This window comes from Camelus dromedarius, chromosome 10 (assembly GCF_036321535.1).
Source record: "Camelus dromedarius isolate mCamDro1 chromosome 10, mCamDro1.pat, whole genome shotgun sequence".
NCBI classification, from domain to species: domain Eukaryota; kingdom Metazoa; phylum Chordata; class Mammalia; order Artiodactyla; family Camelidae; genus Camelus; species Camelus dromedarius.
In genome coordinates, this window is record NC_087445.1 from 76,703,115 (window position 1) to 76,833,552 (window position 130,438).

Sequence of the window (130,438 nt, forward strand, 5' to 3'; positions counted from 1 at the left end):
GTTTTGTTGGTTTTTTTTTTTTTTTTTTTTTTTTTAACAAATTGAAGGTTTGTGGTGACCCTGCATCAAGCAAGTCGGCTGGTGCCATTTTTCTGACATCATTTCCTCACTTTGTGTCTCTGAGTCATATTTTGGTAATTCTCACAATATTAAAAATTTTCGTTATTATTGTATCTGTAATGACAACCTGTGATCTGGGATCTTTGACCTCACTACCACGACGCGCTGAAGGCTCAGATGGTGGTTAGGATTTTTGAGCAGTAACGTATTTTTTAATGAAGGTATGTGTATTTTTAAAGACATAATGCTACTGCACACTTAGCAGACTACAGTGTAGTGTAAACGTAACTTTCATATGGACTGGGAAGCCAAAAAATTCATGAGACTCTCTTCATTGTCGTATTCGCTTTATTGTGGCGGTCTGGATCCAAACCCACAATCTCCATCAAGTACGCCGCGTGAATGCCCACTTGCTCATTGCTGGTTTACAGGAAAGCCACCGGCTTTTGTTCATTTCCCTTGCCTCCTGCAGCCTTGCTACAGTCACTTGTTAGTTCCAGTTTTTTGTCAACTCTTTTGGATGTTCTACATAGACAATCACGTCATTTGCAAAGACAATTTGATTTCTTCCTTCCAATCTGCACATAGTTTACTGCTTTTTCTTGTCGGCTTGCATGTGTTACAACTTCTAGTACGGTATTTAAACACAGTGATGAGAAGGGACATTCTTGCCTTGTTCCTGATCTTAGCAGGAGAACTTCAAGTTTCTATTAAGTATGATGTTGAGACAGGATGGAAGGGGACAGGGCACAGCCACTTGAGGAATAACATCATTTAACACTAAAATGGTGGAGGACTCACCTCCCAGTTGGCCTTAGGATTAAGAGGTTTGACTCCTGGTGGACCTTGAGCTTCATCATATGCTCATTGTAACAGCGGGATCAAGTAACACGCCCGCAGGCGCGTGACAGTTCCAAGGCTAACCGCAGAAGGCCGAAGAATGGGCGGTGGCCCAAGTCCTGGGAATCCCAGCCCCTTCCCCAGGGCAGTTGGAATCATCCCACCCATAGGCGTGTGAAGCTACTGAGCCCATAAAAACTGGCAACGCCACGCCTGGCAGCCCTTTCCGCTCCCTCTTCGGAGACGGCCCACGTTCTGTCTATGGAGTGTGTGCCTACTTCTACTTTAACCTGAGCACCTGATTCCCACACCTCTTTCCTGGCCTTTCTCTTGCCTCACACTCTATGCAGCGTGTGTCTCTCTAAATAAACCTCCCTTTACTCAACGGTGGCTCGCACTTGAATTCTTTCCTGCACGAAGCCAAGGACCCACACCTGGCGGGGCGCGTCCCAGGGGCTCAGCCGGGACCTGCGACACTGTGCTCCTTACGCCCCACGTCTGTTTTCCTGCATCAACATTATCTGTAGGTTTTAGGTAAACATTCTTTATCTGGTTGAGGAAGTTTTCCTCTATTCCTAGTTAAGAGAAATCCAGTGATCAATCTGGTTTCAAACTACTGGTTTTATTTATTAAAAGGTACTTTTGTTAAGCAACACAACATGACCTGTCATGACATGGGAAACCTAAAGAGCCGAGCGGCAGAGTAGGGTCCTCAGGGCTGAAATGGGGATAATTGGGTGCCCTTGGCTGGCTCAGGTACCTTGAATATCCAACCTCACCAAGGTCCACTTGGAGAAACCAGCCCCTCCTCCCCTGACTGATACGGCTATTTGTCCTTGATTGAAGACCCTTATCTGAGCAAGTACCTCCCAGGGACAAGCCAGTCTCCTGTCTCACCCTGCCTCTGCAGCGGTGAGTCAGGTCTCAGCAGGTCCCAGGTGGCCGACTACAAAGTCAAAGTCAGAAGGTTTGACTGAATGAACAAATATTTACTGTTCTATATTTTTGAAAAAAAGTCAGGGAAATACGTGGGAACTGATTCTAGACATGCTTGGCCAGGAAGGAGGGGTGCACAGACAGAGCTCCACGGGAAGTCCAGACTCAGTGGGCTCGCTGGGGGACTGAGAATTCACTTTGTTGCTCAACCAAACCCAGGAACCCACAGTGGCCCACATGAAGGTAAGTGAGTCTTCCAGAAATCCCTTGGAACAACAGATGTAAGAAACCTCAGGAGAGAGGTAAGCTTGTTACCTGCGCATCCACCCCACAGGTGGTCCGGGGAGGGCGAGGAAGCCCCATCCTCTGCCAGGCTGCTGAGGACAGCACCGCAGCAGCGCACAGACACCGTGGGAGAGCGCTGCGGCGGCTCCCCTCTGCAGGCTGCACGGGGGGGGGGGGGGGGCACTGGAGTCAGCCGTAGAACCACGCCCCGGCCCAGCGCAGATGCCGAGGCCCGAGGGCGGCAGCGCACACACCGTGACCTCTCACTTCCACGGGCCGTGTATGCAAGGTTCCCGCAATGGTCAGGCTAGCGCAGTGAGCTGAGGGCCTGGGGTCACAGCTCTCTGTCCTCTCTCTCTGCCCCTCTGCCCCTCCACACCAGCTCTGGTGAACAGAGGCTTCTGTTCGGAGCCTCTTGCTGAATCTCTAACCCTGTATTAGTTTAAGTCCTGGAGCCCCTGAATAGGGCCTCTTCCCAGCCTCACCCAGAGGGGCCAGTGGCAAGGCCTACCCTGGCCTTGCAGGACTGTTGGAACCCCCGTTCCTGACCATGCGTCCTGGTTAGGGCTACTTCCGTCCAACTCACTGGACACCAGGAGGTGGACTGTCCGACCTGGACACTCCTGCCATTTGGTTCTGAAGACCTGCCCGACAGTAGGTGACTGGAAGTGCTCTCCGAGGTCTCTGAATCACGTTATCTGCACCTGAGGTGCACAACACCCAGGGGCTGTGAACCGGCCCCTAGACGCATTCTGTGATGTTCCTAACCTTTTCTCCCCTGTCATCTATATTCTGGTGTCCACTATCGCTCCAGACGTGAGATGCCTCCGTTGCCATTGAAACCCATCACATGCTCCATCCTTGCTTCTGCACAGCATCAGCCCCCAGCCCTAGGCCAGGGAGGGGTGTGAGTGGCCAAGCCCCGGGAGGCTGCGAAGGGGAGGATGGGGCATTTTACCCTTGGAGTTGGTTAGGCTCGAGCTCCCACCACGGCTGACCAGATGCAGGTGTCTCCGTATTTCCCCAGCATTTCTTCCCTGTATCGCCTACTGCCCACTGCTGCTTCTAGAAATGGGGTGTTCCTGCTGCCACCTGCCACAGAAGTGCACCATCTGCTCTCCCCACACATCAGCTCCAAGAAGCGGGGGGGCGGGGCACAGCAGCACTCCAAGCTGGAGGGGCGAGCCTCCCCGCCTCCCGTCTTCAGGGGAGCAGCTAGTGATACCCACCCACCAGGCTTGAGATGTTCCTGCCATTTCCACAGGGGCTTATACCCTCCCAGCTCTCCTGACTGTAACGTGCGGAAAATAATTTGGGTGGAGCTACTGGACACAGAGGGAGTGGGACAACGAGCCCTGGCATAAGGGTCCAGGTCAAGCAAGATGGCAGAAAACTGTGCGGCACATAGGAATTCCTCAGATACACCTCCAAGAATAAACACACCTAAGCACACCTTTAAGGCTGTAAAGTTGCTTTTTGCACTGCCTTGACCGTCACCCACAAATACCAATCGTCTTTCAGTCCTAAGGATGCCCCACCAGGGCTTATACTGGGGACTACACACCCACTGGGGGCTACACTTGGACTCACAGGTAATTTAGAAGGGAAGGAGCAATTTAGAAGAGAAGAGTCCTCATCTTCCAAACATTAAACTTTAACAAGCACCTCAAGGTTTTAAGTTGTCCCTTGGCTAGCTAACAGTCTTCGTGTGAGGCCGATTTTCTGACATCTGAGACGCGCCTCACGGCCCAGCGCGTGGTCACGGACCACTACACCAGGTGTGCTCGAAGTACAGTCGTCTTCTCATACGCTGTTCAGTGTGCGACCATCAGAGCAGCTTGTGCCCTTTGTGTCCATCTGACTTCGTCCGCTTGGTCTATCAATTCCTCAGACCTGGCAGACGCCCCCGCTTGTGTGTGTGAACAGGTTTCTCCCTGCGGCTGTGCTCCTGCTGCAGAGCTGTTCAGCCTTCCAGGTGACCGGGGCCCCTCTTCACTTTGTGGTCATGTTCTTTCTCTTTAGTGATTTTTTTACATTAATGTCGACTTCATCTAATACTACAGCCACACCAGCTTTCTTCTGGTTACCAACTGTTTCTTAACTGGAGTTCAGTCAAAAGAATTATTAATAGTTTCACTTAAATACAATCCACATACCATAAAATTAATCCGAATTTTGTCGATGGGCACTCATTCTAGCTGTCTGGGGGCTTGGACCCGTCTCCCCCCCTTACTCTGGCTCCTCCATCCACCTTGCTTGGTTCCAGGTTTTCCTCTTTCCCTCTCTCCTGCTGCCTCCCAGAGTGGTATCACCCATCCCACTCACTCCATTTTCCTTCCTCCTAGGTTAGTAACACCGTTTCCATCTTCTAGTGGTTATTTTAGGACTTGAAATGTTTGTGTTTCATTTAAACTCTCATTTTTACTCCTTTTACAAACTTGGCATCATTCGTATCCAGGCCCCAGTTACCTGACCCCGTCAATTACACCTGCAGCTCCGGTTACAGGGGCCGATTTTCGTCCCTTCCAAGGGAGTTCTGGACTGACTCCGCAGTCACAAGGGCCACTGAGTTCCTGCTCCTCTGAGCACGGGAGAGGAGGAGGAGGGGGCCAATGAAGAGCCCCACGCCCCCGACGCCCACTCCCTCCTCACTGCGCCCTGCCCCGCACCGGCAACTTCCAGGGAGCACTCTGGCCTCACAAGAGACTGGAGCCCGGACCTGGCCACCCCTTCCCCGGGCCCGAAGTCTCTTTCGCCAGCCCGCCTGAACCCTCCCGCCAAGTGGGCGAGGGGCGCGCGGCCAGGGTCCACTTGCCGCCAGGGGCCCGCGCCTGCTCGGGTCGGGGTGGGGGTCGGACGGCCAGGCCACGGCCCTCACGCCAGGCCGGCCCGCTCCAGGTCCTGGGGCAGGATCCGGCCCTTCTTGCGGGCCTTCTCCAGGCGCCGCTCCGCCTTGGCCGCCTTCTTCCTGCGCAGGTTCTGCCGCCGCCGGTCCTGCCGCTGCTGCATCTGCTCCACCACGTGCGCCGTCCGCTTCTCCCACGTGCGCCTGCGCCGCGCGCGCCGCCGCTCCTTGCGCCGCAGGGCGTCCTGCAGCCGCTGCTCGTCGTCGCGGATGCGCACGCCCTCCGCCTTGTACAGCAGGTTGGTCCACCGCATCCTGGCCTCGAGCTCCCGCGCCCTGCCCGCGTCCTGCTCCCGCAGCTCCTCCAGCCGGGCCCGCCGCGCCCGCAGGCGCTCCAGCAGCTGCCGGTAGTTCCTGCCCGTCAGCGGCGTCAGGTTCCCCTTCAGCTTCCGCCTCTTCTCCTTGCGGCGTCCCGCCTGGCCGGCGGGCTCCGCCCCGCACACCTCCACCTGCGGGAGAGGGCAAGGCCGGCTGAGCGCGCCGCCCCGCAGGCCGGCGGGGACGCGCGCAGCCGCGGCCGCCGGGCGCCCGCCGCACCTTGCTGAAGAGCAGCCCCGGCGGCGCCTGCGCCGCCGCCTCCTCGCGGGGCGCCTCCGCGGCCTCCGCCGCCGCCGCCGCCGCCGCCGCCGGGGCCGTGGCCGCGGCCGCCTTCTCCTTCGCTCTTAGCTCCTTGCGCTTCCTCTTCTTCCGGTCCCGCTCCTGCTTCCTCCGTCGTCGTTTCTCCAAAGCGGCGGGAGACAGCTCCTCGGCGCCGCCCTGGGGGGAAAGCGGGCGCTGGCTCCTAAGGTTCTCCCAACCTCGGGCCCCCCGTCTGGCAGGACAAGCGTTCCACTCGAAGATGCCCGAGCACCCAAAACGCACCCGAAAGACACAAGGGGACCCCGCGAGAACCGCCTGCGGTTTCCAGGCACCTGCCCCACACCAGGGCAGGTCACAAACACGGGGCCACTAAACCTTCCCAATGACCCAAGAAGGGACGTGTCCTCGGTCATTTCCGAGAGAAGAGCAGGGGGCTGGGCCAAGGCCACCATCCAGATCTTGGCAGTGGGTCGGAACACCCCAGCGTCGGTGCAGACCAGGGCACTGTCCTGAGCTCAGCCAGGCAGACAGGAGGGCCCTGGACCTCTGCAGGACAGCAGGGCCCAGAGCCGGGGTCACCTCTCAGGAACTGGCCCTCGGGCCTGTCCCAGGACAAGGCAGAAAGAAGCTGGAGACTGTCCCCACACAGCAAGAGGCCTGGGGCAGGTCCCCGGGGAAGGGGGTGGGGTAGTGAGGCCATTCAGCAGAAAGCGCTGAAGTAGATTCAGGTGCCCGAGCCTCCCATGGCTGTCACCTGGGGCAGGTCACCTCGCCTCAGGCCCTCACCTACCTCTTAGGGCCATCGTGACATTTAGATGAAAAACCTGTAGGAAGGGCCGCCCGGTGTGGGTGTCTCAGCGGAGGCAGCTTCCCCAGGGAAGAAGCTGAGCCTCCCTCCAAGGCCATGGACAGCAGAGCCAGCTGAATACGGGTGGCCCTGGGGACCCAGAGCCCCAAGGTGATGAGAACCACACCTGATGTCTCACAGAAAGGAGCTGTGGCGGTCCTGGCAGGACCCGCTGGAGGGGCAGGAACAGGGCTGAGGCCCTCCTGTCAGCCCCACATTCCACTGAAATGCCCACCAGGCCCACGAAGGGTGGCGGGGCTGGGAGCCGACCTCAGAGGGAGCCCAGCGTCTCCTCCTGCAGGCAGCACTCAGGGAGGTCTCCCCACCCACCTGGCCCCGGGCCTCCTGTATCTTCTCACGCAGGCGCTGCCGCAGAACGTCCAAGGCGAATAAAGACTCAGGCTCTTTGGCCGGGCCATCTGCAAAGGAGGGGTCGGGAGACTGAAAGGACCCCCCCTCCCGGACCTTTCTGTGCCCTCCCCTGGGGCCCAGCTTCAAAACAGCAGTCTCCGTGCACGGACAACCTCCCCCCCCCCCCAGTGGCCACTCATGGATCTGCAGGACATTTCCAGTAATTCTACTCCACCTCTTCAACCTGGATTGACATCCCCAGGACATCCTCATGTGGTATGAAAAAACTCTTCCCACAGTGCAGGCCAAACCCATCTCCCATTCCTCCCAACTTCTGCAGCCGCCCACCCCGCCCCCTTGCCCCCCAAAGCAGCTCTCAGGACACCACTTCTGAGACCTGAGAGCAGTCAAGCCAAGCTACTCCAGGTGCTCTGTGGGACACGGGCCTGCCCCTCTTCATCCCAGTTACTATGTGGCTTGGCACTACTGTGCACTTGTGGAATCCCGTCCACCCACAGAGCCCCTGTGATGTATCCTCTGAAAACCGGTCCTTCGGGAAGTCTCATGCTGTCTCAGTGTGCCTGAGGGTGCTGTCATGGCCAGAGAGGAAGGGCCACGTTTGCTTCGATCCTAGATCCCAGTCGGCCCTGCCCAACCCTCACCGGCAGGGGCCCCGGGGGAGCTGGGGGCCTCTTCTTCCTCCAGGGCTGCCGCAGGCTTTCTGGCCTGAGGCTTCTCTGCAGGGGCGTGAACCTTGGGCTCTGCAGCCTTCTCATCCCGCTCCCGGGATTTCTTCTGGGCTTTCTTCCTCTTCTTCTTTGGGGGCCCACCAGCTTCTGAGACTCGAGCTTTGCCAGCTGAAACACAAAATGAGAAAGGGCTGCCATCCCAATATCTGTGACCCATTCAATAGGTAGGAAGGTGTTTCAAAGGCTTTGGTGCTAGAAGGATGCCAAAGCCAATCAGGATGGAGGATATGGAGACCCTTATCCACTGGGCTCAGAACCACAAACTTCCTAGAGGGCAGACTGGCCACACTTATCGAACCCTGAAAACATCCACATGCTGACCCAGCAGTCTGCTTGTTGAGAATTCATTCTGGATATGCACAAAGATTTGGCCTCAGGGATGCTCATCATAACGTTGTTTAAGTGAAAAACTAGGAAAACCTAAATTTCTTAAACCCTAAATCTACAGGGACAATTATGGCACTGCCACACAACAAACTATAATGTAGCCATCAAAAATAATGACACAGGCTTTCATTTTAATAGGTGGAGAAAATGTTTACAATCTAAAAGGAAAAAATGAATGCACAAAGTAGGAAGCAAATTGTTTCAGGAAGTGAGAAATACTCAAAAAAAAAAAAAAAAAAAAAAAAAAGACCAGAAAGACACAGATCTAACTTATAACTGAGTGGTGAGAAAATTCACTTAATTTCTGTAACGACTATATTTTCCTTATATAAAGAGAAAAAGTTGTTTTTGTTCTCTGGTGGTTCCGTGCCAGGCCCTGCTGCTCTCTCCCTCGTGTGGACCCAGGCAGTACTTTACAATCCCCAGCTCCCTGCAGGCCAGTTTTTGTCTGTTTCATCTGTTTTGTGTATCTGCTTCCTGAGGGTGGCCTTGTCACCCCTGCCATGTAGACCCCCACTGGCAGGAGCCATCTTCTTCTTTCTCTCCATACAGCACCAGGCCCATAGTAATGCGCTGAAATTTTTTTTCATCATCGCTCATCACCTCCATCCATTGTGGAGAGCTGGCCAAGCCTGTTCACGATGCCTAACAGCAGAACACCCATTCCGCAGGGCCACCCCTCCAAGCTTCCTGCCCGGGGGGCGCACATCTGAATCCCTCGCCCCCCCCAACCCAGACTGATGCCCCCAAAGAGCAAGGGAAATGAAGCTGCCTTTAAGCATCCCTTACAATCTTTCCTTCTAGTATTTCACAGGCTTGTCTCACGCATCTACGTGTCTACTCCACCTGAAGGCTACTCGGGTGCGGTGTGGGGTAGACACCGACTCCCGCCGCTGGGGGTGGAGGGGCGCCCCCTTCCGAAGCCCTCCAAGTCCCGGCCCCTGGCTGAGCTTTACCCGACTTGCGCTTCTGCGAATCGGGGCTGGGCTGGGAGCAGATCTTCCTGGCCAGGCTCTGCAAGTACGCATCCTTCGCGAGCAGAGAAGCCATGGCCGAAGCCTCGGGGGTCGGGCGGGGCTCTCTCGGGGTCCTACTCCGGGGGAGGAGGGTCGGGGCGTGGCGTCCGATGCCCGCACCAACCGCCCCTCGACACGCACACCAGCCCCAACTTGCGCGATTCTCACCCACCCGACTGAGCTCACCGGAAACTACCGAATGCCGAGCCGCCGGCGCGCGGCGCCCGATTAGCCAGGCCTGGCTCCACCGGAAGAGGCGCGCGGGGCGGGGCGCAAAGCATTGTGGGCCGCGGGTAGGGGCTGGGCGCGGCCCCGACGCAGCGCCTGGTGCGCAGTAGGCGTTCAGTACCCAAAAAGGCGACAGGAACAGGCTGGCAGGAATTCAGTCCTCGGGGGCTCAGACCCCAGGTGGAAGCTGACGAGCCCGCGTTCGTTCGGAAAGGACTGCGCGCCTCGGGTTCTAAGCCCTGGGATACAAGCGGTGAAGAAAGCCCACGTGTCTGCACCGTTTCAGTGGAAACTGCTGATAAGCCGGGCGAGTGTAGGTGTGGCGGATCGTGGCTTGCCATCTCCATACACTGGGCGATGATCTCCCTCATGGGAAGGAGATAAGCACGCCGGTGACAGGGCGCAGGGGTGAAGTCCAGGCTCCTCTGGCGAACCCCCCCCCCCCTCTTCTCGGTGAGCCTGGCACCAGGCATTGGGCCTGGCATTCTTTCTGGGCTGAGTCCTGATTTCTGCCACTTCACTTCCCAGCTCCGTGACCATGGGCATCACACTTCAGCCCCTTCCAAGCCTGTGGCCGCCCTTCCCTGAGATGCCAGTAACAGCAGCACCGGCTGAGGGTGCAACCAGAGGTACAGGCGCCCGGGCCACGTGGAGTGCAGTAATGGCGGCAGCTTTTCATGGATCCACCAGACATTAAGGCCCTTCTACGTCCTAAACACTACTTTCTAGGCAATGGGAATGCAGCCATGACCCCAAACTAACAGCCCCCACTTGCCCAGAGTCCCCGAGGGGAGGAGGCTGACTTGGGGCCCAAGGTTGTCCAGGCAGAGGCCATGGGCTGTTTTCTGACAGCCACTGGGAGACCAAAGGTGGTCCAAGAATGACAGGGGCAAACAAGAAAAGGAACTAACCAACGCAAAAGGGTGGAGCTGGTTTTATTTAACAGTCTCATTACAAAAATAACCAGAATGTGTGCAGCAGCAAAATCAGGAAGGATCCTGCCTGACTTCTGTAAGAGCAGGTGGTCCCGCTTACCCATAGCCCTGCAGGGGCAGTCAGCGCAGGAAGCTTCCAGGCGAGGTAGCAGGCAGAGCTCTGTGTAGGAGGCCTGGTCTTGGCTAGTTTTGTCTGCTCTGAGCACTACCTCCCCTCACCCTGGTAAACAGCTCAGGTCGGGCCTCCCAACACTAGGCATCCTTCCTGCCCCACTGTTAGGTGCCCAACAGGACAAACTGTCCTGGAAACTTCCCTCTACCCAGCCAGCCAGAAGACAGCAAATAAGAGGTGATGACTGAAGGAAGGATGGGCCAGCAGCCCAGAATGGCTGGGGGAACACTCCTAGGTGGGCTGTCCCTGGGCTGACAGGGCCATAGTGGCTCCCCCAGGGGGAATGAAGGCTGAAGGGAGTTGAGGCTGTGGGGGCCCAGAGGGGGGCACTGGATTTCATTCCGAAGGTCCAGGGGCCCAGGGAGAGGAGCCCTGGGAGGCTCAGGTGTGCTCTGTGGGGCCGGGGCCGCCGGTGTGGGAGTGGGCAGGGGCTGCTGCCTGCAGGGGGCCGGCACTGGGCTCCGGGGATGCCAGCAGAGGGGCTGAGAGGCCATCAGCAGGGTCTGTGTCGAGGTCCAGCCTCCAGTAAGCTTCGCATAGAGGCAGATCATTAGCTTCGCAAAGACTTGAGCTTTTCCACCACCAGAAACCCAGGGAGAGACAGGAGCAGGCAGGATGGAAGCCAGGGGAAGGAAAGCGAGATAGAAGCAGAGTTAAGAAACAGACCACACCCCGGACCGCCCTCTCCTCTGTACTGGCCCCTCCAACAAGCAGGCCTGGCTGAGGGGCAGGCACGTGTGGGCTGCCCCTGCTTCAGGGTCCCCCAGGGATTCCTAAAAGGAGTCTACTGGGACCAGCCACCAGCAGGCTGTGTGATCTCGGCAGGTCCCTTCCACTAACCAACCCGTGTCCTTTCTGCCACATGGCCTTCCTAGCCCCCGCTGTCACTTCCTATCCTGGCTCCAGCTGCCTTCCTCCTCCAGCCTGGCCACATACTCTGTTCACAGCTGCAGGAACCAGTGTCCAGAGCTTGCTAGAGTCCTTCCCTGATCCTAATGCTTCGCAAGCCCCCTGAGGGTACAGACCCTGTCTTCCTTCTGGGTCTGCCCCTGGCTGGGCCTCAGCCTAAACTGGGCAGCAATTAGAAGCGGAGGCCCTGGCATTCTGTCTCGCACCACTGACCAGCTGTGCGACCTCAAACAGGCCCCTTGAACTCAGTCTCCCATCTCTAGTACAGGCACAGCCAGGCCGGCCTCTCGGGGCTGCGAGAAGACTTGGGATGTAGATGCAGGTGAAGAGCATGGCTCTGGAAGGTGGTCAAGAGGGTGCACAGAGCACGGTCCTGTCCCTGCAGTCGTCTTGCTGGCTGTCTCCCGAATCCTGCCCTGCCCCTCGCTTCCTCCCGCGTTCCTGCCCTCAGTGTTTAGTCTCCGAAACCATCCTGAACACAGAGCAGTGTCCCAAGGAGAGTGGAGGGTGAGAGGAAGAAAAAGAGCAAATCGAGAGCAGAAAGCAGAGCAGAGAGTGTGGAGATGGGTGTGTGGGCAACGGGGAAGCACCTGGAGTGCTGGCGGCTCGGGGGGCTGGGGCACACGCAACCCGTGTTGGGGGATAAGCCAGGGGAGGTGAAGACACAGCCCGCTGGTCCTGACGCAGCTGAGCCCCAGCCACTGACATACATTTACAGATGAGGGACGAACTCAGCCTCCGGAGGTACCAGGAATAGTGGGAGGGGCTCCCAGGCCAGACCAGAAACCATCCAGGTGAACCAGAGACTGATAGACCAGGAGCCAGGATGTGGGAGGCCCAGCTCTCAGGACCCCAGGGTTTCACTGTGGGCCTGGCCCTTGGGGCAGCAGAGGGACAAACACAGGGACATAAGGGATTCTGGGATTCTGCAAAACCAAGCGGGGCTGTGAGCAATGTCCCAGCAAAGTTTGAGTCCCCGTGAGACCCGCTCTGGACCCTCTCTGAAGGCCTGGTGTGTAGGCAGTGCTCGCTGCGTGTCTGCTGAGCCGATGGGATCAGGGACGAGACGTGGCCCCACCCTCCAGAAAGGTCTAAACCGCTCTAGCTGGGCAGTGAGACTCTCCCTTCCCACAGAGGCTAGGATGGGCAGGGACCCTGAAGGGCGCACTGAGTCCAGTGCAGGGAAGCCAAGCCTCAGACCAAAGGTGTGCTGGCTCTGGGTGTCTGCGGCCCCAGCATGGCCTCCACAGGACAGAGAGGAGCACTGAAAATCCATGACAGAAAAAAAAAAATTGTGCAGCGAGGGCGAGAGGGAGCATGGACTTTGTGTCTGCTGAGACCTCCCAGTTTCCAGCCTCAGTTTCCCCATACATAAGTTACACTTGGACTCTGATTTTTCAGGACCCCTCCAGCCTCAGGTTTCAGGATTCTAAGTGGTCACGTGAGGACCAGGGAGACGGGTCTTGCCCACTGCCAGATACCTGGGGCCCAGCACGGGCCTGGCATGTCGGCTGGCTCCAGTCTGAACAAGGTTGAGTTGAAAGGGAACTCAGGTGTCCAAGGACCCCAGGCCTGGCTGTCAAGGCCATCCTCTGGGTTCTTTCTTCCTCCTTCCTGGACGTGGGCCTGGGAGGCCAAAAGAGCTAGCCCAGCCTTGGCCAGAATGTTTAAATACTGATGAGACAGCTAAGAGGAGCAGACAGGCCCAGAAAGAGGCAGCCATCACCCCAGGCAGAAAGGCTGGCTCGGCCCTCCCAACCTTCGAGGTTCTGCAATTTTCATCCTGATGCCCAGGCCCCGGTAGATGGTGTAAATTGTCTGTCAATCAGATGCTCTGACCGTGAGGTCTGCTCTGAAACCCAGGCACAGGGCTCTGCTGCCAAGACGGGGAAGGATTTGAAAAACAAGACCTTCGGGCTGCCAGGTGGGGCTGGGCCACCCCAGCTGGCCAGGCCCAGGTCCGCAGGTCCACTCAGCTCGGGGTCCAGCCCTATTTGTACCTGGACGAGTAATACTCCTCCTCCAGCTCGTAGAGGTCGATGGAGACCTCATCTCGCAGGGCGACAAGCTTCCGGTCACATTCCTCCTGCAGCGCTCGCAGCTGCTGGTTGCGCTGGTCAATGGCCTCGTTCACCGATGGGAAGTCGTTGAGGATGAGGAACTGCTTGAGGTCAGACACCAGCTTCATCAGGGACTCGCCAGCTCGGACCTGGGGTGGGAACGGGGGCAGGTAGGATGAGGGAGTGTCCGCAGCCGGCCTCCGTGAGCCTGACGCTGGCTGAGCGATGGCCTCAGTCCCCTCACCTGCAGAGTGGGACTGCGGCACTGATCTCCACAGGGCCGCCGTGAGACGTGGGGGAACTAGAGGGTCAGCTGCAGGAGGCAGCGTCCCTGGCAACCCCCGCAGCCCAAGGAAAAGCTTCCAAGGCGGCGCCATCCCTTCCCGGGTCCCTCACCTCCCCTCCCCTGGCCTCTGCTTGTGCCCCTGCTGGGATGATCTCCAGTCACACGTGTTATTCAAGTACAGGTTCTGCTTCTCAAAGCCTGAAACCCCAGATAAAACTGGGATCCCATTTAACCACCTGCCCTGCCTCAGGGACAGCACTCTTGCCAGCTGGGGGGCTTCCTTTAGGACCCTGTCCTTTGCATTTTCACCTGTGGGCCCGGAGCTATGGACATACGTGGCTGCTGTGCTTGTTCTGGGACATCAAGGGATGCATATTCTGATCAAAGGACCCGACTGCACATCCTGTTCCATCAGGCAGTTCACTTCCCGCACTGACAGAATCGTCCTCTTTCTCACCACCGCCCAGCCGTGGTTGGACACGACCGGACGTGGCCCATTATCTGCCAGCCCCTCTCACGGCTGCCGTGGACAGCCCTCCTCCTCCCCACCCAGGAAACCCCAGTGGGGACCACAAGGGTCCTGGAGCCCGGGCTGTGCCCTCCACCTGGTGACTCACGATGTTGGCGGCTCGCACGTGCATCTCGTAGTTGTCCTGCTCGCCCTGGGTGGCCCTCGACACCTGTGTCTCGTCCTCAATCTGGAGGGCAAACAAAAAGAAACAAGAATCAGCAGGTGCCCTGGCCCACCAGTGCCTGTAAGGCCCCGGCGGCAGCAGCGCGCCCGCCCTCGCCACACCCTCTGGCCTGTCTTGCCCTCCGCATCAGGCCCTGCTGACCCGGCCTCAGACAGTGGTCACCTTAACCCCTCTGGTTCTGTTCTCAGGAGACACAGGCACCTTCATCAGGACCAGCGGAGGCCTAAGGATGCTGGCTGCTGTCCCAGGTGCAGGAGGTCTCAGTCACATTCTTTTTGGGGCGTGGAGCCCTGTTCGTGACGGGCTGTGTCACTAGCTCGGGTGCTCAGTGAGCTGCTGGCCAGACGAATAAAAGGACAATGTGTTTTTTTTTTTTTAAGTGACCATTTACCGAGCACCTCCTGGTTGCCAGGTACTGTGTTATGCCCTGGACCGTCATTATCTTAGGAAACTCTCATGGAAGCCTGGATCACTGTCCAGGGGGACAAACCTGATGCTGGGACAGACCGAAGAGTGCACTCAAGGTGTCTCAGATGGTGAACAGAGGAGCCAGGACTGCCTGTCGTCCTCTTTCTAACCACTGTCCGAGGTCCAGGCTATGAACTGCTCCAACCCACACACCAGGCCAGGGTTTCCACGGTGGCTTGGCCAGAGTAGGGGCAGGGATCACGGCCCCCTTCGTGGTTAGGAGCCAGACTTCCTGGGTTCAAATCTCAGCCGTGCCAGTTATTAGCAGAATGACTTTGGGCAAGCTGCTAGATCTTCTGAGCCTCAGCCCCTCCTCTGGAAGTGGAGGGGAGAGCGGTGGTGCCTTCTGAGCCTCCTCCCCCCTCTGGAAGTGGAGGGAGAGTGGTGGTGCCTTCTGAGCCTCAGTCCCCTCCTCTGGCAGTGGAGGGGGAGCAGTGGTGCCCCGGGAAGGTTAAACAGCACCGGGCACAAGGGGCCTCACAGCTCGGCCTGACAACAAAGTGAGCACTAAATAAATGCCAGCTTTCATCAACACTAGTAATGCTCAGACAAGCCTTTAAGGTCTGCAGCCGTCATGCAGAGACCACCCAACTCGGGACAGCTGCAGCATCAGTGGGCTTGCCGGGACCAAAACCAGACGCTGGTCACTCTGCCCCCCTGGGGGGGGCCTTCCCCAGTTCCTCTACCTGTCCGTGTTCACTCGCAATAGTTCCCACAGTAACCGCTTTACACAGATGAACTCATCTGGTCATCACAAGGACCCTATGATGCAGGGGAAACTGAGGCACTGAGAAACCAAGTCCTTACTCAAACCCTTCTGGCTAGTAAGTGGTGCTGGATGTCGGATCCTGACAATTGGACTAGAGTCCCCTACAACTGCCTTACCAGGACCGTAATTCACTGGCTTGTTTATTTATCTATTGACTTGTTATTGTCAATCCCCTAGCCACCCTCCCCGTGGGGACAAGGGCCTTGTGTGTGGGTTCACTGCTGTATCCCCACCATCTCGCAGGGAGCACGCATGTTTAGTGGATGCTGCTGAAAGCAGACACCCCGGCTCCGCTTACCACTGTCCACAACCTCCAGACCCTGCCACTTCCCTTGGTCTCAGAAGGGGCAGGAGACCGGTGGCCTCGCCCACCTTGGCGGTCTTGATGATTTCGGTGAAGTTGTCCATGATGGACTTGACGTCGTCCTTGAGCCGCTTGTTGTAAGACTGCAGCAGCGTCTCCTTGCTCTGCGGCAGGGCTCTCTGCTGGGCCATGGCCGGGCCTCGGGCAGGGCAGCGTGCACCTGGGACCCAGAGTCTGATGTGAGCATCCCAGCCACCCACCCTCCATGCCCCCGCCCCAGCAGGACGTACAGATCTCCAGAGATCCCCCTTCTGCCAAACTCATTCACCCAGCCCTTCGCACACAGGTGCCCTGCTGGGTCTCCTCCGGCTCTCTCCCTGGGACCCCAGACAACACCTTGCCCCGCTCTGGCGCAGTCTTCTCAGAGGCCGGGCCCACGCACGTCCGCGAGAGGCCTTAGGCGCTCCACCTGCCCCTGCCAGCCGCCTCCCCGCCACCACCCCCACCCTCCCCTCACCTACCCTACCCCTTCCGAACGCACTTTGCCTTCACTCCCCCTCCGCCTCCGGCGTCTCCAAGCCGGGACCCCCGAAGGCCGCCCCACGAGGCCTCTGGGCTCCTCCGCTCCGGGGTTTCTGCTGGGACCACCCTCCCACCTCGCGCCAGGCGCCTCCCGGCTGCGCGCTCTGGGCAGGGTGATCCCCGGCCCGGGCCATGGAGCACGAACCAGAGCCCGAGCTCGAGGTTGTAAAGCCACTTTGGGGTAAATCACACGGGAAGGACGCCAACCCCGCCTCGCAGCCCCAACGCCCACACCTGGTGCGCAGAGCAGGGGCCCGGCGGGCACCTGGCCGGGGCGGGGACGAGCGCGCGCCCCTCCCGGAAAGTCCCGGCTCCCGGGCGCCTCTCCGCGCAGGCTGCCTGCAGCTCCGACCCCCTCGCCTCGCTCTAGGCACCGCCCCCGACCGCGGAGTAGGAGAAAGGAGTCCTGCCGCTTTAAATCCGAAATCCCGCGCAGGCGCCAGTTCTCGCGATCTCGGAGAGCGCATACATATTACCCACAATTCCCTTTTCTTTCTCTCTCCGCCCGCCGTTCAAGATGGTGAGTGAGCGATTAGTCGGCTGTGTTGGCTCTGGGTCTGGGCTTTATCCGCCGCCATCCTCCTCGGGGCGCGGCCACGCCGGGGTCCCTCCACCACCCGGTGGGAGAGGAGTCCCGCGGGGCCTAGTGTGGAGTCATCGGGGCAGGATAGACCCCACGGCGGCCAGGCCGGGGTTGGGGAGGAGGATCCGGGGAGCGCAGCGCCGCAATGCAGGGCTTGGAGCGGACGGGGCCGAGGCGCTTCTGCGCGCGGTGGCCGCCTTAGGGGCCTTGGGCGAAGGGTGCTGAGTTCGCTCTGCTGTTGAGAGCCTGCTCTACTCCGGGCTCTTACGGGGTCGCGTCTGTCGCGGGGAGGGGCGCGGGCTGGCGGGGCCTTCGGTGCTCGTGCAGATGATGTGAGAGAATATTTGCTATCTGAATGGCGGTGCGGACGTCCCCAACCACCAAGATCGCTGATGCACGAGCGGGGTCGATCCTGAGCCCGGAGCCAGACTGCCTCTCCGGGCGGCCCGGTCGGGGCCCACCGACCCCCTCGTCTTCGGAGCCATCCCGGGGCCCGCCCTCCAGGGAGACGAGCCGAGGAGGCGGTGGCTTAGCTTGGCTTTCGTTCTGTTCAGCCGAAGGGAAAGAAGGCGAAGGGGAAGAAGGTGGCCCCCGCCCCCGCTGTCGTGAAGAAGCAGGAGGCCAAGAAGGTGGTAAACCCCCTGTTTGAGAAAAGGCCCAAGAATTTTGGCATTGGTGAGTGAGCAACGGGAAATGTTGAAAACAGATTTTTAGACGTTTTCCCCGGTGAGAAATAGTAGTTTACTGGATAGAAAAACACATCATGTTTACTGGGTTTTATTGGGTTGGGACTTGGGGCTGCCTGGACTGGGACTCCCGGATTTTGCCGCTTTCTAGCTATAAGCTGGGCTCAGTTCTCAAGGGGGAGGCGACGATGGTGTGTGTCCTTCACGGCCTCCCTGTGAGCATCTGACATGGGTCAGCGTGGAGTCCAGACACTGGCCTTTTGGGGTTCCCCTTGGTCACCAGAAAACCTGCTGCTGGAGCAGAAGCAGTTTGATTACAGTGGGGACATGAAGCTTTGGTTCTTTGCTGAATGAGGAGGGGTGCCGCCAGTTCCCCCCCACCCCGTGATCCGGGTGTTTGTGTGCAGATGATGTAAGAATCTGCCTGAAAGATGGTGATGACGTAGTAAACCACCAAGATCGCTGATGCACCTACACCCTCCTGAGTGGGCCTAGATGTGGACTTGACAAAGAATTTGAGCCTCATTCACGGTGGTGCTTTTTAATTCTCAGGACAGGACATCCAGCCCAAAAGGGACCTCACTCGTTTTGTCAAATGGCCCCGCTACATCCGGCTGCAGCGGCAAAGGGCTATCCTCTATAAGCGGCTCAAAGTGCCTCCCGCGATCAACCAGTTCACTCAGGCCCTGGACCGCCAGACAGGTGAGGTTCCGGCATAAAGCCCACACCGGGAAGGGGTTTCTCAGGCTGGTGCATGGTTGCCACCTTTCCTTGGACGGTGCCAGATCTAAGGCCTTTGAAGGGTAGTGGGTTTTCAGTCGGTTGGCTTACTCAAATTTAGGATTCCTTGTGTAGTTTCTGAAACGACACAGTAAAGAGGTTCCATATGTGACGTGACATGTCTTGAACTGTGGTTGTATTCATTTAGGACAGTGACTTAGTGTTTGTTACACTAAGTGACCCAGAGTACAGCTTACGCTACAAGCCTGAACTGACGATCTTTTCTCAGCTACTCAGCTGCTAAAGCTGGCCCACAAGTACAGACCAGAGACGAAACAAGAGAAGAAACAGAGGTTGCTGGCCCGAGCTGAGAAGAAAGCTGCTGGCAAAGGGGATGTCCCCACCAAGAGGCCACCCGTCCTTCGAGCAGGTGAGCGGCCCCCGTGCTGAAGAGGGTGAATGGTGGGGCGGGCTGCTGGCAGTGGTGCGTGGATTTCTTCACCTGAAATCGCTGTGAAGAGTGAAACCGAGCTTTTTAACCCTGAGTCCATAGCTGGGCCCACAGTAGAACTGCTCTTGTGGACAGCAGCTCCCACCCTTCTGATGCAAACGGGTTGTGTGTTCTAGGGGTTAATACTGTCACCACCTTGGTGGAGAACAAGAAGGCTCAGCTGGTGGTGATCGCACATGACGTGGACCCCATTGAGGTACGTCTGATTCATTCTTCAGCGTTGACGGATGAGCTTAGATTGGTTGGGCCTTTGTCAGTACTCAGAATATAGCTTAAAGCCGCAGTGAGCCTGCTCGGTTAAGAGGTCGTGGTGGGCTGGCAGGGGCTGTCTGCTTTTCATCTGAGGACAGTACTGACAGGGGATCCAATTCGTGGCTCTTGCAATGATGTGAATTTTTCACTGAATTAACTTTGAAGTGCAAGTACATGAGCTTTTTAACCCTGAGCAATTGCTGCCGCATTAGCTTTTAAGTTAGTGCTTTTGGTTGGAATACACTCAAGCTGACGATGCTGTCTTCCAGCTGGTTGTCTTCCTGCCTGCCCTGTGTCGGAAGATGGGGGTTCCGTACTGCATCATCAAGGGGAAGGCCAGGCTGGGGCGCCTGGTCCACAGGAAGACCTGCACCACCGTTGCCTTCACGCAGGTGAACTCGTAAGTGTGTAGTGTAGCCCCAGGCTCCCAAGGATCACTAGGGGGCACCACCACCACCACCCGGCATTCACTTAATTCTTCAGGATCTTTCCTCAAAGACTAAACTTGAAAGAATACCTTCTTTGAGCCTTTGCCAGTGATGGTTATGAATTTCTTCACCTGAATAAACCATGTAGTCATGTTGTATCTGAGGTAAAAGGCTTGTATGTGGAGCTAAAAGTGGAGTCATTTCTGCTTTCTGGAAGCCTGAGAGGCCAGTGACCCACATTTCCCCCTCTGCCTTGTCAGGGAAGACAAAGGAGCCCTGGCCAAGCTGGTGGAAGCCATCAGGACCAATTACAACGACAGATACGACGAGGTAAGGAGCAGATTCATGCAAAACGCTGCTCTGGGAAGTCCACCTCTAGTCAGCTGGCTGGCTCTTGGCTCTTCCTGAGCAGTTGTATTTGTCGCTCAACTTGAAACAACTAAATAGAACTACATGAAGCCATGCACTCTGAAAGCCTCAGGAAATGACATGCCAGGCTGACTGCCTCTCCTTTCTTATTACAGATCCGCCGTCACTGGGGAGGCAACGTCCTGGGTCCAAAATCAGTGGCTCGCATTGCCAAGCTGGAAAAGGCAAAGGCCAAAGAACTGGCCACCAAACTGGGCTAGGTGTACCCTACCAAGTTTTCTGTACATAAAAGGAATAAAAATTCTTCAGCCAGTGTTTGGCATTTTGAGTCTTATTACCAGTAAATAATGTTTGGGATGGTGGCAAGTGTATTTTCAAATCCAGGGCCCTTAGCCCTCATAGCAGGCAGCACTTGTGTCAGACTTAACTGTAAATTGCTTTGCAGTTATTCCAAAGGTGAACTAGTACTTGAATATGAATATTCTGAACCAAGCCGGGATCTTACGATTGCCCAGTAACTGGCTCGTCTGGGTAGAAGGGAAGGTATTACACATAGCAGAGGTACTTATTTATTGATACCAGTGGTACATGATCAACATAAAACCAGATCTCTTGGGATAGCTTCCTAATTGTTCAGGAACAGGACTCCCAACAGCTGATCACATCACACACCCGGAGTCCGACGTACGAATTTCTGAAACCACAGGTACGATGTAGCTGCACAGAGTCCATACCTTGGTTAGAAAAAAGTGGACACCGTCAGAGCAGGGAGTGGGGTGGGGGGAGCAGGGAGTGGCTGGGGACTGGGGCTCACCAGGTGAGGATGTACTGCAGGTGCTCATTTCTCAGAGTGACTCTGGTTTGCCCTCCGATAGGTCCCCCAGGGACTGTGCTCTCTGTCGAGAGATCGGGCTCAGTGTCCTCACCATTCCTTGTACCACCAGCTTCTTGGCACTTAACTACCAGCTGTTTTCTTGGAACCGTCCATAACCCTCTCCCAGAGCTATCTTGCCATCAAGTACCCCCACCCCGGCGTTACCCTCAGCACCTGCCAAGCGGGGTCAAGCATTTCCCACTCAGCATGCACACTAGAATACACGGACACAAGTACTGGGAGATGCTCAGGGTACTTGCAGAAGCTACTTGACTGGGGCGGGCTGGTCAGCACGTACTGAAGTCTGCGTCGATGAAAATGGGCTCCGCGCCCGTGAGCCTGGCCATGGCTGCCAGGTCCCGGTAGTGCCAGTGGTTCCTCTCGGGGTCGTTCTCCGGGACGAAGGGCTTCCTGCTTTCCGTCAGCCTCACCGTCCCAACCAGGTCCACTTCTCCCTCAACCTACAAAGGAAGGTGCCAGACTGCCCTTCAGGGCCCTGGGTGGAGGCTGGACGGCTCCCCCAGCGGCAGAGCGCCTTACCTGGCCTTTCTGCCGGGTATCAGGACTGACTTTCTTCCTGGGCACAAAGCCTCTGTTTACCAGGATGGTGATTCTAGAGTAAGGAAAGCAGTCACAGATAGGGGAGGGGTTTTGAACAAGTGACCACTAGTGGTCACTCTGGTACCTCCAGGGACAACAGTGTGAGGAAAGGGTTTAAAAGCTGGTTGAGCTGGCTGTGGGAGTGCCCCCAACCCATGAGCACCATCGGAAAGTTCTTCCTCTTGAGGCCGTGTCTCCATTGGTGAGGGGACCCCCCACCTTTTCGTTTTACTAGCCCCTTGAAGTTAACACTCTCCCAGGCCCCACCACCAATCTGCTTTCTTTGTGCTCCACCCACTGCAGCGTGCAAACAGTGACCAGCACCTCCTTGCTGCCTCTCCTGTGAGCCGACGACCAGGGCCCTGGGGTTTCGTGTATGTGTCAGCATTTGGGAAGCCGCTCCAGTTACTGATCTTGCAGTCACCCCCCACACCGCCATTCCTTATTCCTTTCCCTGGAATACTCTTCCCATCTCTTCATTCACTTTTTGGCCAAAAAGCCCCCTGGGAAGCCTTCCCTGACTTGACTCCCGCCATGCGGACCTGGGGGCACCTTCCTCTTGAGTCCCTCTTGCTGGCCGCTCCACGCAGCACCATGATCGTTAACCCTGGCGGCCACGAGACAGTCTCTCCAGAGAGGCCTGTTTGATTCACCTGCCTGCCTTCCCCTTCAGAGCTCAACATGCAGGAGCTGTTCGGTAACAAGTTAAAATAAGTGGCCTAATTTCACAATTACAAATTTCAAACTCTTCAAGGAATGGGACTTATCTGGGTATCTTGGATTCCCCAGGGCTGGGGTGAGAAGGCAGATGAGTGTGCCCCGCTGGTGTCTGCCAGGCCCAGTCGGGCCCCTGCACCCCACTCACCCCAGGTCAGTGCAGTAGAAGGGAGTGATAACGTAGGCACCACTCTCGGCCGACGAAGAGAGCCGGCCGGCCTCGCGGGCCTCCCGGGCAGGGTCCACCATGGTCCGCGGCATCATGTAGAGCTCCTTGGAGTGGTCAAAGTGCCCCCTGACCTTCACCGGCCTGTACTCCAGGTTTTTCAGTTCCACCGGGCTACACGGGAGAAGCGGAGCTGAGGCTGAGCAAGGTTTGGCAGCAAGAAAAACCCTCTCGAGGGTCCACGAGCCATGAAGCCTGCTGCAGCCTGCGAAGTGACGTAGGTGCCACAGAGGCATAGTGGGGACTGTCCTGCCGGGAGGCATGCACCACCCTCTAAAGGAGAAAGCTGACCTCTCTGTTGCCCTGTGGGAATGTGGAGCTGTGCTGCCAAACAGCCCAAGTTTTGAAGAAAAGCTTACAGACGTGGACTCTGAACTGAATGAAATATGGGGGCCCAAACCGCCATCTGCAAGCCGAGTACGACCCATTTGTTTGCTGCCTTGAATGGAAAGCTTTGTGACTATAGCCGTCCCTGCAGAACAGTGCTTTTATTTTTTTTTTTAATATTTGTTTGGGGGGGAGGGTAACTAGGTTTACTTATTTAATAGAGATACTGGGGATTGAACCCGGGACCTAATGTGTGCACTCTCTGCTACTGAGCTCTCCCCTTACCCTCCCCCCAGGACAGTGCTTTTAAATAAGGGGAGAGGGCAGCAGGGTCACTCTGGGCACATTCTCAAAGGACCACTCTCATGTCAAGACATGTGTCTGCCCTCACCCAGCAGCTAAAATTACTGCTGCAGAAGACCATCAGCCCTGTGAGGGATGCCTTAGTGGGCCTGGGCCTGGGCCAAAGCTGAAGCCCAGGTTCAAAGATTTTTCTATAAATGTCAGGCAGCTTCCCCGAGGGCAGTAGGGGGTCAGCAGGAAGCCCAGCAGGACCACTGATTTTGAGGGCTCCCAGCAGGGTCAGGAAGGCCAGCAAAAGCCAGGCCCCACTGCTGACCTCGAGTGAGCCCAGCCCCGGGTGGGCAGCCACACACACTCACTCTGCGGGCAGCGGGATGGGCTCAGCCAGGACTCTTGATTCGAGCTCTGCGATCAGCTTTAGCTTCCATTTCCGGCGCTGGACCTACGGAAACAGCGTGAGCCCGGGTGAGTGGCAGCAGAGTCAAGGGCTCAGAGCCAAGAGCGCAAGAGGTCAGTCTTTACCTGCCATGTCCCCAGACCAAAGGCAGTCACAGGAATGAGAAGCAGAAACCACTGGAGAAAGGAGTCGTCTTCTGTTTTTGTGGCAGTTGCTTCGGCTGAAGAACTGCCAGACCTGCTGGGCCTCCAGGCCAAGCCTAGGAGATTTCACCACACTGGCATGGGGTCAGAAGTCCCGGAACAAGGAACTGGAACAGTCAATTCCTCAAAACTGCCACTACTGCTCGAGAGAACGTTGTATAGGAGTGCACAGGCCACAAAGTGCAGCCAGGAGTCAACCAGCAGCACCTGTGCCCAGCCCAGCTCTAAACCCAGTGCCTGAGCAAGGCACCCACTCTGTGGATGTGCACTGACTGCATGAGATCTAGGGCTTAGTCCTGGCTCTGCCACCAACCGCGACCTTGGGGTAATCCATGTAACCACGTCACGCCTTTTGTACAAGAAGGCGCTGAGACATCTGCTAACGCGCTACGACGCACAGGTATGGCTCCGTGTTACGAAGAGACAGAACGGGATACACGCAGGATAGTGGTTTACAGAGCTCTCAGGACAACTCTTCTATTTCATGGCTCATAAGTTTAAAGTGGGACAAATGTACACAGAAAGTACCTTACAGTTTTCAGAGGGTGATTCACACCGAGAGGCTCATGGGCCTTGCGGATGGCAAAAAAAAAAAAAAAAAAGCAGGCCTGGAGCAGGCTTACAAAATACCTTCACGTATGCACGGCGCTCTACACACAAATGCCCTTTGCGGTACCTTACAAGCTACATGCAAACTGGGTGACTAGTTACGCCTTCCTTAAGGATCCCAGGCGGTTTCCGTCGGGTTGGCCCCGCATCAGCCCTAGGAGGCGTACGTAGGGCAATTACTGCACGTCTCCGGCCGAGCGCGTCGCCCCGCGGTGCGGGAGGAGCCAGCCCGCAACCGGGACAGGATTTAGAGGCTCAGGCCGCAGTTCCAGAGCTGATCGCAAGGCCCCCGGCCCCTCCGGCAAGTGGAGGGCACGGGCCGGGCGGCTTTCCCCAGATGCCCGAGGCACACCTGCACGAGTCCTCACCTGGGCGCGCGGCGATCCCAAGGACGCTCCTCCGGACGGCGCGGGCCGGGGCCTGCGGAGACGCGAGGGGCTGGCTGAGCTCGTCCGGTAGGGGCGCGCGCCCCCCCTGCCCACCCGACCCCGCACCCGGCCGCCCCGCCCCGGCCGGCTCACCCGCCCCAGCCCAGCCGCGCGCAGCACCAGCCACCGCGCCACCGCCGCCATCGCCCCGCCCGCCGGCGCGCGCGCTTCCGGGGCCCGGAGGCATCTGCTTCCGGAGCGCGCCCAGCCCCGCCCCCAGCCCACGTGGTTCGAGCGGCGCTCGGCTTCCAGCCCCCCGCGCGCCGAGCCATGAGCGAGCCGCCGCCCGACGTGCGCGCCTTCCTGCGCGAGCACCCGAGCCTGCGACTGGAGCCCGGCGCCCGCAAGGTGGGCTGGGGCGCGGGGCCCTCCGACCGCCGCCGGGCCCCCCGGCCGTCCCCGGGACCCCCTGACCGCCCCGCCCTCCCGCCCGCAGGTGAGGTGCGCTCTGACGGGCCACGAGCTGCCCTGCCGCCTGTCCGAGCTCCAGGTCTACACCCGCGGCAAGAAGTACCGGCGGCTGGTCCGCGCCTCCCCCGCCTTCGACTACGCCGAGTTCGAGCCGCACGTAGTGCCCAGCACGAAGAACCCGTACGTGATCGGGCCGGGGCGGGGTGGGACCGGCACTGCCGGGAGGCCCAGGTTGGGACAGTTCCTAGTGCTGAGTCTGGGCGATGCTGGGTAGACTCCGAAGCCCGACTCCTCCCGTGAGTTAGGAGACCTGAGATCCAGGTGGGAGTCCTGGAGCTGTGAGTCACCTGGGATTCCAGGTGAGGCTGGTCCCCGGTGCATGTTTGCCTTTTTGTAGACGTGAGGTCTGTCACTTGGGCCTGCCTGCTTCATAGAAGGTCGGAGCGCTTGTGCTTTGTCACCTGAGATTCTGAACGCGGTCATTTTCATACCTTTAGTTTAAAGGAGAGCTTAGATTTAGCCGAGAGCGGACAGTTGACGATAGTGAAAACGAGGAGGGGGAAGGCAGATGCTCCCAGTGTCCAGCCCTTGCCAGGCTGTCTTCCACGTGCCTTCTCTCTTGCTGGTGCCATCTGGTGAGGCCCGCAAGGCTTGTTTTCCAGGTAGGTGTTGAGAGACCGTCGTCAGTCTACAGGAGCGGTCCTGCGCCCCCCTGCAGACTGCAGTTGCTTAGGGGCTTTTAAGAATCCTGATGCCCAAGCCACATGGTAGACTTCCCCACCAGACACCCGGGGGTGATTCCAAGATGCAGCCCCAGTGGAGAACCACTGGTCTGGATGGTTGCTTGTGAACTGTCCCCTTAGGCACCAGCTGTTCTGCAAGCTCACCCTGCGGCACATCAACAAGTCGCCGGAGCACGTGCTAAGGCACACCCAGGGCCGGAGGTACCAGAGGGCTCTGCAGAAATGTAAGTAGCCCCCGGGGCCACAGCCTGACTGAGTCCCAGGTATCTGGGTGCCCTCCCCCACAAGCAGTGCCCCTAGAGGGCAGAAGTGGCAGCTCCATCGCCCTTTGGTGGTACTGGTGGATGCACTGGGCCCAGTCCCAGCACAGTGAAGAGGGTCGATGGTAGGGACGGTGCAAAGCTGGAAGCAGACTCGGAAGTAATGCAGGTAGTGTTCAGTGCTGTGCAGGCAGCGGGGTCGAGGGTTGCCAGGTGGGCCTGCCTTCCACAGGAGGCCTGAGAAGGGCTGTCTGAGGGTTTCTCTTTAGACTGAGACTTGAGTAGGGGGAAGGGTGCTCCAGGTGGAGGAAAGGGTCTGTGTGGAGTCTGGGGTAGAAGAACGCTTGGCTGCGGGAGGTTCTGGAGGACAGCCTTGTGCCACCAGGCAAGGTGGGGTTAGAAAGGCAGCTGGGGACCAGACCACAGGGGGCCTTGGCCACCATGCAGCGGGGATGCACGGAAAGGGTTAAGGAGGGACTGGCCTGATCAGTGCGTCTCAGCATCACCTGCTGCTCTGAGAGGGGAGGGCGGGAAGGAGTGGAAGAGGGGACCCCGGTTGCTGTGCAGTCACCCCGGTGAAGACGACGATGGCTGGGGCTGCCGGGTGTCGGCAGGGAAGAGGGAAAGATGTGGGCCGTTTTTAACAGTTTTGCGGATAAACCCAGCAGACCCGGGAGTGAGGGAGAGAAGGGAATTGTGATCCCTGAATTCCTGGCTTGAGAACTGGGTGGTGGTGGCCTCGTGAATCTAGGAGACTGGAGTCTGAACAATGGCTTGTGAGGAGAATTTAAAGTTCCTTTGAGCGTCTTAAGTTGGGAGTGTATCAGGGAGGGGGCTGTGGGACATGTGGACTGGCCCTCAGACGATGCAGGTCGCTGACACAGACATGGCATTTGCATCTGTGGAGCCAGGTGATGGGGCCCGGCCAGGCCCAAGCACAGAAGAGGAGGGCAGAAAAGTGACTGTGATTTGATGGGTGACGTGGCGGGGACAGAGCCAGGCTGGAGCTGGGGAAGAAGGCCTGGATGGGGGGAGCGGGAGCGGGTGGCTTCGGAAGGTGAGGAAGAGCAGTCCCAAGGCTTTGAAGGCTTTATTTCCTGGGGCAGAAATGAGGGCGAGAGCGGGCGCGGCTGGGGGGGCGGGGGTAGGACCCGTGCTTCCTGGGCGCCTTGCTTTCCTTAGCTGTGCTCAGCTGCTCCGTGAGGACAGGAAGGAGCCGGGGCAGGGGTGGCCTGGGCCGGGTTCCCCAGAGGGAGAGTTGTTACAACGCTGGACTCTGGCGCTGAGACGGGACGAGGAGGCGGTGAGGCTGTGCTGGCAGCAGTCTGGTGGAGTCAGCGCAGCGGCGAGGGCAGCTGGCCTGTGTGCAGGTTCTGGTGGTGACGGGGGCTGCCGCGGAGCCGTGCAGTGGGTGGAAGAGGTGCGGCTAGGGGCAGGGCCCTGGAGGTGGGCAGGAGTGGGCAGTGGCATCAGAGGCCAGGGCCCAGCAGAGCCTGTACACCTCATGAGTGACAATGGCAGGAGCTGGGGGGATGGTGAGCCCTCCCCCAAGGGAGCCGCCCCGGACCGGCCTGGTCTGTGCTGATGGAGGGTGAGCTCCAGCAGCCTGGCCTCCCTGAGCCCTCGATGCTGAAGAAGCCTCATCCCAGCCCCTCTGCGCTGAGATGAGGGTCAGCAAGGGCCAAGCACCAAATTCCACTGAGCCCCACCAGCCGGGGAGGGGTCCCGGCCACTGTGCCTGCTCAGCGCCCTCCCAGCGGCTGCTGCCTGGAGCTTGGCTGGAGCCCGAGGGACAGATGCTCGAGGCCCACTAGGCCTCCACCACCTTCTTGGCCCTAGCCCACAACCCCTCTCCTGGTAGGAGCCCAGCCAATGGCACTCGCCTGCCACTGCCAAGTTTTGCCGAGTTGGGTGGGCCCTGGCAGAGCTTGGCCCTGTGCCTGGAGGACGGTGGGGAGATGTGGAGAGAGCCAGGAAGCATGTGGTCTATCCCCAGATGAGGAGTGTCAGAAGCAGGGTGTGGAATACGTGCCAGCCTGCCTCCTGCACAAGAGGAGGAGGAAGGAGGACCAGCTGGATGGGGATGGGCCATCTCGCCCTAGAGAAGCCTTCTGGGAACCCACATCCAGCGATGATGGCGCAGCCCCAAGTGACAGTGATGACAGCATGACAGACCTGTACCCACGTAAGCTGGACCATGTCCGCTCCCCACTCCCTGTGTGTCCTCTGGTCCTGGGCCCTGGCCGGCGGCTCTCCCCTTGGCCCCCTGCACGGGGTGAACTTAAACAGCTTATCGCTCTGTTCTTCCCAGCTGAGCTGTTCACCAAAAAGGACCTGGCAGGGACTGAGCACAGGAACAGCACCGATGACTTTCTGACAGATGACGAGGATGAGAAGCCAAGGCGCCTGAGAGAGAAGGGCCCTGGAGACAGAGCAGAGGGGGAAGTGGACTGGGAACTGGTCCTCAAGCGCGGGAAGGTGGGTCCACCTCCAGGGCCGCCAACGTGGCAGCCCCTTCCTCTCGCGATGGTTCAACTAATTTAGAGAAATGGAAAGAACCTTTTTAACAAATGGAATCTCAAACTAACAACACAAGAGCTAAGTGCAGAGGCTGCTCCCTGGCCTGCAGCTGCAGAAGCGGGCTCCATGGAGCAGGGGCGAGACCACCGGGCTGAGGCACCCTAAGTGCACCCCAGGAACCTAGAGGAAGGGCCTCAAAGGCCACCCTTTACCCTGAGGCTGGAATGAGCACCTCTTCCCCTTTGGCAGACAAGCAGCACTGGGCTGGGGGAGGCTGCGGTCTTTGTCGTGCCACCTGGGAATTCTAAGCGCTGCCTTCACCTGCTGCGGGGTGTCCTGGAAGCCAGCCGCGGGTGGAAGGTTGACCCAGGCATTTCCACTAAAGCTCTTCCTCTCTGCGGGGCAGGGGGTGCGGCGCTGGGCTGCCAGCACCCCTGCATCAGATCGGAACCCTCCACTGATCAGAGTTCTGTTTGTGCCACAGAAGCAGTCCGGCTCAGTGAAAAAGAAGTTCAGGAGTCGTCACCGCAAACCTAAGAGCATCAGCTCTTTCAAACAGTCGGGTTAATAAACGGCTGCTGGAGAAAATATATCCGCGAGCCTTCGGAGAGTCCTCCAGGCGTCTCCCGTCTTTCTCAAGCCGCCTACCACGCATCCTCAGAAGTGCGGGGCTGTCCCCAGATCTGCTGCCCCCGAAAGCAGGGCTGGGGGTCTGTCCCACGGATGTCAGGGTCTCACCCCCATCCCCAGGAAGCGGCAGGGACCCCGAGGGAAGAGTTCTGTCTGCACGTGGTCTTCGGTGAAGCTTAGAGGGGACACCTGGCTCACTGCGGCCCCAAGGAGAGCCCTGGCCAGGCTCCAACTGGCTGGACAACACCAGAGGTCACACTGCATACAACAAATGCCATTATTTATTTTGATGTGTCTCCAAGAATCAAAATGTTTTCAAACACAACTAAGATATAAAATACAGCATAAAATAAGGTTTATACCTATTCCCCACATAAAGCAGAAAACTTGTTCAGAAGTTGTTTTTCCAAAACCAACTGGTCGATCGTTTTCTTCTTCTCCTTGTGTGGCATCTACCCCCATCTGGAGCACTAGGCCACTGTCACTTGGCCACCAGGGGTCAATCTCAGTTATACAAACCGAACAGGTCTTCTAAGCACAGGGCTGAGGACCCATCCCCTGCCAAGAGCCATGCCACGCATGGAGCGCCTGTGACCTGGCAGAGTGTACCACTCACTGGGACTGTCGTGTGTCGTGACGGGGAAGCAGGTGTGGACCCAGGGACCTCCCAGCCCAGGTGGAAACCGAGTCAGAAACCCCCCTTCATGCAGGAGCATCCCAGTGAGTGAGGAGAAAAGCCCGCCCGTCCTTATGAATACTCCGGGAGTAGGGAAGTGGGCCATGGGGGGTTAGGCGCATCTTGGGATGACCTCTGCTGTGGCTGGGACATGGGGGTGGGGGGCTGAAAAGGTGGCCGTCACTCCCCTTGGGTTAGCGGGTCCAGGCTGCAGAGGGACCAGGGGAGCTCCTAAGAGCACTGACGGCCAGGGCTGGCCCCACAACGCGCCGCAAAGCTGACCGGGGTCCTGGGGTCGGGGTGTGCTCCGCACCTCACCCTGGCTCTGGTCTGGGAGGTAAGCGTGGAGCCTGGCTCAGGACTGGCTCCAGCAGCCCTGGGGGGTGGCCCTCAGGCTTGCACCCCCAGCTGACGAGACCAGAGAAGAGACTGGCCCCAGGGCCAGGCTTCTGAGGGGCCTCCAAGCAGAGCCAGCCTCACCTCGTCAGTCTGACCCCCGGAATGCCCCAGGGAAGGGCCGCTGGAGGCACAGGGATGTTCCAACTCAGCTCGAGGGGGACAAGCGAACAACAGCGACAGGCGCTCACGCCCCCCCAAGAAGAGAAACACAGTATAAGGCAATGTTAGAAAACTTTAAATACAGGATCAAGATCCAATCGGTAAGGCATCACAAATCGTAAAAACTAACTTGGGCTGCGTTCAGCAGAGCGAGTAGGCAATCCGAGCAAGCAGCGGCCTCGTGAGAGCAGGAGGTGGTGGCTGCGCGGCAGGAGGGGCCCCTCAGCCCCTCCGCCCCGGGCAGGCCGGGCGGTGCGCGGCCCCGGCTGCAGCCGCGACTCTGGGACAGGTCAGCGTGAGGTAACTGGTCTGAGAGCCCGCTCTGGCCGGCCCCGGCCCCCTAGCTGGGCAGACGAGCTGCCGGGCCGGGCAGCGGGGCCCTGTGGGCTCCGGGTGGCTTCCCCGAGGACCACCGTCCCCACCGTGAGCCGCCCCCGGGGATCACCCCAGAGCTGCTGCAGTCTGAGCCGATGTTCTGACTAGCGCCTTTCACCAGCAACGGCGGCCGCAGCTGCCCCTTAATACTGCCTTATCCTTTGGGTTTGGGGCTTTTCTGAACGGTTTTTGCTGTCCCTATCACGTACCGCAGCGCAGGGCGGCAACGCGGAGGCCGCGGGTGCGGTTTTAACCCGGTGCTGATGTTGGGCTGGGCCGTCCCAGATCATTTAGTAGTTTTAGCTAAAAACGTAAACTTTTAAAGAAAAAATAAGAGGGAGACTGCTTTGAATGATACACAGATGTATCTGCTCACAGTACAGCTTGAAGGTCCCCCGCCCCCAAAAAGAAACAAAAATAGGACTGAGAGGCCACAGCCAACCAAGCTGCTTGCCCCGAGAAGCCGAGGCCCCGCCGGGGGAGGGGGCGCTGCCCGCGGGCCGGGGCTCCGAGTGGTCAGGGACCAGCTGTGGGGCCAGAGCCGGGCTGGCCATCAGTTATCAGGTGTCTGTGAATAAAGTTCTCAAAACATCTGTGCCTTTACCAAGGGAGGGAAGGGGAGAGGATACATAAATGCTGGCGGTTAGGTCGAATCCACCCGAACCATCCTTGGCAGCCACGGTCCTCGCAGACGGGGGCTGTCACCACTCCTTCTTCTTCTCGTCCATGGACACGCCCCCAGGACCCAGGGCCACCACCAGCAGCAAGCCTCCGATCACCGACATGGTCTGGAAGAAGTCGTACTTCAGGAAGTCGTGCATGGGCTTGTAGACGGGAATGGTCCAGAAGGCGTTGAAGTACACGTTGATGGCGAACAGCCAGACCACAAGCGTCAAGGCGGCCAGCTTGGTTTTAAAACCGATGGCCACTAAGATCATCAGAGCTGTGCCCACGATGTTCTGGAGAATCTGCACAGGTTGAAAGGTGAGAAATGAACATAAACGTGAGGAAGATGAGACGTTACCTCGTTTTATAAAACTCCACTGACGTCTCTGTGCCAGGATGGGGGAACTCAGGAGCGGCTGAGAGACGTTATTACCAGAGGGGGATAAAAATAGCGCCTACTGAGTGAGGGACGGCAGATACAGCAACGCTCTGAGTGGAGACGGGCCTGAGCAAAAGCAAAAGGTCTCCACTTAACAGGTGAGCCTGTTACCAGGACCCACTCAAGTCCAGCTGTAACCACGCTGCCCAGTGCTTCTCGGAACTGACCTCGCCCCTCCCTCCGCGGGGGGCCCCTCCTGGGGACCTCGCCAGCCAGTCACTATAAAGACCTGCTCGATAAGCCCCGGGGAGACGAGGACCGAGCCTTCAACTCTGCAGCCCCAACACCTGGCATGCAAGAAGTACACGGCAGCGAGGAGGGGAAGAAAAACACGAGTCTGTGTAAGGAACCTTCGTCAACGGGCTGGAGGGCCAGCGCACTGGGCACCGGGGCCCATCGGTGAGGTCAGGGAGAGTCGGGACTTTATCTGTTGGAAAGGCAGCTTCTGGGCACACGAGAGCTTGACGGTGAGTGTCCTGTTGCCTTTATTAGGGTTGTTCCAGGGGCCCCGCAGGGAAGAGCGGGGGACAGCTGCCCTTCTGGAAGGACGGGGACCAGACCCTGTGAGCCAGCAGCAACACTCACCGAGAAGAAGCTGGCGTCAAAGTGGAGGAGGGTCATGAACATCAAGACGAGCAGGACCCTGCCCCCGAGCTGCATGTACTGGCGGGGGGAGCTCTCGCGCATGGTGGGGACGCCCGCAAACATGCTCTTCCCTTCAGAACGGGACTCCGCCAGGAGCAGCAGCAAGCCTCCTCCCAGGGCCAGGTTCCTGAGGAACAGAAACGCCACGCTCGTCGCTAAGGCTCACCAGGCCCTGCGGGTGCCCGTCGGACCCGATCGGGAGACCCCGGCAGGAGCACGGACTCCACTCCAGTTACACCCACAGACAGGCAGGAACGCCTCTCGTGAAAGGTGAGCCGCTCAGCAGGGACGGGCAACCAGAACATCCTCAGGCCTGGGCCCGATCTGGGCTCTCCTGACCGGCTGCGTCCCGGTGGGCAAGTGTGTCTCCCTCGGGCCCTCCTCCCCACCTCATGAGATATTGGGTCGAGAGGGACGACTTGTTTCTCACTCGTGTTCTGGGGGCTCTGGGTAGGGGAGGAAAAGGCTTCACCAACTATGACTCTTAAGAAGAACAGTTTAGACCCAAAGAAATTTCTTCCAGCCAACAGTTACTGCATGGGGATGTGAGGGCAGCACACGAGGCTCACCACCCAGAGCGCACCTACCTCATCAAAAACTTCAGGTCCCAGAGGATGCTGTAGGCGACGGTCTGAGGGGAACAGAGAGGGGAGACCTGAGTCTCAGCCGTTTTCAAACAGATCTGTGTTTCTACAGAATTAACAGCAGCAGACAATTCTGATCTAAGTGAGGATGTGAACACAAGCCACAAAACCCTCTCAGAACACCAGCAGCTTCAGGCTCAGCAGCGTGGCTCAGGCTTCCCAGGGCGTGCTGGCGGCCCCAGCCCTGCCTGACAGGCACCTGCTTCCTCAGGGCCGGGCCCAGTGGTTCTGGAGACCAGGCGGCACTGAGATGCCCATCTGGAGTAAACGTGTGTTAAACATTTCATCTGGGTAGCTAAGTGTTCTTCTTTATGAAGTAAAATGATAAGACAGCGTCCTAGCTTCGTGATTTGTCCCCTTGTCACAGAAAACCCAGGAAAGTGGCAAAAGGAGGATCCCCAGAGCTCGGCCCCTTCCCGGGCGCTCGGCCCCTTCCCGGGCGCTCGGCCCTCTGGCTCTCCTGAGCTTATATGGGGGAAAATCTAGCAGTTTCTCAGAAGAGAAAAGGAGGTCCAGGGAGACTCAGAGGGGCTGAAAGGGGAGTGGCCCGAGCCCCCCCCCCCACCCAGTGCTCTACGCAGAGCAGGAAGGGCGAGACACGGCCGTGCCGTCTACCTGCAGCGCTATGATTCCGAAGAGCCCGAAGCAGGCGTACTGCACGAAGTTCCTGCTCAGCACCAGGATGCAGCCCGCTGGAAGGAGAGGGGGCGTCAGGGGCTGAGGCCACTGCCCGGTCCTCTGGTGCAGCGTGGCCCAACTGCCTACCCGAGCTCAAGGCAACTTCTGGGAGGATTCAGGGCAGGCACAACCCTCACACAGGCCTTTGCTTATCAAAACCAATGGTCTGGAAAGTGGCTCCCCTGCTACAGGGGGCGTCTGTGCATCGGCAGCTCTGCTCGGACAGCTTCCAGGATAGGCTGGGAAGCACAAGTCCCTCAGCTTGGCTTTTGACCGCCCTGGCTCCTCGCTGGCCCATCCAGGTCGCAGGTCTCCAGCACCGCCTGCTCCGGGCCCTTAAACTCGTGCTTCTGCAGAAGCGTCAAAGCAACGAGGCCAGGACTGACACGGAGCACCCACCAAATGCTGGCAGGACCAACTCCCGGACCGGGCCTGCCGCCCTGGAGAGGAGGGGGCGAGCGGGGCGCAGACGACCGCCCAGGAGACCCTCGCGTTCCCCGGCCCCCACGCTGCGGAGCTACTCACTCAGCTGCCCGAGCAGGTTGAGGAGCACGAAGGAGGAGGCCAGCAGGTAGCCACAGCTCCAGGTGCTGTCGATGTAGTCACGCTGCTCGCTCCACTGGAACCACATGCGGATGCCGTCCTCCAGGAAGGTGCTGATCAGGCAGAGGCGCGCCACGTGCGGCAGGTACTGCTTGGTGACGCGCAGGAACTGCGGGGCCGCACACACACAAGGGTGAGAGGCCGCGGGAGGGACACCAGACCCCGGCGAGGCGCTCCCAGCACTGCCCTGCGGGTCTGGACGTGGGCTGACCTGAGCCTCTGTCCCAGAGATGACGGAGCCGGAAGGCAACGCCATGGGCCCTTCCCTGACCTCTGTCATCAGCAGACGGGTGTAGGTGACAACTACAGCTGTCACACGTGGAACTGCCACAGGACACGGCTTCTCTCAGTCAAGGGCATAGGCAAATGAGAACCGCTGAACGACAGGCTGGACGGGCCCTCAGGGCTGACCCGGTCCAGCGCCTTTGCACCAAGGCCCGACGGCACCTGCAGCAGCTCAGCCTCTGCAGGGGGCGTCCCGCCCTGAAGGCCCCTGCCCAACGGCGCCATGAGCAGCCCTGCTCCGACTGTGACACCAAAAATCCCCCAGACATGGCCACGTGTCTCCCAGGGGAAAAAACTGCCCCTGCACCCTTAAGCACAATCTCTCATTTTACAGAGCTACACTGACCAGATGTTGCCGTGCTGAGGCTTGGCCTGGCCTACTGGTCACCCACGGCTGAGCCCTTGACCTCCCAGCCACCCCAGCACCACCCAGAGCCCCTCCAGACAGAAGGGGTTCCACTTAGGTGACAGCGGGCTCCAGGCCTAGAGGCCACATGGCATCACGGTCGACCACACGATGAGCTCCTAAGCGTCGCTCATCCAAAGTCTCCGGCCCGACAGCCCCCAAGGCAGAGGTCGCAGCCAGACCCAGGCTGAGTGCTCAGCACAACAAGGAAATGTGAAGTGGGGGTGGCTGAGGCTCCAAAGCGCTGGGTTCTTTGAAGAGCCTGTGTGGCCCAAAGCAAATCAAACACCAGGGACGGCTTCAACAGCGATGACGTTCATGTGTGTAAAATCACCCAAATGTCGCAGTGACGTTCATGTGTGTAAAATCGCCCAAATGTCAGAGACAGCAGGCCGCCTGCCATTTACGACGGATGATTAGGAAACAGACGCGCCAGTCATGACCAAGGCACCACGTCACCCAGGTGAACCACACGTACTTTCTCTTACCAAGCGTTCGGAGCTGACGGACAAAGGGAAAGAAATCCTATGACACATGATAACACAGCAGGAACTCAGCAGAAAGATCAGGGACCCACCCACATGAGTGACATGTCAGGAGCCAGAGTCTAAAGGGCATCGGTGAGTCTGACCCTTTAGAGGGACAGCCAAGCGAATGTCACAGCCCCCCAAGGCTGATTAAACCTGTTGTTGGAATAAATGAAGGTGTACATAAGAGCATGTCTTAATTTTCAGCGTTTTGAAAGGCTGCTTGAAGTCCTAGAAAGTGCTAAAGCTGTGGAATGCAGTTAACGAGACTCTGGGTGTTTAGAGCCACCGTTAGCCGGTCAGCTCTGGCCAGATCAGCACAGAGAAGCCTCCCCTCCCCCTGCGATCTGGGCCACAGCAGCCTGGCCGGCCTGGAGGAGGGGAGGAGAGAGATGTTACAAGGCAGGTGTCCCTTCTCTTCAACTCCTGGAGCCCGAGCCCCAGGCTGTCAATTCTGCTATCTGTCCGTCCCTTGACCCCCATGGATGCAGTGCCAGAGTCACAGTGAGACAGACACCCAGACAGTGAACCACGCAGGACCGGGGGAGGAAGTACAGGCTGAGACTGAAGCCCCGGGTTCTGATCCTGGCTCTGACACCCACCAGCCAGTGCACCGCGTACTGGGGACAGGCCGAGCTCCTCTGGGGGCAGGGGTCTCTGCTATCCTACAAAGTGGGGACAGCTGGATTAACGGTTGCAAAGATTCTTTCCAACTTTAATAGTAGAGAAGGAAAGGAGAAAGAACCTTTTTTTTTTTTTTTTAAAGAGGCCCCAATACCCCTATATGAAGCCTGGGGTCCCCGCAGAGAAGAATCTCAGGACAGACGTACTGGGCGCAAGCACAGCAGGTCAGGAGGTGTGGGGCCAGCAGGCGCCACACACGCTCCCATTTCTGCCTCATGGCCTGAATGCTTTTGAAATGCCCAGCAACAGTGCGGTCACCCACTCCCTCAGGAGACAAAGGGCACCTTCGCGGCTCCGATGCCATGGCCCTCGTGCCAAGGCCCAGCAACGACACAGGCCTCAGCTCAGTATCGAAACCGGGGAGCATCAGCGGCGAGGCCGGCAGAACCCCACGGATGGGCGGGGGCCTGACTCGCCTCCGCCGTACCCGCGCCTCCTGGGCGGCACAGGCACTTGCCCCCGCACCGCAGCCCCCACGACCCAGGCGGCGTTTAAAGCCTCCGGGACGTGTCTGCCCTCTTAATTTGAGTGTCTGGGCCAAGAGGATTAAAGAGCGGCGGAGAGATTGTTCCCTTTGGGCAGGTAATTCACTCCTCCCTTCGAGTGCAGACACGCCGAGGAGACGGGCATCTCTCTACTTTGGGAAAAAAAAGCAAAACTTCAGGTATGTGTGCTCTGAACCAAGCACGTACATGCTTTCCAAAGTCACGTGTGGTCTAGGTTCAGGGCTGACCGTTTTGTAAGTCAGGCCAACCTAGAGCCTCTCTTAAACCAGCCACCCTCTAATGAGCACCTGTTTGGACGGAAAGAAAAAAACCAGGTTTGATAACATGAGACCAGACCCAATTTTCATCTTACTCCCTATGTGCGTTTTGGTCTCAGTGGTTCAGAGCTGGCCACTCGACCCACAATATGCTGCTTTATACAGTGTCCCAAAGCCTGTGTCCCCTCAGCACAGCAGAAAGCCCCTGAGGCCGGCACCAGCAGCACCTGAGCGCTGAGAGCAGTCAGCTGGCCGGTGCTCGTGCTGAGCCGGCATCTGGAGGCCGGGTGCCGCCTGCTGACCGTGCCCACCGGGTCACCCATGGCCGTGCTCTCAGGAGAGGACGATGACAGGAGGGCGGGGGGCAGACACTGAGCAGGCAGAGCCTGCAGGAGGAGGGATGACCGTCTGTCACCCGGTGGGCAGTGGTGGGGGGAGGCCTTTCCCAGGAATCTCTAAAGCCCTCACAAGCAAGCATGGTGTACAGTTCACAAGCAGCTGAGTGACTTAAATACAGAGAGCTGAGGTCTGCTTCCAGGGAGTTACTATTTTAGAAGATAGAAGGGGATTTAAGAAAAGGAGCTACACCTGATCCAAGACATGACTCTGGGAACACAGTGACCACGTCACACAGCCACCTGCAGCTTCCACAAAACACTGGGAAACCTGCCTTCTCTTGGTATTCAGGACAAAAGGGACTGAGGAGAGCAGTCTGCAGTTCTTGGCTAATGAGAATTTTGAGGCAAAAGAAGGTGGGTTGGACTTCCTTGGCCCTGAGGACTGCACATCTCAGAGGGCGAGAACTTGTGGCTGGGTGACCTCCTCACATCAGGTGAGTCAGGGCTGCTACAGAGCTCCGTGACTCACATGCAAGCGCCACCAGACCCCCGATCCCCCAGTGCTGCGGAGGTTTACACAGCACCTCAAGGTCCAGGAAGAGATGTCAACTGGCTCTAAGCTGGCAGATAGCCTGGCCTTCTTTCCTAAAATTCCACGGGCGACAAAAAGCCTTCCACAGGGGAGCAGCGCAGGCTGCACGTGACCTTCTGGGAGAAGCCGCGCAACCCACAGCCCCCCGCGTCTCCTCCCCCCCAAGAAGCGGTGGGGCGGCCCTCCTTAACTTCCCGTGCAAGGCCAGCAAGAGGGAAGGGTGAGCCAGCCAGCTCCTCTGCCCTCTCCCCACTCCTTTCTGGCATAAGGCAGGAAGCCCTTTGAGAGGAGATGGTAACAGAGCAAAGGAACAAGAGGAAAACATTTGCAACCCACTCACCACCATCACTGGAACCCTACCCACAGCGACGGTCATCCACGTGCTGTTCATCCAGAGCCCTGAGACTTGGGGCTACAGATGCCAGTTCGGTGTCCTGTCAGGGCCATCCAAGCTACCAGAGGGCAGGGGGAGCTCCTGGGGGCAAGACTGCCTCTGTCCTGCCAAGACAGGTAACAATATCAAAGGCCACACTGGAGAGCAAGGCCCCATGCAGCTTATGTGTCACCTTGGTGACCAGCATCAGGCAGAAGCCACGAAGCGCTAATACTCCTGTTTACTGGTGCCAGCGTGCCAGGAAGTTACCTTCCGCAGACCGGCACGAGCACCAGCTGCAGGGCTCGGACGCGGTCTTGGACTGCTGAGTTCACGAGTCCCTGGCCCCTTCCCAGCAGGTCTCAGATGGCTTCTGAAGGCGAGCTCCCACAGAGAGCACGCTCAGCAGTTTCTCCGGTCGGAGGACACTGTCCCTGGCTGCCCAGGGCAAGGAGCTTGATACCAAAGATGCAACTCGGGCGGAGCTGCCAGCGGCAAGAAAGCAGACCAGTCACCCCGGGCTCGCGCCTCTGCAGACCTGAAGGGAAGGTCGCAGGGAGGCCGAGCTGCGCGCGGGTTCACTTCAGCCCACCACATGCCATACGAGACCGCGCAGACCTCCCTCTCTGCATGTGAGGATGGAAACACTGTGGCCAAGCTCACACGATCCGGGGATGACACAGGAGTTTGCTCGGAGGACCTGGCCCAGTGCAGAAGGTGGGGATTACTGGCTGGCCTGCTCACGGCAGCCCAGGCTTTCTGGCCAAATCCTGTCACTTCACTTTTGCTTTGGTTTTCTGAAGACAAGGTTAGAAGATAGATATGTCACATTATACGATCAGTGACTTTGATGACACTTCCCCAGTCCCTTCAGAGTAGATCATTTTCATTTTAGCCTGGACTGAACTCTCAGCACCTTTATTATTGGCAGCTTTTTAAAAAAAAAAATCTAATTTTTATTTTTGTTTTGGGTTTTTTGGGGGGGTAATTAGGTTAGGTTGATTTAATTATTATTATTATTCTTATTTACCAGAGGTACTGGGGATCAAACCCACGGCCTCGTGCACAGTAAGCTTGCGCTCTACCACTGAGCTATACCCGCCCCCCACTGGCAGCTTTAATACCACGTGGATAAATGGTAAAAACAAGAGCGCCACCCCAGCGTGGCCAGGTTCTGTCCATCGGAGCATCACTGCTCTGCACCCCGTCTGTCCACATCCTTCTCTCACACCAGGCCCACCGGCAGAGGAGGCTCCTACCCTCGGCTGTGAAGAGCATGTGGGGCCCAGCCCTCCTGAGTTGCCCACAAAGGGGCAAGGTGTCTGCGGACGTGTGCAACCACCAAGGTGGGCTGTGCTGAAAAACCGACAGCAGGGGCCCTCACTGCCCGACAGACACAGCCTTGGTCCACTTTGTGGTTTTCGGTTTTTAGGTAGCATGCCCTCCTACGATGATGCTGCTTGGTGCTCTCCCCTTCAGCTGTCCCAGGAGAGGGACACCAGGCCTTAGAAGCATGTTGTGTGTGCCACTAGCCTTGAGGTCGGAGACTGGGTACGTCCCGGGGCTGTGGCCCCAGGCTGGTCCAGGAGCCTCAGCAGGCCTGGCCTCCCTTCTCGCAGTAACCTGATGGATGCAGGCCAACCCTGTGTGCCCCAAGGGCCTTTCCAGTTCCAAGATTCTGCTTCTTTCATTTAAAACAAACAAAATGCATGGAGAAAAAGGAAGAAAGGATTACGTAAAAAAAGAGCCTGATTTTTTTTTCAGTAGGAGAGTTTATCATTTGATAGTTGGCAGCAGCCTGATTGGCGACATTTTATCTAGATTTGGTTATGAAAGTCACTTGCAAAACCAGGGTTTTCCGGGCTCAAGAGTGACTGTACATAGCTGTCATGGCTCCTGTGGCCAAGAGGAGCCATCTTCTTTGGCAGTTACTACTTGGGGAAATAAAATTGGGTCACCAAAATTATGTCAATGAAAACTGACCAACAAAGCCTATTCGGTCCTTCGCAAGGGATACAATTTTACTCTCTCTCTCCCTTTTGGATTTTTTGCGAGGAATACAATTTTCAGGCTGTGTCTGTAAACACAAAATCTTGATCTCAGGAAAAACTATTTCTTCCAGCTGATGTGCTTTTTTTTTTTTTTTTTTTTTTTTTTATACCAGCAAACGGGTTTTAAAATATCAGCTCACAGGAAAGTGGTGCATGGAGAACCCAATGAGGCCACACTAGAGAGACATCTCCCCGCCAGGGGGGCAACAGAAATCTTGTTCACAATAACGGATCAGAAAACGCCCACTTTCTACTTTTTTAAAATCACGAACACACATGTACACACACACCTTCCAATAAGAGCAGCCTCAGAGTCTGATTAATCAAATCACCCACATAAAAATTAAACATTTAACCTCACTACTTTTAACTCTGGCAAAGCCACAAACGTGTAAGTGAGCCTGAGAAAGAATGGTAGCTGGGCCAGATGCAGGGATAAGGCTGTTAATCTGTATAAATAACGGGATACTTTTAGAAGTAAAAAGCACACAACTCAATAATCACCACCACATTGTTTTGGTCAAGCTTAACCAAAAGGGAGGGTGGAAGCTCTGTCCTCTCCGTTTCCAGGATCTGGTTCTGTCCACCCAGTTTCTGAACACCTTTAACAATGACTCAACCGCCTGTTTCACGGGCTCCCCTGTTGCTTAGATGCCACCTGCACACTCTTCGAAGGGGGAAAACGGGAGGCTAGGCCTCCCCTCCTCCTAGGTGTGTGCACGGATAGATAGATACCCATTCATTTCAGTCCCAGGGCAGAGTCCGAACAGGGAGGGAAAATGCAGCGAGGTCAAAGGGACCCCACGAATCCAACACATCTGGGAAAGAGAAGAGACAAAGTGCTGTGGCTTTCGGCAGTGGGGGTGCATACCAGGGAATCCCCTTTCCTCTGGGAGGACCCCCAGGCCTCCAGTCTGACCAACCCCTGGTCAGGATCAGCTCCCCACCCCGCCCCCTAACAGTGTCCAGTAAAAGGAAAAGCGTGCAGCGACCACCCAACAGTGCAGAATGGAGAGGATGCTCCCCAAGCATCCCCAGGCCTCGGGCTGCCTCCTCAGGAGGCGAAGGCAGCCACTCACACCCCTCCTCTCCTGGGATGGCCCCGGAGGGCTGGGGAAGATGGACCCACCGAGCTGGGTGCCGAGGCACGGGCCCGGGAACACATCCGGAGCCCCTGGTGGGGAGGCGGCGCAAGGGCAGGCAGGGCCCGGAGGCCGGTTTTGGGGGTGTCCCAGGCCAGGACGGGCGACGAGCCCAGGAGGGAGTGCCCTGGCTGGGGGAGGGGGCGCGATCCCTCCGGCGGGTCGGGAGGCGTGAGGGCACGGCCCAGGCCTCGGGCGGCCCTGCGGGCCGGGGCCGGCTCCGGGGGCGGCCGGGGGCTCGGGCCGGGCCCGGGAAGCGCAGGCGGGCCGGGCGGGGGCCAGGGGATCCAGGAGAGGGGGCCGAGGGGGCCGGGGGTGGGGGGCCGGGCGGGAGGCCCGGGGGAGGGGCCCGCCGAGCCCGCAGGCCGCACCTGGTCGGCGAAGTCCTCGGCCGTGCCCATCAGGTCGTTCTGGCCCATGGCGGCGGCGGGAGGCTCGGCTCGCTCTCTCGCTCGCTCCCTCGGCGCCCGCGCCCGCTGCGGCCTCCACAGGAAGTGCCCGGCGGCCGGCCTCGCTCGGCGTCCGCGGCTCCAGCGGCTGCCACGTAGGCCAAGCCTTAAAGGGGCCGCGCCGCGGGGCCCGCCCCGGCCGCGCCTTAAAGGGGCCGCGCGCCGCCCGCCGCGCTCAGGCCCCGCCCCCACGCTCGAGGCTCCGCCCGCCGCGCTCCGGCCCGGCGGTCCCTGTGAGGTGCCCGGCCCTGGGGCCCGCCTGCGACAGGGACGCGAGGGCGCCCCAGCGGACACCGTTCGGGCAGGGTGGGTCCCCAGGCGAGGCAAGCGCCCGGGGCTGAGGGGCGCCCCGGGTGGGGGATGGGCGCACACCGGACGCGGTCCCGACTGAGCATGCTCAGTCGCGGGTCCGACTGCGGCGCGGGCTAGCGGTGCCCCCAGCGCCCCGCGGAGGGAGAGGGAGGCCGAAGTCTCCCCTCAAGACGCACTATGGAGAAGTACCAGGTGCCGAGTTGTCCCCTGGCGGGGAGGCGGGCGCGAGTCCAGGGCTCGGACCTCCTGCCGCCCCCGGCCCCCGCGGGTTTAACGGCCATAGCGGCCATGCCGACCCCCGGGAGCCGGAGACCTGTGTTGCGGCCAGCGTCTGCCTCGAGCTCACAGGGTGCCCTCGGGTACCTCCGGGAGATGACCTCCTGGGTGCCCTTTGCCTCTCCCGGCTTTGGTTTCCCGCTTCTCCAGTGATGGGTGAAGTTAAGGCCTCTCCAGTCTGAAAATCCCGGGGTGGAAGACAACCCCATGCTCTTCACCCATGGGTCTATGTGCGTATGGACGCCCGCCAACGTCCGGAATTCATAATCAGGAGCCCCCAGACTCCCGAAACACCCTGTCAGTGGTCCCCAGTTGGCGGACTTAGGCCTTTTCCAGAGCCTGTGAAAATGTTTCGGACCTGAAAATTTCACAAAATGAAAGGAAATCTGCAAAATAAAATGAATGAATGTTTAACTAAATGCTTGGAGACATAATATGTCAACTTTATAAAATGTTAGATTCAGTCCTCTTAAAAAATGAATTAATTTGAAACTAATTTGTGAGTTAGGTTCTAACTTTGTGAGCATTCCCTGTGTGTGGGAGGAGACGTCAGGGAGTCTGCCAGTGGTCAAGCAGATGAGTTTCTGGTGGCCAGAGAATTTTAAAAGCAGAGCTACTTTTTCGGGGGGTTGGGGGAGACTTGATCTGATATGTGTGCATTTTACACTTTAATTTGCCACCTGAGAGTATGTGCACGCTTCCACGAGCACATGCTGCCCAGGACGTCATTGGTTATTCCCTGAGCAGGATTCAGGCTGCCCACAGGGGTCAGATCACAGAAACCTAAACCATTTCTGGACTCTGAGAGTCCCTAGACTCGAGGTTCCAGCCCCCACACCCCCTCCTCTGCATCCTCAGATGAAGGTAATCCTCAAGTACCCTTGGCCTCCTTGCGCAGAGTCCAGTCGTGGCAGCCATCTCTCTGCAGGTTTGGCTGGATGCGCGGGCTCTGGAGTCAGACCCTGGGGTTCCAGTCCAGTCCAGGCCATCTCAGTTGCTCCTGCTGTAGCCTCAGACACGGACCTAGCTCCTCGTGCCTCAGTATCCTCTGTGTAAGCATGGAGACAGCAGTAGTGCTGCCTGCAAGGCTGGCTGTAGAGGGCTTGGCACGTGCCAGGCACACACGTGGCTGTGACGATGATTATATCAGTTATGCACCAGTTTCTTTCTTGTTTGGATGCCCAGCTTGGAGGTGGATACTGGAAATTGGGATCAAGCGGGCTGGAGGGAGTGAAAACACCCTCTGCCCCAGAGGTGTTGGCTCCCAGATGCCCACTGGTCCTCACCACAGACTGGAGAAGGGGCATGGGGTGGTGGAAAGCTCCAGAATCGTCCTCAAAGAGATGGGCTCGGGTTCTGCCTTCACAGGGCTCCCCAGCCTTCCGGGCTGTTTCCTTTGTCTGCAAAACGAAGCACAGACGCTTGCTCTGCCAGCACACCGGGGAAGTGAGGAGGACCAGAAGAGATATTGGAGGTAGGCATGCTTTAGAAAGTGGAAAGATGTGTACATTTCCCGAAAGCTTCTCTCTCTCTCGCCGGTAGATTTTAGACTGGCTGAAACCTGGGGCCTTGGGGGTCAACCTGGTGGTGGAGGAGACAGAAACCAAAGTAAAGCACGTGATAAAGCAGGTAAGAGGCCCTGCTGATGGCACCCCACTGGGGCTGGTTCCCCAAACATATATGTATCATCCCCATGTTGGAGAAGGGCTTCCGACGCGACAGCCGGATTCCTCTCTGCCAGCAGTGGGGGTGGCGTGAGACTCCTCAGGCTTCCCCGAACACTTGACTCTCGCCTTGATGGAGGGAGAAGGCAGGCTTGTTTTCACTCCCACAACAACCATGGCCATTTATTCAGCACTGGGCCCGCTGTCATCATCATCTCATTTAGTCTTCTACCAGCTCAGCAAGCAGGAGCCATGACCCAGCTTTATAGCCAAAAACAGGGAGGCTGGCGGTGGGGGCAGGGACTTGCCCAGGGTTGCACAGATTTAAGGGCAGGACCAACCCTGGGCCCTTCTTCCACCTCCTCACCAGCGCTGGGGCAGCAGGATGGAGTGCAGACCTGTGGGGGGGCAGCCCTTGGCATGTGTGGTCCATATGAATGGAGGGTCTAGGGGAGGGCTGCCTTGAAAGAGGCCTGGCACCTCTCGTGGTCCACGGCGATGGCCAGGGTACAACGGGATGGGGCTGACTACGCAGGTGGGAGAGCCTTGCTGGTGGCCGCTGCTGGAGTCCTTCAGCTCAGCCAGGCCCCTCAGTTCAGCAGCCTCATCCCCGAGGCAGCCAGGCCTGTAGTCCCTACCGGCCTCCTGCTCCGCTGTCGGCCAGCTATGGGGTCGCCCCGTTATCTCAAGGGCCAGCGGGGCAGGACCGCCTGCTGCCTTTGCAATCAAGGGGCTTTTTAAAAAGTCAGTCCATCTTTCTAAACAGAACAGGGGTGAGGTGCAAGAAGGCAGTTGTATGTCCTTTCAGGGTTTGGTAAGCATTTCTAAACTTCTTGGTTTTCACACGAATGCTGTCAAGCTGGGTAATGTGCTTTTCCTCGCTCAGGGTGTTGCAGATGCCACTCATGCGGCTGACATACCCTCCTCCTCTTGCAGCCCTGGTGGCCGCAGGGGCCCCCCCGACCCATGCCCATCCCCTCCTGTGAGATAAGCCCTTAGCTTGTTCTGGATTTTTCACACCATATGAGCAACTCTGTTAAACAACCTTATGGTTAATTTTTTTGAAGATCCATGATTTACTTGGGATAAATTCCTAGGGATGGGATTTCTAGGTCAAAAGAGGTGATCATTTTAAGGCTTTCAGTATGTTTTGGCCAAAATGACTTAAGCACGAGCCCGTAGAACAGAAGGAAGGGATGCACCGTGCCATTGCGTCTGAGGGCTTTACATGGATCTGGGACTCACCCACTAACTGCATTTTTCAACTTCAATCACCTCAGTTACAAATTCTTCATTTGTAAGTTTCCTGAGCAAAAGTTCTGGGTAAGGATCTGGTTGGATGTGGTGATACCGTGTACCCACAGCCTTTGCCACCAAGTGTGTTGCAAAGCTCGGTGCTGCTCTGACCACCACGTTCTCTCTTCCTTTTCACGTGTTTCCCACCACCCATACTCAGTGACTGGGCAATCGTACCAGTTCGGATGAGGAATGCAGTGGTGAGGCTGACACCTGGCCAGCCAGAGCAGGGCTGTGTGACTCTGCGGATGATGTATTGTTTTCTTCTCTGCTTTCAGGATGGTCTGAGAATCAATCCTCTAATGATTCCTTTGAACTTATGTGATGCTATCCTAAACTTATCCTTGCAACAGGAGCAAACATGTCCTCGTTGCTCAAAGCACTTTTTTTTTTTTTTGGTGGGAGGAGGTAATAAGGTTTGTTTATTACTTATTTATTCTTAGAGGAGGCACTGGGGATTGAACCCAAGCCCTCATGCATGCTAAGCATGTGCTCTACCACTTGAGCTATACCTTCCCCCCTCAAAAGTATTTTTGGATCCCTCCATTAGGAACATCTCCAGGCCCCATCTGGTGCCATAGGATAGGGCATGAATGATAGGAACCTGGCACCTCTGGTAAATAATGATGGTGATGATGGTGGTGATGGTGATGATGGTGGTGGTGATGGTGATAATGGTGGTGGTGATGGTCGTGGTGATGTTCATGATGATGGTGATGGTGGTGGTGATGCTGGTGGTGGTGATGCTGGTGGTGGTGATGGTAGTGATGGTGATGCTGCTGCTGCTGATGGTGGTGATGGTAGTGATGGTGATGATGGTGGTGATGGTGATGGTGGTGGTGATGGTGATGGTGGTGGTGACAATGATGACGCTGGTGGTGATGATGACAGGGGTGGTCTACTGACAGGGGTGTTTACTGAGCTAGTGCTCTTGTGTCCCTGCAGGTGGAGTGCATTGATGAGCATCAGGCCAATGAGGCCCTGGAGGAGGTAACTCTCTGGGTGGTTCCCTCTCTAGAGGACATGATGCAGGACACGCAGAGACCATTCTGTACCCGCCTGCAGAGTGATGGGTGGAAGCCTGGTGGAGGCATGGAGGGTCAGGACCGGTTCTTGCGCTGTGCTGTGAAGTCAGAAGCCCCCAGGTCATGAAGGGAGTCTGTGCCCCAAACACTCATGTCTAAATCCAGGTGCTGACAACAGAATATATGCTGTCAGAGAAGGTACCCTTTGAATGTTGGCGAGGTCTCCCTGGGCTAATCTGCCAATAACCATCTTTTAAAGGATTTTTTTCCCTTCAATTATAGCAGTGTGCATTACAATAGAAAATTAGGGAAATAGAGAATTGTTTAACAAAGAAACTGTAAGCTCTTCGCCTTCCTTAAATCCCCCAGTCAGAACCGACAGCAGCATCCTCATTTAGAGCAGTAGCAAGACCAACTCTATGCACTCTGATTTGCTAGGCGACGGCTCTGAGTCATTTTTTCTTTGATTTTCTTGGATTTCACATGAAGTTAAATGTCTCCCTTCCTATCAAATGGTGCCTGGTGCATCTTTTTTCTGGAATCACCAGTTTTTGAGCTTTGCCAGCAAACAGCTATTGGGTCTGCAGCATGTCTGATGGCTGGTGATGGACCCCAGCCACATTCATGAGAGAAAGAATATGCAGGGCCGTCCCGGAGCCCCCATGCCCGTCCACGCCAGATGAACTCCTCGTACACCCCACCTGCCATCACAGGCAGTTGTCCATCTGGCTCTTGGTTGTGAAAGTAGCCATTTCTGCTGCCTAATTGTGCTTGTTCTCAAAGCAGTTGGAGCTGAGGGTGGGGGCACGGGGACCTCAAGTGCACACACCCAGGAGGCCAGGCAGCCTGAGCGCATCAGTATCCCCCCTCCCTCTGGCCACGCCGCCTTCCCCAGCCAACCCTGACGGTGCTCATTTCCTGTGTGCCAGGCACTCTGCCTGCATCCGCTCACCCGGGCCTCACGACGCCCCTCTGAAGCAGATACCAACCACGGTTACCGCCATTTTCAGATGAGACTCAGAGAGGTTGAGGAGCCTCTCTTCAGTCACACAGCATAGCCAGCACACACTGCAGGCAGGATCTACATTGGGCCGTCCGGCTCCTAACCTCCAGGCCGCCCACCCTCCCTGAGCCCGCGCCCTGGCCCAGCTCAGAGCTGGGTGCTGGTGTTTTTGTTGGGATGTGTGACTGCAGAGCCCTAGCTGAGAGTTTCCCAAACATCTCCCTCCACTTCCTTCCTCTGCTCTCGTCCCGCAGCTCATGCCGCTGCTGCAGCTTCAGCACGCCCACGTCTCCGTGTACCAGGAGCTGTTTGTCATGTGGAACAGTGAGGTGGGTCAGAGCCGGCTCCTGCGGGCTGAGCGGGCACCAGGGGCACGGAGCACCCCCACACCACTGTAACCCCTCGAGGGCCGATGGCGGTAACTAAGTGTGGCTTCGCGCCAGCTGAGTGGGATTCAGTCCGGGCCTGGTGGCCCCCAGCCCCGCGCCCCGGGCCGTCAGTATCTGGCTTCTCGTCTTCCGTTTCGCTTGGTTTTACTGGGGGAGGTAACTAGGCTTCGTTATTTTGTTGATGGAGGCGCTGGGGGTTGAACCCAGCACGTGCACGCTAAGCACACGCTCTACCACTGAGCTGGGCCTCCCTCTCCCCTGACTTCTCAGATTTACAAGGAGCCTGAGGCTTTCAGATTACTCCACATGGGACTGCGGTGAGGCTGGGGGAGCAAGACCAAGCTGGGCGGTGGCGCGGTGACTGGAGAAGGGGGGCCAGGGGTGACACCGGAGTCTGATCTCCACGTTAGTGTCCCCAGCTGGGGCTGACAACCGAGAGGCTGAGGAAAGCAGGAGGCTCCCCCCACAACATCCCCTCCCCTTCAGCTGGGCCCTGAGGAAAGCCTGAGAGAGGAACCCTCACCACGTGTACCCCCAGGTATTTTCTGAGCGCCCTGTGCGCTCTCAAGGGGGATGCAGAGAAGCCAAGAGCCCAGGTCTGGGTCTGAGTCAAAGCCCCAGACGCAGTCTGCTGGGTCTGCGGGGAGCCCATTGGGCACCGGCCCCTCACAGGGAGGACTGGATCTCAGATGGACCCTCAGGGATGAGCAGTCCTCTCCGTGAAGGGGGCCAGGGCTCCAGGCGCGGCGGTCTGCGTGTGCAGTGGCTGGAGGCCTGACCAGCTTCAGGAAAAGTCCAAGTGGCTTTAGTTTAGATGGGGGTGGAGGTGGCTGTAGGAGGGAGAGGAGGCCAAGGTATGAGCAGAGCATCCTTGCCCCGCCCCCCCCCGCCCCAGACAGTGCGCCCACCATGGGCAGTGCCCCCACCAGCGGGCAGTTCTCCCCTCCATAAGCAGTGCTCCCCCCAGAACAGTGCCCCCTGCCCCCACGGGCAGGCTCCCATAGCTTCTGAGGGGGGTGGCCCAGCAGAGGGAGACCTGGAGCAGTGATGGCACAGAACCGTGGCACCTGGCTGAGGGGTGGGTGCCCCCCAGATCTCCTCCCTGTTCCTCTGCCTGGTGATGGAGCACCACGAGGGAAGCTTCCAGACGGTCATTGAGAAGAAGAGGGCGACCAAGACAGTCATTGACTCTAGGGTAAGACAGACTCTCTGAGACACCAGGCCTGGGGACCACCTGGACCTTCTGATGTCACAGACCCCACCGTGGGGGGCAGGGGGCAGAGGGACAGCAGGTGCCACTGGAGTCCGGTCCTTTTTTCCTGATGTTTCTGGGCGGAGTTGTTGGCATACTGTGCAGCACACAGATCTCAGGTGTACAGCTCAGTGTGGTCTGCGTGGGCATCACTCCTGTCCCCTCCCTGGATGAGGTCAGAGCGTTCCTGGAATGCAGACACTCCCAGTCAGTCCCCAGGTTTGACTTCTGCCTCCAGAGGTCCTTCTGCCCGTCCCTAAGTCCTCATAGATGGGCTCATGCAGCGTGCCGTTGGCTTGTGTCTGGCTTCCCGCGTTCATGCAGATGCTTTGGGATTTACCTGCACTGAGTGTGTCAGGGAAGTGACCCTCTCCATGGCCAGGTGCCACCTGGTCCTGGGGCCACACTGCCGTCGGTGTATCCTGTCCAGCACCGTAAGCATCTGGGTGCTTTCCGGTTTGGGGCTGTTAGAAGCAGGGTGGCCGTGAACACTGCTGGGTGTGTTTTGGTGGACGTGAACGTTCATTCTCTGGGTGAGTCCCTCGCATGGAGTCGTGGGGTCGCGGAGTGGGTGGGCGTGTGTCTTTAGCAGACATCCCGGTTCTCTGGGGGGTCTGACTCGGGATTGATCCATCGTGAGCTGTGAGCCTTCCAGCCCTGCATTCCGGCCCGCACCTCACTGTGTCAGTCTTTTTAACTTTAATTAAAAATCGCATTTTCCTTTCAGTTACTCTGAGTAGTCACGCTGAACACTTTTTGGCCGTTTGGATAGCTTCTCTGTGCCTGTTCAGGCCTCTTGTCCATTTAAACATTGGGCTTGTCTGTCCTTTCCCGTTGATGCGTAGGAGTTCTTTATGTATTCTAGGTCCGGTATCCAGGTGTCTTCTCCCAGTCTGTGGCTTGCAAATTCACTTTCTTTTTTGGGGAGGTGGGAGATTAGGTTTGTTTATTTATTTTTAATTTTTTTTTAATGGTGGTACTGGGGATTGAACTCAGGACCTCAAGCATGCTAAGCACACGCTCTACCACTGAGCTATTACCCTCCCCCACTACCAGTTCACTTTCTCAGTGATGTTTTTTGATGAACAGAAGTTCTTAATTGTGATGAAGTCCAGTTCATCGATGTTTCTTCTGTGCTTGGTGCCTTCTGAGCTGGGGAGGAGCTGTTCCTGCCCCAGATCATGATGATAATTTCTTTCTTCTGCTGTCCTCTGAGCTGGACGCACTTTGCTTTCACATTTAGGTGTACGACACACACCGAATGAATTTTGCCGGGACACGCCTCTGTTCGGTGGGCCTCTGGGCACTGTCTCTCTGCTGGGGGTTTCTGGGGTCGAGCGGCTCCTCTCCCAACATGGGCCTCAGAGGCAGGCTCTGGAGTGGGGTTCAAACTTTCTGTTCACAGTAGCACAAAATATTCTCAGCAACTCAGTAAGGGAGGCAGAACTACCCCAGTCAGGGGCTGGGCGTAGGGTGGGGGGTCAGTGGAAGGTGGTGTGGGAGGAAACCCAGGGTCCTGTCGGCCCAGTGCCTCTCTGACACCCCAGGATGGAATCCAGGCTTCCTAGGAACACAGTTTGAAAATCACTGCCCTGGAAACCAGGTAGATCTTGTTTCTGATACAAAATGCTTCCAGAATGTTCTCTCGCAGGGCTCTTCTCATTCTACTGAAATGGAGAGGCAAGCCCCAAGCAGGCGCTGAAGACTTCAGCATCTCTGACACCCACAAGGGGCGGGGCGGGGGCGGGGCGAGGGCGGGGCGAGGGCGGGGCTGGGGCCCCGGGGCCCCGGGTCTCCTTCTGGAGACCGGAGTGCAGGCCTGGAAGCCAGGGCGCTGCCTGGCTGCCAGGGTCGTTCTGTCCGGAGAGCCTGGAAGCAGCCTGTAGCCGCACCTCTTGCACTGGCTCTGCGCTGTTGGCCACTCGCTTCAGCCCATCTCAAGACTCAGGCGAGGACATGCCGCCATCACCGACCTGCCTGAAACAGCAGCAGGGAGCCCCACTCCCATCCTGGCACCTCTCTCCTCCCCCCAGTGGCTGCAGAACATGCTGGGCCAGGTGTTGGACGCGCTGGAATACCTGCACCAGCTGGACATCATCCACAGGTGACCAGGTGGCCGGGCTGCCTCAGGAGAAAAGGCACCTCCAGTGGCGGCGCTGGGGCAGGCTCGAAGGAGAGAGGTGCTGCGGTCAGCGCAGCCGGGACAAGGGCGGGCCCCTTTCCAGAGCACCTCCCAGGCTTGAAGACAATGTTGCCCCCTCCACGACGCTCTCAGTGCACAGACAGGGCGGGCCGGCTCTGAAGGGCAAGGGAAGCAGCAGGTAACAGCAGCGGAGGAGGAGGTCAGGCTGCTGGCCACGCCCAGGCTGAGCTTTGGACCCGCCAGCACCACAGCTTCACGCTCTGGAACCACAGTCTGAAGGATCAGTGTATTTAAAGGAGGGAAAGCCGAGTGAACCAAACGCAGGCAGGAAGCACTCATGATTCCGCGTTCATGTCATTAGTCCTCATGAAACGGTCGACAGCCGGTCCCCAGGCTCGCGGCTGAGACCTGGAGGGAGGCGGACAGGGTGTTAGCAGAGGGACCCCAGGAGGAGCCAGGCTTTCCCTACTTGCTTTTCCTGTTTGAAATAACTGAGACTATTTATGCTTATAGGAAATGACATTGTAAAAGTGAGCTGAAAGGGCGTTTACTGAGCGGAGGGGAAGGGTGGGCTGCCGCGGTGGCACTGGGTGTGGCAGGAGCGTCAGGGTTACAGACATGGCGCTGCAGGGCGGTGGGTGCGAAGCTGTGACTCTCCGTTTCAGGAACCTCAAGCCCTCCAACATCGCCCTGGTCAGCAGCGACCACTGCAGGCTGCAGGACCTGAGCTCCAACACGCTGATGGCTGACCGCGCCAAGTGGAACATCCGTGCAGAGGAAGGTGGCTGGCGTGCTTCCGGCCGGGGGACCGTGCCGCTGGGGAGCAGGGTGGGGGGGCTGTCCACCCAAGGGGGCTGCTCCTGGATTCCAAGGGCAGTGGCCGCTCTACGTGCTGGAACAGGCAGCGTCAAACCTGCACTTGCTCACAGGACCTGCCCCCACCCCGGGTTACGTGGGCTCCAGAGAGACCCCTTGGCTGCTTGTAACTGAGCAGGAGGATGACCATGGGGGTGCATGCAGGGTCCAAAAGACACTCAGAAAATGTGAACCTTTATGGAGGGAGAAGACAGGCCTCGGAAGGAAGGAAACTGACATACATGGACAGAGGGCTGTTGGATGCCAGGCACTGGCCAGGGCTGGATCACTTCCTGAGTCTCCAAATAACCCAGGAGAAGGTGAAGGTGGGAAGTCAGGGGAGAGAAGTTCTCCTTCCTTTGAAAAGACAACAGGGCCAAGGGAGCTGGGCTTCAAGTCTATAACAGCTATCAGGGAGGGAGAGAGCAAGCCTCCAGTGGAGAACTCCAGAGTCCTGGGCTGGCAGGTACACGGCACACTGTCCTTGTGCAGAGGATGGATGGATGGGTGCTTGGGTGGATGGGTCGATGAGTGGGTAGGTGGGTGGGTGGATGGATGGGTGGATAGATGGACATGCAGATAGAGGGACAGGCCAATAGGTGGGTGAATGGATGGGTGGATTGGTGGGTCAGTGGGTAAATGGATGGATACATGGATGGTTGGGTGGGTCAGTGGGTAGGTGGGTAGACAGATGGACAGGCGGATGGCTGGCTGGCTGGGTCGGTGTGGGTGGGCAGGTGGGCGGGCAGGTGAGTGGATGGGTGGATCTACTGAAGGTGTAGACGGTGGGGGTCCTTGGAGTCCACCCCTTTGCTCCTTGTTTGGGAAATGGAGGTACAGCGAGGGATGGCTGTCGGAGGCCCGTCAGGGACTGACTGAGCTGGTCTGAGGACCCTGCTCTTTTGGCTCCCAGTCTGGGGGTCCAGATTTAGAAACTAGGGCAGGGCAACCAGAACTTTGCCTTAAGCCCCCAGCATTTAGAGGGGCAAGATGTTTAAAGAGGGTACAGATTTTAGCCTTCTTGGCATGTGGCTCTTCTGACTAATTCTGCAGCCACCATGGGACCGGGACGTGCATACAGCCGGCCTGGTGGGCTCCTGCCGAGATGGGCAGCCTCACTGGCTGAAGATCAAGGGCCAGGATCTTCCTGACCAGGGGCCTCTTCCTTTCCCCCCTCCCCTGAAAAGGGCTCATTTTCCAAGCTGCTTGCTTCCCCAGAGAACCCTGGACTCATGCATCCCCCATCTGTTCCTGCCAACAGACCCCTTTCAGAAGTCCTGGATGGCCCCCGAAACCCTCAGCTTCTCCTTCAGCCAGAAGTCTGATGTCTGGTCCCTGGGCTGCATCATCCTCGACATGGCCAGCTGCTCCTTCGTGGATGTGAGCAGCCTCTGTCTGCCTCTCCCTGCCACACACGAGCCCCACTCCCCACAGCCCCAGGGAGCTAGGCTCTGCCCACCTCGGCCCTGCTGGGCCCTGGCGTGGTGGTGGTGATGCTGATGATGATAATATTCAGATCCGCCCACACACCTCCCCCTGACGGCAGCCCTCCAGGGGACTTCACTGCCCGCTTATGGACGAGAACACCCGAGTTCAGGCGCACTACCCGCCCACGGTGGGACTCAGGTCATGCTCTGTCCCTGTTTGAGTTAAGGATGCATCCAGCCGCAGGTAATGGGAAATCTGACTAACACAGCCCTGAATACATAGAGGCTGTTGTCACCCACTGGTGCAGGCTAGTGCCTTGGTGCCTTCTGGATTCCTGCACTGCCCTGGTGGGGAGCTCTCGGCGCCGTGGAGGCCCCTGCATGGGGGACACCACCTGGGGCTGCAGATCCTGACATACAGAAGGGAAGGCAGAGAAGGAGGTGGCCAGGCCTCCGCCAGCGCCGCCAGGCCCACGAGCAGGAGTCTCCCTGGCCCCCAGGCCCACATGCGAGCACCGAGGCCCCAGCAAGGACAGCCCCCGGTGGAGTGGGCCCCACTTCCCACTCTCACCCAGACCCCCAGGCTCTTACCAGCTGGGTCTGGATCAGAGAGGGGTGAGGCGCACAACCTTCTTGGTGTGTCTGTAGAGGGAAGGTCGTCCTGCACTCCCTCCGCCCGGCGAGATGGCCACTCGCTTCTCTCCAAACCACCATTTCTACTTCACAGGAGAACCCTGGGGCTCAGGTGGCCTCTGCACGTTTCTGACGGCGGAAGCTATGTCACCTCCCCTCCAGTCCCCACAGGCTCCCCTCTGCCTGGGTCAGGCCGTCTTCGTTTGGTTGAGCTGGTGCACAAGCCAGCCTCTCTCTCCTCCCAGGCGACGGAAGCCATGCTTCTGAGGAAGTCGACGCGGAGTTCCCCCGATGGCCTGAGGGGTGTCCTGAGGACCATGGAGGAGAGGAAGGTCCCCGATGCGAAAATCTTCAATTCCCTTTTGCCTCTGATGCTTCAGACCAACCCCTCGGAGCGAATAACCATCAGGTGAGCGCAGGCTCTGGGGCCTCACTCCGCTACTCTTACCTTTCAGCGTCTTTCCATTTCAATCTGTACGTGGCCACTGGGGGTTTTAACGCCACAAAGCGCTCATCACACGTGCCCTGTCCACCCAAGGACAGTGCCTCCTGCGTCCGATAGGGAAGCCGGCCCCAGGACCAGGAAAACGTTTTAATTCTAACATACTTTAAAGTTAGAAGAACAAAATGAATCCACCCTGGGCTATGGTCGCCTTTATACCAGCACAGCTGGGAATTCTGATTTTCTGGTCTATTTCATGGAGGAAGGGCCCACGCAGGCGGAAGTGGCAGGGCCCAGCACCGTCCTCCCCGGGCCCTCCTTGGGGGGGATTGCCGGCACGGCCGCTGGACACACTGCTGACACCGGGAGAAGTGCTCCCCGACGGGTTCCCCAAGAAGGTGCATCTGGCGGCGAGGGCAGAGGTGAGGTGGCGGGCTCTCTGCTCCTCCCCAGGGACGTGATTCGCATCACCTTCGTGAGCCACAACTTCCGGTCCTCCAGCACCGCCCTGGCACTGCACGGGCCCATGGTGCCCTTGCCCATCATTGACACGCTGTTAGAGACCAACGTTGCCAGCATCTTAGGTGACGTGGGCACCTGGGGGCGGGGGTGCCAGAGGCGCCCAGGGTCCCGTGGGTGGCTCCTCACGCACCTATGGCAGAGTTCACCTCCATGGCCGGGCCACACCGCTCCCCTCTCTGTTCCTGCCACACAGTCCTCCATGTGGCTGAATGGCCACCCACTGCCACGCCCACCACAGACGCCCTGCTTTTACTCCACACCCTGGCACACAGTGGCCCCGGGGCCCGCAGTGTCTTCCCCGCTCAGCAGCGCTGCCTGTGTGGTTGCCGGGTGCCCAGGAGGGTGCTGCCCACAGGGCGGGAGGGGCGACCCCGGACCAGCAGGCCCGTCCCTCCTGAAGGTGAAGTGGCTCTGGGGCTCCACGTGCAGCATGACACGTGCAGGCCTGAGACCCCAGGCAGGCACAGTGCTGACTCCTCACCTCCCCAGAGGTGCACGTGACAGTCCCACCACGTGTCCCCGGCTGGGGGGCTACACCTGCAGTCTTGGGTAAACAAGGGATTGCGGTCATCTTCAAGTTCAGGGTTGGCCCCACCCTCCCGTCCCTCTGTGTCACTGGTGTGTGGGGGCTTCTCACTCTCTCCCGCACCAGTGGCTCCCTCCCACCCTCCCCTGCCACCTCTGCCCCTCTTTCTGGGGAAGGGGCACCACGAGGCCCTAGCTGCTCAGTCTCCCTGTCCCACGGTCACGGGCTGTGGAGACAGATGGCTGGGTCCAGTCGAAGCTCATCCCCCACGAGCTGAGTGGCCTGGAGCGAGTCACCGACTCTCCCAGAGTGAGGCTGGAGCGGCAGCACACCCCTGCGGGCTCTGAGGCCGACCCCAGTTTGACTTTGGACAGGTGGCTCGGCCCGGAAATGGGGGTGATAAGAGCACTTCCTCAGGCCCGATCACTCGGATCCGTGTGGCCATGCACGTTGGCAGCCAGGCCCGTGTGGTGCCCGCCCAGGGGCCCCCAGAAGGGGCCCTGAGCTGGCTGAGGCTTGGGCAGGTGCGCCGGCAGGCGCCCCCCCATGCTGCTATGTTCCTGCAGAGGTCATGCAGAGCTTCTCCAGCCGGCCCGAAGTCCAGCACAGGGCCATGAAGAGGCTCCTGAAGATGCCCGAAAATCAGCTAGGTGGGGGCCCCACCCTCGCCTTCCTTCTCGGAGGGCCCTGGCCCCGCACTCCTGCTCTCCTGGCCAGTGCTCTGTCACTCCTGAGGCCCATGTATATTCCCACAGGGGCCCATGGTTTTGCCACCTGCTTGGAACAGGCAGCCTGGAACTCCTCCTGGGCCGCCTGTCCCCAAGCAGGGGTGTGGGCGACGGGGTGGCCTCCTTTCACGCGCTCTTCGTGGATGCTTAGTGAGACACGCCGCCCTTTCCGCCCTCCCTCTTGATGGGTGTGAGAGCATCTCTTTCCCCAGTGCCCTCCCATCAGTGAGAGTATCTTTAATTTTGGCAAAACATGGTTTCATAAAATCTCTGCACTCAACCTGCCTCACCAGCCTGAATATTACATCCATTCACTCATCCATCCATCCTTCCACAAAGGTCGCCCCGGTGGCTGGGGCAGCAGGGACTACAGAGGCCCAGTGCAGCTCCCTGGTGAGGCAGCAGAGACCTCACGTTGGCCTTTCTCTTCCTCCCCTCCTTCCCGGTGACCCCTTCTGGGGCTGGGCTGTGGCCAGGACAGAGTCCATGGGAGGGAGAGTCTGCCTTCCTGGGGAAAGTGACGGGGGCTGCTGGGCCCCTTCCCGAGGGTGGCCTTGGCTGCCACCCCAGAGCCACACCTGCCTCGGAGCCTCGCTGGGAGACGGGTGGGCGTGGTTTGGCTTCCCTGGGGCCAGCACGTTTGTCCTTGTCATTCTCACCTCGAGGACACAGGCTGAGAGGCGGAGCAGCCGCGGGGAAGGGGCAGCGCTGGGACTGGGCCCTCGGCTGCCCGCCCCTGCCTCTCCCCCCCGCCCAGTGCCCAGCACAGGCCCGGCCCGGAGGAGAGTCGGGGCCCTGCAGATGTCCTCTCTCGGGGCAGCAACAGCGGAGGGCCCTGGAGCCAGGCAGGCTGGGCTCAAGGCGAGGGCTTTCGCCTCCCTGCCTTCCCTCGTCTGTAAAACCAGAGCACAGACAGGAGGCTCTCCCTCGTGGCGCCACTGGAACGAGATCCCCACAGCAGACGCGTGACAAGGGCTCAGCACACGCTGGCCGATCACGTCCCTGGGGTGCACGCGTGATGCCCCGTGGGCACCCAGCACAGTCTGGTTCCCTGGTTTGGTCCCTGCACCCACTCTGCACCCCGTTCCTGTGCCAAGTCTCACGTGGCCGCCTGGCCCCCCAGGTCTGCCGTGGCCAATGGAGCTGGTGGAGATGCTGGTCGGCATCATGAAGCAGCACGAGAGGGTCCCTGACGTCCAGCTGTGTGCCTGCTCCCTGCTGCTGCGCACCCTGGGCCACGGTGGGTGCTGGGCCAGCCAGGGAGACCCTCCTGGGCACAGCTGGATTCCCCCCTCCCCTCCGACTGTTGCCTTAGTATCTGACCCTCTGAACAGTTTGCCCTGCGCTGTCCACCCAACCCCACCCCAGGGCACAAACGGGAGTCTAGAGACTTGCGCGCTGCCCACGGCCTGTCTTGGCCTGCTCTGTGGCCCCGGACAAGCTCCCCTCTCCACCCCTCTGGCTGGTTTCCAGGCATGAAATGAGAAGCCGGACACATGGGGTCCTGCGGAGTGACCCCCCAGGCGGGCGTGAGCTTGTTGCCGCAGAGGGAGAGGCTGGGGGTGAGAGCCTGAGGAACCGGGCACCCCCCGGAGACTTTGGGCCATTCAAAAGGGTTGAGCTATGTTTGAGTTTTAAAATGGAATTATTTCATCTCCCTTCCAACTTTAATATTTAGGCCTCATTTCCACTTTATGCATTCCACTGCACGTGATAAACGTCTACTCTGGCATGTTGCAGGGCCTACTGGCCGCGCGGGCGAGCAGGTCCCCAGCCCTTTGGTCCCTCAGTCAGTCACTCAGTAAGCACTCACAGGGACCTGCTCTGCGCCCTGACCTCCACTTCCTCCATGCAGAGTGGGGCGCTGCCCTCATCCAGCGAGGGCTCAGGGCCCAGGGTTAACCCTGGCCTCTCCGTCTGCCCAAGCAGCGCTGGCGCAGGACCCAGCAGCCGTGGTGCCGAGCGACAGCGCCATCACCCCTGTCCTGCTGAGCGTCATGCGGAGCCACCCTGAGAAGCAGGAGCTCCTGGTCCTGGTCTACGGCCTGCTCGCCATTGTCGCCAGCCAGGGTGGGTCTGCATGCTCCCGGGGCGTGCTGGGGTACACGGGGGCCGGGGTGGCTCAGTGGCCTCGTGGTCTGTTCCCAGCCTCCACCTTCCCGGTCACTCGTTCCCTCCACAAATGTGCGAGGGCACCGGCAAGGTGCCAGGCCCCACCGCAGGCCTCACGACGTGTTTCGGGTTCAAACCCCCGTCGCCCCTCCCGCCCCGCTTGGCTGTTTCACAGGGCCGCCGGTAGGCGGGGGACGGGGCACGGAGTGGGGTGGGGTCGCGACCAACGGCTTTACACACGTTTGCACCCTCCAGCCGCTAATGGGGGGGGGCAGCATCTTCTCCAAAGGGCCCTGGCCTGGAGCCCCCCAGCCCCCACTCCACTAGCTGGATGATCTACTGTACTTCGCTGACCTCACACCGGGCAGTGAGAAGGGCTGCTGTCAACAGCCATGTTGGGACAACAGGTGTAAATGAGGGCATCTGGCAAGCTGGGTGTCAGGTCATCCCGCCGGGAAGGGCACAGTCGTGGTCCCATCCTGGAGGCTCAGGCCTGCTGTGTGGCCCTAGGGGGCAGGGCCAGGCCCCCTGGAAGGAAAACCGCAGAGACCAGTCCCAGCCCAGTAACGAGGGGGAGACACTGGAACGGCGGCCCTGAGGACGGGCTGTGCTCTTTTGTTTCTGGGCCCCGTGCTGGCATGAGGCCGGCCCCGAGTAGGCACCCGGTAACATGGGCCACGTGGGGCGGCGGTGCTGGGGACAGTGGGGGGGGGGGGAGGCAGCTCCCTGGGAGGGCTTCTCCGTGGTCCTCACTCCAGGCCCCCCGCCCCGACCCAGAGCCAGCCACGGATGAGCTGCAGAAGGCTGGGCTGTTTGAGCACATCCTGGAGCACCTGGACACCTTCTCCAGGAACCGGGACATCTGCATCAACGGCCTGAGCCTGCTCTGGGCCCTGCTGGTGGATGGTGAGAGGGACCTGGGGCTGGCACCGCCCCCGCTGCTCCCCCGTCACCTGAGACCCTTCAAGGGCCTCTGAGTCCTGGCCCTTGAACACTTCAGGACAGACCGTGGCCCGTGAAGGGCTCTTCTGAGAGCAGGGAAGCAGAGAGGAAGGAGCGGGGAGAGGGGATACGAAAAGCTGCACCAGCAGAGGCAGGATGTGCTGCCCTGGGAGGTGGGGGGTGGGAGGCTCGCCCCCCCGGCGCTTTATGCCCTGCTCAGGGAACCCTCCAGCTCCCAGACACCACGGGATTTCCCAGGCAGTCTCTCATTTCAGAAGTTGGCCTTAGCACTGGGCATCCTGTCATGATTTGTAAAAAAATTTTTTTGGGAGGGGAAGTAATGAGGTTTGTTTATTTACCTATTTTTAATGGAGGTGCTGGGGATTGAACCCAGGACCTCATACATGCTTAGCACGCGCTCTACCACTGAGCTATACCCTCCCCCATCCTGACTTCTGATTCAGAAAAGGGGGGCCCCCAGGCTATACTGCTCCCTCTCCAGGCCCCACGTGGCCCTGAAGCACCTGGGTGGTCATTTCCCCCGAAGAAAAGAGGGCTCCCACCTGACATGCAAGACTCCCCAAGACTCCCCTGGGGGGTGGCAGGTGACCCCACCCTCTGAAGACCTGCTAGCAGCCTGGAAATCGCACCCCTCTTCCCATCTCTGAGGACATCTGCCCTCTCCCCACCAACAGCTTCTGCTGGGGGGCCAAGCGCACAGCAGGCACTCCTGCTCGCACCAAGCGTAGGTGTCCCCTCTCCCTCCTGTCCTACTCCAGCTGTCGTCGTGGACAAGGCCCCCTTGGAGAAAGCCCCGGGCCTCATTGCCGAGGTGATGGCCACCTACCCCGCGGACGTGGAGATGGCCGAAGCCGGCTGTGCAGTCCTGTGGCTGCTGTCCTTGCTGGGTGAGCAGCCCGGGGCCCCAGGGCTGGCGGGGTGGACCCTGGACCCACGAGACGAGGCCCGCACCGGCCCCTCCGCAGGTTGCATAGAGGAGCACCAGTTTGAAGAGGTGGTGGTGCTGTTCCTGCAAAGCATCCGGCTGTGCCAGGACCGAGTCCTGCTGGTGAACAACGCCTACCGCGGGCTGGCCAGCCTCGCCGAGGTGTCCGGTGAGCCTGCGGCCGGGGTGACCTGCCTCTAGGAGGTGGGGGAGGTGGGGCGCATTCAACCCGCAATGTCTGCCAGCTGCCCGCAGCCCAAAAACAGAAGCAAAAGATCAAAGAAGGAAAATGCATCTACAGTCCCATCACTCAGAAGCTGCCGTGGAGACTTTCCACACACACATCACACTTTGTCCCGAGCTACACTGCCTGCCTTCCCTGCCCTCGAACACAGCGTCCCACACGTTCCCCTCCAGGTGCCCGGGGCAGTCTGTGAGCTCCCACCTCCGCAACACCAACTCTGGCTGGTACTCAGCCTCCGGGCCCGACTCATGCACAGCAACCCCTCAGACACTTGGGCCTGGAGCCTGGCTGGGCTGCCAGCTCCAAGGGGGGCAGTTCCCACTCCTCTGAGGTCTGGTCCCCACTCGGTACACAGGCTGGACCAGCCTGTTTCTTCCTTGGCCTCAAGCAGGGAGAGGGGTGCTCTTCCCTCTCGGATGGAGACAACCGGGGTTCCAGGCCTACACCTTCCTCCTCAACCCCGCTAGGATCCTGGTGGGAGGGGGGAGGTGAGGCCCTAAGGGGAAAAAGGACGTGGCTCAGGTCTCAAGGAGCAGGGTGGTCAGAACCCCAGAGCCCGAGTCTGGGTGAGACCCTTGGCGTTGTGGCTGCCAGCTGTGCCCTGGGCTCCAGGAGGACCTGGTGAAGACCCACATGGCATCTCACGTCACTGCTCACAGACCCCAGCCCCTCAGGAGCCAGGCTGGCCCCGCACTGACAGGCCTCCTTACACTGGGGGGCCCTCCCTATGAGCCCACTCCCCCTCTGGCTGCCTGGGTGGAGGGGCGGGTGTACGTTCCCACCGGAGGACAGGCAGGTGCGGAGTGGGGAGTTGCCTGACCTCAGCAGTGCCCAGGCTGCAGGACTCCGGGGCGTCCTCCGCCAGCTGAGGCTCTTGCTGCCCTGGGCTCTCGGGGCTCTCAACCCACCAACTTAGTACCGCTGTCAGCCCATCTCCTGGAGGACCAAGGCGGGGGCCGCGCAGGGAATGAACCCCGTCCCCCGCCAGAGCTGGCGGCCCTGCAGGTGGTGATGCCGGAGGAGGACAGCAGCGGCCTCACCCTGCTCCAGGAGACGTACCAGCTCCACAGGGATGACCCGGAGGTGGTGGAGAGCATCTGCGTGCTGCTGGCCCAGCTCGCCTCCTATGGTGAGGACCCCCTTGCCTTGTCACCCCCTCCCGGAGGCTGGGGTCAAAGAGGCGCCCTGCTCGCCAGTTTAACTGACAGCAGAAGGAAAGGAACCCTCTGTGCTGGCGCCGGTGATACCCGGTTCTCGGGTCCCCACAGACCCCTCAGGGGTCTGGGGGCCAGGGGCCAAGCTTAGTCCTGCTGGCCGCCTCAGAACTGCCCCGCTGGGGACCCGGGAGAGTGTCAGGCTGGCCCCAGGACCCTCTGCTCTGCCCGCAGACGACATCCTGCCGGAGCTGTTGTCCAGCGGCATCGAGCCGCTGGTCGAGGAGATCCACGGGCGCTTCACCTCCAGCCTGGTGAGTGCCGGTGGGCCCTGCGGCCAGGGGCCCAGAACCGGAGGTCTGCGGGCAGATGACTGGGAGTGCTGCTTGTACGGTTCTAAGTGGCTCAGCCGGTCTGTTGCCCCCCGTCCACGACTGGGCCCAAGTCAACCCTGAAGGGGCAGCAGTGAGACCTCTTCCAAGAAAAGTGGGCCAAGTGACAGGAGCAGCCGCTCGTGGACCCCAAGGCTGAGCGGGGAAACCACCAACCGCCCTCCCCTTCCAGGAGCTGGTTTCTGACGCAGGGCGTGTGCTCCACAGACTGGAGGCTTCGCGGCGCTGCTCCGAGGGCGGGCAGTAGGTGCCTCCCGGGCCCCCCTCCCCTTCCCCGGCCTGTTCCTCTGTGAGCTGCCGGACTGGGCATCTCCTCAGGGGGTACGTGGGGTAGGGGCAGGAAGAACCGCCACCCAGGACCAGCACGTGCACTTCACCCTTTGTGACAGGGGGCCTGGGCCATTCCCAGGGTGGGGCTGCCCAGCTGGGACAGGTGGCAGTAGCCAGACACAGAGCCTCCACCAGCTCCAGCTCCAATAAAACCTGCCTTTATGTCACACAATGTCCTTAGGGGTCTGGAGTTTTTGTACAGCCAGCAGGTGGCTCAGTGTGGCCCGGGGTGTCACGCCCTCCACGCAGTGCCCTGACGTTGGTTCTCAGAGACTCTCACCCCTGGGCCGGGGAACAGCCGCAGGCCGTCCATGGTCAGCAGGTGTGTCTCAGACGAGGGAGGTGCCTGCCTCTGGGTGTCACTGCTGTCTCCGCGCGGGACACCCTGAGCTCACCTCACCAGCTGTGGGCTCGGACCTGGAGTTCAAGCCTGGCTGGGGTGTAGGGAGCAGGTGAGAAAGGACCCCCTCACCTTCACAGAGACTCCCCCAGTCCACGGGTGACCACAGAAATTCCTCCATGAGGCTGCAGCTGGCTGCCCACAGCCCCTGGGTCCAGGCTGGAGTCCGCAGAGTTCTTCCCATCGCCCAAGGGGGTCTCGGGGGACCACACGGAAGACCCGGCGGACAACTGGGTGCTTTCAGCCCCCGGCACCTGGTGCGTCCCAGGGGATGGTCGGTGTGGCACAGCCCCTACTCCCGCGACGAGTGTACGGCGACGAGTCTTAGGTCACAAAACCAGAGAAGTCCTGCTCAGCAGCACATGTGCGTGTGTGCCCCTCCGCCATGATTCTGAAACCTCTCGGGGGGACTCGGTCACAGCTGTTGCGGGCCGTCCAGGGCTGGGCTGGGGGCCGGGGGCCGGCTGTCCTGGGCTACGCTCTCCCACTCCTTCCTCACCGAGACATACAGCCTCATCGCTGCCTGTGCGTCCTGAACCTGGGGGACACGGAGGGTCATCGTGACTGTTCCACCGGGGACAGGCACAGACACACAGGGCGGGTGAAGGAGAAAAGTGATGTAGCCTCACCGTACTTCTGCACCCCCAGCACCCCCACTCATGGAAGGAAGGAACCCAAAGGAAGGGACAAACGTGCCGCCCAGAAAGGCGCGCTGGACCCCATGGAACGAGGACCAGATGGGAGGCGTGGCGGGCTCAGGGCCCGGCGCTGGGCGCAAAGAGCCCAGGGGGCTGAGGCCGCGGGGTGGTGGGGCTCCGCGGGCCGCCAGCCTATCCCGCAGTCCTAGAGAGCCTTCAGCCCAGACCCAGGACTTCTTCGATGGCAGTGCACTCGCGGGTTTCTCACGGTGAGTGTGAATCAGCTAAACGCAACCACTTAGAGCTTAATCAGCGCCGTGCGGCCCGTGGCGCCACGCCATTTCTCACAGCCGGCAGCCTCCTAAAAGGCGCCTGAGCCCCGAGGTGTGTGCGTCGGGTGACAGACACCTGCCTCTGAGGCTGGGCAAGGCCCCCACTCCCGGGGACTGTCAGGCGGGACACACTCACCGAACAGTGCTCCGCCTGCTGCACCTGGATCCCCAGAATCTTCTCTGCAAGCAGCTTCAGAGATGGCCGTCCACTCTGTCAGGGGAGAGGGCAGCACACAGTGGCCCTGGGGCGGGTGGGGGGGGGCTGCACCGGGCAGGGGGTTCGCCTGCTGACCCCCAACCCCAGCGACCTTCAGTGTGCCTTCCAGTGGAAGTGCCAGTGGCCCCGGGGGCTGGTGACACCCAGGTCAGCCAGTGGAGGGGACCAGGAAGGACCCTGCACCTCAGCCTTCCAGGGGCAGCTCTGCCGCTGGAACAGGCCACATGGCGGCTTCTTCCCCGCAGTCGGGGCTCTTGTCACAGGTCAGAGGGGACTCACCGGCCCTCAGGGACATGAACTTTGAGATTGGCATGCAGCAGAACTCTCCTTTTTAAGATGCCTTTCAGTTTTAAAGGTTAAAAGGAAAAACCAAACCAAGCCAAAACCCCCTTAACAAGCCAGCCAGCCTCCAGGGACCAGAACCGAGGACCGTGCGCACCGCGACACCTCCCCGCTGCACAGGGCTGCGCTGACTCCAAGCACCTTCACTTGGCTCCTGAAAGGCTTGTACTTCTGAGTGTCCCGGATCTTCTTCTTTGGGTGACCCAGGAACAGCGCCTGGAGGGAGAAAACACGACGGGGGCCTCACCGTTCACCTGCTGTGAGGGAACCCCCCAATTCCAGCAACGACACACGTTCCCGCACAGATGAAATGAGGTGCTGACGACAGCCTGAACGTCTGGGAGAAAACCACCCAGGGGAGGAGGCCCTCGAACCACGAACCACGGGGCTGAAACAGCCTTGAGGCCGGGAAGCTGGAGCCGAGGAACCAGCAGCCAACTTGTCTGTTTTCAGTTGGTGTCACACACACAGTGAGGCGAGAACAGAGCCGGTTTCAGCAGCTCAGCACACGGCCGCGGGACAGGCCTCGGGGGAGGTCTGAGTCCATCCAAGTTACCAGGGACGGAGAGGGCGCGAGGAGGGAGCGGGGCACCGGGCCCCTGGGGTGAGAATCACCCCAACAAAGTGTGCTTCTGTGAGCAGAGGACTCGTTAGTTTTTAACGGTTAAAAACTTACTTTTAAAAGGCACGTAAGACCAACACTTCCCAGTCCCTGAGACGTGGGAGGATTCCAGGGTCCCAGAGGACGTGGAAAAGCTCCAGGTCCAGGGAGGACAGGCTCCCACCCTGCCTGCCCTGAGCTTCCCACCCGAACCGGAGGGTCAGCTTTGCCCACAGCAGGACCCTGCAGGGCAGAGGCTGAGGCCGCTCCCTCTGGGCCTCGGGAAGGGGGCCTTCTGAGCTTGCCTGCTGCCCTCTGAGCTGGCCGTGGTGGGCCAGCCTGTGAGGTGGGGGCTGCCTGGTGGCTTCGAGGGAATGGTCACCAGGGAAGCTCTGCCCTGAGAGGAGCTGCAGCCTGTCCAGCGGGTGTGCGGGTGGTGTGCGGGGAGTCGGTCCACCAAGCTGACACGTGGGCATGTCACTCAGTGCACGAACCAAGCATGACTGCCTTAGACGCTGTGCTCCACAGAAGGCCAGCGCGGCCGAGGTGCACGCAGGGCCCAAGCAGCTGGTGTCAGCAGCCGGTACCTTCAGATCATTGTGCAGCGCGTGTCCGACCAGAATCCGGCCCTTCAGCAAGCCTGCCACTTCCTTCTGGACAACTTCAAATTCTTCTCCTGGAATCAAAACAAGGAAGTAATTTTTATCAACACGTAAGTCACTGTTTCTGAGAGGGAGAGGCCACCACCCTAGGTCAGGACTCAGAGGGCCGGCAGTTAGAGATTCTGGGCAGGGAGGCCAGTGATGCCAAAGCCCAGGGGCTGTCTCAGCTGCCCCCCTCTTCCCCAGGGAGAAGGGAGGGGCGCACACCCACTGTCACCTGGCGGAGTGACCCTGACTGCTGAATCTAATTAGAAACCAGGGCCTGTGTTTGATGTCCTTGCAACTGGACATAAAAACAAAGGGCGGGGGTCCCCTCACCACAGATGGTGAGAAGCCCCACTCCAGACCCCGGGCTCCGGAGGAGGCCTGCCTGCTTTCTCCGAGCAGACCCTCTGGGGGGCCCCCCTTCCCCTCCTCCCAAAGGGAGGGGCTGCGGGAACCGAGCTTGTGCCCTGTGATTCTGTCCGCTCTAAGCCAAGAAAGACTGGCAGAGCCTGGGCTGGAGATGCGCATGGGCCCTGGGGCCGTGAGTGGGAGAAGCTGAGAGGTGCAGAGAGCAGAGACCACACGGCCTGAGAAAGCAGGGCAGTGGCCACAAGCGCCTGCGTCCAGGACCTCCCCCGAACTCTTCGGGACTTCGCTCCCGCCAGCACAGCCAGTCCCTTGGCAAACCCGACAGACTCAGCCTCTGAGGTGTGTCCAGAGCTGGGCCACAACTTGTCACCTTTAACGGTCACCTCCAGCTCACACTCATCTGCCCCATCCCCAGTCCTGCAAAGAACCTGCAGGGACCTGGGCCGGACCTCGCCTCTCACTGCCCACGGGCCCCCCAGAGTCCTCACGAAGGTCCGTCAGACCCCACAGTCTGCGCACCTCCCCGGCCACACCCTCCACTGGCCTCCTGCCCTCACTCTCTCCATCCTGCCGCCAAGTCACAGAGTGCCTCAGAACAGCGTCCTGGTCTGGAGGCTGGCAGCCAGGAGGCAGCAAGGAAGACCCGAGAGCTTGGCCCCCACCGCACCCCCGCTAGCCAGCTAGGAAGCACCCGCAGAAGGGAACAGGTGGAGGAACACGAGCGTGCCACTGCCACTCCCGCCTCCGAGCACCACCCACCCTGCGCGAGGTCCTCGGGCCGGATCCCGCTGACCGCCGTCCTGTAGTCAGTCACCAGCTGGGTCGGCTTCACGAACTTGTCATAAACACACTTCCCATACTGGTTCACCAGGGACACGCGGGCGGCGATGCTCTCGTCCCCCTGGGGGCCCACACCCACCATCTCACAGTCCAGGGCTAAGGCTTTGGTCAGGCTGAAGGGAACCAAGGCTCCGACTTAATGCATGCGGCGGGGGGGACCAGGGAACAGGCACCGCCGCCCCCCACAGTGACAGGCCCTGTGCCGACATGGGTCTCAGCAGGACACTGAGAGGTGCCCGCCCAACCCACCGGAGGGGAGGGACGGCTCCTTCCCGGAAAACCCCCGCTCTCTGAGGCCGAGTGCGCCCCGCGTACCCACTGAAGGCCCGCTCCTTCACCAGCGTGGTGCTGCTCTTGCTCTGACCCAGCTGCTTCCTCGCTATGTCGGCTGCCTCGGGGCCGATGGCCGCTTCAATATCCTCCGGGTCCACATCATCAAACCAGATGTCTTCCCTGAAAGGCAGAGCGAGCAGGCTGGGCGCGCCGGCGGTGGCCACGGCTCCTGCAGTCAGGCCCCAGGTGCCGGCCCACCTCTGTGACCATCTCAGCACCTTCCCCCATCACGCTTCTTTTTAATTAAAAAACACACTCACTATCCAAAATTCAGAGCTACAGAGCAACACACAACACAAAACAGAAATAGAGACCCCCACCCAGGTGTAACGGCTTCTGGTGTTTCCTTTCTAATTACAACACAAATTCTATTGTAATCAAACATTTACGAGACTCAAACACGACTGTCCAGCATGGACACAGACCCCCCCACCCCACTTGGTGCCACGCCCTGCAGACACGGATGCCCGGGCAGGAGCGCACACTTCTGCCTGCTGAGTATGTCTTTTGGACTCAGCTTCCACGTCATCTCCTTAGAGATGGCTCCCTGAACAGACACGCTCCCCTGGCCCTACGCTCCCACAGACTTCTCCCTCGCTGGATTTATCCCGACCACACTGAGCGAATTGCTGAAATAATCTCAGTGTCTCGTCCATCTCCTCTGCTTGGCTGCCCCCCAGGAGGGAGCGACCCATCAGGGCCACTCTATTTCCAGACAATGGGCCTGGCACATGACACAGGGCAGGCACTGAAACCCCTGTCTCCTAAAACCTGTGCCCACTGTGACCTCAACACCCAGGCAACAGGCAGCCAGCCAGCCCAACTTACGCCTCCAGCTGAGCCATTCGGGGGAACCACTGACCTCTGGTCCCCACCCCCACCCCCATGTGAGTGACCATCCCAGTGTTTGCTGAGTAACCAGCAGGCACAGGTCAGCCCGCTGCACCTCACAGGCCCACCACACAGGACAATGCAGAGGCTCAGGGCACGTAGGAGCTTGCCCCCAACCACCCAGTGAGCAAGACACAGGAATCGGTTTCAGATCAGAGTCTTTCTGGCTTTGGCTGTCACCTCCCTCTTGGCAAGGATGACTGCGGCAGACTGCAGCCCAGGCTGGAGGAGGCCGTGGGCACTTACTCGGTGGGTGGGGCTGGGGCTGAGGTGGCGGTCGCCTCCTTAGCTTTCCGCTTCTTATGCTTGATGTCTCCTCGCTTCAGAGAAATGTTCCCATTGGTCCTCTTCTTGGCTGCTTTCTCACTGTGCCGTGACTGCCCGCTGTGCTGTGTGTGAAGTGCAGGCATCTTCCTGTCCGGTGGTGATCCTGGGGGAACAGAGCCCCCTGTGGCCTCCTGGTCTGTGTCTTCTGTCCCCATCTCAGCCCTCTTTGCTTTATCTGGGATCGACTTCCTGTTCTGCTGGACACTTCGGGGCTGCTTTTTGGAATCCATCTGAGAGAGACCAAGAGGATCTTTCCGGGTCTGTGATTTTTGCTTCAGCAGCTAATGGAACCCAAGATAAGATACGTGACACGTTTTCACTTGGAAATCACGCACAAGAAACTGAAAACACGTCTATGTACGTGCGTAAAAGCAACCTGTTCTCACATTTATCGTTATTTTACAGGTAACTCCCAGCTTTGGCCAAAAAGCTGGGGCACGGAAATCACTTCCTTTCTCAGATTTCATGGTTTGCTACTGCCATGAGGGTCTCAGGAAGAGAGGGGTGTGTCCAGTGACAGGTGGCTGAAGGGCTGGCAGCCACACCCCTGCTCTTCCGCACGGAGGGCTGAGGCCTTCCAGCCCCATCTCCTCTGGTGTGCGAGTCCTCAACCTGGCTGCTCTCTACATGGTTAAGACCCTGCCACACACGTGGCTGAGATGATGAGGTGGCTTTCCACTTTCCTGTTCCCATAACATTTAAAGAACAGAAGTATTGCCTTTCTTGTATGAACGAGAGAAAACTCAAGGTTTTTGTCACAGTAAACATCCCTCTGCTCCACTTAATTTTGCTTTATTTTCTTGAAAGAGACAGACTTACAGTTTAAGAAATCAGAGGACCCTGGGGGTGCCCTAGAGAAATTCACTCATCCGGGAGAAATATTTGGACTCCTGCCCTAAGATGCTGGGCCTGGTTAAGAAATTCAAAAGCTCTTCTCTGTTCTCTCTCACTTCCTCCGAGGCTCCGTAACGGACTCCAGAAACTTGCAGAAGACACTCTGAAGGTCGGTGGTAGCAAAGAGCACAAACTGAGGCCCAACCATGGGAACCTGTCCCCCAGCCCACTCACTAGCTGTGTGGTCACACGGTTCCTCAAACTCCCTGCTTCAATCTCCTCATCTGAAAAACAGCAGCTAACTCCAAGGAGGCGCAGAGAATTTGTGAGTGAAGTACGTGTAACAGCATCTAGCAGACGGTAACCCATACATGAGTTCTGACCACTGATGTCAAGAAAGGCAGTAGGTATAACTCTGCATTGACAGCAGGGATCTTGGCGTCTGACTCCTGGTTCCGCCGACCTGGCTGCAACCCTGGATAATTAACCTTTCTGGGCCCATTTCCTCTTTTGTAAAATGTAGATGATAAAGGACTCTGTCTCACAGTGTTGGTATTGAGCTAAATAAGAACACACATGGCTCATCCCGCCGTGTCTGCAGCATCTGGGCGCAGGAGTTATCAACCATCATCTGTTAAAGACCCAGAGCACTGAAAGAATCCTCGACATCAACTTCCTGCCACTTACTCGCCCACGAGCTCGCTGCCTCCCCCAGAGGCCACTTCTCCTGTGAACGGCGCTGTCCGCACAGTCTCCACTCCAATCCGCCTCCACAGCGCCCTTCTGGGGCCCCGCAAGCCCTGCTCCCTCTTCCACTGCGGTGACCGGGGAAAGAGCGGCGCGGTCCGCGGGCCCCCTCGCTCTTACCTCCTGCAGCGCCTTCCAGTTTTGGGAAAAGTCTTCTGGTGCCTTTGGAGGCCGCACCGCGACGCCTCCGGCGTCGTTTCCCGGCTTCTCGCCTACTTCTCGCGCTTTGTTCTTCCAGAATCTTTTCTTCTTCATCTTCTTCCGAGTCGGCTTTCTGACGAGCCCCGGCCCAGGCGCGGGGTCGACCGCGGCGCGCTTGGGGGTCAGCGGCGTCGTCTTCGCCATCCCGGCCTCGTCCCTGGTCCCTGCGCCCGTTCACGGCGCCTCGCCGCGGCCCCGGAGCCGGGCTCTGCCCGCCGAGCACAGGCCCCGGCCAGCCCCCGACTCGCCCGCTGGGGGGGTACACCCGCGCTCGGGACCCCGGAAGCGACCCCGCGAGCGCCTCGGCACGTGCGCCCCGATCCCCGGAAGTGCTCTTCTTTCCCCGACCGGCTGGAAACCTCGCCTTCGCCTCTGGTTCCGGACGAGCGGAAGGTGGGCGGAGCTCTTCGCCCCCAGAGGAAAGGGGCGGCCGGCCACCTCGACGAGCGGCCTCCGCGGTCGGCGACCTAGGGTCGGACTAGGGGGATCCCGGGATCTCGCCGAGAGCGGAGATGGGGCCGAGACGCGAGCGCCGGAAGGGCACGGGGGGCCGCCGTCGCTGTAGCACCGCGGCCGTGCCGCCGGAGCGCGGAGCGCAGGGCGCGGGCGGCCGCAAGGGGGCGCTGGGCCGCCGGGCCGGGCGCGATCGGCGCGGCCCGGAGGGCGCGCTGGTCCCGGGCGCCCCGGCCCAGCCTCCCCGGCTCTGGGGGCCCCTCTTCCCCACGCAGCGGGGAACGGAGGCCCAGGGGCGCGAAGGAGGAACCAGGGTGCACAGAGCTATCGGGCTGCAAAGGCGCTTCAACGACATCCAGTAACAGCAGGAGAGGACTGTGACAGCGCCGTGCAGTGTTTCATTTTGCGGCAACAGCAATGAACGGCTGGCCCGCGGGCTTGGCCCTGCCGGTACCCTGATAAACACCACCCGCGAGGCGCCCGCTCCAGCCTCCATGAGTGCGTGGGGCTTTCAGGGAAATACAGGTCATAATCTGGATAGCAGTAACTACTACGAAGATGATAAAATGAGACGCCGTGGTGGACACTGAGGAGGCGCAAGGCTGCCAAACAAAATGCGGGACGCCCAGAGAAACGGGACTTTCAGATAAAGAGTAATTTTTGCTATAAGTATGTCCCATATAGTAGTTGCAATGTTTGGGTTATACTTAAACACCAAAGGGAAAAATTTATCCATTGTTTATTGCAAAATTCAAATTTCACTGCTGTCCCGATTTTTGTTTCTTAAATGCGTCCCACCAGGTACACTTAGATGATACCATGAGGGAGGTGACATTTGAAGTGAAACTTGAATGTGAACCACAGGCAGACGGAATAGCAAAGCAGTGGGTGTGTTTGAGGGACAGAAAGCCGGCTGGTAGGGGTCAAGGTCTGTGAGCACCGAGGGGAGGGCAGGAGATGCAGGAAGTGGGCCGGGCCGGGCCGGGTCGGACTGGGGCTGGACCGGGGCTGGACCATGGATGACAGGGCCTCAGAGGCTCAAGACTTTTTTTTTTTTAATGTTTTAATTATTTTATTTTATTTTTTTTATTGAACTACCATGAGTTAACGCTGTGTCACTCTCTGGTGTACGGCACAATGTCCCAGTTGTGCATATACATACATATGTTCATTTTCATATTCTTTTTCATTAAAGGTTGTTACAAGATATTGAACACAGTTCCCTGTGCTATACAGCAGTTGCTATACTTTTTAAAAAATGTATTTTTATGTATAGTGGCTAACATTTGTAAATCTCAAACTCCCAAATTTATTCCTTCCCACTCCCTTTCCCCAGTAACCATAAGATTGTTTACTATGTCTGCAAGTTTGTTTCTGTTTTGTAGATGAGTTCATAGTGTCCTTTTTCAGGACATTTTATTCTAAGGAGAAAGGGGGAGCTATCGATTGTTTTGAGGCTGGGGAGTTATGAGATGGGATGGGAACGGGGAGTGAGAGAGCGAGCAGGGAGTTAGGGGCTCAGTCCAGATGCCCAGGCCAGCGACGAGGCCGCCAGGATGCAGGCAGTGTGCCAGTTGGGGTCTCTGGGAAGCAGCCACAGAGACAGAGTTAGGAATGCGCAACATTAATCGGGGCAGGATAAAGGGGACGTGCAGGCTGAGCTGGGACTCAGACCACAGACTGAGGCCTGACAGGAAAGTAGACCAGCGCAGTTGGATGGGTAGGTGTGTCCTTCCTGGTAGCAGAGGGTGAGAGGGGGGCGGGGCAGGCAGGAGACCAGGGGTGATCCTCTGTCAGCCATCAGCTAAGTTGGAGGAGGCGTCCTGGAGATGGGAGGGAGTGTCGGTAGTGCTTCGGAGAGTCCAGAGAGTGTGCCGGAGAACCTTCCAGAAAGTGGAGTGGACTGCATGTTGAGTGTAGCCTGGGGCCACCAGCCTGACTCTGTGGCTGGCCATCGGCTGCAGGCACAGACCAGGCAGTAGCTGAGGGAGGGAACGAGGACAGGAGAGCGGGTACAGGTCATGGTAGGCAGAGCTGTCTGCAGAGAGCAGGTATGCAGGTGCCTCAGACAAGGGGAGCCGCGGAGGACGCAGGACTGAATCCATCCCCCCAGCCACGCTCCCAGGTGCAGGGCCGGTCAGGCCCGGCCCAGCCAGCAAGGGCGGAGCCGGCAGGCAGCCCAGCCCCCCACCCCCACCCCCGGCCCCTGCCCTGGGAAGAAGCTCCTAAGAGTAAACAAGGCCTAATCCTCCAACCCAGCGGGGTCTGTCTCATTCCACACTGCCCAGACTTCAGTCGCCACGGCTCTTCCTCCCTGGGCCGACAGGAGGGCCGGCAGGCTTTCCCGAGGATGAGGACGCGTGAGCTTCGCCTCCTGGGGAGATGTGCGCAGGGAATTCTCACTTCTGTGCTCTTCCTCCTGGGCTGCTGGGGCCTCTCCGATTTCCAGCAGGTGGGTGGTCCTGGAGGAGCGGTGGTGCCGGGGGAGCCTGAGCACTGGGAATTAGTCACAGCTCTACTGGGTGCCGAGGGCAGATCCCCTAGAGAGGGGGCAGAGTGGGAGGAATCTGAACTTGAGGTTCAGGGGACGAAGTGTGCTCCCTGGAGAAGGAGTTGGCCTCTCAGTACCGTCTGTCCGGCTGGTGAAGGGCACACGCTGTCCACACCAGGGTGAGTGGCTCTCATCCGCCTCTCCATCCTGCGGCCCCTTCTCTCTCCCTCTCCCCTCTATGCCTGCTCCGTGCCTAGCCCCCTCCCACCTCCCTCCCCTCATTCATCCTCTCTGTTCCACAGCAATTTCTTCAGGCTTTGGAGCCAGAGGAAGTGATGGCTTACTTTGGCCCTGCCGCTACCTCCGAAGGTACTAGTCCTGGAGTCTTCGTAGCTTGGGGAGTTTCTCAGGGCCTGCGGGGGTGCCGTTGAGTCAGGGGTCTCGGCTTTGTGGTGGCTGGGCTGGGAGGCGGTCGGAGCCCCTGCAGTCACCCCTGTTAATTAACTCCACTACTTCCTGCCAAGTCGATAAAAACGGGTCTGCGTGTTCTGGGCCGAGCGCGGGTTCTGACCCTGGGGTTCTGCTCGGCGTCTGGAGATGGCCGCTAATTAGCTGGCCCTTCCATGCCTGGGCCCCCGGGGCTGACTGACTGGCAGCAGCTCTTGTGGTCTCTGGCCGTGGACATAAACATGTATCCCTTCTGCAAGGAGCAACACGCACACTGGGTCAAGCTCCAGCCACAGCCTTTCCGCACTCGTTGCTCGTGGGCTGTGTCCGTGGACTTCTCGGGGTGCTGGCCCCCTTTCCAAGTAGGGCTGTTGGTGACTTTGATCCAAAAGCTGGTGGGCACCAGGGGCAGAGTGGGCTAGTGGTCAGGGTGGGGCAAATTAGCGATGTCCAGTTGTGACTGACTTCTCTGTGGCCTGGGTCGGAGGGCCGGGGCGGGGGGCGATTAACTGCGGTGTGGGGGCCGGGAGCTTGAGTGTCTCATACTGCAGCTCCCTGGAGGGTCAGGAGACCACAGCCTGGGGCCCCCATGGCCGCCGGGGGGCTGCACTGGGGTGAGGAGACGGTGGACCAGGGCGGTGGGGCCGGTCCCGGGCTCCTGCTTTCCACTGAGGCCATGCTTGCACCGCTTCCCCTGCCGGGGCTTAGGGCTTCACTCATGAGACACGTGTTCCAAGGCTGGCCTGGCCCCGCAGCATCGAGCTGCCCCTTGCCTGAGCTGGAGGAGCGGGATGTGAACCTGGGCTCCTGGGCTCCTGGGCTCCAGGGCTCCAGGCCAGCGCGCCTCCCCACTGATTCTCTCCAAAGGGAAGAACTCTGGGCCCCTCCCCAGAGCATGAGGGCCCGGACGGCTGACAGGTGAGTGAGGGGTCTCCTGTCTCCCGCAGTGCCCCAGTTTGACGTGGCCCCGCTCACCTGTGTCTGTGAAGAAGAGGATGGGGACAGGCAGGGAGGAGCACCCTGCGGGCCCCCACGCTGCTCCCTGCCAGCCCTGGGACAGCTCTTCTCCTTCTCCTTCCGGCCCCGGATGGGCCTCCTCGCTGCCTCCTTCACCAGCGAGCGTGTGGTGAACGCCTCCCTCCGGCTGCTCAGGGGCCCCCCCCACCCCTGCTTCACGGGAGGCCGCACCTTGCTGCCCTTGGGCGCAGCAGCCAGGCTCACCTACTGCTCGGGCCGTGTGGTGAGTGGGCGCCCTGGCTGGCATCGGGGAGAGGTTGTGGCTGGTGGGACCCCGTGGTGCAAACATGCCCCCCCAGCCCCCACCGCACAGCCACACGAGAGAGCAGCACCACGTAATTCTTAGCCTGCCGTCGGACCCCTCGGGGGCCTGTTCCAGGGAGGCTCAGAAAAGCCAGCTGAGTCTCCCCAGGCCCCTAGCTAGCAGGTGGCCGAGCTGGGTACAAGGACCTTGGCCCATCACTCCGCCGGACCTCAGCGTCGGCACCAAGAGATGGTGAAGACAGCACCCGCCTCATGGGTAGCTGTGAGGACTGGTGTCACACATTGTCACAGGGGGTCACTCAGTGAGCCAGAGCCATTTATGTCATTACACACCCCCCCCACCCTGAGCCCTGGGTCAAGACAGATGCCATTCAGGGTCCATCTGCTGTTCTTTAGCACAGGCCTAGCCAGTCCCTCAAGACCCCTCCTTTCCTGCACCTGTGGGGCCTGCCGGGGTCTTCACCAGGCCCTGCAGACGGGGGCCTGGAGGCTGTGTGCATGATGGGAAGTGGGAATGTGGCAGTGGGGGCTGGCAGCAGGTGACAGGCAGTGAGCACCGCCCAAGAGGGCTTGGGTCCCACACCGTCCCCCACAGATGGGCTCCTCGACCCTGGACTTGGAGAGGGCTCAGGGCCAGTCCATGCCCGGTGCTGGGATGGCCTAGAGAGGCCCCCCTGCAGCGGGTGGGGCGGGGGCTGTGTGCACCAGGCTGCTCTCTCCTTTCCAGGAGGGTGACATCGTGGTGGGTGGAGACAGGCTCTACATCCAGCCATTGAAGAGGCAGCACCGGGAGCTGGTGCCACCCTGGGGCGGTGCTCAGCCCCACCTGATCCACAGGTCCAACCCCACGGTGCACCCGGCCCTTGTGGTTCCAGGTACAGCTCCTGGGAGAGGGAAGGCGGAGCTGCTGGCAGGGACAGCCTCAAGGGGCCCAGGGGCACCAGCTCTCCTGATGCCTGGGGGCTGCGCAAAACGCCCCCCAACTCCACAAGCCACCTTCTTTAGCATGCAGGGGAGTGCCGGCTCGCGGGGCCACCAGCCGTGCCCCAGACTGTCTGTGTGGTGGACAGGTAGACCTCCCACCTCTGAACAGCCCGTCACAGTTTACAGAGCACTTCACAGATGTGCGCCCTGGAGCCTCGGGGCCTAGGTCAGCGTTACTGACAGTTCCAGTGCTGCAGATGGGAGCCCTGAGGCCCAGAGATGGGGAGTGGCCGCTGCAGGCCCACACGACGCCTCCAGGGCACAGCTCTGCCGCCCCCCGGGCCCGAGCATGCACTTCCCTAGCTGCGTCCAGGTGCCTGCAGGGGGGTGTCCTGGGCTTTTCTTGCCATCTTGGGATGACCCTGTTCTCCAGTGTGTGCCCAGGTGGGGCTCTGGGGTGATCAGAAGGACATGAGGGCACACGCCAGCTCCCCCCGGGCCTTGCACTGCCCTAAAATGCCCAGTCAGCAGTGGGATCTCGGCCCATGCAGTGAAATGAAGTGTCTTCACCTAGAAGACCGTCCTCCCAACACCCAGCCGCCTCTCTCCCGTGAGCTGGCCGGGCAGTCAGCTCTGACAGTCACAACATCAGTGACATGCGAGAGCCTGGGGCCCTCATCCCCTGAGAGAATTTACTCCTGAGTGGTCGGGAGGCCAGGATGTCCTAGATCAGCTCGTGGGTGGCTGAGGGGGCAAGTCCGTGGGCGCCGAGAGGCCAGCTCCGGGGGGCGGGCGGAGCTGCTGCCTGTCTCCGGGGTGCCGGGAGGCAGGTGCTGTCCGAGAGGAGGCGGAGGGGCGGGCCCACGACTCCCTCCTCCTTACGGGAAGCGGCCCACACGGGGCTCCCAACACTGTGTGTCCGAGCCCAGGGCTCGGTGAGGTGGGCCAGCCCTGCGTGTGGCCAGGAGAGGCCTGGCGGTGGGGGCTGTGGGGTCGGGAGGGCAGCTGACCGGGTGGCCTTGGCCACGTTCCGCCTGCTTGCTAGGACCCTCGCTCTCAGCCCTGCCTCCTTCCTCACCAGGCCACCCTCTGGCCCCTCGCCTCTGGAGACGGGCTGCCCAGAGTGTCCTGTACCTGGAGCTGCTGGTGGCCGTGGGCCCTGACGTCCACGCAGTTCACGGGGAGGACACAGAGCGCTACGTCCTCACCAACCTCAACATGGTGGGTGCCCGCATGGGGAGCAGGCTCGTGGGCGGTGCTGACCCAGGGAGCGGACACAGCGTCGCACGCCTGGCGCTGCACGAAACATCAGTGGGCCAGCTTACTGGGTGGGCTGAACTCGGTATAAACCTGAGGCCGGGGTCGTGTTTGGGGCTCAGGGCCCTGGAGCAGGGAGAGGTGAAGCCTGCTCTTACCTCCCCTGCCCCCCTGGGGAGCACACCCCACAACCCCTTCACCCGGGGACACTCAAGCCTGGCCTCTCCCCCAGTGTCCCTTCGATCCATGGGCATCTTGGCAGGTACAGCCCTGGCAGCCAGTGGGGCTGCCGCTCCTAGGTGGTCCCGACTTCTGGACAAGCTGCCTCAAGTCCAGGGTAAACCCGCTTCAGTTTCCACCTGCAAACCGTGCAGATGGAAAATGCTCCCACTGAGACTTTTGTTTTCCCCACATTTGGCGCAGTTTTATTCACAGACTCCAGACACCCAAGGCTGGGCCTGGCACAGAGGGTGTGGGTTTTTTTTTTTTAATTTCTTTTCTTTAATTCTGTTTTTTATTGAAGTGTAGTTGATTTACAATGTTAGTTTCAGGTGTACAGCAAAGTGACTCAGTTATATATACACGTATATATTTTTTCAGATTCTTAAAGTTTTAAAAATTTATTATTATTTTTATTTTGGAGGGGAGAGGTGATTAGATTTATTTATTTACTTCCTTAATGGAGGTGCTGGGGATTGAACCCAGGACCTTGTGCCTGCTAAGTACATGCTCTACCACTGAGCTGTACGCTCCCCCCTCTAGTTTTCCAGATTCTTTTACATTATATGTTATTACAAGGAATTGAGTGTAGTTCCCCGTGCTGTACAGTAGGTCCTTTCCCTCTAAGTCATTTGAAAGCTATTATTTTCAAGTTCTGGGGGTCACCCCCACCTCTAATATGCTGAAATTCGGTAATCAAACCATGCTCCCTCTGGTCATTTGACGTTTTCTGGGGACTGAGGACGGCCAGGTGGTAGGTTGCAGGCTGTCTCCTGCCCAGATGGTGCTGGTCTCGGTAACGGGTGGTGTCGTGACTGGATGCCCGCCTGGCGCCAGCTGCATTGTCCCTAGGTCTCCCGACACCCATGGAAGGCTTTCTCTCCATCTTACTGATGAGACACCTGGGATCCTGAGGTCAGTTAGCAGTACCCTGAGCTCATAGGTAGGGAGCTGGGAGCCTGCGTTCAGATGCAGGTCGGCTGAGGCTGGTGGTGGCCCACCCACATTTGTCACCTGTCCTGCCTGCCCTTCCACAGGGGTCAGAGCTGCTGAGGGACCCATCCCTGGGGGCTCAGTTCCAAGTGCACCTGGTGAAGATGGTCATACTGACGCAGCCGGAGGTAGGCACTGAGCTGGATGCTCACTGGAAAACCTGTTTCTGCCTTCTTTAACCTCTGCCTGCGGACGCCCATAGAACAGTAGGGGTGACAGCAGGGCTGCCCACAAGCCAGACCTGGACCGGAATTCCAGCTCTGCTGAGCCTCAGTCTCCTCATCTGTATCATGGGACAGTAACAGGGTTGTTGTGAGGACTGAGATGCCAACACTGGGCAGCAGCAGCCTGGCTGGTGCGGGTCTCCTAAACCTGCGCTCTATTACTGGCTCCCCAGGATGCTCCGAATATTACAGCCAACATCACCGCATCACTACTGAGCGTCTGTGAGTGGAGCAGGACCATCAACCCCGAGGATGACACGGATCCCAGTCATGCTGACCTGGTCCTCTACATCACCAGGTAGCCAAGCTCCCCGATGGCGTGCCAGCCTACCTGGGCGCTGCTCCAACGCTCTGCAAAGGTGGCCCGGCAGCGGGCTGGCACTTCAGCACCACCCAGCTGTCTGTTCTCTCTTCCTGAGGTTTGACCTGGAATTGCCTGATGGTAACCGACAGGTTCGGGGGGTCACCCAGCTGGGGGGCGCCTGCTCCTCTTCCTGGAACTGCCTGATCACTGAGGATACTGGCTTCGACCTGGGGGTCACCATTGCCCATGAGATTGGGCACAGGTAAGAGGCCCCACCCACTGTCCCCAAGCTCTGGCCAAAGACCTGACCTGGGCCCCCAGGAGGGGTGGTCATGCTGGCAGTGGGCCCCCTGGGAGCCTGCTGGAAGGAGCCTGTACTCTTGACTCCAGTGAACTAGGGAAGGTGGGGGGCAAGGGCTGGGAAATCTGGTATGTCTTCCTTACCAAATGATTAAAAGAAAAAAAACTTTTTTCAGAAAAAAATAAGAAAAATACACTAAGTAGCTAGAAAAATTTTTTTTTGTAGGAAATTCAGGTAAACAAAAAGCAGGCTGTAAAACATTATCTCAGATCCCACCACTTAGAGATAATATCCATCTTTTCTTTACACAGAAATACAGAGCTTTTTATTTGGAAAATTGGGATTGGGCTACACATGGGTTAGTTGCCTTTTTATGTGACAATATATCCCAAACATTTCTCCCAGGTCTTTTACAATATATATTAATTTTTTGTATGTGCCATCATTTACTCAAGTGTCCCCTATTGTTAGGTCTTTAAGTTGTTTCCAGACTTTTCCTGGTATGAACAGAATACATTCTGTGGGCAAACTTTGTCCCTATCCGTTATTTAACTAGAGTGGTGGGTTTCTTTTGTTGCGTAAAAATGTGTTACAGCTCAGTTGCGACAGCAACCTGGATCCGGGAGAGAGACCAAGTAGCACTTGGAGAGTTAGAGAACTCAAGTTTATTACATCGGTGGGCCCAGAAAAGTTAACACTCCAACCTCTGGACCCCATCTGCAGGTTTACATCGGCTTTTATAAGCTGCAAGTTTACACTTTGCAACATTATATGCAAATGAGGTGTAACAAAAGTTGACTAATTAGGAACAAGCTTTGTAGAAATGGACCAATCAGGAGTGAGAGAAGTAACCAATCAGAAGTGAGCTCAGGGAACCAATAGAACTTTAGGGGTAAGTAAGCCGTTTCAGAGGCAAAAAGTGAGATAGAACCTCTGGGCCGGTAAGCCGGATGGTGCTGGCAGGAGAGTAGTGGCCTTGCCTGGGGGTTCCGCTGGTCTTTTTATGGGGCTTCCCGCCTCATTTTCCTTTTTGATTTTTAGTCTTTTCATTATGAGTGTAATACCAGCTTGCTGTGAAAATTCAAATAGCCCAGAGACTCATAAAGTCAAAAGTGAGTGTCTAACTCCCTTGCCCACCAGCCCTCACTCCCACCCCCAGGCCTTTCCGCCCCTCTAGGAGTGCTGGGGAGTTCCCGCCCCGCCTGCAGGGACAAGGCTGGGGGGCTGCTATCCCCACGGAAGCCCACTTCTACATTCACCCCTTCCCATCGGCTTCATTTCTCCACCACGGCTACCCATCACAGTTCCCCCATCTAACTTGTTTGGAGAGAGAGAAAAAAAAAAAGTGTTTGAAGACAATAAGCAGAAACATTGGCCCGAAGTCCCCATCCTTTCTAACGGCAATACACATTCAGTGGGTGGATTTTCATACTGGGCCACCCCAGGGTCAAGAAAGCCCAAATCCCCATGCATGAGTTTGGCTGGCACATTTTTGAAGTCTATAGATAACGTATTAGTCAAAAGGAGCGAGAGCCGTCTGGCCTGCCCGGCCCAGCCCTCCCACGGGCGGGAAACAGGCGCGGCTCCGCCGCCAGGTTACTGGTGGCCGGGCTGGGGGCGGGGGGGGCGACCTGGGTCCGCACACTCCCGCGCTGCGGCCCGACCGGCGGCCAGGCCCTGCGCGAGGGGACCCTGCCACCGCCTCCCTCAGCGCCGCGCCCCCGCAGCTTCGGCCTGGAGCACGACGGCGCGCCCGGCAGCGGCTGCGGGCCCAGCGGCCACGTGATGGCGTCCGACGGCGCGGCGCCCGCCCCCGGGGGCCTGGCGTGGTCCCCCTGCAGCCGCCGGCAGCTGCTGCGCCTGGTCAGGTAGCCGCACCCCTCGCCCCACGCCTCCCTACGCCCGACGCCTCCCTACGCCCCCATCTCATCTCCACTTCGCGCGCACCCCTACTTCCCACCCCTGCATTCCACTCTTCCATCTGCCCCGTCGCCACGCAACCCTGTGACCGCTCCCATCGCGTCCCCGCGCCCACCTTTACATGGGCTCGGCCCCGACCCCCCAGCCCCACCATTACCTCCCTGCATCTACCTCTTCATTCTCCCCGCATCGCTCCCTCCCTCCTGCCCATTCCGCCCCCGCGCCACTTGCCTAATTCTTCCCATCCCATCCCATCCCATCCCATCCCATCCCAGTTCTCCCCTGTCCACTCCCATCCCTCTTCAGACCCATTTCATCACTCTCCCCCACCCCCTGCGTTCACCTCTCTACCTGACCCCCTCCCCTAGGCTTGAGCCCGGTCTTAGCCTAGGATCAGCTCAGTGGGGCGCAAGGGCTGAGAACTCCCTTCCCCGCCCACCCAAGCCGCCCCTCCAATCACCCTCACGTCCCGCGCCAACTCCTCCACCCCGACGCCACTGGTGTCCATTCCGGGCCTGAGACGCGTCCTTGTCGCAGCGCAGGACGGGCGCGCTGCATGTGGGACCCGCCGGGTTCGCAGTCCGGACCCGCGGGGCGCCCTCCAGAGGTGCACCCCGGCCTCTACCACGATGCGGACGAGCAGTGCCGCATAGCCTTTGGCCCTATGGCGGTCGCCTGCACCTTCACCAGGGAGCACCTTGTGAGTCCCCCCGTGGATGGTGCGCACTGCCACTCCCCATCTGCACCAGAGACTCCCTCACGCCCCCACCGCCACGCTCATGCCCCGCTGTGTACTGTGAGCGCCCACTAGGCCAGGTTGTCAGGTGCCTCTCAAAATTCTCAATTTTTGAACAAGGTCTCCTACATTTCCCTTTTGACTTGGTGCCACAAATTATGTAGAGCCGGCCCTGGTACCATCCCTGAGCCCACGGACCTTGCTCCTAAATAGGCAGTGACCAAGTGCTTCCAACCCAATGGGAGCTGGAGGGCTTCCTGGAAGAAGTGGCCTCGGAGCTGAGCCCTACAGCAGGAGTGTGAGCTGGGGGGGGGGCACCCCAGACACAGACTCCCAGGGCTTCACAGAACTTTGAGGCAGTTTTGCCTTGGTGCGCTCCTGCCTGCATGCAACATACTGGGAATTGTATCTCAGTATTTTTATGAAATAGATACTTTCCTGTGTGTTGTTATAAATACGCATACATTACTATTATATATTAGAACATTTTCTTTGATCTAAAAGATCGTTTTTTTCTTCTGATTTTAAAAGAAATGAAAACATTTTTGTGGGCCCTGGCCACTGTCCCTGTTCCTGTTGGAAAGTGAGCCACGACCACCCTCCCCAGGCCCTGTGCCCACCGAGCTGTGTGCCGGCAGTGTCACTGTGTCCTGCGGTCTGGGAGGGACAGTTAAGGCTGGACACTCACCCAGCAGGCCCTGGTGACCCCTGAACTGGCCATCTCTCCCCCTCTTAGGACATGTGCCAGGCTCTCTCTTGCCACACAGACCCCCTGGACCAGAGCAGCTGTAGCCGCCTCCTCATTCCGCTCCTGGATGGGACAGAGTGTGGTGTGGGGAAGGTCAGCGGGAGTGAAGGAGCGTGTGACCGTGTGTGTGTGCGTGTGTGTGTGCATGTGTGTGCACGCTCACACAGACCTGCAGCCTGGCAGCCTTCATCCTGGGGGAGAAACAGGAGGACCTTGGTGAGCCAGGGCAGGGGGCCAGGAGAGCTGCAGCAAGGAGCCCCGCGTGCGCCTGGCGCCTCGCCCCGCCCTCTACAGGACGCTGGGTGTTCTAGTTCACAAGACCAACAGTAACAGTCCAAAGGCTTGCTCCTGACTCTGCAGGGGGAGGGAGGTGGGGGGGATCCCAGGCCCCACTCTTGACCTCCTCGCTGTTCCAAGAGAGAGCAGATGTTCCTGGAACTCTCCCAGACGCGGTGTCTCATTTCCCCTCCAGGCCTGGAGGTGGGGCCTGTGCTGTCGCCCACCTCACAGAGAAGGCGCAGTTCCTCCCCCAACCCCCCGACCCCCTGGTCAGACTCCCTCTTGTGGCCTGTGGGCTGGTGGTCGGCCTTCTTCTGTTTAGCATGGGCTCCCAAGCAGGGTTGGGGGCACATATGTGTATGTGGTCTTGGGGGTGCCCCAGGTGTGGGCTGTCTGTGGACGTGAGGCGACTTGAGTGTGGGGTGCCCTGGCTGTGGGGTGGCCTGGGTGCAGGACACGGTGTGTCCTTCTCTTGCAGTGGTGCTCCAAGGGTCACTGCCGCTCCCTGGCGGAGCTGGCCCCCATCGGGGCAGTGCACGGGCACTGGTCTAGCTGGGGTCCCGCCAGTCCCTGCTCCCGCTCCTGCGGCGGAGGGGTGGTCACCAGGAGGCGGCAGTGCGACAACCCCAGGTACTACCCAGAGGGGCACTGTTCTCTGGTCGGAGGGGGCCTGCTCCACATTCCCTGGTGGGGGTGGTGGTGAGGAGATGGGTCACCTCTCACCCCTGTGTCTTGCGCGCATTTTCAGGCCTGCCTTTGGGGGGCGTGCGTGCATAGGTGCGGACCTCCAGGCCGAGATGTGCAACACTCAGGTAGGCCGGCTTCCCTGGGCAGGGCGAGGGGGTCAGGTGGGCAGCACCGGGCCTGGAAGGGCCCAAGGACCAGGGTGGCTGTAATGTGCATTCACACAGGGCGTTTCTGAGCATGAAAGTTGCGCTGTTAATACCTATGCTGGGACCGCAGTGCAGACACCAGGACCCCAGGTGTCCTGAGTGCGGCCACCCCAGTGAGCCCCTCCCTCCCGGGATGTCCTCCAGGGCGCCGAGTGGGAGAGCGGGCTGTGCGTCTCTGCGGGGAAAACACCCCTCTTCCCCGGCAGCACAGGGCACCACCGCGAGAGCACGGGTGCTTCTGTTACAAATCGAGGAGAATTTCACATCTTAGGTTGTGCAGTTCAGGGGCATTTAGCACATTCACAATATTCCACAACCCCTACCTCGATCTAGTCCCACACCATTTCCATCCCCCCAAAGTAGCACCCAGGACCCACTAAGCAGTCACCGCTGTTCCCCCTCCCCCCAGTTCCTGCCCACCGCCAACCCACCTTCTGTCTCTGGGTTGATCTACTCTGGACATCTGGTATAAGGGGAATCATGCGCTGTGGCTTTTGGTGTCCGGCTTCTTTCCCTCAGCATGACGGTTTCAAGGTTTAGCCATGTCCTGTGTGTCAGAACTCCACGCCTCTTCACGGCTGAATACTATTGCATCGTGTGGATGGACCGCATTTTGTTCACCCATCCATCCGTTGTCCGTACACCCGTTCATCTGGGCCGTGTCCATCTTTGGTTGTTGTGAATAGTGCTGCTAAGAATATGTGTGTACGTGGGGTTTTTTTAGAGTACTAGCTTTTTGAGTACTAGTCTTGGATGATGCACAGCTAAAGTGAATTGCTGGATCGCGTGGTAATTCTATGTTCAGCTCCTGGAGGAACCTCCAGGCCATTTCCCACAGCCTCTGAGCTACTTGGCATTCCCACCGGCGATTTGCGGGGTTCTCATCTCTCCGCATCCTCTCCGGTGCTTCCCTGTTTTCCACACGGCCGTCCAGTGGGTGTGAAGGGGTGGAATGATTCCTCTGGCACTGAGTTAAGATTTGCACATGACGAGACCCTCCCTCCCTGCTTTCTGCAGGGGGACACCCAAGGCGTCCCCAGACCGAGGATGGAGTCTTTGCCTGGGAGGGGGGAGGGCAGGCCCGCTGGGGGCAGCCGTGGTCCGGCACCTGCTCAGCAGGGCTGCTCTGATTCTTCTCCTCAGACCCCAGTGCAAAACCCAGGATGCCTTGGCCTTGGTTGGCACTGCAGGTCTTGTGCAGAAGCCCCTTTGCTCTTAACTCCTAACACTTTCCCAATTACCTGCCTCTAGAGGTGCAGACGTGGGGACTAAATGTCATCAGCCCCGTCTGCTGAGGTTCAAGCCTCCCACCAGCGGGCTCTTTGCTCCACTCTCCTGTGTCATGGAGGGTAGGCTCTGCCCTGCCCTGCGTCCTTACAAGTCCCCGTGGAACTCTCCCATCAGCAGAGAAAGGCTCTCGACACACACCCCCCTCAGAGCAGGGAACTGAGGTGCAGCCAGAAGCTGAGCTCACGCCGACAGCTTGACCTGCGCGCAGCAGGGGTCTTTGCTGCGTCCCAGGCACAAGGGCCCCCTGCCTGAGCCCCCCACCCCGGGTCCTGGCCCTGGCCCTTCTCGTGTCCATCCTCTGCCTCCTCCCCGCTCCAGGCTTGCGAGACGACCCAGCTGGAGTTCATGTCCGAGCAGTGCTCACAGACCGACGGGAAGCCGCTCTACCTCTCCCCGGGCAGCCCCTCCTTCTACCGCTGGGGCGCCGCTGTGCAGTACAGTCAAGGTGGGGCCTGGAGGGTGCCTGGCGGGGCCAGACCCGACGCCCTGGGGTGGGCAGAGCCACCGCGGCCCGGCCCACCATCACTCTGATGCTGCTGAGAGCAGGCTCTGTGTAGACACACCGCGCGTGCCATCCTGGCTCGGCTGCTTGCTACATTGCCTGGCAACGACTGGTCATCTCTGAGTCCATTTCCCCACCTGTAAAATGGAGATAAGGGGGGTATCTCCCTGCTAGGGTTGCTGGAGGGAGTCAGTGAGGCGAAGCAGGGGAAGCCCTGAGCGTGCTCCCTGGCCCGTAATTCAAGAGCATTTATTACATCGTGATACGATTACTGCCTCAGGAGGCCAGATGGGTAGAAGACGGAATCCTTGCCCCCAACTCAAAGGGGGAACCTGGTGGTGCCGACGGGGGTGAGGGTCCGCTTGCATCGTGCTTCGCGGGGTCACCGGCCTCCCCGCCCCCTGCCCACTCCCATCCGGTTCCCGGTCCTCCTGCCTTCCCAGGGGACGCTCTGTGCAGACACATGTGCCGGGCTGTTGGCGAGAGCTTCATTGTGAGGCGTGGGGACAGTTTCCTGGATGGGACCCGCTGTGTGCCGAGCAGCCCTCGGGAGGACGGGACCCTGAGCCTATGTGTGTCGGGCAGCTGCAGGGTAGGCATATGTGGGCAGTGGAGATGCCCTTCCAGCCACGGTGGCCCAGAGGACTGTCCCATCAGAAGCCAAGGTGCAAAGGGGCCTCCAAGGGGTCGGTCTGGGGTGTTGGCCTCCATTAGCCTCAGCAGAGCCTGCACAGGGTGATGCCGGGATACAAGGCTGATCTTAGCGTCAGCTGGGCAGAAAGAGCCCTGCTGTGACCTTGGACAAGTCACTTAGGTTTGTTCCAACACAGGCGTCAGAAGTTGCAGAAATGCCCCCATTGTGTGACGCTCAGAGCTGTGGGTGTCAGTGGGCCGGCACCCTCCAGTGACACCCTCTGAGTCTCACCTGCCTCCCTGCTTTGCTCAGACTTTCGGCTGTGATGGCAGGATGGACTCTGGGCAGGTGCGAGACGCGTGCCAGGTGTGTGGAGGGGACAGCAGCACGTGTAGTCCGCAGAACGGCTCTTTCAGGGCTGGAAGAGCGAGAGGTAGGGGCCTCCCTGGGGGTGCGGGGCCGGGCTCCCCCAGACTCCGAGAAGCCTGCCGCCCAGAGCCTAGGCAGCTGGGTGCACGCGTTCGCTCAGCCCTGGACCCTCTAAGTGGGCATCAGCCTCCGTCCTCCACTTTGCCAGCCTCCCCACAAGGCTCAGATTTTGGTGATGAGGCCGCAGCCAGGACTGTGAGGCATCAGTAACGGTGATGCAGAAAACACACGGACATTGTGCCGTCCGCTGTGGGCTGGTCTCTCCTCTCCTGCTCAAGGAATCTTCGCAGGAGGGGTGTTATACTTGGAAAATCGTTGACCTGGATCTATTTATAAAAGAGGTCAAGTCTTCTGCAAATTCAGTGGAGGAATTGAGTCCTGCCTCCCTCTGGCAGGCCCATACTGCGCCCAGAACCTTGGGTCTAGCCACTCCTCCTGGCCAGGGCAGCATCCCCACAGGTGGCCCTCAGGCCTGGCTTTGATGGCCCCCTGTGACAGGAGGCTCCCTGATGCCTGAGGCAGCCTCGTTGCCTGGTAGCTTCTGGTGCCGACGTCTTCTCCCTTTGACTGTGAAGTCAGTGACTGGAGCCCACCCGCCCTCTCTGCTTCCTCCTAGAATACGTCACGTTCCTGACCATCACCCCCAACCTGACCAGCATACACATCATAAACCAGAGGCCTCTCTTTACACATCTGGGTGAGTTGGCCCAAGGACGCCCGTCGGAGTTGGCCAGGCTGTGAAGGTTAAGGCACAGCCCCAAGATGCCCTCACTTCTGATGCCAGCTGCAAGTTTGGAGGCACCATCAGTTGAATAATTCACTAGGAGACTCGCAGAACTCTGAGAGCTGTTACACTCACGTTGAGGCTTATTACAGGGGACGGAGACTCAGTAAAACCAGCCAAAGGGAGAGGCGCCGGGGGCAGTCATTCAGGGAGGGCTCTGTGTCCAGCCTTAAGGCCAGCACGCACTGGCTGCTGCCGACCCAGGGAGCGCCTCTGAGTTCGGTGTCCAGGGTTCACGGGGGCCTCCTCGTGCAGACATGACTGAGGGAATCACTGGTCGCCCCCGGGCGATCTGTCTCCAGGTGGCTGGCGCTTTGTGACTCAAAGCCTCTACCCCAAAGAGACACTCCTGACAGGTGTGACAGGGCCTGTCTCTGGACAGGGACAACCTCTTTACTACTCAAGGGTGCCCCCGCCTGACCTTTGACCTGGGGTGAGGGTGCTTATCCTGGGGTCCTCGAGCCCCCGAGGGTTCAGCGTGAGCGCACCTGGTGAGGGAGCAGGTTCGCGGCCCTCCGTGGGCAGAGGCGCACTCACGCTGTGGGGAGGCCTCCTGGGGTCGGACGCTGTGTGCATCTCAGCAGAGACCACCCGGACGCCAGGAGCACCCGCTCCCTGGGAGGGCTGGAGACCGGGGGCGGGAGTGGCAAATGGGGCAGTGGAAATAATGTCCTGTGGGCCCAGAAGTCACCTCTGTCTCCTCCTTAAACAGGACCTCAGCTGTGAGAGGGGGTGGTGCCGGCTGCTTCCGTGGGAGGAAGGGTGGCCTCTGTGGTGCTGACAGCCTCTCTCCCGACAGCCGTGAGGCTCCGAGGGCGCTACATTGTGGCCGGGAATGGGAGCATCTCTCCCAGCACCTCCTACCCCTCCCTCCTGGAGGACAGCCGTGTCCAGCACAAAGTGGCCCTGACTGAGGACCGGCTGCCCCGCCTGGAGGAGATCCACATCCGGGGACCCACCTGGGACGACATGGAGATCCAGGTGATCAGCGGGGCCTCCCCCGGGGTTCACTGGTCCACAGTTCATGCACACACTTGCTCATTCTCTCTGCAGTCACTGGGGGGTCTGAGGTCCCTGTGCTCAGAGCCCACGGGAGTCCCTGGAGTTCTGAGGGTGGGTAAGAGGGGAGCCCTGCACGGGGGGTCAGGAGCTCTGCTGCCGAGCTCTGTGATGAGCGAACGCTGCCAGGCTGAGCAGGAGGAGTGTCTGGAGGGAACAGTACGTGCACAAGAAGGGTAATGAGGAGGGAGGAAAGAAGGGGACCCTCCAGATAAGGAGGCTGGGGGCCCAGGCAGACTGGGGCGGGGGAGGATGCGCTTTGCTGGCCTTATGAAGAGAGCAGGCTTCCAGCAGGGGCCTGGGAGGGTGCCGGGGGCTGCATGGCGGCGGAGTGGGGATCAGGCTGTGTCAGGTGGTGGGGAGGCTGGTTCGCCTGACGCCCAGAGTAGAGACCCACCTTGGGGGCATCCCTCCAGGAGGAGCCCAGGAGCTGGAAGCAGGCTGACCGAGGTGCCAGAGCTCAGGCTGGGGCCTCAGGCAGCCTGGAGTTCAGATCCTGGCTCTGCAGGAACTTGGGCGAGAGACTTCACTTTTCTGAGCCTCAGTTTACCCACGTGCAATATGAGGCTAAACTCACCTATGTCAGGTTACTGTGAAGATTCGTTTTTTCCAAAATAATGCACATTAAGCTTGTGTCTGGTGCCCCACACGTGCCTGTGGAAGGCGGCCATGCTATGGAAGTGCAGGCCTCTCGGCTCTCAAGGTGCCCAGGGGCCCGGGTGCCCCGTCCTCATGGTGGGAATGAGACACTGGAAATTCTGGGACAAAGTCACGGGCACTGTGAGGGCCGAAACCGGAATCTGAATGTCCCTCTCCCATGGTCCGCTCTCCTCCGGCTGGGGTGCCCAGATGCTCACCTGCAGAATGGGGGTCAGATGGCGGTCCCACCTCCTAGGCTTACGGGCGGGTAGAGGCGTTGAGGTGTGTGCTGGGCAGTGTTGGCCATTGCCCCGGCCCAGAGGCAGCTCTGTGTGGACGCTGGTTCTCGCTGTCTCTCTGGGATGGATGGAGGGAAGTGGGAACACAGGCTGTGTTTGGTCATGTCCTGCACGCTGTCACCTCGTCTGCAGGTGAGCTTTGCTGAGGAAGGTGTTTGGAGGGGTGGACCGATAGTAGGTTGAACTAGCTCTTGAGAACCTTTGCGGGGAGTTGGGGGTCCAAGTCTTGATGGCCCCTGACTTTGGTCTAGCAGCTCCACCCCTTGGTGCCCATAGCTGGGGGAGACAGCAGGGTCCCCACCCAGATGTCCAGGCCAGAGGGAGCCCCCAGGTGAGCGGTTAACCCCTTCCCCACCTCCCCACCTCCCCACCCCTGGGAACGTGGCTCCCAAATGCTGGTGGTCAAGCTGTTCTGACTGCATCCTTTGCCATGTGGATAAAAATACAGTTTCCTGGGTCTCTCTCAGAGCCACTTCTGGCGGTGGGGGCCCTGAGAATCCCATTTTAACAAAGGACCATGATGGGCAGCCAGATGAGGTATCGAGGGGACAGCTGCTGGGACTTTAGGTGCCTCCTCCTGGCCTCTGCCCTCCAAGCTGGCCCCTCATACTGTTGCAGCAAAGTGTGTCACAGCTCAGTGTCACAGCTCAGTGTCACAGCAACCTGGAGCCGGGCGAGAGACCCAGCAGCACTCGGAGGGTTGGAGAACTCAGGTTTATTACGCCAGCAGGCCCAGAGGAGTTAACACTCTAAGCACTGGACCGCGTCTGTGGGTTTACACAGGCCTTTATAGGCTGCTAGTCTACCCTTTGCAACATCATATGCAAATAAGGTGTAACAAAGTTGACTATTTAGGAATGAGCTTTGTAGAAATGGACCAATCAGGAGTGAGCTCCATTCAAATGAGGTGCTACAAATGGACCAATCAGGAGTTAGCTCAGGGAGCCTAGCCTCTTAGGGGTAAGTTCTGCTTTCCTAGAAGCAAGCCGTTTCAGAGGGAAAAAATGAGATGATGCCACTGGGCCAGGGAACCGTATGGTGCTGACAGGAGAGTAGTAGCCCTGCCCGGGGGTCCTGCCCGTCTTTTTCATGGGGCTTCCCACCTCAACAGGACCCAGTGACCCTCCTGAAGCATGGACAGGCCCAGGCTTCCTGCTGAACACCCCTTCTTAATTCTCTGTGCCCTCAGGGTCAAGCCCAGGCTGACAGATGGCTACCAGGCCTCTGATCCAGCCCCGTCCTGCCCACCCGTGGGCCTCATCACCTGCGGCAGAAGCCTGGCTGTTCTGGGCTCCCCTCTGCTGGCAGCCCCTTCACTCACCTCCACTCTTCCCCGCCGAAGCTCCTTCCTGACCTGCCCACCCTGGTCCACCCAGGGACCCTGGTCTGTGCTCCCATAATCCCCTGTGCACATCGCTCCCCCCACACCCACCAGGGACTTTACAGTTGTCTGTCACTACCAGCCCACCTACCCCACCCCACCATGAGCTCTTGGAGCCTGGGGCAGCAACCCTGGGCAAGCAAGCCCGGCACGGGGTCAGCCTCAGTGATGGCTCGCTGAGGGAAAGAATACAGGATACAGGATACAGGATGGAGGAATGAACGGTGGAAGGCTTCCTGGGGGAGGTGGCCGTGACAGTGGCCCTCAGGGAGCCCACTGGACAAGGCCCTGGCTTTCTGTGCGTCTTATGCAGGTTTACAGGCGCTATGGTGCGGAGTACGGTGCCCTCGCCCGCCCAGACGTCACCTTCACCTACTTCCAGCCCAAGCGGCGGCAGGCCTGGGCCTGGGCTGCCGTGCGGGGGGCCTGCTCGGTGAGCTGTGGGGCAGGTGAGGCCTGAGGCATGGCTGGCCCGAAGCCTGCTTTGCCCCCTGCACGGAGGTGGCCTAGCATCCCTCTTCCCTCCCAGGGCTGCGCTGGGTGACCTACAGCTGTCGGGACCAGGCCAGCGGCCAGTGGGTGGAGGCTGCCCGGTGCGGAGGGAGCTGGCAGCCGGCGGCCTGGTCAGAGTCCTGCGCCCCCCAGCCCTGCCCCCCGTAGTGAGTGCTGTCTGCGGCTCCAGCCGGGGTCACCGCGGCCACGGGGCCCTCCCTGGCTCATGGGGCCCATGCGGGTGGGCTGGGCCAGCAGCTTCTGGGCGTGTATCCATTCAGTCCTGAGACGACCTGTGAGCTGTGTTCTGTCCATGTCCCCGTATGGCAGGTGAGGACACTGAGACTCGGGCAGACATGAGTGACGGTGTCAGCCTGGGGTGCCACACCCACTGCACCTTGTCTGGGGCAGCACGTGCCTTCTCTGAGCTCTGGTGCTCACCACAAGGTGGAGGAGACCGCCTTCCCTGGGGAGGTGGGGCTCAGGGAGGTAACCATGCTCTGGCAGGTACGGCTGGTAGGAGGTAACGTTAGGGGTATGGCTGTCCCTGTGGGGTGCAGGCTGGAGCGGCCACCCCCAGCACGTTTATACAGCCGTCCTGGCCTCGGGTGCTGCTCCAGGATGCTGGAGAGCTGGCAGCTGGGCTGGCTGTGCCTGCACAGTGTCCAAGTACCTGGAGGGACACTGGCCCAGCCCAAACCAGGGGAGTGGGTCACCTAGAGACGGATCTGCTGGCCCCCTGCCCCGCATCCCCGCCCCGAGCCAGCCTGGGGGCCCGACCAGGAGCCCCATGCTGTGTTCCTCTCCTCCTCAGCTGGGTGGCTGGAGACTTCGGCCCGTGCAGCGCCTCCTGCGGGGGCGGCCTGCAGGAGCGGGTGGTGCGCTGCGTGGAGGCCCAGGGCGGCCTCCTGAGGACGCTGCCCCACTCCCGGTGCAGAGTGCTGGCCCAGCAGCCAGCGGCTGTGGAAACCTGCAATTCCCAGCCCTGCCCCACAAGGTGAGCGCAGGGCTGGGGCAGGGCACCCCCCAAGGCCAGATCCAGGCAGGGTCTCCCTGGCAGGGCTTGACCCTGCCCTGAGCCCTGCCCCTTCTGAGTGTCCCCTCTTCCTGAGGCCTCTGGCCGGGTCCCCCATCCTGGGTGAGCGCCAACTTCAGAACTACCTTCTGTCCAGGAGACCCTGGACCGGCCATTTCCCTCTCTGAACTTCTGAGTCTGCTCATGGAGGGGCTGTGAGGACCAAGGGAAGCCATGAATATAAAGCAATTAATGTCACTGTGTCATTGCTACTGTCAGTTCCACGCTGCCTCTCATCCCCTTGGTGTCCCAGTTGACAGGAGCTTCTTATTCTGATTTGCCACTAACTGGCTCCATGACCTGGGCAAGCCCCCTGCCTCTCTGGACCCCAGTTTTGTTGCCTGTCCAGTGGGGAGGGGGGTGGCCTAGGTCCCTGGTGGTCCACACGCGGCTCTGAGCATCTTTCCCCACCTTGCATTCATGGCAGACTTAGCAGTCACCACTCTTTCCCACCGAGGGCAGATCTTGCCTCAGAATCCTTCTCAACACAGCACTCCAAGCAGCCACCACCTCTCAGGGTTGGCAGGCGAGGTGCACTTCCCGTCCTTGACCTGGTGATCCGATTGCATCTGGCCCTGGTTTCTCAGCACCTGCTCGGTTGCGTGGGGCGATGCTGTCGTCTGGTTGGGGGCCTACCTTCACCTCTGGAAGGCGGGAGGGTCGGGGCCTGTGTCATTGCACCTTGGTTGCCAAGCCAAGTGCCAACAGCAGCTCACCCAGCCTTCTGGGTAGGCCCCTGACCTTTGCCTCTTTGCGGGGATCCCTCTTTGAGCTCTTGGGGAGCAGGGTCACTACCTCTCTGCTGTGGGAGCTGGGCTGTACCTACTGCCCGGTAGCAGAGGCAGGACCTGATGGCTGTCCTGTGCTGTCCTCAGGGAGGTGTCGGACACGTGCTCATCGGCCTGTGGAGCAGACCTGGCCGGGCAGAATGCGACTTGTGTGCTGGGGACAGATGGCGCGGAGGAGCTGGTGACTGCTGGGGCCTGCTCCACAGACGAGAAGCTGGCTACACTTGAACCCTGTGTCCAGGCAGCATGTCCTCCAGGCGGGGGCCATGTGAGTGTCCTGGGCGCAGGGGCTCTCGGGTCCTCATCTGGCCAGGAGGATGGAGAGCACTGGCCTCCCCACCAGAGCTAGGAGACTGTCCTTCTTCAGGGCTGCTGTCCCCCTGGTCACAGGATCACCTTAGAGCCCGGGGTCTGCTGGGAAGCCCTCTTCCCGCTGGCACTCAGGCTGATGAACCCAGGCCCTGCTGGAAGGCTGTCAGTTCTCTGCTGCACGGAGAAACGCTGTCACGCTCCAGCCGGTGTCCACGGGTTCAGGGCTGGCGGTGTTGCTTTCAGACCAGGGTGCTGGCCAACCCTGTCCCCCTGCCGCCCCTGCCACGGCGGTGGGGATGGCAGGGCCAAGGGGGCCTGTGAATCTGCTCCTGAGCCCCAGCTCAGCCCCGACTACTCACGCTGATGCAGAGGCCAGGGTGGGGTGTGTGGGGAGGTGTCCGCTGGGGGCCAGGAAGCAAGTCCCTGGGAACGGGGCAGCCCTCTGGGGGCCTGGTGACCACTTCTGCTCTCTCTGAAGAGACTGGGATGGGGCCGGGGGAGTGGAGGGCCAGGTGCTCAGGGGTCCGGAGCGGGGAGCCCATATCTGCCCCCGGTTGCTTGCTCCCTGCAGCTGGACGCCCAGGCTCCGGGGGAGGAGGCTGCATCTGCAGAGGGCAGGGCCAGGCTGGAGGCCCCTGCCACACACGTGTGGACTCCCCTGGCGGGGCCGTGCTCCGTCTCCTGCGGGCGAGGTGAGGCCCCCGGAGCTCCTGAGGGCCAGCTAACTCTTATCTAAGAAGCACTTGAGGTGGGTTGCAGAAAATCCGACTACACGAGACATGACATTGTGTGCGGGGAGACGGGGGCAGAGTACAGGTGGCCACGTGCATGTGCGCAGTGATCAGCTGGGGGGTCACAAACACAGCCAGACTGGCACCGAGAGGCCTTTCTTAAGGTCTGAGGTTGGCCCCGGGCTTAGCTCTGAGCTTCCTGGCAGCCAAACCAGAGTAACAAAATTAATTCTTTTTGCATTCTTTTTTATTGACGTACAGTCAGTTCAAAATTAATTTTAAGATACACAGTGGGTTTTTTTTGGAACTAATATTTTTATTTTTAAATTTTTATTTATTTTAAAATATTTCATTTATTATTATATTATTTAATTATTTTATTTTGGTGGGGGGAGGTAATTAGGTTTATTTATTTTTAGAGGAGGTACTGGGGATTGAACCCAGGACCTCATGCATGCTAAGCATATGCTCTACCTCTTATCTATACCCTCCCCCCCCATTTTTATTTTTTTATTGAATTATAGTCGATTTATAATGTTGTGTTAATTTCTGGTATACAGCACAGTGACTCAGACGTACATACATTCCTTTTCATATTCTTTTTAATTATAGACTACTACAAGGTACTGAATATACTTCCCAGTGCCTTATAGTAGACCTTGTTGTTTATACACAGTGTTCTTTGGTTTTTAATTTTATTTTTTATTGAAGTGTAGTTGATTTACAGTATTAGTCTCAGGTGTACGGCAAAGGGGTTCAGTTATACAGATACATGCATACGGACGTTTTCTTTTCAGATTCTTTTCCATTATAGGTTAGAATAAGCAATTGAATATAGTTTCGTGTGCTCTACAGTAGGTCCTCATTGTTTATCTAGTTCATATATAGTAATGTATACACAGTGTTCTTAAGCTAAAACTCTAACCACTTGCTCAAACGCCCGCGTGTTGAGAGTGCAGAGGTTTCTTCTGAGGATACTCCAAAAGGAGAGATGAGAGGTCCTGATAACGTCTTTGTGATAAACACTGTTGGAGATTGTCTTAGAGCAAGTCTTAACGACGTCTCTCAAGAAACAAGATCAGCTACCACTGTTGAACACCTACCACGTGCCAGGCACTTTATAGCTCCCCTTTAAAAATAGCCCTCCAAAGTAGGCACCATTAGATGAGAAACCTGAGGCTCAGAGAGGTTAAGACACTTGTCCAAGGTCACACAGCTGTAAGTGGCAGCGCCAAGACTCGTACCTGCGTGGGCCTGATCTGCTAGGGCTCTCCAGAGAGCTGGGCCCCTGTGGTCCTTGCTGAGCCCTCCTCCTCCTTCCTCCCTGCAGGCCTGAGGGAGCTGCACTTCCAGTGCACGGACTCTGCCCTCAGGACAGCCGTTGGGGAAGAGCTGTGTGGCTTGTCGAGCAAACCCGGGAGCCGGTGGGAGGTCTGCCGGGCTGCCCCGTGCCCAGCCTGGTGAGTCAGGGGGAGGGAGACTGTGCGGAGGGGCAGCAGCCTGGGTCCCCCGGGGAGGAAGGAGCCTGACCCTGGGCGTGGCTTCCTGCGGGGCACTGGCCTTTCCTTTCTGCAGGTGGGAGACCCGAGCCTTGGCACCATGCCCAGTGACCTGTGGAGGGGGACAGGTGCCGCTGGCTGTTCGCTGTGTGAGGATGGAACAAGGCCGCTCCATCCCCCTGCCTCACTCTAAGTGCTGGCCGTCACCTCGGCCCAGACCCCTCGAGGACTGCAGCCCGGAGCCCTGCCCTGCCAGGTGGGCCCCTTCCCGAGAGACAGCAGGACCTAGGGGGGCATCTTGGACGGGCGTCATCACCTCCCAGTAAGCTCCTGCCCCTTGGCGTCCTCCCCTGCAGGAGTGAGCCACACCGGTGCCCTGGAGGGCTGTGGGGGCTTAAAGTGTGTGAAGTCCGTCACCCAGGATCTGGGCGGCTGTGGGCGCACGTGGTTGATGGTCATCTGTTTCATCACTTGCTGTTTTTTGAGAACCTACTACGCCCAGGTGCTGTTCCGGCACCAGGGACCCAGCAGTGAACAAGACAGACAGGAATCCCTGCCCTCCCGAAGCAGTCGCTGCGGGAAAGGGGGGGGGAGACCACAAACAAGACGGATGGAGGACACAGAGTCTGATGTGTCGTGTTGGTGCGATGCGGCAGCACAGCGGGAAGGATTAGGAGCCTGGCAGGGGCAGCTCCACGTGCTGGGGCTGGGGTTCCTACTGCAGGCACACGTCTTTGCAGGGCCCCTTGGGTGCCCTGCCCCCCACCCCACCCCCACCTTTGGACACGTCTGCCCTTGGCTTCCCCTTCCATAAAATGGGATATTCTGTACGTTCTCTGTCCATCGTGCCCGGCCTCTCAGTGGAGAGGTAAAATTCACCCCCAGAGAGAGACCCTTTCCAGGCCCTTCCCAGTCTGGGGAAGTGAGGGGCAGCCCTGCTCCTCGGGGTGCCCCCGACTCTGGTTTGCTCCAGGTGGCATTACGAGCTGGCGGCCTGCAGTGTGAGCTGTGGGGGAGGGGTCACGCAGAGGGTCCTGTCTTGTGCCCGGGCTCAGGGGGAGGACGAGGACGAGGAGGTCCTGCTGGACACGCAGTGCCAGGGGCTGCCTTGCCCAGAGCCGCAGGAGCCCTGCAGCCCGGAGCCCTGCCCGCCCAGATCGGCAGCGCCGAGGTGTGCGGTAGCAGCCTGAGCGCCTGGTATGTGCCACCACCGGGCCAGGCCCTGGGGGCTAAAGGGCAGCTCAGTGGCACAGGAAACAGATTGCCCAGCAGGCTGCACCCAGTGTCAGGGGTGATGGTCCAGCAAAACGCCCGCAGTGCTGTGGGTTCTAATGACGGTGTGTTGTGGGCAGGCCTGGGGGGCTTCAGAGTGGAGGAGGCAGCATCTGAGTGGAGCCGAGGGTGGGCCAGCTGGGGCACAGCGCCCACCGCCGCAGCCACGTGGGACAGGTCCGGAGACGGGGTGGAGCCCGATGGGGGAGGGCGAATAGTCACCTTCTTCGTTCACAATTCCCTTGTGGTTTCTTCTTTGTAATTTTGCATTTTAAATAATGAAATGCTCTTCTGTGTCAGACAGAAACGTCCAGAAAAGAATGTAAGTCGCCCATGTCCCACCCTGAGTGGACGGGAGGGGTTCAGGGCCGTACTTCTGGATCCCAGTGGCCTAGAACCGTCCTGGTTGACTGTCTGAGGAGCCCATGGGGCAGTGCCATCTCTGGGGAGGCGTAGCCTCTATCTGGGGTCTTCTCTCCCTGCAGGTGGAAAGTCACGTCCCTTGGCCCGTGTTCAGCCAGCTGTGGTCTCGGCACTGCCACACGCTCGGTGGCCTGCGTGCAGCTGGACCGAGGCCAGGACACGGCGGTGGATGTGCGGGCCTGTGCGGGTCTGGTGCGGCCGCAGACCCGCATTCCCTGCATGACTGCCGCCTGCACCTACCGCTGGCATGTCAGCACCTGGCTGCAGGTCAGTGCGTCAGCCAAGGAGCCTCACATCTGGGGACCTTGGTGGGGCTTTCATTCATTGTGACCCCCCCAAAAGGAAGGGGAGACTCTGGTCTGTTGGGGAAGGAGCAGTCAGGAGGTGGAAGACACAGCAAGGCCCGGGACACGGGGCAGGGTGGGCAGCTAGGTCTTAAGAGGCCCGAAGTCTAGAGACGCCAGAAGATAGAGGGCTGACAACCCCACACGGATTAGCAAATCCCACCCTACACCAGCACCTCGCAAGGCTCTGGGGAGACAAAGGTAAATAGGGCTGGGTGCCCCCCAGAGGGGTTTGTTTACGGCATGGAGGGGAGAAGAGGCAGACAGCCACCCGCTGCCTCAGTGAGAAGGACCCTGGGCAGCCAGGTCGGGGGAGATGACAGCTCGGACAGGGCAGGGCAGGGCCGGACGGCAGGGCAGACATGGCTGCGGTGAGTGTTGGAGAGCGGAAGGAGGAAGCCATGCCTCCTGGTCCCTGCTCTAGGGTTTGGAGGGCAGGGAGGCCTCCAGACGACAGTTAGAGACCTGGGCTTGAGTCCCTGCTCCTCCTCCCCGTGTGGCCCTTGCAAGGTAACCTCTCTGAGCCTTAGTCTCCTCATCTGTCGAATGGACACACATATCCGCCTCCTGTGTTGTGCAAAGAGCGTATCAGAGCCTGCCTGGCCTGTGGTCACTGCAGACCCCCTGGCAAGGTCAGCCCTGACTCCTCCCCCTCTTTCCTGGCAGTGCTCTGTCTCGTGTGGGGAAGGCATTCAGCGCCGGCATGACACCTGCCTTGGACCCCGGGCCCAGGTGCCCGTGCCAGCCGACTTCTGCCAGCATCTGCCCAAGCCAGTGACAGTGCGGGGCTGCTGGGCCGGGCCCTGTGCAGGGCAGGGGTTGCCCAGCCCGGCGCCCCACGAGGAAGCCACTGCCCCAGGCCAGACCACAGCTGCCACTACTGGTGCTTCCCTGGAGCGGCCCCACCCCTGGGCCCACCTCCTCTCCCCCACTCCCTGGCCTCAAGGACTCCTGATTGGGACCCCAGAAAGCCCAGCAGAGTCCAGTTATGTTCCTTCCTCCTTTCTGTCTGGGCACCTGGCTGGCTGCAGGAGGGGTGGGCAAAGGCGTCTTCACCTGGGAGAGGCAGGACGTGCTCCTTGTGGGGGTCTCCAGGCTGGCCCGCTTCCTCACTGGTAAAGTGCAAGCTCACTTTTACAATCAACAAGGGAAAGTAACCTGAAGGTTTCACAGTCCGAATCCCGGCCTGTGTGGCCCACTGTACATACTGCCTCCCTCTTGCTGGACCATCAGAGGCGGCTCTGTGCCTTGGATGGTGATGGTCTGACCCATGCAGCCCCCTCCTCGCCTGAGAAGGCTCCTGCTGGGCCGAGGAGGACGTCAGCCCCCCACCCCCTCAGTCTCCTTCCCCAGCACGGAAGGCCCGAGGCCCTGCCCTGCAGGGGGTGCCCCACCCGGACACCCTGCTCACCTGTCCTCCCGCTCCCCTTCCAGGTGCCTGTGGCCGGCAGCACCTTGAGCCAACAGGAACCATTGACATGCGAGGCCCAGCGCAGGCTGACTGTGCAGTGGCCATCGGACGGCCCCTGGATGAGGTGGTGACCCTCCGAGTCCTTGAGAGCTCCCTCAACTGCAGCGCTGGTAGGTCTAAGGCCACTGTCACCCGTGACTGGGCCTGCCAGGTGCCAGTGGGCATGAGTCCAGTGTGCCCCATTGCTGAGGGGATGCTCCAGGTGCATCCCCATTTGTACCCATCACAGCCGTCTCGTGACTGGGGTATGATTGTCCCCATTTCACAGATGAGGGAACTGAGGCTAGGGAAGCTTAAGTCATGTGTCCAGTTACTTAGAGTCACATAGCCAGTAAGTGGGAGAATTGGAGCCTGAACTCAGCTCAGTCCACCCCAGGCCACTGGGCTGCCAACCTGGACTAGGGGGTGCTGGGTCCTCACGGCACTGCCACTCCCTAGGGGAGATGCTGCTGCTCTGGGGCAGGCTCACGTGGAGGAAGATGTGCAGGAGGCTGTCCGGCATGACTTTCAGCTCCAAAGCCAACACACTGGTGGTGAGGCAGCGTCTTGTGCGGCCGGGAGGCGGAGTGCTGCTGCGCTATTCGAGCCAGCCTGCCCTGGGAACCTTCCACCGCGGTATGGCGAGGCGTGCCCTGCCAGAGGCTGGCCGGGTGGGTGCTGCTGCCAGCGGGGCCAGTCCCGGCTCCGTGGGCAAGGCAGACAGGGAGCTGAGCTGACTGAGGAGGAAAAGCCCTGCCGTCCCGAATATCCCTGACATCCCATCCCTGCACATGAGGTCCTAGAGATGTCATGCGTCCCTTCCTCTCTGGGGCCCTGCAGCAAGATAGGTGGACGTGGGATTCTAGCCACATTCCCTCTGCCTCCCTCAGGCCACCGCAGCTCCACACCCTGGCCCTGGCACTCAGGTTCCTCAAGATCCTTTAAGGTCTTTGTGTGAGGTGCTTTCCCCAGTCCTGTTTGGTGCACTGTCCTCTTGGCTTATCCTCTTCAAAGGATGGCATCCCCAAGAGCCCTGTTAGCCCACGACTCCATTGGTATCCTCGGGTAGCCTTCTGGGTTGCTTCCGGGGCCTGGCCCTCTTCCAGCAGTCCAAGCTGGCTGAAGGTGGCTTCCCCCATGGTTCCTGAGGTTTCTGGGTCCCCCAGGTGTCAGATGAGGAGTAGGACACTCGGGGGCTTCTCCCCTACCCCTCAGTTTGAAGCACAGGCACAAGCGGTCTGTCCAGGGGCCAGCTGCCCACCTGCCTACTCCTGGCTCATTTCTCAGTCTCCGCAAGCACAGGCCCCGGCCCAGAGGCGCAGGCAGGAGGCGCTGCCGTGGTTGGGGCGGGTTCAGGGTTAGGCACTTTTGCCCGTGTGACTTCACCGAGTCCTAAAACCCGCCCTGCCCAGGGTGTGCTGCAGTTCTCACTCTACAGCAGAGGGAACTGAAGCTCAGAGCATTTAAAGCTTTCACCTAGGGTCACCCGCTGGGGAAGTGGTAGAGATGGGGTTCCATGGGGACTTCTGCCTGGGAGCCCCGATCTTGATCACAGAGCCACACTGCTTACCTCACTGCTCCCCGGCTGTGAGCTGCCCTGGCCTCTGACAATGGTGGCCATTCTGAGGGGCTCCCGTGGCCCTGAGGTGGTCCCCAGCTGATCCGTCCACATGCTCTCCCCTGCAGAATGTGACAAGCAGCTTTTTGGACCCCGGGGTGAAATCGTGAGCCCATCGTTGAGTCCAGGTGGAAGGAATGTGGGGGGCTGTCGCATCTTCATCAACGTGGCCCCACGGGCCCGGATTGTCATCCATGCCCTGGCCACAGACATGGGCACTGGAACTGGAAACCAGGGAACCGATGCCAGCTACATCTTGGTGAGGCTATCGGGAGGGGGACAGGAATGGGCTGACTTTAACTATGATTCTGGAAAGCCATGCCTGGGGGATTCTGGGCTAGAGGACCCACTAGTTTACTCCAGACCAGAACCCTCAGATTCATCAGTGAGAGAATGGGAGAAAAGTTTCCTCCACTTATTTACCAACAAATGTTTGCTGAGCTCCCTACAAGACTGAAATAGAAAAGACCTTTTTGGATGCAGACCGCCATTTAACTCAGGACTGAAGCATAATTTTTGACCCTGATACAATTTTTCAGAAGAGTGGGCGAGCCCCTCCCCTGACACAGTTTTTAGTAGAACTATCCTCTGCAAGGTATCGGCTCCCTGGAGGAGGCTGCCTGGCCTCTCTAATCAGATCCCAGCTCTGGCACCCTGGCTGTGTGTACTTGGGGGAGAGGCACAACTTCTCTGAGCCTGTTTCCTAGGTAGAGTAAGAGTGCCTTCCTGATCATGCTGTTGTGTGAGGATGAAATGTGACCCTGAGTATGTTAAGGGCTCATGAGTGCTAGCTCTTTGTCATTTGTGATTGGCCCTTCGGGGCTGCTCCTTTTCTTCCAGATCCGGGACATCCACAGCCTGAGGACAACGACATTTCGTGGGCAGCAGACACTCTACTGGGAGTCAGAGGGCAGCCAGGCAGAGATGGAGTTTAGCCAGGGCTTCCTTGAGGCCCACACTAGCCTTCGGGGCCATTACTGGACCCTCCAGACTAGAGCTCCTTACCGCGGCAGTGCCCTGCCTTAGCTTCCTCTCCAAGCACATCCTTCAGTTGACCATTGGGCACGGTGGGTGACTTCTCCCAGTCCTGGAAGGGGAAGGAAGGAACCTGTCATGTATGAGCGCCTGTTAAAATGCCTGGCTAGCGCTGGAGGACTGACTGGTGTCTGAGTACTCTCCAATCCCAATTCCCTCCAACCTTAAGTATCTCCTTTAGGGCCTCCTCCAACGTGAAACGTGGAAGGGGGGACTCTTCGGAAAGGCAGTCCAGCCCCTCGAGTACCAATAAACGGAACGCGCGGTCTGAGTGGCGTTTTCTTCACATAACTTGTCCAAATGCGGCTTGAAATCCACCCACCCTTCGCACGGCGGGGGTTCCCTGGCCGCGGTCGGGCTCCAGACCCATTTCTGATCTCAGCAAACCCCTGGTCACCCCAGGCGGTCGTCTTCCTACCCAGGGAGGGTAGGCGAGGGAGTGTGGAGTCAAGATTGAGCCCTGATGCAGGTGCACCTGTTCTCTGCGAAGCCCCGCCCCTCTGCCCGTCGGGGCGGGAAGATTTGACTGGCTCCGGGGTCTAGCGGGGCCGGGACCCGCCCCCTATGCTAAAAAGCGGGAGGCTTCTCGGGCACACCTGGTCGAGGTCCCTGCGGGCCCCGCCCCCTATGCTAATGAACACGAACCCCCTCCGGCGCACCGCGCTCGACCCTGAGAGCCCCGCCCCCTATGCTAATAAGCGGCCGCCTCTCCCACAAGGCAGCGCGCCGGGACGACGCGGCTGGCTCCGGAGCCCTTTGTGAGGGCGGCGGGTAACGCCGACGGCCGCACCGCACCATGAGCGGCTCCGGCGGAGCGGCAGCGGCGTCAGTCAGCTCGGCGCCGCCCGCGCAGGAGGAGGGCATGACCTGGTGGTACCGCTGGCTGTGTCGCCTGTCGGGGGTCTTAGGGGCCGTCTGTGAGTACCCGGTCGGGCAAGGGGCTGGCCCCGCCTCACGCTGCGCATGCGCACTCGGGCCTCCCTGGCAGGCGCCCCCGGGGAAGGGACCCGCTTGGGGCCGGGGTCCGCGGGGCACGCGGGGAGCGGCGGGGCGGGGGGAAGCGGGCGCTTCTGCGGTTGCTATGGTTACGGGGCGGCGGCCCGGGCTCCTGGGTCCCGGCTGGCGGGCAGCTCTAGGGGCCTACCAGGAGGGAACGTGAACTCCGGCGGGGAGCGGTGGACTCGACGTGGCCAAGTCACTGCCCTCCACGGCTCCTCCGAGGGCCTTCCGAGAGTGCCCAGAGCTACTTGTAAAGCCCGGGCTGAGCCTGGCCCGGCGGCGGCCTCGCCTGTTGACACGAGTGTGGGGAGGGGCGGCAGCCGCCTTAACCTTTGGGCGAAGGTTGTTTGTAAGTGGGGTGGGTGCAGATCTGGCCAGATTTCCTGAGGGACGGGTGGTGCCAGGGGACAGCTGATCGCCGAGGGAGGGAGCCTCCCCACTGTCATACTTGGAGGAAGGTGCGTTTCCTCTGTTGTCAGTTCCCCCTCCTGCTGTCAACTCTGTCTCAGCCGCCTCTCCTCTCCCTTCTGCCCCCCATCCTGGACACACATCACGACCTCAAGATTGCTGGGAAGCCAGACTCTTCAGCACAGACCGCAAAAAGAACACAAATAGGAAGTCAGTTCTGCTACAGAAGTAAAATAAAGATCATTTGGCAGGTCTTCCAAAGGCAAACATGTCTGCTTGGTCTGTTATGGTGCTGCTGCCGTCAGCACTGTGAATTACTGGAGTGGGAGAGGGCACAGCCAGAGGTCTTAGAAAGGGAGTGTCTGTCCGGGAGTCCTCAGGATTTGAACAGTGCCTGCCTAGCACAGAGGGCCGGGGCCGGGGCCAGGCAGACCCTGAGTAGATATGCTAGAAGGAACACCTCTTTAGGGTCCCCTCCAGGCCCACAGTCCTCCCAGGTGGGTGGAGGCTGGAAGGAAGTTCAGGAGTCAGGGTTAGGAGCGTGCTGCTCTGACAGGGCACGCCCTTATAATAATAGGATAATAGGACAGGGCCTCCCCAAATCAAAGAAAGTTCCCCGAGCCCCTGTCACTGCTGTTCAGAGGAAGCATGTTTTTGATTTTGTAGGAGAGACTGGTCAGGTCTTAGAGATGATCCTCTCAAGTTTGGGCAGCCGTTTCCCCAGCAGATCAGAGTTAGGGTGCTGTGGGAGTGACAGTGATGGGGGCAATGGGGAGAAAAAGGAAAGGTCCTCACTGTGGCCTCGCTCCATCATGTAGACAACGGCTCTGCTGACTCCCGGGTTAATCCTGGCCTCCCATCCAGTTCTGTGCTTCTCCACGTGGGAGGCCTGGGCCACCACGCCAGAGTTCACGGTATTGGGGCTACAGATGATGCTTTGGGCAAGACCTGTGGCATCACCCTGAAATGTCAGTTTCATCTGTAGACGTGGGGGGGGGTGATTGTCATATGAATCCCAAATTGTGTATAAATCAAGCTAGAATGCAAAGCATGCAAGCGTTTCGGAGGTGAGGCAGGAGTCCAGAAAGGGTTGGTGCCTCTGACAGCCACTCTGGGGAAGCATAACCTCCCTGTGTGACGGGGGCCTCGGAGAGGCATTTACTCAGGGTCCTGATTATCTGGAGGCAGAAGCCTGAGAGGGGCAGGCTAGCAGGACACCTCCCTCACTTGGCAAGAGCAGTGGAGACCTCGAGGGGACATCTTCCAGCCTTTGATTGTTAAAGGACTCCTGGCTGGAGCCTGTGCGTTGAAACCTGGTGCTCCCCTACGGTTGGCTGTTGGTAGGACAGTAGGGGTAGAGTTGGAGGCGAAGTGCTGCCCTCGCAGGAAGTATAGGCCGCTGGCAGGTGAGAGCAGGCACAGCTGACCACCGTATGTATAGGTGGGGGGGACATCTTTCGCTGTAGGAGATCTCGGGGGCACCCAAGGGCAGTCCCATTGCAGCTTGCGTTTACTTCGTCTGGATTCCCCTGCCATCACCTGCTGTCCGCATAGGGTTACACGGGAAAACAGCAGGAGAGCTCCAGGCCCTTGTCAGGGATCAGGTGCAGAGCGAGCTGCTGCAAATTTAATGAACTGGTGGCTAATTGCTGCCTCTGGGGGCCCAGCTTCCTGCCCTGCTCCAGCTACTGCCTGGACTTGCTTCCTGCCTGGCAGCCAGCTTCCTGGAACTGCCTGTCAGGCACATGGAGTTCTTGGTGAAGCCAGGCCTGGGCTGTGGGTAGAGGAAGGGGGTAAGCATGCATTCCACACCGTGGGATGCAGTTAGAGCAGTGAGCAAGGCTCTGCATTTGGGGCATCAGGGTGGCCGCTTTCAGGATCCCCTCCCTGTCTTGGGTCCTTGGTCCTTGGGGTGCGTGGGCTGGACCGTGGGACTCTCTGGTGTGCAGGAGAGAAAACAGGCCTGGAAAGGTGAAAAGGACATAGCCACAGTCACTGGGCCAGTGTGTTAGTCAGAGCTGGAATTGTGACCCAGGCCCACCTGGTCCCGATTTCTGTGCTGAGAGAGACAGCCCTGTCCTGACCAAAACCCAAGTCACGTTGTCCGAGTCAGAGGATTTCTTGAGGGGCCACCCTTGTGAATGGTGCCCCTGCCCTGGCCTGAGCCCCTGGGAGATGTTTGTCCCAAGCACCTTGTGAGGTAGATATTAGGACAGCTGGTGTCAGATGGCAGGCCCTCCAAGCCTGGTGCGCAGAGGTGGGGGGGTACCCTCTCGGCCTCGCGGAGCCCTGAGAGTGAGCCAGCTTGGAGCTCCAGCCGCACCCTTGGTGTGGGGTCTGGGCCAGCTGCTCCACTGTCTGAGTCCGCGTCCTCCCTGGTGACGCTCCCCTGACAGCCTCGCTGGCCTCCGAGGACAGAGGGGAGTCTGCTAGGCGCCGTGAGAAGAGCCAGGTGCCGGGGTGGGGAGGACTTCTGATTTCGCAGGCTGTGTCCCCAGCTGGCCTTCCGAACGGGCTCCGTCCCTCCCTCCCTGCTGATTCTGCCCATGTCTCTTGCTTTCAAGCTTGCGCTGTCTCCGGCCTCTTCAACTGCATCACCATCCACCCTCTGAACATCGCAGCGGGCGTGTGGATGATGTGAGTAGCCTTGGGACGGACGGTTGTCTTAACCCTCGCTAGGGTTAGTCCTAACGCCCACTCTGGACTTTGTTGGCTGTAGGCCTGGGGCCACAGCCATTTCCTGGGAGTCAGCTGAGTCAGGCTTTGCCAACACCAAGGTCACTATCATGGGCCTGGCCTCTCCTGGGGCCATCATGGTGGCAGAGGACTGGGCTGGAGGGACAGCGTCTGACGGAGTTGCAGTCAGGTGATGGGATCAGGAGACCCAGCTCAGAGGTGGGCAAGCACTGCCGGCCACAGACAGGGCAGATCAGAGATGGCGCAGGATTCAGGGGTTGGGGTGCCCGAGGTGAGTTCCCTGCCACCTCCTGCCAGGGTGGCTGAACCCCATTGGAAGGGAACACACGAACGCATGGACTGCGCAGAGGGGCTCGCTGAGTCTCCTCCTCCAGCAAGGGCTTCCTGAGGGCGGGAATGGGTCAGCCCTAAGCCGCTGTTTGTGAATGGGGTGCCCTGCTGCGGCCCATCCTCAGGGTGACACTTTCCCCGCGCCGACGGCGATGGTGGTGGTGATGGCAGCAGTGCCGTCCTTGTGCTCGGAGCGCCCCATGTCGGGGAACTCGCCGCAGGCTCACAGCGAGGCCAGGATGCGGGGGTGGAGGGGAGGCCCGGAGGCTTCCCTCAAGGAGCGCTGGTGTGTGGGGAGCGGCCCGAGTGGGGACACGTTGAGCTGGTTTGTTGAGCAGAGGCTCTGAGGGGGAGAGGTGGGCATCCGGGGTGGGGGTGGGGTGGCATCCTGGGACCCTGGCGCCGGGAACCGCCTGGCCCCCGCTGGTCAGCCGCCCCCTCTCCCCCTGGCCCTCCAGCATGAACGCCTTCATCCTGCTGCTCTGCGAGGCGCCCTTCTGCTGCCAGTTCATTGAGTTTGCGAACGCGGTGGCGGGGAAGGCGGACCGGCTGCGCTCCTGGCAGAAGGCTGCTTTCTACTGCGGGTGAGGGCGAGGGGCTGCCGGCGGGAGGGCGGGGCGGCAGGGGCTCTAACCCTGGAGGGCCCCCAACACAGTCCCCAAACCCTGCTTCCGCAGGTGACGGTGCAGGCCGGGCTGAGGGCACAGGGCACACGTTTGCTCTCGGTAGTGGTTTAGACGGGTCGGCCTCCGTGCCTTCATGTGGGAGGCCAACTGCACGTGTGCCTCTGCGTCCCGGCTTCTGCCCCGGCCTACTGCTCCGCCCCCTGAGGGCCAGGTGTGAGATACACGCGCCTCCCACGTTCCGTGTAGCAGAGACAGCGGGAAAGCCTGGGATTCTGGCCCATCAGTTCGGAGTCCTTGAGCAGATTCCGACAGATCCGTGTGTTTCTGTGCAGCCTTTTGAGAGTGTGGAGGGTCCGGAGGTCCTGACCCAAGGAGGAGAGCCAGCTGCAGGGCAGAAAGCAGTGCCTTCGAGATACTCCTACTTCTAACGCTAAGTTCAGTGTGTAGTTCTTCCCATCTGAGTCACAAGATCGAACTAATTCAGGGTGTGTTCGATACATGGAAGCTTCTAGAACCGTGCCCGGTGTCTCGGAGCCCCTCGGTGGGTTCTGGCAGCAGCAGCAATAGTTATCATTGTCTAGATCACCTTTAGAAATAAATAAGGAGGCTTTACTTCCCAAGCTTCTTCCCTTCCTGGAGGCGCAGTTGTTTTGACAGGCTGAGCACAAGGTGTGTCTGCAGCCCTGGGGCCATCCGCTCCCTCCTGTGGCCCGTCACAGGGACACGGGGTCCCGCGCGTCCACACGTCCTTTGCCGTGAGCTGTATTGTTTTAAATGTGTTTTCAAATACTCACAGTAATATATATTCATTAAAAATAATGTGGAAAATAGACAGTTGTCACCCAGAGCCCCACCCCCTGTTAACACTTGGATATGTGTTCTTTCAGTCTAGCTTCAGGCATTTTAAAAAACCTGTTTCTTACACAGTTATAACCATTATAAGTAAGTTTGTATCCGGTTTTTCTCACTTAATAGCACGTTAGAGACGGTTTCAAAGACTTCAGCAGGTGATTTGTAATGATGGTAACACGTGCTGACCCGGATGCAGCAGCTTTTCTCATTTGTAACCTGTAGTGTAAAGCAGGCTGTGACGAACGTCTGTCAGCTAAAAATGTCAGTGTCGACGTGATCTCCTCGGGCTGCTTTTCCAGGTGTGCCATTATTAGGTCAGAGATTACAACGCTTAAAAGATTCCAGCACGTGGCTAAATTGCTTTCCAGAGAGGCTACCTGAGTTTCTCCCCCTTCTCCTCAGGACCGGGGCCATGACCATTGTCACATTTGTACCTGTTCTCTAAGACCTGAAGTCTTTCCTTTTTTTTTTTTTTTTTGCTAATTACATTTTCTTTTTTGGTAGTAGTCTAGCTTAGTTTTCACCTATTGATGTCATCATGTTTTACTTAGTTACGTGTTTTCTACATTAGAGATTCCTTAATCCTTTGTTATATTTCTGGCAAATATTTTTCCAGCCTGTTGTTTGCCTGTAATTTTCTTCTGACAGAAGATTTTTTTTCTGTGGTCTTTTTTTTTCTTTGCAATTTCTATTATTCTTTTATTACTTAGAAAATTTATAACTACAGTAAAACCTGACGATCACACGTCCCGCCAGAATGGAAATCCAGGGAGGATGCAGTCGGTGGAGTCTGAGAAGAGTCCGAGTCTGAGGAGAGGCTGCAGTCTTGTCTTTGTGTGTTACCGGGAGCCGCGGCCCCTGGTGTGGACACCCAGCCGAGACCAGGAGTCAGCCCCACAGGTCCCTGAGTCAGAGCGGACACCTGCCTCCAGGTGGCGCCAAACAGTGGCTGGGCCCGCCGGGCGTCGCGGGGGGGCTGCCTCCCCGGCCAGCTTGCTCTTGGCGTGGACCTTGCAATAAGGAAGCCCCGTGTTTTGTGCAGTTTAACCTTTGGGATCTTTCTTGTTGAGATATGGCTGGTTTTACGGTGCTGATAAGAGCCAGCGTTTGGTGCTTCTGCCGTTCCAGGCATTGTGTTAAGCCTTACCTCGTTCAGCCTCCAAACCTGAGGTTTGATCCCCACCTTACGGCCGAGACTGAGCCTCAGAGAAGTTAAGTAACTTGCCCACAGCCACAAAGCCAGTAAGGGGCCACACTGACACTAGACTTTCTGGTCTGCCTGTTTTTATGAACATTGAAGGGCTGCACCATCTCAGTGCTGTTTAACCCTTTTTGGATCACAGACCCTTTCAAAAATCTGACAGAAGCTTTGGGTTCTCCTCCCAGAAAAAAGCACAAGTTTGTGTATGTTTGAGGACTTCTTGAAGCCCGGCTGTGAGCCTGGGTCCCGGCTGACTTCTGGGGGCCCTTCCTGCACCCGGCTGTCTGGGACGGCCGGGTGAACCTGGGAGGCTGGATGCTCTGGTGGCCACAGGTGGGCATGCCCTTGACCTCTGCTTCTCCCCTAGGATGGCCGTGGTCCCCATCGTCATCAGCCTGACGCTGACCACCCTGCTGGGCAACGCCATCGCCTTCGCGACCGGAGCGCTGTACGGGCTCTCTGCGCTGGGCACAAAGTGCGTCTGCCGGGGAGCTGGGCTTCCGCCTCCCGCAGGCTCTCCGGGTGGGAGGTCTGGGAGTGGCCCCTGTTCCCCCATTGTGGGAACCAAGGCACAGAGGCTGTCGGTGACTCATCAGTGTCTCCAGGGTGCCCAGGCTCTAGGGAGCGAGAGTAGGGGATTCCTCGGACTCTGGGGGCCCAGTCGTGTCTCCTCATGGCCGGTAGCAGGGACGCGTGGCTCCCGAGAGCCTCCTCCCAGCCGCACCCACACCTGGCTCTGTGGCTAGTTGCTGCCCCTCTCGCAGAACCCAGACTGAGGATCTGAATCCTTCCCAGGTCAACATCCCAGGCAGCCCAGGCCACTCTTAGAGGCGACAAGACATGTCTTTGCCATCCTTGCAACAAGGGCTCTGTCTGGGGAAACCAGAAGGCCTGTTAGGCTCTGTCTGCAGGTCACATCTGGGTCACAGATCACAGGTCGAGTGGAGGCTGGGAGGGCCATTTGCTTGGCGTCTGTCCCCCGTATGATGCTGACTCGCCCTCTCCCCAGGGGCGATGCGATCTCCTATGCCAGGATCCAGCAGCAGAAGCAGCAGGCGGATGAGGAGAAGCTCACGGACACACTGGAGGGGGAGCTGTGATGTGGGTTGAGGGGGACCCTCCGGAGATCCCTGCTCGCCCCTCTGGTCTGTGTGAGCACATCCCTGAGCGGCACTGATCCTGAGGACAGCCTGGAAGAGGAGCTGGTGCCTGAGGACAGCCTGGAAGAGGAGCTGGTCCCTCTCACCTGTCCCCGTGCCTGGAGTCCTCTGCCTGCCCCTCCCCGGATTGGCATCTTCTGGCCCCGAGCCGGGTGCTGAGGGCCTGGGGTGAGGGCTCTGGGGGCCGTGGCCAGCAGCAAGGGGATGGGCAGTGGTGGCAGGCCGCAGGACGTGAGGCAGAGTGCAGCCTGCACAGCTCTGCACAGACAGCCTACCTGACCCTACTCTTCCCAGCCGGCCTGGCTTGGCCGGAAGCAGGCTTACACTGCTGGTGGGACCACTGGAGACCTGCCGACTCCCTGAGGGGAACTGCTGCTGGGGACACTGGCCCGTCTCGTGGTGGGAGGCACGTCAGCCCCAGGCCTGGGCATCAGCCAGGAGATCTGATGAGATCTCCTCTCAGATCTCCGGTAGGAGAGTGTCCTGTAAGCTGAGCTGCTTGGGCCACCTCTGTCCTCCTGTCATGGAGGGGGCAGTGTCCTGCCCCCTCGGCCTCCTGCCACATCCCAGGGTCCCTGCCATTCTGTTCTCTGTGGTGGGGGTTGCTCCCCGAGTGCCCAAGAGCAGCCTTGGCAACGACAGGACAGCTGGCTGAGCCTGCCCTCTCCCTGTTTCCGGAAGCCTCAGACCAGCACAGAGCCAGGACACTCCCCATGGGCCTGGCTGGCCCCCAGGTTCTTTGAACGCTCCCCCCCCCCGCCCCCGCCCTGGTGCTAAGGAAGTGGCAGGGGGCAGGCTCTCCCAGCCGCGGCGGTGGTGGTGGTGGGGGGACTGCCTGGCCACTTCTCTGGTATGGGCCCCGCCTCATCCCTGCCCTGCCCTTGGGGAGCTTCCTGCCTTCTGAGAGCTGGGTCAGGCTAGAGCTGCCCTCCAACCCCACCCACCAGCTGTCCCCACCCTGTCAGGCCACCAGGGCAGTTGTAGAAGCAGCCCTGCCTGGGACACGTGCTGCTGTCTCCCCAGCCTCCCTCCTTGCACCGTCCCCTCCATCCGCCTCAGCCCACTGACCGCTCTGCTGGACTGGGCTTCAGCCCTGGGCACGTCTGATGGGCTGGCCAGCCTGGGAGCACAGGTGGAAGTGGGCGGGTATGGACATGCCCGCCTGGGGCTCAGCTCCTGCTGCTCCTCCAAGCCCCCGGGCTGGGCCTGCTCTGAGCGCCCAGAGCTCAGGGCCGCTCTCGCTCAGTGGAGCCAGCCCCAGGCCTGCACCCCAGCCTCTGCTTCCCCTCTGGGGTTTGTTAGTGTTGGAGGCGGGGAGGGGAGGTCCTGCCTGTCCTGGGGACACGTCACTGGGCTTCTGGCCCACAGCGTCCCCCCAGCAGCTCCCCAGGGAGCCTGACCAGGCTGAGCCCCAGGGTGGCCGGTCGGTGCTTCAGTGCGGCCAGCGTTTCAGTGCGGCCAGCGTGTGGGACACGTGCCTTCAGGGGTCCTCTGGGGCCACTTTCCTCAGGCCATTGCTGGGCTCAAAGGGCTATGGGCTGGAGGCCTCTCAAAACCTGCAGGGGGGCGGGGTGTGTGTGTTTGTGTGTGTGTGTCTTCTCCTGCGTGTGCAGTGAGTAAGACCTGTCTACCTCCTGCCCCTCTTGGCTCACTCTTACCCAGGAAGTAAGACTTGGGGGTCTCTCCTGCTCCTGCCCCCGGGGCCTTGCGGACGGGGTCTCCTTTCTGCGGGAGAAGGGCTGGCTGTGTGTCGGGGAAGGTTGCCCCTCTGCCCTGGGAGGGAGTTGGGTGGGCGTTGGGCGGGCCCTCAGCCCCTTGGTCACAGGCCAGAGCAGGTAGGTACTTGACGAGGTTCGCAGTGTGTGCAGCCAAGCAGTCCTGGCACCAGTGGTCCAGTCTCCCAGCATGAGGGCCCACCTCGCAAGGTGGTGGAGGGGCGGGGCCGCCAGGGCCCACTGCCGCCTCTGCTCTGGGCTGTCTTCTGCGGGTCCTTGTTCCCTCTCAGTGCTCAGCCTGCCTTCTGCTCAGTAAAGCCTGCTTGTTGTGTGCTCGCTTGCGCTCTGCCCGTTTCCTCCTCCCTGCGCCGTGAGTATGTGGTATGGATGCCCCAGCCCCACCCCGGCTGAGTGGGGGCCACTGGCCCTGGGAGGAACTGCCATTTTATCAAGTACCTGCTCTGCTGCTGGCCCTGCGCCCGCCTGCCCACAGCATCTCAGCCCGAGCTCACAGGCAGAGCGTCATGGGCAGGGCCAACCCCAGGGCTCTCCCTACGGCTGCCTCGCCCCTTCCTTGTCTCTGCCTTGCTGGGACAGGTTGGGGTGGCCATGGAAGGGGCCCTACCTGGTGCCATGGGCCCTGGTGAACCTGGGCGGAGAATGTGGGTCCAGCCTGGCTGCTGGGGGTGCTCCCCCACCTGGAGTAAACTCCACTTCTTCCTCTTCTGGGCTGTGGCCTGATTTATTTCTGTAAATTGGGTGAACGTGCTTTTGCACTTGAGTACCCTTCTTCCTAGAAGTTGGGTGGGTGCAGAAGGAAGCGTCTGTGCTGGATCTGGCAGTCCAGAATGTTCCCTGTGGTGTCCACAAGCCCGCAGAGGTGCAGTTCCCTGTCTTCCTCCCCAGAGCCAAGATGCTGATGGTCACCAAGTGATGAGAATAGGGTGAGGTGCCGATGATCCGTGCGGGGCCACACCACCACCTCCAGCCCTGTCTCTGTCCTCAGCACAGCCCTCTGTGCATGAGTAAGGAGCCAGGCCTCAGGTTGCCCAACTGGGCTTTGTCCCTGGACCCGGGCCACGTGGCTGCCTCCTCTGCCAGCGGGTCTCGGCCGATGCGGGTGCAACAGCGCAGGCTGCCTGAGCCAAGCCGAGGCTGCACGGTGTGCCGCCTGCCCAGAGCCAGAACATGTGCTGGGGGCCACCCCGCTTCTGGCTGGTCCTCCTGTGCTCTGGCCGAAGGCGAGTTGCTGCTGCCTCCTGGACATGAGGTGCAGGTTTGCGGCCAGAGCACAGCTCCGGCCGCCCAGTGGTTTGGCCTCTCGGGCAGGGACCCTGCCCTAGCGCAGGAAGGACCTCCTCCCGGTGCGGAAGAAGGACTCGATCTGCTCCAGTGACCGGCCCTTGGTCTCAGGCACACAGCAGCCGGTGAACGCCAGGTTCACCAAGCAGATGGCGGCGAAGAAGAAGAAAGGCACCTGGAGGCCGAAGGCATTCTGGGGATGAAGAGGGGGTGCCGGGTCACGCGGGAAGCCAGGGTCCTCCCGCCCAGCATGAGCTTCACGGCCCCTGCTAGAGTTGGCCAGCCTGGAGCTGGGCACTTCACCCACTCTTTCCCCTGCTCAGACTCGGGGCTGCCCACCGCCTCCAGCAGGAAACCGGAGGCTTTAGCGTGGCATGCCAGGCCCTCAGAGCCTGCACGCAGCCTTCCTCTCAGCCGGAGCCACCCTGGCCCGGGCACTTGCCTCTCTCCCTCGTCCCGGCGCCCGTAGTTCATTCCACGGCCCGCGCACAGGAGGCCTGCCACTGTAGCCTGGCTGGGAGTGCGCTCTCATCGCCCTCCCACCCACCTGCACTCTGCCTCCCAGCTGGCTTACCTGCTCTGGGTGCCCCCACCCCGCCCTGCCCCACTGACCGCACCTGATGCCCTGGCTGTCCCATCAGATTCTCCCACGTGGGAGTTGGGGACTGGGACTGGGAGAGTCTGGTTGACTTCAGGGCCTGAGGGGGGTTTGAAGGAGGAGGCTGTGTGAAGCCAGGTGGGAGCCGTGTGTGTGCAGTCTGCCCACAGACAGAAGGCCCGGCTGCCCGGGGGAGGGTGACAGGCGGGGCGGGCAGGTGTGGCCCTCGGGGCTCTGGTCCGATGCTGGCTGGGGAGGTCAGCCATCTGACTGCTCCTGATAGTTCCCTGTCTGTCCGCTGTGCTGAAAGGGCCTTTGCTGCTCTGTCCCTCGACGGCCCGTGGCCTCAGTTTGGAGAGTGTGTGCTGAGGCTTAGGGGACATGACGGAGACGTCCTCAGTGCAGCCCCTGGCACCGGCCAGAGAGGGCCTGGGGCCCAGCACTCACCACCACCAGCAGGAAGGACTTGGTGAGGGCGAAGGCGGTGAGCCAGCTGACCAGCACACACAGCCCCGAGGCCACACCGCGGGCCCGCAGGGGCAGGATCTCGGACATGAGGAGCCAGGTGATGGGCCCCCAGCCCATGGCATAGCCTGCGGGAGAGGGGGATGGGTGGGCTCAGCCCTGCAGGGTGTGAGGGGAAGCCTCTCTGTCCCCACACCTCACACACAGGACGCCCCCGGCCCCGGCCCTCGTGGAGCCCCTGCCACACTTACCCATGATGAAGAGCATGGTGGCCAGCAGGGGCACCAGGGTGAGGAGGCCGGCGGGCGCGGCTGGGGGCTGCTCTGTGCCCCACAGGGGCGCACTGTCTAGGCCCACCGTGCTGTTGGGGGTCAGAGGTTTCGGACCAAAGTGGACGTACAGCCCCAGCGTCAGGTTGGCAGCGAACATGCTGGCTGCTGTGGACAGACAGGTGGCCCACAGCGGGGCCAGGACCCTCAGCGCCCTGTGCCCCGTGCGGCCCAACCCCCGTTAGGCCGCCTTCGTGGCCGCCTGTGACTGGTGGCTTCTGCCTGCTGCGTGTGGGCGGGCGCCTGTCACACCCAGTGTGTGTGTCGCTGTCGGCCTGTTTGTTCACATGAGCCTGGACCTTTCTGGAGGAGCTGGTGCATTGGGCCCTGCGCGTGGGGGATACCCAGGCCCCTCGGAGCTCCCACCGTGAGGGCCGGCACAACGTACAGCAGCGGCTGAGGAGCAAATGAGTTAAGTGTGGGTGGGGGCCCATGCTCACCTGAGATGAAGAGCAGGACCTTGCGGCCGGCCAGGTCCATGGTGAGGGCGGCGATCAGTACGGACAGGAGCCTCACCGCCCCCACGATGGCTGCATCATCCTTGGGGGGCTGCAGGGAGGAAGTCGCTGGGGCTGAGGGGGCCCCAGCCTGCTGCTTCTCCATCCCCCTCTTCCCAGTTCAGGGCCCTAGGCTCGGCTGCTTGGTGCCAGGGGCTTTCTCCGGTCACCCAGCCAAGCCCGTGGGGCCTCCTGGGCAAGGCCGTGAGGGCTGTTCCCACTGCCTAGCCCAGGACCGGCACGGAATCCAGCAGGACACTGGCTGTGGAACTGCACTGTCAGTAATCAAATCGCATCTCCCTCTGAGCCTGGGACGCGGGGCTCACTGTTATCTCCATTTCACAGAGGAGGAAGCTGAGGTTTGGCGGGGAAGTGACTTCCCTCCGTGAGTGGCAGATGCTCTGAACTTGGGCTCTGTGGTGCCCTGGGTCTACAGTTCTACAAAACTGGTTTCCCCTGTAATTCTGCATTTTTATTTTAAACATCACTCTGAGAACAGGTGCGTGGCGCAGAAACAGTTAAGAGACTCTGACGTGCCCACCCGCACAGGCACCTGGCCCGCCCAGAGCAGGCAGCGGCCGCCCCCGGCGCTGGGGGCAGCGGCGCTGGGGGCAGCGTGGTGTGGTGGGGGCTGGGCTCTCACCAGCAGGACGGCAGTGCTGTCGAAGATGGACTGCAGGTAGACGAGGATGGGCGTGATGCCTGTCAGCTGCTGCAGGAAACGCATCAGCAAGGCGATGACGATGGGCCGGTACATGTGGGGGTCCCGGGCCTCGGCCCACGATATGCGGCTGCTCTGGAGACACCAGGCTGCTGCTGAGGGGGCTGTGCTGCCCCTCCAGCTGCCGCCACCCCACCTGGGGCTGCATGGGGCTGGGTAGGAGATGCCCTTCTTCCCTCCTCCAGGAAATACCCCGTGCATGGAGGCAACCCTGGCTCTGTGGACAGGCCCAGGGACCCCTGTATGGACCCAGGCTCTTGGATGAGTGGGTGAGCCAAGGCAGACTCCTGCTTGTCAGTGCTGCTGGGTCCCCAGGCATCCGCTGCACGGCGCCTGTGCCCTGGGCCAGAGGCCCCAGCATCCCACCGCCCCCACCCCCATTCCGGGAGGGGGACCTGTTGTTTATCCTCATTTTCCATGAAAAGCAACTGAGGCTCATAAGCCCCACAGAGCTGTGGGCACCTGCGCCTTCACACCTGTCTCCGAACGTTGTCCTGGATCTGCCCAAACTCCCAGCGGATGTCGACGTCAGCTCCTCGAAGCCAGGCCAGCGCCTGTAGCGCCTCCGAGTCCCTGCCCCGCGAGAGCAGGAAGCGAGGTGAGTTGGGCATGAAGCTGAGCAGCAGGACCATGATGAGCACGGGCACCTCCCCGGCCACCGCCAGCCAGCGCCACGGCAGCAACAGGCCTGGGGGTGAGGGTAGGGGTGAGGAGCTGGCTCTGGGCTGGGCACAGAGCCCCCTCCCGCGGGGGCCTTGGAGCGGCCTCATCTGCCCTCAAGGGTAAGTCCCAGGGCCACTTCCTACAGGAAGCCTACCCTGACTGCTCCAGGCCTCTGTGATTTTACTCAAGAAGGGCCCCAGGGATCACCTGGCCCCTGGCACAAGGCCTGGGTCCTTGGAGGGTCTCAAGGGCCATGGCAGAGTGACGGAGGGGTAGCCTGAGCAGCAAGGCCCACCAAACCCCACCAACCCCTACCCCACCAAACCAGCTGCACTCTGATCACTTGTCAATATGGACTTCCCAGTTAAGACGATTTGACAGGAAACATTCTGCTGTTAAAAGACAGTTTAAAGACTGCCAGACCAAGAGAAGTCCTGACTGCCCAGTTAATAATGGGGACTTGTGACCAGAGAGGGGCAAGGAATTGCCCAGAGGCACACAACATGATAGTAGCCGAGTCTCTTGCCTGCCAGCCCCAGGTTCATTCGGAGCATGTTCGTTCCCTTCCCCCACCCATTTCTGCTCAGTGGCATCTGCCCCCACCCAGCCTGCAAACAGCAGGTGCTTAGTACTTGCCAAGGGCGTAGAGGGACAGTGATCCAAACACCGCCATGAGCTGGGGTGTGGCCCCCAGGGCCCCACGAACACCTGGGGGAGCAATCTCAGACACGTACACCTGCAAGACACACCCCCGCCCCCGCTGAGAACACAGGTGCCTGGGCCGGGCTAAGGAGGCAGAGTGGCCCTGGAGACCTGAGAAGTGGGGACTTCTGGTGGGGCTCTCGTCCTGGCTGCGGCTCACAGCATGAGCTCCTGAGGGCCTCAGCCGCCCCAAATGTCAAGTGGGCGGGTGCGCTCAGCGTGGACCTGGGGACGTGGGGTGGGGAACTAGGAGGCCCACGGCACCCACACTCTGGCCTCTGCTTCTCCCGGGGGTCTTCATCCCCTGCTGGACTTGCCTGGCCCCTGAGAGGGTGTGTGGAGGGGTGGGTGAGGGGAGGGGTCCCGGGGAGGGTGCAGGGCAGGAACTTCCCTTTCCTTCCCATTGTGTTGCTCAATGTGGACTTTCTCTGATTGGGCAATGTGTCTGTCAGGACTCAGGGCAGGAAGTCTGGGGGGTCCAGAGTGGGGGCCGCTGATTTCCCCTAAATCAGCTGCCCGGGTATGGGTGAGCTGAGGCTCCCTGGCAGACACATCCCCACTGACCGGGGCGCTCCGGGGCCAGGAGGCCTCAGCTAATGGAGGTCAGAGCAAATCCCAAGGCAGCGGGGGTGGGGGGGGCTGGGTGGGCAGTCCTGGCCTTACCGGGATGCAGGCAGCTGTGAGCCCCCCAGCAAAGCCTGTCAGCATCCTCCCCAGGAGCAACATCCAGAGGCCATGGGCGCCCGCCATGAGAGCGTAGCCGGCTGCTGAGGGTACAGCCGAGAACATGATGCTGAGCTTCCGGCCCAGGAGGTCATTGAGGACCATGGCACTGAGGCCCCCGGCTGCCGCGCCCAAGGTGAACACGGACTGTGGAGAAAGGGCACAGGGTAGATATGTCTGGGCACCCGGCTCCTCCTATGTCCCATCAGAGCCTAGAGACAGCTGCTTTTCCAGGCTGTCCCAGGAGCTCGGGCCACAGGACTCAGGCCCCAGATGGCAGTGAGCCTCCTGTCTCCAGTGGTGTGCAAGCAGCACGGGGACAACCATGTGTCAGGGATGCCACAATGGGAGTCCAGCCCTGGGGAGAAGGTGGGGCCATGTGTCTGATACTGTAATGTAGCAGACAGGAGAATTCTGTTATTCAGGGGCTCTCTGATTCCCTGTCCAGTGTAGCGAGTAGGAGCCAGTCAGTGACTTGGGCATGCTGCTTAGCCTGTCTGAGCCTCAGTTTCCTCAGCTGTCTTATGGGGAGAGCGGTAGCACCCACTTCATAGGGTTGGCCCTGGAGTCAGCCAGCTCTCGCGTAAGGTGCCTCACGCAGGCCTGGCCACACTAAGTGCTCGGTACACACTGGCTATTATTATGTTAGCTAATATGTTGTAATTATAAATTTGAGGCTACTAAGATTGCAGTTCTAGAATCTTGGGACTCTGGGGGCCATGCTCTCCTACCCACATGCCCACAATCTGTCCTGGAACCCTCCTTATCCCAGCAGTGCCCCTTTCCTTTGTACCTGATTCCCCTACCACTCTCATCCAGGGAGGTGTCTGCTCTGCTGTGACAGCCCAGCTCTGGGTGTGGGGGGTCTGGGGAACCCTCAACCCCACCTGGTGGAGACCTTTAGGACACTTCACCACCTGCTCCTTCCCGCTCTCTCCGTTAGCTTTCACTTCCTCTTTTTATTTCAGGTCCATTATCTGGCCTCACTCCCCTCCCCCTCCAGTCTAGAGTAGGTGGGGGAGGGGCAGACCAGGGACCTGGAGGGGTCTCACAGCTGAGCTTTTGAGGGGTTCCTAGCTGGGGACAGAGCTCAGTGGGTCCCTGCTCCCCTGCTCTGCTCCGCTCAGAGAGGCTCAGAGCATCGCCCTTACCCCAAACCAGGATGCCTGGGTTTTGGTCAGACTCAGGTTTGGATCCAAGGAGTGCTCCAGGGCGGGGATGACGGGGGACGTGTAGACCAGGGCGTACCCGAAGCTGAAATTGCCCAGCACAGCAGCGAAGGTAGCCAGGAACAGCTTCTTGTTCTGCAGGGCCCTGGTGTGTGTGGGAGAGGCAGGTGCAGAGCGATCAGGGTCTTTGAATCCTGCCTCACCTAACTGCTGCCTGTCCTGATCACAGTGGTTGCCTGCTCAGAGGGTAGCGCTTGGAAGGTCTGGGTCAAGGGCCAGTCAGATTGGCACCTCCCAGGCCTGAGCACCACCAGCTCCCTTGGGAAACCCCCAGGGCATGAGGGCTGTCACCCCATAGCCCATCGTGGTGGCTGAGACACCGGTGGAGGAGCGCTATTCCCCAGAAGAGGAGGCTTAGTTTTTGCTCCTCGCTTTGCCATCTAAGGCTTGTTGCATGACCTTAGGCCAGTCCCTTGACCTCTCTGGGCCTCAGTCCCCCTGTCTCTGCCATTTGGGGCCTGGGCCTGCTACTCAGGGGGACCAGATCCTTAAACAAGACGAGCTTGTCTGCGGCAGGAAGGGACCATATGGACCCTTGGTGGAGACTTACTGAAGGTCAGCGGAGGCCCAGGATGGTAGCCAGCGGCCCGCTGGAGGGCACCAGCGCCATCCCTAGCCCCCACCCGCAGCCTCGATGCCAGAGACTCACCCGACTCCCGTCCTCTCCCTCGGCGACGGGGGCGTCCTTTCCGGGAAGGTGTCATAGTCCGGGCCCTCGGTTCCCAGCAGCGGCTCCTGCATGGCAAACCTCTCTTGGCAGCGGCAGCTCCGGCCAGAGGCGCGTCGGGACGCAGCGGCTCTGAGCAGCCGGCCGAGCCCGAAGCTCCGCCCCCCGGCCGCGATTGGCTGCGGGGCGGCCCTGCAGAGCGGGCGCCGGCCAATGGGGCGGCCGCGAGCGGTGCGGATGCTGGGGATGCGGGTGAAGCGACCGGGTGGGGCAGCCGGGCTTTCCCGGGGCGCGGGCTCGGGTGCGGGGCGCGGCCGGGCTTTCCCGGGGTGCGGAGCTGGGGCGGGGCGGCAGGGTTTTCCCGGAATGTGGCTCTCGCCTCGTGCGCCCCTGGAGGCCCCGGAGTTCGCCAAGCCGAAGGGAACCCCTCACGGAGGGAGACGCTTGAAGATCGTGCAGGGCCCTTTCCCATTCGCCTGTGTCCACATTTGGGTCGGAGCCGGGTATCAGCACTGGGGCGTAGACTACATCCCACCCCCGGGCTCAGCTGCTACAGGCAGGGGGAAACTGATGCCCAGAGAGGCGCAGCAAGTCTCTTAAGATCACACAGCGAAGGGACGCTTGTCCCCCTCAAGGCTGTGCGCTCCGCCTTGCACTCGACTCTCCTCTCCCTGCCACATCGTTGTTCCTTGACGCGGTGAAAGCAGGCTTGAGAGTATGCAGGACAGCCACAGCTGAGGATGTGTGGGAGGAGGAGGGGGTGGCGATGCCAGTGGGCGAGACTTGTACCGTATTTTCCCTGTTTCTGATTGCAGAAGTAACTTGGGCTTATCCAGGTAATAAGATAAAATTCAAAAATAAGGAAAGCAGAAATGGAAAATTCCCTGGAAACCCATTCTCCAAAAATAACTGAATTGCTAGTTCCAGGTCTGCCTTTGGATTGTTTTTCAGAAAGAAGGGCTGGATCAGGCTCCATTCTGCTGCAGGGGTGTACCACGTCTATTTTTTTTTTTATAGCAGGTCCTTTGGGTTATTTCCAAGTTTTCAATATCAAAATAGGAACAGGTTTTAAAAAGTTGTTATAATTCCCTTTTATTATCATTGAAATATAACCATATTAGAACAGAGAAAAGAGACATGGGAAAGGCACACCCACTGGCAGCAGCCTCTCCCTGCTGGCATGTTAGTGCCTTTGCTTCCTGTCTCCCCCCCATGTGTCTGTTTTTACATATTTGCCCATTGACTGTGTATCTGACACTTCACACTGTATTTAAAGCATTTCCCTGCCACGAGGGCCTCGGCTTTGGACCCAGGCACACCTAGTAAATAGTGACTCTTGCTAGAATGTTGCATAGTCCTCATGACCATGTTTTGAAAATTGAGATATGACACATCGAAAGGAAGCTGGGCCGTACGGGGCCTTCCCAGGACAGCTCCCCTCCCACCCCTACGTCCTCCTCCTGTCTCTGGTCTGTAGAAAAACTGAAGCCAAAGAATAAATTTAATCAGAGAAATGGAAAAAATGCAGAAGCAAAGAAAAGCAAACAGGACAAAACAATAATAGTTCAGTCATTACACAAAGCCAAGGACCCGCAGGTCCTCCTCAAAGGCAATCGGTAATATTCTGAGCCATAGCCTTTCAGCTGTTTTACAGATACTGAAGCCCTCACCAGGTGGAAGAGTTACTACATGGTGACCAGACTGTAGCCATGACATAAGCTGCTCCATCTTACACAATTCCAAGAACTGGCCTCCAGGGAAATGGGAAAAAACTGACCCTGACCCTGAAGATTAAGTCTACTTAAAACCATCAAGATGATGCCAGTCAAGCCAATTTCAAGACGATTGTCAGATCTTACTGTGCTGTTCTGCAGGTAGCCCCCTCTCTCCCCCTGTGCACCCCTGAAATTCCCCTTTTAAAGCTCTTGCCCCAACTGGCAAAGGGGAAGTTGGCTTTTGGACACGAGTCCACCTTCTCCCTTGGTTGCTGGCCTCCTGAATAAAGCAATCTTTCATTTCCTACCAGCACTTGTCTCTTGAGTATTGGCTTTTGAGCAGCGAGCAGCCTAACCTGGATTCCATACCAGAATCTTAAAGGTACAGCTCAATGAATAAACCTCGGTGCGCACCCTTGGAATCAGGCTCAGACTAAGAAATAAGCTTCTAGTCACCCTAGCGAGTCCCAAGTAGCCCTTCCCAGTCAGACCCGCCCTCCCGAGGTCTCACCACTCTGACTTCTTTCACTGTGGACTGGTTCATCTTGCTCTTGAACCCCTTGGGTGGAGCACTGCTCTTGTTTCTGGCTCTTTTTCCAATGTTTTTTTTCTTTCAAAGTCAGCTTTATTCAGGTGCAATCTGCATACAGTAAAATGAACCCATCTCAAGCGTGTAGGTTTATGAGCGCTGACGACTGTGCCACCCAGCCGCCCGCCAGTCAGGACACAGCACATTCCCATCCTCCAGCCGGTGCCCCTCTCCCCACCCCCAGAAGCTACGCCCCATCGTCTGTGGTCGTAGATTAGATGTAGCTTTTCTCGAGTTTCACAGAAAGAGAACCTTACATTAAACGCTTGTTTTTCCAGCTTCGTCCACTCAGCGTGTCTGTGAGATTCGCCTGTCCTGTGTTGCCAGGGGTTTGTTCTCTTTTTGTGGCTGTGCGCGAGTTCCATCCTTTGATGGGTGTCTGGGTTTCATGGGGCTCAGGGCAAGCCACCCCTAAATATGCCAAAGTGGCATATTGATCATTTTGAATTAAAGTTACTTGAGAAACAGTGGATGCAGAAAGGACATGCCGACCTTCCTCTCTGGCCCCCTGAAAGCAGGAAGTAAACTTCCCATGTGGAGGACACCTTCCCCGCACCAGGAGGCAGAGAGACATCATCGCCAGAGACGGAGAATTCAGGGCAAGAAGGCTGTGTAACACTCTGTTAAGTACTGATTAGTACTCAAGCCTAAAGTTTCTTTGTCTTGTCAGTTCTTCACAAACTTTTTTTTTTTTTTTTGGTCTAAAAAGTAGAAAAGCTGCCTGCTTTGGTCATTTCTTTGGGTCCTGTGAGACCTCCTTATGTATGAAATTTAAGTTGTTTTTTCCCTCCTGTTAATCTGTCTTGTGTCAATTAAATGACTAGACGAGCCGAAAGAAACCAGGAAGGGGTAAGGGGAAATTTCATTCTCCTGGGCAGGTTATTTTAAGTTTGGGGGCTAAAAAAATTAAGCTGTGTGACTCTCCTTATAACTAACCCTGTCTTAACTTTTTAAGCTTCTTGAGTGGACGAACCTGGACTCGCTTATGAATCTGCTGTCGTGAGCATTAAGGTTGTTTCAAACGTTCTTGCTTTTAAAATTAGCAACGTGATGGTTATCTTTGCCCTTAAAAGATAACTTCCTTCAGGACCCTTCTGTGGTCCTCAGGCCCTTAACCCTCCCATATTCTCTCCTGCCCACTCTCACCTGGGTCTGCCCTGCTGGGGAGCCTGGCCTCTGGGGGTGACGTGAGACTATCCCCCTCTTCCACCCTTCCGGTGCCTGGCACGGCACGGGCACACAGCCGGGGCCAGGAAGCCCCTTTCCGACTTGAATTTAGAACCTGCCCCTCTTCCTTAGCCTCCCCCAGCCCCCATGCAGGGAGTCTCAGCTTAGAGGTAGCAGAAAGCACTGGCCTGGGAGTGGGGGCAGCTGGCTCTGCTGGGCCTGGGAAAGCGGCTTTTCCCACCCTGGACACACCCACTCGGAGGCTCCGCCCCCAGCTCCAGCCCCTCCCTGGGGGAGGCCCCCTGAGAAGTGGTTCTTTAGAGGAAGGGCCCCTTGTGAATCCATTCAGGCTGCTGCTCACCGGTGCCTGTCCCTGGGGGACGTGGCAGCTCCGGGGCAGGCCTCTCCCAGGACTTGGGAGCCCCCGCGTCTGGAAGGTAAACGTCCTGCAGAACTGCCAGGGTTGGGGAGGGGCCGGGCAGAGACCACTTCGTCCCCTGGACCTCGCTGGCTGACTGAGGGCACCAGAACTTAACAAGTCCAAACTGTCCCTGTACAGAAGAGGAGCCTGAGGACAGGGCCTTGGGCTGCCATGACCCCCTCCGCCCAACCCTGAGGCTTCTCAAGAGGCCTGCTCCGAGGAGCCACTTCCTTTATGGAGCCTCACTTTCCCCATCCGTAAGATGGGTGTGACCTGGTGCCCACTTCCTTTGCTGCCATGTCAGCAGAGAGGCTGGTGCCTTTGATACAGTTCCTCCTGCAGTTTGACAAAGGTCCCTCCAGACAGGTCTGCTGGCTTCCCACTGCCCAGGAAACTGGCCAAGCTGCATTCCGGCCTCCCTGGCCCAGGGCAAAAGGCCTCCGAGGAAGTCAGTGGGGCTGAACTTGACTGCCCAGCCTCCCATCAAATCCAGGGAGAAGGTGAGGAGTTGGAGGGAATGCCAGTAGCCCAGGGGCTGTCTCATTCGGTCCTCATCCTCCCACGGTGGTCTCAGCATCCCCATTTTACAGAGGAAACAACTGAGGCTCAGAGAGTCACTGCCCAGGGTCACCTCTTGGCCTCTCACTCCCGCTATGTCGGGGGGTTCCCGAGGGAGAGGGATGGGAGGGGGATGGGAAGGACAGGCAGAGGATGGGTGGTTGGCCCCTTCCCAGAGGCAGTCCTGTCCCTCGTCTCCTTCTCACAGATGGGCCGGCCAGGGCCCCCCGGGGAGAAGGTCTCTGACACCCAGCTGTCCGACGCTCCTGCCGTCCCGCACCGCGCCCCGGCCGATGGCATCCCTGGCCCCGAGGACTCAGACCTGGTGCCCTCCCTGTCCTTGGCTGCAGCCCTGGTCCTGCTGTTCCTCCTGCTCTCAGCGTGGCTGGTGCGGGACAGGCCCCTCCAAGGCTCCTGCTAAGGAGGTTCTCGAGCAGGGAGTTGGGGGGGGGGGTGTCCCGGGGCTGGGCGTGGTACAGGCAGGAGTGGCACCGCAGGATCAGAGCCAGGCATGGTGGTGGCCAGCTACCCCCTGGGCCAAACTCTGCGACCAGCACTCAGTGCTTGCCCATGGCTGCCCCAGTGGGACCCCAGGAGGCCCCCAAGCACCCCCTTGACTGGAGAGCAGGAACGCGGGTGAGCCCTGCGCTCTGCTGCAGAAGGCCGCTGCTGGGGCCTCGCGCCAGCCGTGGAAGGCGGGCCGAGAGGCCTGGGGCAGCATCAGCTCAGTTCTGTCCCATCCTGGTTTGCTGCAGGGCTTAGGCTCGGTCCCCATCCTTCCCTTACCTCCCTGAGTGTTGCAGATAAAGCCAGGAGACCCCTGGGTATTTGTGGAGTAAAAGTGAGCCGTGAAATGAAGGTTCCAGCCCAGGCTCTGCCCGTGCTGGCCGTGCAAAGGTCGACAAAACAAGGCCCTTCATTCCACACCTTGGTTTCTGCTGACATCAAAGGAGGACGACAATACCTGCTTCTGGGCATTGTTGTGTTCTGGGCACCAGTGGGTGGGCGTTCTGCGGTCGCCTCCGCAGCGGGCCGCCTCCCTCTGTGTCTGTTCCTCTCCCTTCTCCTGGAACCCAGAAAACCCTCGGAGGAAGCCCCGCTCCCTCTCCAGGGCTGAGGCGGGATGCGCTGATCTCGGCCGCCACCTGGTGGCCAAAACCAGAATTACACCATCTGCAGTGCGATGCCTTTGGGTTCCCATCGGGGCACAGGAGGCGAAGGTGTTCTAACGTGGGAAATTTTGATTGTGGATCAGCACAGATCTCACTACCAAGAGAGAACTTCTCTGACCATTTACTATTTATCTTCTTTCCCTTCATTTCTGATCTATATTCTCCTTAAGTCGTCAGGAAGGAAGCAGGGGGGTGCGGGAGAACTGTGCGCGAGGCGGCGGGGCGGGGCGGGGCGGGGCGGGGCAGGGAGGGGGGGTGGTCTCTGCCCGGGGTCGTCTTTGCCTTTCTGCCCCACAGCGGCCTTTTCTTGGGCCCCGGCAAAGGAAGATGCGCGTTTCTTGGGGTGTGGGGGCCGTGCAGACCTTCAGGTCGGGACTGGAGGCTCCAGGCTCCCTGCCTCTCATTGAGCAAATAACTTACCAAGACCCTTCCCGTGTGCCAGACACTGTGGGGAAGTGGGGTGAATGGACGGACGCCCAGGGAGCTTGGTGGCTCTGTGCTCAGTCCTACTCCTCCCCCCTCCTCCCTCACTCCTCCCTCCCTTCTCCTTCCCTTTCTTCCTCCCTCCTCCCTGGGCTGGGGGCCTCTGGGGGTCCCAGGCCCCACATCCCTCCTCACACCCTACCAGAGGCTGGCCGAGTCAGAACAGAGCCCTTGGCCCCTCCCCTCCTGGTGTGAGACCCGTGTCCACCCACCCCAGGCAATCGCCCCCACTCCCCCCAGAGGTGGCTTCCAGTCTCGGGGGTGCAGGGAAGCCTAGATGAGCAAAGAAGCCATCGTCCATCCCCGGGGAGCAGGGTGGGGAGAATTCTCTCTGGACCTTGCCTGAGGCCTCGGCTCTGCCCCCAGCCCACACGGGGTGGGGCCGAGTGTGTGTGGGCCCCCTGCTGCATCTCTGACCGGCGCCCGAGAAAATGCCCTGTTCCAGCGGCCCCCTCCCTGCTTCCGCGGAGCCCCCTCCGCAGCGCCTGAGGCCGGCGCAGGCATCTGTGCGAAGCTCGTCCAGGAAGGAACTGCGTCCTCCGGGGAAATGTTGTTCTGTGTAAGTCAGTGACCCATTTTATAAATATTGTGGTTCCATTTGGGGTTTTTCCTTCTCTGCCTCCCGACACTCCCCCAGCTCTGCCCCCCACCTTCCAGGGATGCCAGGGCAGCCAGATGCCTGAGGTTAGGAAAGTCTGCGCTTCCAGTGGGCTGGATGTCGCCAAGGGTGACAGGATGGGCCCAGGTATGGGGCGGGTGAGCCTGAGAGTCCTGGCGTGGGGCGGCTGGCTGCTCTCTGAGCCCTTCGGCAGGGAGTCGCTGGGAGCCAGCAGCTTGCTGGTGTGCATGTGTGTGTGTGTGTGTGTGTGCGCGCGCGCAGGTGCTGGTGTGCCTGTGTATACGCGTGTCTGCGCGCGCACAAGTACGCCCATGTGCTGCGAACATGCACCACATGCGTACATGACACACGTGCCGTGTGGATGCATGTCTGTGTACACGTGCGTGTGCGTACGTGTGCCCGTGTGTGCGCCTACGTGCGTGCCGGTGTGTGCACGTGAGCACATATGCACCGTGACACCTGTATCTGTGTATGTGTGCATGCACATGTGTGCATACCTGTGGGCGTGTCTGTGTGCACGCCTGTGTGTGTGCATGTGCACTCGTGTGTTTAAGCCACATGGCCTCCCTGTGGGAGACTGAGGGCGGAGTAGAACTGCCATCTTTCCTACTAGCCTGGGCATGGTCTGGTGGGTGTTTGCAAGGCAGGGTTGAAGTGGCCCCAGGGGGGCAGGGAGGTGTCTCCTTGGGAGAAGAGGCTGTCGCCAGCTGTGCGGCCTCAGGAGAGCTCCACAGCCCGAGTCTCCTTTCAAGTCAGTCTAAGGGGCGGTGGGGCGACACTGCTACCTCTGCTGCTTTCTGCTTACCTCCTAAAAGGGCCCCAGTTGTGTTTGGGGTGGCAGTGTATCTACTTGGAAACAGGTTTCCCCAGCCGCTGTGCAGCTGGGTGGCCACATGAGCTAGTTCTGGCGGGGGGTGTAGACAGGAGTGCCCAGGGAGGGCCACCTTCCTGATTGGAGAGGTTATGGGTCCTACCTGATTCTCCCTGCCTGGAATCTAGTTGGGTCGCCTGGGGGCGCAGCAGCCCTCTTGCAACCAGGAGGTGAGAGCCCAGGCTAGGATGGTGGGCAGGGACGAGGCAGGAGCTGGTTCTTTGATGATGTGGAGCCTGCATGCTGTGCTGTGCTTTGCTAGCTGGTTTTCTGTGTGTTGCAGCCTTGTGGGCTCCTGAGTGGTACACGGCATTGCCCCCTCCTCACCCGTGGATCAGGGGGCCTGGAGATGGAAGGCGCAGGCTCGTGGGTGTGCTCTGGAGCTGGATGCTGGAGAATCGTCTTCAGAGGCAGGCGGGCACCTCTCAGGAGAGGCCCCTGTGCGCTAGGAGGAGAAGGAGGAGGGGATGAGGATGGCCTGGCCTGGCTTCCCACTGGGAGGTGGGCACCTCCAGGGCCCTCATCTGAGACCAAGCACAGCCTGGATCTACGGGCCTTCCTCCTGCCCGGTGTCCTCTGCAGGGTGAGAGTGAAAGAGACAGGAATGAGGTGACAGGTGGAAATCCCCTCCTCTGCCCAAGGAGACAGGAGAGGGGCTTGCACAGATGGCAGGTGGACAGGTGGGCAGACGGGCAGGTGCTCGGGGGCAGAGTCACCCCTCTTCGTGCCGTGGGGCAGCCGGTCCTGAGAGTCTGGCCCTGGCTGGAGCACTCTCCTGTCCTTCTCAGCAGAGACCTGGCCAGACACCCCCGGTGGACACTTCTTCTCGGGGCTTCAGCCATACATGCCTCATGTACCAAGTGCATCTTGCTTGGGGCACAGAGAGGGAACAGGAGAAGGCCAGGCGGAGGCTGACCAGTCCCCCTGCTGGCCATCAGCCCCTCTTTGGGGTCCCGCGATGGGGACCCGGGTCTGATCCGAGTGATCCGGGTGAAGTGAGGTCTTTCCCCCTTGGCCTTGTGCTGGGAAGGGTCAGACCCAGGTGCCCAGCCCCGGCCAGGTTCGCAGTGACCCCGGTGCTAACCACCCTGGGGTCCACACCGCGCACCCCGCTGTCGGGGCCGGCTGGGCCTGCGGAGACTGCAGGGGAGGGCGGGGCGGGGGGGGGAGTGCGGCCCGGCCAATCTGGCGTTTCTGCCTCTTAGTGGCCTCAGCCAACACCCTCTCCCGGGACTCAGCCAACTATCTGTGGGCCGCTAAGTAGTGGAGCAGCTGCTTCTCTTGCTCAAGTCCGACATTACATTTTTTCGGATGGCTGGACACTTCCTGGTTTGCGGCGTGTGAGCGACAGCCTCGCCCTGTGCCGGCCGCTCCCCCGCGTCCCTCCAGCCTCCCCCCTCCCCCCCCCCCCGGCCGCGGGCGGCGGTGGGGCCGGGCTGGGACCACTCTGGCCGCTCGCCCAGACGGAGCCCACGCAGAGCCTCCCGGGCTGCAGGTGGCCCGGGAAGCCTCCCCTCGGTTACTTTTGGCCCCCGTGCTGGCCCGTGGACTCGCTGCCAAACGCAGTTACTGAATTTTCATCTTGTTTTGCTGACGGTTTAGAATATGTCAAAAATGTCCCACTGGGAGACCCGTGGCCACCTCCGGGGGTGGGGAGTGGGGGGCTCGGGAGCCCAGGGGTGGCCAGGCCCCCCAGGGCTGAGCCTCTGGGGCTCCCGGCGAGCTGGGGGAGGATGGGGGCCAGCGAGGGCTGCTTGTCACGGGTGTCACCAGTCTGTGTGCAGACGCTGAGTCGCCCCCACTCCCGCAACACGGGGAGCTACTCTCTTCTGAGGCCCAGAGCTGCTCTGCGACTTGCTGACGCCTCCCCTCGGGGGGCGGCTGAGGGGGTCTGCGCCCAGGCTCTCCTCCCTGTTTGCGGGCGGACGCCTTTCCAGCCCTTCTGTGGCGGGCAGGGCTGGAGGCTGGGCAGGTGGGTGGGCGGCAAGTGGAGCCGGCAGGATCTGCCACCAGGGGTCTTCCCCTCACCTCTGGGGGGCCTGCTCAGAGCCACTGGAAAACAGACCAGGTTTGGCACTTCCTTTGAAGTGTCCGCATCAAGAGGCCCTGGGGTTTGCGCCCTGGCCCTGCGACTGCAGCATCCCTGCCGGGAACCGCCACACTGTCCTGGGGAGGACCTCGCTGGAGTCTGCCTGGGGGGCTGTGTCCAGGGCCCAGGCCCCGTCCACCACCTCCCCAGACCTCGGGAACGTCCACTGGCCACAGGCAGAGAGCGGCGGGCGGGTGGCGGTCAGGGCTGCAGCCCTAGGAGCCCGGTGGCCCTGGCCCGGGGGCCCCCAGTCCTGTTCTGGGAAGAGACAGGGTAAGGGCGGGTCACTGCCTGGAGGGCAGGGGAGATTCAGACCCTGACCTCTCTGCCAGCCTCAAGGCCCACCACAGGGAAGTTTCTAGAAGGGAGTGTGGGGAGTCTCTAGGGAGGGGAATTTGGGCTGGGGGTTGAGTGTCTGAAGGCGTGAGCACCCCAGCGTCTCGGGACCTTGGACAGCACCCCCTTGGGGGGATCAGGGGTTCCGTTCTGCGAGGAGCTGGCACCCGACACTGTTTTCTCTCCAGCTCTCCCAGTAGGATGCTCGCTGCCTCACCAGCCCTGTGTTCTGTCCCCGTGGCTAATCCCAGGAGGAAGGCCAGGAGGCCGGGAGCCCCTACCCGCACCACATACGTAGGTGTTCGGACACGTGTGTGCACATAGACGTGTGCACATGCACCCTGGTGTGTCCCATAGTGCAAGTGCACACATGCTGTGCACACGTGTATGTGTGTCAGTGCGTCCATGGGCACACACATGCGTGTATGTGCACACACGAGCTTTAATGAAGTGACCCCATCCCCTGTGGGACGGGCTGGCTTGGTCCCCACGAGCTTTGTCACAGCATCCACACTGCCCTCAGACGCGTCTCGGGTGTGTGAGGCGCCAGCAGTGGGATTAGGGCCCGCCCCAAGGGAGCTCTGGGTCCAGGAGGGGAGATGGCTCCAGACCCAGCCTGGCA

At 59.5% G+C, this 130,438-nt stretch overlaps 11 protein-coding genes, 1 long non-coding RNA gene and 5 other non-coding genes across 43 annotated transcripts; 11 read left to right on the forward strand and 6 right to left on the reverse strand.

Annotated features, from left to right (window-relative positions):
* Nucleotides 1-4,848: 4,848 nt before the first annotated feature.
* Nucleotides 4,849-9,121, reverse strand: SURF6 (surfeit 6). 3 transcript variants are annotated; one of them, XM_031450894.2, is made up of 5 exons: nt 8,896-9,121; nt 7,466-7,660; nt 6,783-6,871; nt 5,564-5,782; nt 4,849-5,475 (listed from the first exon to the last, which is right to left on the reverse strand). In XM_031450894.2, exons 1-5 carry the CDS (start codon nt 8,987-8,989, stop codon nt 4,996-4,998), a joined length of 1,077 nt encoding a protein of 358 aa, XP_031306754.2. In that variant the 5' UTR covers nt 8,990-9,121; the 3' UTR covers nt 4,849-4,995. The 3 variants fall into 3 exon arrangements, with proteins under 3 accessions (XP_031306754.2, XP_031306753.2, XP_064346779.1); XM_031450893.2 differs by lacking the exon at nt 6,783-6,871; XM_064490709.1 differs by lacking the exon at nt 6,783-6,871 and having other exon boundaries at nt 8,786-9,121.
* A 130-nt stretch (nt 9,122-9,251) lies between these two features.
* Nucleotides 9,252-12,556, forward strand: LOC135322320 (uncharacterized). 2 transcript variants are annotated; one of them, XR_010382845.1, is made up of 2 exons: nt 9,252-9,500; nt 9,712-12,556. It is a non-coding gene; the product is annotated as an uncharacterized LOC135322320 (long non-coding RNA). The 2 variants fall into 2 exon arrangements; XR_010382844.1 differs by having other exon boundaries at nt 9,252-9,496.
* On the reverse strand, nt 10,103-16,830 carry MED22 (mediator complex subunit 22). Of its 4 annotated transcripts, none has more exons than XM_064490710.1 (5): nt 16,598-16,830; nt 15,776-16,001; nt 14,163-14,243; nt 13,200-13,408; nt 10,103-10,861 (listed from the first exon to the last, which is right to left on the reverse strand). In XM_064490710.1, exons 1-5 carry the CDS (start codon nt 16,828-16,830, stop codon nt 10,672-10,674), a joined length of 939 nt encoding a protein of 312 aa, XP_064346780.1. In that variant the 3' UTR covers nt 10,103-10,671. The 4 variants fall into 4 exon arrangements, with proteins under 4 accessions (XP_064346780.1, XP_010997962.1, XP_010997961.1 ...); XM_010999660.3 differs by having other exon boundaries at nt 15,850-16,001; nt 16,629-16,738; XM_010999659.3 differs by having other exon boundaries at nt 15,850-16,001; nt 16,598-16,728.
* Nucleotides 16,758-20,227, forward strand: RPL7A (ribosomal protein L7a). The gene is made up of 8 exons (XM_010999658.3): nt 16,758-16,883; nt 17,501-17,621; nt 18,185-18,334; nt 18,642-18,782; nt 18,980-19,059; nt 19,385-19,515; nt 19,804-19,873; nt 20,068-20,227. The coding sequence occupies exons 1-8, from the start codon at nt 16,881-16,883 to the stop codon at nt 20,170-20,172; spliced, it is 801 nt and encodes a 266-aa protein (XP_010997960.2). The 5' UTR covers nt 16,758-16,880; the 3' UTR covers nt 20,173-20,227.
* Nucleotides 17,269-17,343, forward strand: LOC116152828 (small nucleolar RNA SNORD24). The gene has a single exon (XR_004136532.1). It is a non-coding gene; the product is annotated as a small nucleolar RNA SNORD24 (small nucleolar RNA).
* LOC116152829 (small nucleolar RNA SNORD24) lies at nt 18,035-18,102 on the forward strand. Its single transcript, XR_004136533.1, has one exon. It is a non-coding gene; the product is annotated as a small nucleolar RNA SNORD24 (small nucleolar RNA).
* Nucleotides 18,829-18,903, forward strand: LOC116152826 (small nucleolar RNA SNORD36). The gene has a single exon (XR_004136530.1). It is a non-coding gene; the product is annotated as a small nucleolar RNA SNORD36 (small nucleolar RNA).
* Nucleotides 19,242-19,313, forward strand: LOC116152825 (small nucleolar RNA SNORD36). The gene has a single exon (XR_004136529.1). It is a non-coding gene; the product is annotated as a small nucleolar RNA SNORD36 (small nucleolar RNA).
* On the forward strand, nt 19,647-19,711 carry LOC116152827 (small nucleolar RNA SNORD36). Its single transcript, XR_004136531.1, has one exon. It is a non-coding gene; the product is annotated as a small nucleolar RNA SNORD36 (small nucleolar RNA).
* A 240-nt stretch (nt 20,228-20,467) lies between the features above and the next one.
* LOC105105835 (surfeit locus protein 1) lies at nt 20,468-24,748 on the reverse strand. Of its 2 annotated transcripts, XM_031449542.2 has the most exons (9): nt 24,690-24,748; nt 24,537-24,588; nt 23,482-23,615; nt 23,319-23,401; nt 22,252-22,443; nt 21,327-21,399; nt 21,085-21,247; nt 20,727-20,808; nt 20,468-20,646 (listed from the first exon to the last, which is right to left on the reverse strand). In XM_031449542.2, the coding sequence occupies exons 1-9, from the start codon at nt 24,738-24,740 to the stop codon at nt 20,577-20,579; spliced, it is 900 nt and encodes a 299-aa protein (XP_031305402.2). In that variant the 5' UTR covers nt 24,741-24,748; the 3' UTR covers nt 20,468-20,576. The 2 variants fall into 2 exon arrangements, with proteins under 2 accessions (XP_031305402.2, XP_064346782.1); XM_064490712.1 differs by lacking the exon at nt 20,727-20,808.
* Nucleotides 24,749-24,816: 68 nt separating this feature from the next.
* SURF2 (surfeit 2) lies at nt 24,817-29,572 on the forward strand. The gene is made up of 6 exons (XM_064490714.1): nt 24,817-24,944; nt 25,033-25,187; nt 25,871-25,974; nt 28,007-28,195; nt 28,322-28,488; nt 29,015-29,572. Exons 1-6 carry the CDS (start codon nt 24,867-24,869, stop codon nt 29,096-29,098), a joined length of 777 nt encoding a protein of 258 aa, XP_064346784.1. The 5' UTR covers nt 24,817-24,866; the 3' UTR covers nt 29,099-29,572.
* Nucleotides 29,573-30,449: 877 nt separating this feature from the next.
* Nucleotides 30,450-42,156, reverse strand: SURF4 (surfeit 4). Its single transcript, XM_031450896.2, has 6 exons — nt 41,977-42,156; nt 34,367-34,553; nt 33,779-33,855; nt 33,107-33,150; nt 32,460-32,646; nt 30,450-31,737 (listed from the first exon to the last, which is right to left on the reverse strand). The coding sequence occupies exons 1-6, from the start codon at nt 42,022-42,024 to the stop codon at nt 31,471-31,473; spliced, it is 810 nt and encodes a 269-aa protein (XP_031306756.1). The 5' UTR covers nt 42,025-42,156; the 3' UTR covers nt 30,450-31,470.
* A 1,581-nt stretch (nt 42,157-43,737) lies between these two features.
* Nucleotides 43,738-62,839, forward strand: STKLD1 (serine/threonine kinase like domain containing 1). 5 transcript variants are annotated; one of them, XM_064490716.1, is made up of 17 exons: nt 43,739-44,271; nt 46,548-46,592; nt 47,885-47,959; nt 49,113-49,214; nt 51,305-51,375; nt 52,080-52,195; nt 53,531-53,649; nt 54,575-54,738; nt 55,225-55,355; nt 56,386-56,469; nt 57,671-57,787; nt 58,477-58,617; nt 59,437-59,565; nt 60,381-60,716; nt 61,780-61,920; nt 62,180-62,259; nt 62,510-62,839. In XM_064490716.1, exons 3-17 carry the CDS (start codon nt 47,888-47,890, stop codon nt 62,582-62,584), a joined length of 1,878 nt encoding a protein of 625 aa, XP_064346786.1. In that variant the 5' UTR covers nt 43,739-44,271; nt 46,548-46,592; nt 47,885-47,887; the 3' UTR covers nt 62,585-62,839. The 5 variants fall into 5 exon arrangements, with proteins under 5 accessions (XP_064346785.1, XP_064346786.1, XP_064346787.1 ...); XM_064490717.1 differs by having other exon boundaries at nt 60,381-60,509; nt 60,588-60,716; nt 62,180-62,839; XM_064490715.1 differs by having other exon boundaries at nt 43,738-44,271; nt 62,180-62,839.
* REXO4 (REX4 homolog, 3'-5' exonuclease) lies at nt 62,810-70,726 on the reverse strand. 4 transcript variants are annotated; one of them, XM_010999651.3, is made up of 8 exons: nt 70,306-70,722; nt 68,524-68,885; nt 67,369-67,506; nt 66,973-67,166; nt 65,785-65,873; nt 64,738-64,812; nt 64,174-64,248; nt 62,810-63,605 (listed from the first exon to the last, which is right to left on the reverse strand). In XM_010999651.3, the coding sequence occupies exons 1-8, from the start codon at nt 70,528-70,530 to the stop codon at nt 63,483-63,485; spliced, it is 1,281 nt and encodes a 426-aa protein (XP_010997953.3). In that variant the 5' UTR covers nt 70,531-70,722; the 3' UTR covers nt 62,810-63,482. The 4 variants fall into 4 exon arrangements, 2 of the variants coding, with proteins under 2 accessions (XP_010997953.3, XP_031306752.2); XR_010382846.1 differs by lacking the exon at nt 62,810-63,605 and having other exon boundaries at nt 64,738-65,873; nt 68,524-68,834; nt 70,306-70,726; XR_004136457.2 differs by lacking the exon at nt 62,810-63,605 and having other exon boundaries at nt 64,738-65,873; nt 70,306-70,725.
* A 2,378-nt stretch (nt 70,727-73,104) lies between these two features.
* ADAMTS13 (ADAM metallopeptidase with thrombospondin type 1 motif 13) lies at nt 73,105-102,275 on the forward strand. 8 transcript variants are annotated; one of them, XM_064490722.1, is made up of 31 exons: nt 73,105-73,291; nt 73,633-73,699; nt 74,725-75,017; nt 75,786-75,933; nt 77,064-77,203; nt 78,496-78,579; nt 78,849-78,973; nt 79,095-79,241; nt 81,008-81,148; nt 81,738-81,900; nt 82,673-82,777; nt 83,442-83,593; nt 83,712-83,775; nt 85,465-85,591; nt 86,092-86,240; nt 86,595-86,715; nt 87,328-87,408; nt 88,295-88,476; nt 91,187-91,322; nt 91,403-91,532; nt 92,180-92,362; nt 93,316-93,496; nt 94,112-94,232; nt 95,602-95,731; nt 95,847-96,026; nt 97,528-97,732; nt 98,476-98,794; nt 99,244-99,390; nt 99,719-99,895; nt 100,946-101,136; nt 101,718-102,275. In XM_064490722.1, exons 1-31 carry the CDS (start codon nt 73,190-73,192, stop codon nt 101,901-101,903), a joined length of 4,677 nt encoding a protein of 1,558 aa, XP_064346792.1. In that variant the 5' UTR covers nt 73,105-73,189; the 3' UTR covers nt 101,904-102,275. The 8 variants fall into 8 exon arrangements, with proteins under 8 accessions (XP_064346792.1, XP_064346798.1, XP_064346791.1 ...); XM_064490728.1 differs by lacking the exon at nt 95,847-96,026 and adding an exon at nt 96,744-96,941; XM_064490721.1 differs by lacking the exon at nt 101,718-102,275 and having other exon boundaries at nt 100,946-101,619.
* A 347-nt stretch (nt 102,276-102,622) lies between these two features.
* CACFD1 (calcium channel flower domain containing 1) lies at nt 102,623-112,626 on the forward strand. 2 transcript variants are annotated; one of them, XM_031450897.2, is made up of 5 exons: nt 102,623-102,829; nt 105,884-105,956; nt 106,805-106,930; nt 109,393-109,500; nt 110,035-112,626. In XM_031450897.2, the coding sequence occupies exons 1-5, from the start codon at nt 102,709-102,711 to the stop codon at nt 110,123-110,125; spliced, it is 519 nt and encodes a 172-aa protein (XP_031306757.1). In that variant the 5' UTR covers nt 102,623-102,708; the 3' UTR covers nt 110,126-112,626. The 2 variants fall into 2 exon arrangements, with proteins under 2 accessions (XP_031306757.1, XP_064346802.1); XM_064490732.1 differs by lacking the exon at nt 102,623-102,829 and adding an exon at nt 106,472-106,632 and having other exon boundaries at nt 104,463-105,956.
* Nucleotides 112,624-119,948, reverse strand: SLC2A6 (solute carrier family 2 member 6). Of its 5 annotated transcripts, none has more exons than XM_064490731.1 (10): nt 119,779-119,947; nt 119,052-119,214; nt 117,841-118,047; nt 117,112-117,211; nt 116,289-116,385; nt 115,735-115,882; nt 115,035-115,143; nt 114,517-114,702; nt 114,248-114,393; nt 112,624-113,395 (listed from the first exon to the last, which is right to left on the reverse strand). In XM_064490731.1, exons 1-10 carry the CDS (start codon nt 119,868-119,870, stop codon nt 113,240-113,242), a joined length of 1,404 nt encoding a protein of 467 aa, XP_064346801.1. In that variant the 5' UTR covers nt 119,871-119,947; the 3' UTR covers nt 112,624-113,239. The 5 variants fall into 5 exon arrangements, with proteins under 5 accessions (XP_064346801.1, XP_010998453.1, XP_031306751.1 ...); XM_011000151.3 differs by having other exon boundaries at nt 115,735-115,887; nt 116,289-116,500; nt 119,779-119,946; XM_031450891.2 differs by having other exon boundaries at nt 115,735-115,887; nt 116,289-116,500; nt 119,149-119,214; nt 119,779-119,850.
* Nucleotides 119,949-130,438: the final 10,490 nt, after the last annotated feature.

Excerpts from the sequence above, each read along its gene's own strand:
- SURF6 (XM_064490709.1), bottom strand. The coding sequence starts at position 8,989 with ATGGCTTCTCTGCTCGCGAAGGATGCGTACTTGCAGAGCCTGGCCAGG. Across the intron at positions 7,661-8,785 it reads CGCACCCGAGTAGCCTTCAG|CTGGCAAAGCTCGAGTCTCA; the intron begins GTGGAGTAGACA and ends TTTGTGTTTCAG. Across the intron at positions 5,783-7,465 it reads CTCCCCCGGGGCCCCTGCCG|GGCGGCGCCGAGGAGCTGTC; the intron begins GTGAGGGTTGGG and ends CTTTCCCCCCAG.
- MED22 (XM_064490710.1), bottom strand. The coding sequence starts at position 16,830 with ATGCGCTCTCCGAGATCGCGAGAACTGGCGCCTGCGCGGGATTTCGGA. Across the intron at positions 16,002-16,597 it reads GCCCCTGCTCTGCGCACCAG|GTGCACGCTGCCCTGCCCGA; the intron begins GTGTGGGCGTTG and ends TCTGGGTCCCAG. Across the intron at positions 14,244-15,775 it reads TCTGGAGGTTGTGGACAGTG|ATTGAGGACGAGACACAGGT; the intron begins GTAAGCGGAGCC and ends TTTGCCCTCCAG.
- RPL7A (XM_010999658.3), top strand. Across the intron at positions 18,335-18,641 it reads GGCCCTGGACCGCCAGACAG|CTACTCAGCTGCTAAAGCTG; the intron begins GTGAGGTTCCGG and ends ATCTTTTCTCAG. Across the intron at positions 19,516-19,803 it reads GCCTTCACGCAGGTGAACTC|GGAAGACAAAGGAGCCCTGG; the intron begins GTAAGTGTGTAG and ends CTGCCTTGTCAG.
- LOC105105835 (XM_031449542.2), bottom strand. The coding sequence starts at position 24,740 with ATGGCGGCGGTGGCGCGGTGGCTGGTGCTGCGCGCGGCTGGGCTGGGG. Across the intron at positions 24,589-24,689 it reads GCGCGGCTGGGCTGGGGCGG|GCCCCGGCCCGCGCCGTCCG; the intron begins GTGAGCCGGCCG and ends GCGTCTCCGCAG. Across the intron at positions 23,616-24,536 it reads TGGGATCGCCGCGCGCCCAG|GCTTGGCCTGGAGGCCCAGC; the intron begins GTGAGGACTCGT and ends GAAATCTCCTAG.
- SURF2 (XM_064490714.1), top strand. The coding sequence starts at position 24,867 with ATGAGCGAGCCGCCGCCCGACGTGCGCGCCTTCCTGCGCGAGCACCCG. Across the intron at positions 28,196-28,321 it reads CATGACAGACCTGTACCCAC|CTGAGCTGTTCACCAAAAAG; the intron begins GTAAGCTGGACC and ends TGTTCTTCCCAG. Across the intron at positions 28,489-29,014 it reads TGGTCCTCAAGCGCGGGAAG|AAGCAGTCCGGCTCAGTGAA; the intron begins GTGGGTCCACCT and ends TTTGTGCCACAG.
- SURF4 (XM_031450896.2), bottom strand. The coding sequence starts at position 42,024 with ATGGGCCAGAACGACCTGATGGGCACGGCCGAGGACTTCGCCGACCAG. Across the intron at positions 33,151-33,778 it reads TCGGAATCATAGCGCTGCAG|ACCGTCGCCTACAGCATCCT; the intron begins GTAGACGGCACG and ends TGTTCCCCTCAG. Across the intron at positions 31,738-32,459 it reads TTGACGCCAGCTTCTTCTCG|ATTCTCCAGAACATCGTGGG; the intron begins GTGAGTGTTGCT and ends CAACCTGTGCAG.
- STKLD1 (XM_064490715.1), top strand. The coding sequence starts at position 47,888 with ATGCCGCTGCTGCAGCTTCAGCACGCCCACGTCTCCGTGTACCAGGAG. Across the intron at positions 56,470-57,670 it reads GATGCCCGAAAATCAGCTAG|GTCTGCCGTGGCCAATGGAG; the intron begins GTGGGGGCCCCA and ends CTGGCCCCCCAG. Across the intron at positions 61,921-62,179 it reads GGCCCAGCTCGCCTCCTATG|ACGACATCCTGCCGGAGCTG; the intron begins GTGAGGACCCCC and ends CTCTGCCCGCAG.
- REXO4 (XM_031450892.2), bottom strand. The coding sequence starts at position 70,530 with ATGGCGAAGACGACGCCGCTGACCCCCAAGCGCGCCGCGGTCGACCCC. Across the intron at positions 68,886-70,305 it reads ACTGGAAGGCGCTGCAGGAG|CTGCTGAAGCAAAAATCACA; the intron begins GTAAGAGCGAGG and ends GGGTTCCATTAG. Across the intron at positions 67,167-67,368 it reads AAGGAGCGGGCCTTCAGTGG|CCTGACCAAAGCCTTAGCCC; the intron begins GTACGCGGGGCG and ends GGTTCCCTTCAG.
- ADAMTS13 (XM_064490728.1), top strand. The coding sequence starts at position 73,190 with ATGAGGACGCGTGAGCTTCGCCTCCTGGGGAGATGTGCGCAGGGAATT. Across the intron at positions 82,778-83,441 it reads CAGAGTGTGGTGTGGGGAAG|TGGTGCTCCAAGGGTCACTG; the intron begins GTCAGCGGGAGT and ends CTTCTCTTGCAG. Across the intron at positions 96,942-97,527 it reads CCCAGATCGGCAGCGCCGAG|GTGGAAAGTCACGTCCCTTG; the intron begins GTGTGCGGTAGC and ends CTCTCCCTGCAG.
- CACFD1 (XM_031450897.2), top strand. The coding sequence starts at position 102,709 with ATGAGCGGCTCCGGCGGAGCGGCAGCGGCGTCAGTCAGCTCGGCGCCG. Across the intron at positions 102,830-105,883 it reads GGGGGTCTTAGGGGCCGTCT|CTTGCGCTGTCTCCGGCCTC; the intron begins GTGAGTACCCGG and ends CTTGCTTTCAAG. Across the intron at positions 106,931-109,392 it reads AAGGCTGCTTTCTACTGCGG|GATGGCCGTGGTCCCCATCG; the intron begins GTGAGGGCGAGG and ends CTTCTCCCCTAG.
- SLC2A6 (XM_011000151.3), bottom strand. The coding sequence starts at position 119,870 with ATGCAGGAGCCGCTGCTGGGAACCGAGGGCCCGGACTATGACACCTTC. Across the intron at positions 119,215-119,778 it reads AGGGAGAGGACGGGAGTCGG|GGCCCTGCAGAACAAGAAGC; the intron begins GTGAGTCTCTGG and ends CACACACACCAG. Across the intron at positions 114,394-114,516 it reads CACCATGCTCTTCATCATGG|GCTATGCCATGGGCTGGGGG; the intron begins GTAAGTGTGGCA and ends CCTCTCCCGCAG.